Source organism: Cynocephalus volans, chromosome 4, assembly GCF_027409185.1.
Source record: "Cynocephalus volans isolate mCynVol1 chromosome 4, mCynVol1.pri, whole genome shotgun sequence".
In the NCBI taxonomy this organism is placed as follows: domain Eukaryota; kingdom Metazoa; phylum Chordata; class Mammalia; order Dermoptera; family Cynocephalidae; genus Cynocephalus; species Cynocephalus volans.
Genome location: NC_084463.1, coordinates 79,747,105 through 79,891,283, shown reverse-complemented (window position 1 = coordinate 79,891,283; position 144,179 = coordinate 79,747,105). Strand labels below are relative to the sequence as shown.

General features: G+C 39.2%; 1 protein-coding gene and 1 pseudogene across 1 annotated transcript; one reads left to right on the top strand and one right to left on the bottom strand.

Moving 5' to 3' along the window:
- Positions 1–6,315: 6,315 nt before the first annotated feature.
- On the bottom strand, positions 6,316–7,033 carry LOC134376214 (cardiolipin synthase (CMP-forming)-like; annotated as a pseudogene).
- Positions 7,034–50,748: 43,715 nt separating this feature from the next.
- Positions 50,749–136,097, top strand: HEPHL1 (hephaestin like 1). The gene is made up of 20 exons (XM_063094352.1): positions 50,749–50,918; positions 63,611–63,855; positions 83,182–83,394; positions 84,045–84,224; positions 86,605–86,859; positions 89,442–89,610; positions 96,844–96,983; positions 97,133–97,264; positions 97,597–97,808; positions 102,392–102,542; positions 105,507–105,719; positions 108,454–108,667; positions 113,015–113,154; positions 114,657–114,797; positions 125,080–125,186; positions 126,426–126,648; positions 127,897–128,036; positions 135,087–135,249; positions 135,725–135,796; positions 135,895–136,097. Exons 1-20 carry the CDS (start codon positions 50,749–50,751, stop codon positions 136,095–136,097), a joined length of 3,483 nt encoding a protein of 1,160 aa, XP_062950422.1.
- The last annotated feature ends 8,082 nt before the right edge of the window (positions 136,098–144,179 follow it).

Sequence of the window (144,179 nt, the reverse complement as noted above, 5' to 3'; positions counted from 1 at the left end):
GGTGAGGAAGATCTCCAAAAACTGTAGCTCTCAACTCAGAGGTTGGGGGTGAGGGTGAGGCAGCTATGTGTGTGTTTTTGTGTTTGTGTGTGCGCTTGGGCGTGCATTCCAAATCTTATGGACTAATGGGCTTATATACTTCAAGAAAGATTCCTTGGTGTTTCTAATTCATTCACCTGTTCATAACTGCCTTAAAATATAATCAAATCAGTTTCTCTCACACATTCAGCAAATATATTAAGATGTGCTGCACATACAGACATTAATAAAACAGTCCCTACCCTATAAATGCTTATAGTCCTACTTGCTTCAACCTCACTCATTTATGAATTTGTCCAGTGTTTGCCTTTCCTGCCTCCACCTCACTCCTATCCTGGGAAGACTTTTTTTTTTTTTTTTTAGCAGTTTTAGGTTTACAGAAAAATTGAGTGGAAACTATGGAGAGTTCCTCTATACTCCCTCATCCTCACCCTATAAAGGTACTTCAAAAAATTCATGGAAAGATTTGTATTATTTTTGAATTCTATTTTTCCACGAACTTCCTGAAGTACTCTCCTATTATTAACATCTTGCATTAGTATGGTACATTTGTTACAAATGAGCCTATATTGATACATTATTATTAACTAAAGTCCAGGTTTATGTTAGGGTTAATCCTTTGTGTTGTACATTCTATGCCTTTTGACCAATGGTGATGCAGCCACCATTCCAGCGACACACAGAACATTTCACTGCCCTAAGGATCCACTGTCTGCAGCCCCATTCACTCACACGCCTTGCCTCCCATGCCCACGTAATAATAAAGTAAGGTTACCTTCTCTTGGATTGAAATCAAAGTATAGCATATATCTAGGTTACCTTGCCCCACGCCCCAGATGTGGGCTGATTTATCATCCATCACCTCTAAATCTTCACCAAACTTGACAAGAAATCGTCCTGCCTACTCAGTGGAAAGATCCAAAAGGAGATGAGAAGAGGCTGTGTCTCTAGTTCAGAAAGTTACAAAGAATCCAGCCAGCTAACAGGGCAATTTAATTCCCTGCCGAGCTGCTGCCTCAGGGAATTGCTCAAGAAATGCCAGGATTTTAGAAATGGCTTTTCTTTAATCTTCGTGACTCATTCCTCCCAAACCAGCCCCAGTTCTTTAATGGAGCGTTTTGCAGATATAATTTTAGTGGTGCTACAATGTATCTAATGAAGTGGTAATTTATGGATGTTCAGGGTATATGAGGCGACAGTGGGGGCCAGTTTGGGGAGTGCCGAAGCCAAGCCGAGACATCAACCTGGTTTAGAAGTTGCCATTTCCCAGGCCCCGCTTGCCGCTGGAAGTTGGGCACTGGGAAACCTGTGCTTGGGAAGGACCCTAAAGATATATTTAATTTCTTTTTTTTATCTTTAAAATTGTTGCTCCAGGAAGACAGCAGGGCAGATGGTAGTCATTCCACTTTGCAAGACTGTATCTGAATTTGCTGACAACAGGCTCTCCCAGGATTGGGAGCTGTGAAGTCCCTTATTAGAAGGGCATTGGTCTTGGGAAGGCAATGATAAAGTAGGATTCCCCACGGCCTGCAGAGCCTCCCCAGGTGACAGTCAAGGAGTCCAGGACTGTCCTTGGTTCTCTTCCAAGAGCTCCTCTGATGATATTCCTCCCCATTCTAAATTCCAGACAGCTGCCATCAGCTCTCCTACATAACCCCCCGGCAGCAGGTACTGTCCCCATACAGGTCATATGGATTGCACCTGTCTCCTTGCTTGTCTGTGGGCCCCACTGGACCATAAGCTCCTTATTTACTCACTGAGGTCTTGTCAACCCCTATGGCAATGCCAGGCAAAGTAAACAGGTTAGTTGATTAAAAGAACAAATGGAATGGCCATGTGGCTCTTTATCTCCATCAACAGCACCTCTGTGTTATGTAACAGAAGACTCGATACTATTCTCACTTCTTCCCTCTTCAGCGTGTACTTATTCCATTTGGTCACCACGTTCTACCAATTTCAATCCTAAAGCATGTCTAGAATCCTCATTTCTTTGTTCCTACCTAGGTCGGGACTCCGAGCATCTCTTGTCAGGTTGTCAGATAAAACACAGGATGCCCAGTTACATTTGAATTTCAGAAAAACAAATAATTTTTTAGTATAAGTATGTCCCAAATATTACATGGGACGTATTCATGCTAAAAATACTTGTTGTTTATCTGAGTTTCAAATGTAATTGGATGGTCTTGTATTAAAAATGTTTTATTATGGTAAAATACACATAACATCATTCCTTTTTATGACTGAACAATGTTCCACTGTAGGTAGATCCTCCATTTTGTTTATCCATTCATCTGTTTATGGACACTTGGATTGTGTATACCATTTAGCTATTGTGGATAATGCTGCAAGGAACATCAGCATACAAGTATCTGTTTGAGTCCCTGCTTTCAATTCTTTTGGTTATGTACCTAGGAATGGAAACTAATAAAATTTTATTGAGATATTTTTATTTCAAATCAGGAAACATTTAAAACATAGAGAAAAATAGAGAAAATGACAGGAATTATTAATCCCCTACCAAGATAAAGTAGAAATTAATAGTTATAGTTTATTTTGGAGGGTGGGGTGCAGCTAGCTGGTATGGGGATTCAAACCCTTGACCTTGGTGTTATCAGCACCATGCTCTGCCATAGTTGTTTTATATCTTTTTAAAAAATCAAAACGTTAAAGAAATAGCTAATGCCCACCCTTCATTCATTTCCTTTCCTTCCCTAACCCCTATTTCAAAGTTGTTGTATATTATTCCCATGCTTGTTTTTATAATTTTCCTATATACATGTCTATCTCTCTGTGTGTATATATAAAACAATATACATTCTACTTTTAAGTATTTAAAAATGCATAAAAGGTATAATCTTGCAATGTTCTTTTACTTCTTTCTTTTTTTCCACTCAACATTATGTTTTGGGATTTATCCATGTTGATACATGTAGTTCATTAATTTTAATGGCCGTATAATATTTAACAATATTTAATTGGATTTTAAAATGTTCTGGGATCCTCTTTTAACTGACAAGTCTAATCTTTTTATGTTAATTTTATTATTGATAAATATGAATTTCTACTACCTTGTTTTGTGCTTTCTATTTTCTATGCTTATTCTGAGTTTCTTTTTTTGTTCCTTTCCTGCCTCCTATTAGATTAATCAAGCTTTATTTTTTTTACTGCCTCTTTTGTTCCTTCTAATTCTATGAGGGGGTCTTCAAAAAGTTCATGGAAAATGCATATTATGAAAAAACTATGCATGAATTACAAAATTTTTTGCACCAAAATAAACTCATACTAACTTGTTTTAATATGTCTGAACAGTTAAGACACTAAGAAGGCACTAAGAAGGATAAGACATCAGTTTGAAAAGAGCCCCTATCAGAGCAATGTAAAACCTGCTAAATTTGAAGCAAGAACAAACATTAAATTTATGATAAAGCTTGGGTGGAGGAATGCTGAAATCATTGGTGCATTATAAAAAGTTTACGGAGACAATGCCCTAAAGAAATCAGCTGTTTACAAATAGATAACTTGTTTTAAGAAGGGATGAGAGGATGAGATGATGTTTAATATGGAGCCTGCCGAGGCAGACAATACACATCAATTTTCAAGGAAAAAATTAATCTTGTTCATGCCCCATTGAAGAGGACCAATGGTTAACAGCAGAAACAATAGCCAACACCATAGACATCTCAATTGGTTCAGCTTACACAATTCTGACTGAAAAATTACAGTTCAGCAAAGTTTCTCCTCAATGGGCATCAAATCTGTTATTCCCAGATCAGCTGCAGACAAAAGCAGAGCTTTCAATGGAAATTTTGAACAAGGGAATCAAGATCCTGAAGAATTTCTCTGAAGAATTGTAACAGGAGATGAAATATTGCTTTACCAGTACCATCCTGACGTCAAGCAATGGCTACCAAGAGGTGGAAGTGGTCCAGTCAAAGCAAAAGCAGACAAGGGCAAAGGTCATGGCAAGGTTTTTTGGATGGTCAAGGCATTTTTCTTGTTGACTTCCTAGAGAGCCAAAGAATGATAACATCTGCTTATTAAGAGAGTGTTTTGAGAAGATTAGTTCAAGCTTTAGCAGAAAAACACCCAGAAAGGCTTCCCCAGAGAGTCCTTCTCCATCACAACACCACTCTTGTTCATTTCTCTTATCAAACAAGGGCAATTCTGTGAGAGTTTTGATGGGAAATCATTAGGCATCCACCTAACAGTCCTGATTTGGCTCCTTCTGATTTCTTTTTGTTTGCTAATTTTAAAAAATCTTTAAAGGAAACCCATTTTTCTTCAGTTAATAAAGTAAAAAAGACTTCATTGACATGGTTAAATTCCCAGGACCCTCAGTTCTTTAGGGATCAACTGAATGGCTGGTCTTATCACTTACAAGTGTCTTGAATGTGATGAAGCTTATGTTGAAAGTAAAGTTTATATTTTTTATTTTTGTCTTTTAATTCCATTTTCCATGAACTTTTTGAAGTCCCCTTGTATTTCTATTTCTTTTGCAGTTACCCTTAAAATTTTAATATGCATTTAAATCTCTTCTCTTTGGCAACACAAGGTCATTAAGTAGTTTTAACTGGTTCCTCCCTCCCATAAATGTTATTGTCTACTAGTGTTTCAGTTCCATATTAAAAAAAGTATATCCCCAACTTACTCCTATTATTACTATTTCATTTAATTTATGCTAGCTCAAATTTATCATTTTTTTTCCTCCTTAATTTGATTCTTGCATATCATTCCTTCTATTTGGATTCAATTTCTTTATTGCTAAAGTAAATACTTCAATAGTTCTTTAAATGCTCCCCCCCCACTATTTCTCTGAAAATGTCTTAACTTTATCCTTATATGATAGTTTAGCTGAGGCTCGTATTGTAGTTTGAGCTATTTTCTCTCAGCATTTTGAAGATATTATTCTTCCAGCCTCTGTTGTTGCTATTGGGAAGTATTCTGTCAGTCTAATTACCATTTCTTTGTAGTGATCTGTCTGTTCTCTCTGGCTACTTTCAGTATCTTCTTTATGTCTTTGATGTTTTAAAGTCTCAATACAGTAGGTCAAGATATGGATTTTAAAAATTCTGTTTTGATATGTCATGCTCCTTGTCTATAAATTTATGACTTTCTTTAGTTCTATAAAATTTCAACCTTTATATTTTAAATATTTTTGTTTTCTTCCTTCTGGAACTTTTACTAGATGGATGTTAGACCTTATCTTTCTATCCCAACCACTCTTTCATATTGTTTATCTTGTTATCTCTTTTTGTTGCATTTTATTGATTACTTTTATTTCCAGCTCTTTTATTCTTTAGACTTCTTAACAAAAACATTCTACAAAGTTAAAAAAAACTTTTGAAAAATATACAGTTTCACGTTATTTATTTATCAAACGGGAGCAGGTTCCAATTTTATACAAACACTGCTATATAAGAAACACAGTGGGAAGGAATGATTTCAATCACTGCCTCTTAGATGGCAAAGGGTAATGAACATGCTGTCATATTTCAACTACCTGTTGCCTGTTATCCTAATGCATAAAATATTAGCTCCTGAGAGGTTGGAAGATTTTCCTGAACATAAACTTTGACATATTCTATTTACTGTTTGTTCTTATTTATTATTTTCAAGACTTTCTGCATTTTAAATCTCTTTACAACTTAACTTTATCCATAGCTAAAACACTTTTATACTGTTATTATTCTAAGCAATCAAATATTAACTCTCTGAATCACTAATGTCCACAAATCTAAAACTCAAGCATAACTTTTTAGCCAAGTTGTGCAGGATATATATTTAAACCCATGAAATTGCCTAGTGCTTTGGAAGCAATCTAAATTCTATTTAAAGAGAGGTGGTAATTCTTTGGTTTTCATGCTCTGTTCAATTACATTTTTAATACATTTTTATTTTAGAAAAATGTATTAAAAATGTCTGACAATAATTGGTATCTTGTAAATTAATCAAGAAATGTAAGATAAAAATTCTAAATTATAATTTTATTTGTATATAAAAGTGCAAATACATTAGAAATTCTGCATATGCCCACGACCAATCTTATTTTCAACATGTAACGGTACTTAAAAAAGTTCATGGAAAAATAGAATTGAAAGATAGTATCTTTCCATGAACTTTTTGAAGTACCCTCTTATATTCATTTTTGATGACATGGTTTGTTCTGACGAGTTCTTTTTCAAGCTAAACACCAAAACAGGAAACTTCTGTAGATTTCCAACCGTCCTTGACACCAGTGAGGTATATTGCTTCCTTGCTAATGATGATGTATGAATTTCATCTGCCTTTTATCTCCTGACCAGCTTTCCACGCATAATAGTTACTGAAATGTGATGCAGCTGTGCTTAAAGCTATATAACACCACAGTATCTGAAGATAAACAACTCTCCACATATTAGAAAACCAGAGCTGCCAAAGAAATTGCCACCAAAATTAACTTGACTGCTGTAATTACCTTGCTGATGAATGTTGGCTTTAATTTAGTGTTGGCATAGCAAGGATTAAAATACTTAGCAAGTGTTCTTGGTGTTGAAAGAGTTCAATATCTGACATAAAAATGGCATCAATCATCATTGCATCTTTTGAAATTATCGCATAAGGAACTGAACCTGGAATTAGATCTGTGTAAGTCAAGCTGATATATACGGCCTTTTATCAGTACTGATAGGCATTTCATCAGCAAGTGGATAAAGAACACTTCTCAAAGCTGATATACTTTATTTGGGGCAGGGGGAGGGAGTGGCGCTAGCCAGTAGAGGGATTATAAGCATTACACTCTAATCAACTGAGCTAACTGGACAGTCCTCAAAGCTGATTTTTGATTAGCCTGATTTTGAGCGATAAATTCATCCAACAAACCAGTTAGCCCAGCTAAAGCAAAACTTTTAGTGCAATGTCAATATCTTCTTCAGTAATCAAATAGCCTCAAACTGGGCCAAGCCAACCCTACTCATAAACAACATATTTGGGTTGTCCGTGAGTTTTCATACAGGTTTGGTGATACTTGCTGTGCCCTCAGCAGTGGTGTAGAGATTGCTTTCCTTCTGCCTGAGTAGTGAGCCCTCCCAGTTAATTTTTTAAGATCTATCATTCAGTTGATTTATTCTCTCTTCAGGTGTCCAATAAGCTGTTTGACTCATCCATTGTTTGTAATTTCAATGACTGTACTTTTAATGTCTAGAAATTCTATTATTAAAAAATCTAACAATTGGTTTTTTGAAAATATGAACAAAAATTGACAAACCATTAGCCAGACTAATAGTCTAAGAAAAAAAGAGATAAGACCCAAATAAAGAAAACCAGAAATGAAAAAGGAGACATTTGCAACTGATACCACAGAAATACAAAGAATCACTAGAGACTATTATGAGCAACTATACACCAACAAATCTGAAAACCTAGAGGAAATGGATAAATTTCTGGACACATACAACCTACGAAGACTGAACCAAGAAGAAATAGAAAACCTGAACAGACCAATAACAAGTAATAAGATTAAATCAGTAATAAAAAGTCTCCCAATAAAGAAAAGCCCAGTACTGGATGAATTCAATGCTGAATTCTACCAAACATTTGAAGAACTAAGGCCAATATTTCTTGAACTATTTCAAAAAATTGAAGGGGACAGAACTCTTCCAAACCCATATTGTGAAGCCAGCATTATCCTGATACCAAAACCAGACAAAGACACAGCAAAAGAAGTAAACTACAGGCTAATATCCCTAATGAACACAGATACAAAAATTCTCAGTAAAATACTAGCAAACCAAATCCAACAGCACATCAGAAAGATTATCATGATTATCATCAAGTGAGATTTATCCCAGGGATGCACAAAAGGTTCAACATATGCAAGTCAATAAACGTAACACATCACATAAACAGAATGAAAGAAAAAAGTCATATGATCATATTGATAGTTGTAGAAAAAGCATTTAGTGAAATTCAGCATCTCTTCATGATAAAGACTCTCAACAAGTTAGTTATAGAAGGAAATTATCTTAATATTATAAAGGCTATATATGACAAACCCATAGCTAACATCATACTGAGCAGGGAAAAGCTTAATGTTTTCCCCATAAGAACTGGAACAAGGTAAGGATGCCCACTCTCACCATTTCTATTCAACATAGTACTGGAAATCCTAGCCAGAGTAATTAGGCAAGAGAAAGAAATAAATGGCATCCAAATTGGAAAGGAGGGAGTCAAGTTGTCCTTGTTTACAGATGACGTGATTTTATATAGAAAGAAACCTAAAAACTCTATCAAGAACACCTAGACAAATTCAGCCAAGTTGCAGGATACAAATTCAGCCAAGTTGCAGGATACAAAATCATCATAGAACAATTAGTAGCATTTCTATACAACAACAATGAACTTGCAGGAAAAGAAATGAAGAAATCAATTGCATTTACAATAGCAACAACAACAACAAAAATAGCTAGGAATTAATTTAATGAAGGGGATGAAAGATCTGTACAATGAAAACTATAAAACACTGATTAAAGAAATTAAAGAAGACACAAAAAAGTTAGAAGACATTTCATGTTCATGGATTGGAAGAATCAATATTGTCAAAATGACTATACTACCCAAAGTGATCTATAGATTCAATGCAATTCTCATCAAACTACCAATGACATACTTCACACCAGTAAAAAAAAAAAAATCAAAAATTTATATGGAACATCAAGAGACCCCAAATAGCCAAAGCAATCCTAAGCAAAAAGAACAAAGTGGGGGGTAACATACTTCCTGACTTAAAAATATTCTACAAAGTGATAGTAATCAAAACAGCATGGCACTGGCACAAAAACAGATGCACTGACCAGTGAAACAGAATAGAGAATTCAGAAATAAATCCACATACCTACAGCCAACTTATTTTTGACAAAGGAACCAAGAACATACATTGGGGAAAGGACAATCTCTTCAATAAATGGTGCTGGGAAAATTGGAGATCCATATCAGAAGAATGAAACTATCTCACACCATATACCAAAATCAACTCTCAATACAGATTTAAATGTAAGACCTGAAACTATAAAAACTCTAGAAGAATACATAGGGGAAACACTTCAGGACATAGTTCTGGGCAAAGATTTTATAAATAATACTTCAGAAGCACAGGGAACAAAACCAAAAATTAACAAATGAGATTATACCAAACTAAAAAGCTTCTGCACAGCAGAGGAAACAATCAACAGAGCAAACTATGCATCCTGCAAGGTACTAATATCCAGAATACAAAGAACACAAACAACTCAATAGCAAAAAAAAAAAAAAAAAAATCTGATTAAAAAATGGACAAAGGAATTGAAAAGACATTTTCTGAAAGAAGACATACAAATGGCCAACAGGTATAATGAAAATATTTTCAACATCACTAATCATCAGAGAGATGCAAATCAAAACCACAATGAGATATCATCTCACCCCAATTAAAATGGCTATTATCAAAAAGAAAATAACAAACGATGACAAGGATTTGGAGAAAAGGGAGTCCTTCTACATTGCTGGTGGGAATGTAAATTAGTACAGCCATTATGGAAAACAGTATGGAGATCTCTCAAACAACTACATGTAAAACTACCATATGATCCAGCAATCCCACTGCTGGGTATATAACCAAAGGAATGGAAATCAACAAGTTGAAGGGACACCTGCACTCCCATGTTAATCGTGCCTCTGTTTGCAATAGCCAAGAGTTGTAACCAACCTAAACATCCTTCAACAGATGATTGGATGAAGAAAAAGTAGTATTCCCTTATATGCAAAATGGAATACTACTCAGCCATAAAAAAGAATGAAATTCTGCCTTTTGCAGCAAGATGGATGAGCTTGGGAAAAATTATGTTAAGTAAAATAAGCCAGGCACAGAGAGAGAAATACCACATTTTAATTCATATGTGAAAGTTAAAAAAGTTGATCTCATAGAAGTAGAGAGTAGAATAGTGGTTACTAGAGGCTGGTGGGGGGGGAAGGGGAGAGAGGTTGTGGAGAGGGTCAGCAGTGGATACAAAATAGTAGAGAGATAGGAAGAATGAGATCTAGTGTTCTATGGTAATATAGGGAGACTGTAGTCAACAACTATGTACTACGTACCATCGAATAGCTAGTCGAGATGACGTTGAATGTTTCTAACACAATTTGAGGATCTTGAATGCTGTAACCACAAAGAAATGATAAATGTTTCGGTGATAGATATGCTAACTATTCTGATTAGATCATTATACAATATGTGCATGTATTGAAACAATAAGCTGTACCCCATAAACATGTACAATGAAAAAAAATCCACAAATATGCTAATTACCTTGATTTGATCATCACATACTGCATACATGTATTAAGTCTGTACCCCACAAATGTGTACGATCAATATATGTCAATTAAAAAATTAATTAATTTTAAGAAAGAAGCTAGTATATGCCTAAGAGATCTGGAGAGATGTATATCTAACTGGTTATCTTTGGGTAGTAGGATTGTAGCTGGCTTCACCTTCCTCTGATCTGTATTTTGTAGAGTTTCAAACCGTTGCTTTGGGCCTGTTTACTTTTGTAACTAAAGGAAAAAAATAAAGATAACATTTAAAGTGCCCCTCCCAAAATCTAACCATTGTTTTTCATAATGGTGTCCTTTTCTTAATTAATTCTGTATTAATTAATTTAAATACCCTTATTAAATACCTTTTAGATTGTTATTCTATTATCTAAAATTCTTAGGGCTCTAATCCTGGTTTTACTGCATCTGCTAACTCATGCACACTGTGCATTTTTTCCTTATGTGATTTTAACATTTTGATTGACTTGGTTGTTTTTCCCATGAGAAATCCTTGTGGTCTGGATTGTGAAAGCCTCACACCAGGAGGGCTTTCCATTTAATTCTGACAGAATTATCATGGCTTGGAATCAACTATTGTGAGAATTTTTTGGCCTGGGAGTTCTGGGACCATGAAAATAACCAAAGAGAAATAACCAAGAAAAATATCAAACCCAAAGCTCCATGAAACACAACCCCAGAATTTCAAATTCTCATCTGAAATTGGTAAAGGGCCACAAAAAATTACATTGTGTAATGATAAATGTAGTAATGATCCCGATTTGAGGATCACGTGTTGTGCACAGGTGTTGATAATCCACACTGTACCCCACAGATATGTACAATCAGTTATGTTTCAATTAAAAAACAAAACAAACAAACAAAAAACAAACAAAAAATTAAATGCTCATCTGAGAGTATTTTACTTTAATTTCTTCTCCTCACTTAGAGTCCCCACAAAAACAGTGAAGTTCTTATGTGTCATCCAGTGCTGGTGGATGGATTTTTTTTCTTGTCCACTTTTTTCTTACAAGTTCTGCTTGTCAATGATCCTGGCTGTGTGTGGGTCTCAGTTTCAACATCTAGTCTTTGTAGGATCAAAAACTCACCTCTAGTCCTCACAAGGTTGTAAAACCCAAGCCCAGTTATGAGCTCTGTCATCTTTCTAGGGAAGCCACAGGGTTAGTTCTCATTACTCACTATTCTCACTACTCTACTCTATGCCTTTCTCTGGTCTCTAACATCTGTACATTTCTTTTTTTTTTTTTTTATGTGAGTTCATCTCTGCATTTAAATTAATATCCTTCTGGTTATATAATTGTGAACATTTCTAGGGTGTGAGAATGGAGGAGGTACCTTAGTTCTTCCTCCACATTCCGGACTTGGAAGCCATTAGCAAGATCCTTAATTCTTTGAACCTCAAATTCTCACCTTTAACATAGGAAAAATGATACCTATCTAACAGCCTTATTCTTAGATTTAAGCTAAAATACTCACATAAATTCCTAGTCCAGAACCTGGCACATGGTAAGTAGTAAGTGGTCAAATAATGTTCATTTTCTTCTTTGAACTAGAATGATACTTTATAGCCTACTCTGCACAGGTGACTGAAGGAAGATTCTAAGGTAGTAGATACCATGGTCCTTGGAGCATTAACTGGGCAATGTATTAATTGTACTGCTGATGATATGGGAAATGATTTTAAAAGATGCACTTTGAGTGCACTCTGGAAAATAAAATGTAAACATTTAAAGAAGAGTTATAGAAAGTCATTCTACTAGCCAGGGCTCAAGAAGACAGAATAAACCAGTGTCTACATCATAGTGAGAATTTCCCTTTTCTGTTCCTCTCAGAGTGTTTCCTGACTGATTTGTTCTTTGAGCCATCCTGACAGAAGGTGTTCCTGTGTACTTTTTAGCTTATCTGTATATCTTCTTTCATTCAAATTTAGCATTTGGGAGAGGGGAAGGGAAGACAATCACTTCCTAATTCTTTATTTGAAATGACATAGGGAAAGGGGAACTCTTCTGCACTGTTGGTGGGTCTGTAAGACCCTATGGAAAGCAGTATGGAGGTTCCTCAAACAACTACAGATAGAACTATCATACAATCCAGCAATTCCCCTACTGGGTATATGTCCAAAGGAATGGAAATCATCATGTCAAAGGGATACCTGCACTCCCATATTCATCTCAGCTCTATTTACAATAGACAAAATATGGAACCAACCTAAGTGTCCATTGACAGATGACTGGATAAAGAAAATGTGGTATATCTACACAATGGAATACTACTCAGCCATAAAAAAGAATAAAATACTGCCATTTGCAGCAATGGATGAGTCTGGAGAAAATTATGTTAAGTGAAATAAGCCAGACAAAGAAAGAGAAATGCTGCATGTTCTCACTCGTAACTGGCTGCTAGGAAGGAAAGAAGGGAGGCAGAGAGGGACAGAGTGAGGAAAGAAGGAACGAAGGGAAGAAAGAAAGAAAAGACCACAACAATATGTTGAACTTTCAGAAGCTGAAAATAAACCTAAAGATACTAGAGATGGGGAAGAGGGAGGGAGGGGTTTTGGGAAGTGATAAGTCTGGTAAAGGGCATAAAGAAATACCATGATTTGTAAGAATGAATATGCTAACAATAAATAATAAAAATTTAAAAAAAAAGAAATGACATTGGAACCTTATACCAACATTATTAGAATTTTAAGTAAAAGACAGAAAAATATTCCCACAGTGCTAAAATTATAGCACAATACAACAGTCCTGAAGTTATTCTTTTAATTATCCACAATCCTTTCTAATCCTTTTTCATTTGCATAAATTTTACATTTTTAAATGATAGTATAGGTATAATTTTACACTATGCTTGTTTATGTCAGAAATATTTTTATATTATTCCTTGTTGTTTATGATTATAACCCTTTAAAAAATTTTTTTGGGTGGTAAAATACACATAAGACTTACCATTTTAACCATTTTTAAGTGAACAATGTAGCGGCATTAAGTACCTTCACAGTGTTGTGCAACCATCACCACTGTCCATCTCCAGAACTTTTCCATCACCTCAAACTGAAACGCTGTAGCACGCTGAAACACTAACTCCTCATTACCCCATGCTCAGTCACTACAAGAAAGCTCCTCTAACAGGGATGAACCTAGAGAACATTATCCTAGGTGAAATAATCCAGTCACAGAAGGACAAACACCACGTGACAGCAACTTATATGAAGAATCAAAAGAGTCAGACTCATAGAAACAAGAGTAGAATGGTGGATGATGGAGCTGGGGGAGGTGAAAATGGGGAGTTTCTGTCCAATAACATAAAGTTTCAATTATACAAAATGAAAGAGTTTTAGAGATCTGCCATACAACACTCTACCTATGGTTAACGATACTGAATTGTGCACTTAAAAATTGTTAGGAGAGTAGATCTCATGTTAAGTGTTCTTACCATGATTAAAAACAAAAAATGATTGAGGGGCATTGAAGAGGGATATTTCCCTGCTTTCTCTGAGTAGACTTTGGCTAGATGTGCGGAGTGTAGATGGAAGCTGTACATTAAAATTGTATAAAGTGAAAAGAAAAAAGAAAAATTCTCTTATCACTCCCACGCATTTTATGGATGGGAGAATGAGGAAAAGACTGTCCCGTTATGCTGGGTTGGTCAAATGTTTCAGCAGAGGCCAAAGGCCCACGTGTCAGAGACACTGTAGCAGGATTTGCTGCACTGGGTGGAGCATGTGATCAAAAGATCTGATCAGTCTGTGTCCCAGAAGATAGTTCCCACGAAGTGACTTTAATACAGGGCTACTTACAGAGGCACGGGAAGGGTAAAGAACAAGCTAGAGATGTTGAGACACCCACAGAGTAGCAAAGAGAGGTCATTACTCATGTTAGGGCCAAAGGGACAGTAGAGGACAAAGAATTACTGGTGCCTGGTGAGAGCTGGGACTGCAGAGAAGGGTCATTTGGAGATAGCTGTGGACATGGGAGGAGCACTGCTGCTACCAGAGACAAGGTGCCACAGGAGGGAGTCAGGAAGACCCACCTATTAGGCTGGGCCCGGTAGGCAGTCAGCCTGCAAGGAAGCCTGGGTGAAGGAATTCACAGGCATCATCCTTCGGGCCACACAGCAGGATAGGAAGATTGGAGAATGGATTTAGTGGGGGCAAGCAGAGAATAACCAGCCCCAACCTCTAAGAGTCTACCCAACTGTAAGTTTTGGGGACTCCATACTCCAAGGCAAAGAATTTGTCCTTAGTTTCACACCTCAGAATGGGGCCAGGAATATTTTGTTAATAATATTGAAATGTGATAAAACCATTATAACCATAGATTTGAGCTACTTTTGTGGATTAGCCTTATTCCTGTCTGTAGGCATACAATAAAGTCACAACTTTAAGTCTTAGAAAGAACAAGGGCTCTAGAACCACAAATGCCAGCTACATATGTAATTTTAAGATTTCTAGTAACTACATTAAATAAGTAAAAAGAAAAAGGTAAAATTAATTTTACTAGTTTATTTTATTTAAATAACATATCTAAAATATTATTATTTCAATATGTAATCAATGTAAAATTCTTAATGAAATAGTTTATATTCTTTTTTCCTTACTGGGCCTATGAATTACATTTGTAGTACATCTCAATTTAGACTAGGCTCATTTCCAGAGCTCCATCGCCACACATGGCCAGTGGCTCCCATACTGGACAGAGCAGCTCTGTATCATGCCTTTTTCTAGATTCCACAGAACCTATGTGCAAGAGAAAGAAATCAGAGCTCAGACTTCAAACACTTCCTAGCCACTTTTTTGGTTTGTTTTAATAAACTTTTTATTGAAGTGTAACGTACATGCAGAGAAGAGCACAAGTCATGAGTGTGCAACTTGAATTTTCATGAAGTTAACACATCTGTGTAATCAGCTCTGAGATAAAGAAACAGAAACTTGCCCACAGCCTGGAAGGGTTCCTCACATCCACCATCGGTCACCTGCCACTCCCTTCCATCCAGAGGAACCACCACACTGTCCTCTAACACCATATGTGACAGAGACTTACATTCTGTTTCGTGTCTGGCTTCTTCGTGCTCAACTTTATGCTTGTTGTGCATGTTCTCGTCACTGTTTCACATTCCATTGTGTGACTCTACCCCTATCTCCTTATCAATTGTATAACTAAACAGCATTTGGTTTGTTTCTGGTTGTGCTGTGAACATTCTTACATATGGCTTTTGCCATACCCCCAAACACCTGGTCACATTCCTGTGGCAGGTGCCTTGTCATTGGTCAATGGTCTGTTGCAGGGTCTGTTTGAATTGTTGGCCATGCCAATGCTCATGCTAAATTGGTTTCTGCTTTACATATGACATGAACATGGGCGTGCCTGCCTGTTGGGCATATTCTGACTGTTTTCCTGATGTAAGAGATGGAGATTCACCATTGTCTGATCATCTCTCTTGTTTTTCAGGGTTTAAAACTGCAGAGTTAGTCTTTAAAAAAGTGATGACAGCAACACTCATTATTGTTTTTGTAAGAAGTGATTATTTCTTTCATGTCATATCTTTCTTTTCTGATTTTTGTCTAATGTCTAATAATAGTTTTTATACTTCATTAAATAGAACTGGTAATAATGGGTTAGTCTGATTTAGTATATTATAATATAAATCTTTTTTAAAAATATAAATCTTAAAAATGCTTTCTTTGTTAGATAAAATAAAGACTTCTCTATAAAAGTATTATTGATTTGGTCTGAAACATTTTAGCAGCATTGCTTCAGATTTTGAGGTAAATCTTGACTTCTCAGGCATCATTCAAAATGAATATAGGTGGACAGAATGTAACAGCTCTTGGTAATTCCTGGTGACCTGGCTCTGCCTAGAATTTAGAGAGCAGAGCGTTTTTACAACTTAGATCCTTATCAGAGAATGAGTTCTTCTGTCTGTCTGAATGAGAGAGGTGGCTACGAGGAGCCAGGAGGGCTAAATACAAGTGAATATAGGCTGAGCAGCCATGACTTAGTGTCTTTGCTAATTAAGGCCAAGTTAAAGCAGAAACCAATTTAGCATGAGCATTGGCATGGCCAGCAATTCAAACAGACACTGCAACAAACCCTTAACCAATGACAAAGCACCTGCCACAGGAATGTGACCAGGTGTTTGGGGGTATGGCAAACTGGAATGTGGGCCCTTTTAAAGTGTGACTTGAGGTCCTTATACATAGAACTTGGCTCTAGATACTTGACATGCATATACTCATATTCCTAGCATTCTATTTTCTCCAAAAAAAAATTTTTTTTTCAACAGAAATTGTGCAACTGGCAATAGTTATTTCATTAGATTTCAGCCAATATTTAGTGAACTCCTGCTATGGGCCAGGTACTATGCAATGGGGTGGGGTTGTAAAATTCATCAGGGTAACCTCCCAGAGAACCAAAGTTGTCTTTGCCCCTACAGATGGGAGAGAAAAGAAAAAAAGATGCCAAAGGAAAAGATTTCTACCAGTAGGCAATGGTTCTAGGCTATCTCATGTAATCCTTTCAACAACCTATTGAGATACAGTACTATTCCCCTTACAACTAAGAAAACACTGAGATACACTTTATGCCAAGGGTTGCAAGCTTAAATGACTCCAGGTATCAGGCAGTTAACAAAACTGAGATAAACAGGTCAGGTATAAAATCACAGCAATTGGTGGGGATTGTAGAAGGCTGGAGTAAGTGTGCTTTACCTGAAGACATTCGAAGTCAAAACAAACCAAAATGAAAGCAGCCTTGTAGGACAAACAAAACAAGAGTGTAGGCCAAACTGGGCAGCCAGTTTCTGATGTCTGCTCCGTACCATCACAGCCATCCAAATTCTGAGGATGGGAAAGAAGGTCAGGGTTCCCTGACCACTTCAGCTTTCATTGTTCTCACTTTTCCACCCCTGAAAGAAGGAATGCGGACAAAAACATCAAAATCATTTTAGCTCAGTAATAATATTTCTCTCACTCTAATAGATTGTAAAGCATGTTACACAGTAACAGGGATCAAAACCATGTAGCTTGGAATTTAAAAGATTCATTAGTGCAATAGAATAGAAATTAAAGAAATTCAAAATTGTAAAAGAACTTCATATTGTGTTAGAAGCATCATGAAGTAGGGAAAAGAATCACTATTCAACCAGCCTTTCGAAGAAACGGTATCAGTGGAGAAGGAAATGAACTCAGAGCTGCACAGTAGAATAGATTCTTGATAGGTCAAAGAATGAACTATTTAAAAACAATCTGTCAAAAAGGAGCTTGAAGTAAACAAATTAGCTTAATCAAGTAATATTGAAGACTTATATGACAGCGTGAACGTCAGGGTTGCTGTGTTGTGTGACTCGGGGGGCCACTCACATACAGAAATCTTTGGTAGCAGAAAATGAGGGAAAATACAACTTGAAAAGAAAAGGAATAGATTGGAAAAATTTATATCTAAGGAGTGTAAAGAATTGACAGAAATATATAATGTTACTATTTGGTTTCCACTCGGAATGTAATAAAAAGTGAACAGATGCTTAACTGTTGATGGAAAAAAACACAGTATCTCATCATGTGGTAAAATGTCCATCCTTGTTAGTAATTAAAAGCAGGTAGACAAAAACAACTCTGTAATGCCTATTCAGCTCCTTTGCACATTCTTAAATCAGGTTACTTGATTTTTGCTGTTTAGTTGTTTGAGTTCCTTGTATATTCTCGGTATTAATCCCTTGTTGGATGCATGGTTTGCAAATATTTTCTCCCATTCTTTTTTTTTGCCCTGTTAATTGTTTCTTTTGCAGTATAGAAGCTTTTTAGTTTGATATAATCCCATTGGTTCATTTTTTCTTTTGTGTCCTGCTCTTTCGGAGTCTTATTCATAAAGTCTTTGCTCAGTCCTACTTCCTGAAGTGTTTCTCCTATGATTTCTTTCAAGAGTTTAAAGTTTCAGGTCTTATATTTAAATCTTTAGTCCATTTTGAGTTGATTTGGGTATATGGCAAGAGGTAAAGATCTTGTTTCATTCTTCTACTTATGGATGTCTGGTTTTCCCAGCACCACTTATTGAAGAAACAGTCTTTTCCCCATTGTATGTTCTTTAGTGCCTTTATTGAAGATCATTTGGCTGTCAGTATGTGGGTTGATTTCCAGGTTCTCTATTCTGTTGCATTTGTCTAATGTCTTTTTTTTAAATGCCAGTACTATGCTGTTTTGGTTACTATAGCTTTGTAATATAATTTGAGGTCAGGTAATGTAATGCCTCCAGCTTTATTTATTTATTTATTTGCTCAGGATTGCTTTGGCTATTCAAGTCTTTTGCTATTCCATACGGATGTTTAAACTGTTTTTCTATTTCTGTGAAGAATGTCATTGTTATTTTGATGGGGAAGATATATAAATGGTGAGCAGACACATGAAAAAATGCTCAACATCACTAAACATCAAGGAAATGCACATCAAAACCACATTGAGATATCATCTCATCCCAGCTAGACTGGCTATTATAAAAAAGACAGAGCATAACAAATGCTGGTGAGGATGCGGAGAAAGGGCAATCCTCCTACACTGATGATGGGACTGAAAAATTAGTCCAACCATTATGGAAAACAGTATGGAGTTTCCTCAAAAATTACAGGTAGAACGGCCATACAATCCAGCAATCCCACAGCTGGGTATACACCCAAAGGAATGGAAATCATCATGTTGAAGGAATACCTGCACTCACATGTTTATCACAGCTCTATTTACAAAAGACAAGAGTTGGAACCAACCTAAATGTCCATTGATGGATGACTGGATAAGGAAAATGTGGTATATATACACAATGGAATACTGCTCTGCCATGAAAAAGAATGAAATTCTGCCATTTGCAGCAATATGAATGAACTTAGAGAAAATTATGTTAAGTGAAATAAGCCAGGCACAGAAAGAGAAATATTACATGTCCTCACTTATAAGTGGGAGCTAAAAGAAAAAAAAAATGAACAAATAAAATTTAAGAAAAGAAAGAAAGATACAACAATCACAATAATATGTTGTGATTAATTATAATTAATCACAGTTGTAATTAATAATATGAAATAAAACTTTCAAAAGGAGAGGGCAAAACTTGAGGTTATCAGAGGTGGGAGAGAGGGAGGGGGTGGACGGTTTAGCAAAAAATTGGTAAAGGGCCACAAAGAATGATTACATTGTATAATATTGAATATACTAATTATCCTGATTTGAGCATCACATATTGCACACAGCTATTGATATTCAATGTGGTACCCCACAGATATGTACAATCAATTATGTTTCAATAAAAAAATTTTTTTTAAAAAAACAACTCAGAGGTATCATTACATTCTCATTAAAGTAACGAAACCAGTGATAAAATCTGATGATGACAAGTCTGGGAAGAGATGGGTTCATGAGAAATTGTACATCAGCCCCGTCTCTTTGGAGGTCGATGTAACAATCTCTCTTCAAGATATCTCTTTAAATGTTTGCATGTTTTGACCAAATGATTTCTGCTCATGAGGAAACTTTTCTTTTTTAATGCCAAAGATGCTTATGACAAAATAAATTATAAAAATATAAAGAGAAGTGAATAAACATGTATATAGCTGTTAAAAATTACAAAAGTGTGGATGATGTGAAGTGAAACATCAGAATGTGGAATAGTGCTCTCTGCTGACTACTATGGTACAAACCTGTGTAAATACATTGATAGATGATAGAATTTTGAGTGTTATAAAGAGTTAGTTCAACTTATAGAGCACTTGCTAGTGACCAGGAGGTCTGCTAGGTTCTTGGAAACAGAGAAAAAGGATATAGTCTTACATATCCAGATAAGTGCACAGGTATTTTCAATGTGTTAAGTGCTACCAAAATAAACATAATAGCTAGAGCATAGTGGGTAGTTAATATGTTACAGCACTATTCTAAGCACTTTACATATGTCTCGAGTAATTATCCTGGTAACACTGTGAGGTTGAAACTATTATTATTTTATTTTACAGATGAGGAAACTAAAATATGAGAGGTCAGGTCCTTTGCCCAAGGCCATGTGGCTATGAGAGAGATAAGCCTAAGGTTCCATGAGAGCTCCAAGGCAGAGCAGCTAACCCAAGCTGGGAAGAATTGGAGTTGTTTCCAAAGAAGGTGACACCTGCTCTGAGTCTGGCAGGACAGGAATGAGTTAGATGGGGCCTGAAGAACTGGAGGTGTTCCCAGAGAGATGACACATGCTGTGAGTCTGGCAGGACAGGAATGAGTTAGATGGGGTGAGGGCATTCCAAATACAGGAACTGGGTAAATAAATGAGTAAAGGCAAAAAGATAAGCAGCAGTATGGCACAGCACATCCAGGTACTACCAGCAGATTATACTGCAGAACATAAAATTTCATGGGAGAATGGAAGATTTTAGATGTGGGCAAGGGTCAAATCAGTAGGGACTTACATGCTATGCTGAAAACTCTGGACATAGTTTTGTCATATTTGACTTTATGGTAGAAGGGAGAAGAACTGGCATTTATTTTTCACTACTATACAACAAATTCCATTTTAGGTGCTTGACATCAATAGATTTTCTTCTTTCTATAATTACATTTTCTAAAATTAATTATAATTTTCTTCTTTCCTCTATTAATAAGAAATAAGGATTACAGGCTATTTTAATCAGGCAAAGACTCTATGGGCAGTCAACCCTATTTTGTGTTGACACTGTAAGAAACATTAACAGAATTAATGTTACAGAAAAGTACCATTTTAATGAAATACTGATGAGAATAATATCCATGCATTATTTATACTAGATAAAAACTTTATAAGCATTGCATTATTAAAGTGACAGGACCAATGAACTAGAAAATAATTTATTGGAGCAATAAATTATCTCTGTCCTGTCCTATGATTCCATTTTAAGGAAAAATAAGCAAAAGGCAAGAAAAGAGTTGATATTAAAGATATACTAAAAGAAAAACAACTTCTAGGTCAAGTCATGAGATCACTGAACATTTACCCCAGGCTACTGTCTCTACCCTACAGAGGATCAAAATGAGGCCTGGTGTCTTGAGGGAAGACCACTGGCCCTGTAGGGTCGTTGTTATCAATTGAGTTTGTTATGCTATACTAATAAGGCAGCGACATTCAATAGACACCATAGAATGATTTTTTTTTTTCAAATAAAGGATTCATTCATTTATTTCACAAATGCTTATTGTGTGCTTAACTCTGTACTGAGCTTTCCAGGAGCTGAGGTTTCTTTCAGAAGAAGGAAGTTTATGAACTGAGACAAGTATGGAATTTGTCAGGTAGACAAGTGGGAAGGAAATGCATTCCAGGCTGGGAGAACTCCAAAACCTGTGTTGAAAGACCTGTAAACCCATTGTGCATGGCGGGATTAGAGACATACAAAGAGTTCTTCATGGTGGAGGATTAAGTTGGAAAGAGGGGTGTGAAGTACTGAGGCTGGATAGCTTCTCAGGGGCTGTGTTATGAAGGGCCTTTTATTTATTTATTTATTTTTATTTTAACATTTACTTGTAAGTGTTTGTGGGGTACAGTATTTTGTTTCAATACATGCATATACTTCATATATGATTTACTCAGGGTAGATGGCATAGTTTTGCACCCATTAGTCTACCACTTCTCCTGCCATCCTCCCACTGCCCCGTAACCATTATTCTATTCTCTACTTCTCTGAGAACCATTTTTTTTGATTCAACATATGAGTGATATCATGCAGTATTTGTCTTTTTGTGCCTGACTTACTTTATTTAACATGATGGTTTCTAGTTCCATTCATGGTGCTGCAAATGACAGGATATCTTTTTTAAAAAATAGCTGAGTAGCATTTGATTGTGTATATATACCACAGTTTTTTTATCCATCCATATGTTGGTGGATATTCTCTTGGCTATTGTGAATAGTGTTGCGATGAACATGGGAGTGCAGGTGTCCTCTTGATATATCAATATCATTTCCTTTTGGTGTATACCAAGTAGGGAGATGGCTGGGTCATACAGTAGATCTACTTTTAGTTTTCTGAGGAATCTCCATACTGTTTTCCACAGTGTCTGTACCAATTTACATTCCCACCAGCAATGTAAGAGAGTTCCTTTTTCTCTGCATCCTCTCCAGCATTTGCTATTTTTTTTGTAATTTGTTTGTTGATTGATAATAGCCATTCTAACTGGAATGAGATGATATGTCATTGTGCTTTTAATTTGCATTTCCCTGATGATTAATGATGTTAAAGCATTTTTTCATGTGCCAGTTGGCCATTTTATTTTAACCAGTATCCAACACTTTTTATTTTTTTATTTTTATTTTTTATTTTACTTCTGAAAATATATTGTACTTGATTTTCATGCCCCTTTACCCATTCCTTTCCATACCCCCCCATTGTATCTGTTCACTTGACTTAAATAGTTCGAGGAATTTTTGTGGTTAGTCTGTCTTCTTCCCCCACCCCACCCTTTATTTGTTTTTGTGTTTATTTATTTACTTATTTTTAGCTCCCACAAATAAGTGAGAACATGTGGTATTTCTCTTTCTGTTTTTCACTTAATATAATTTTCTCTAAGTCCATCCATGTTGTTGTGAATGGTAGTATATCATTCTTTTTTATAGCAGAGTAGTATTCCACTGTGTAGATGCACCACAGTTTCCTTATCCACTCATCAGATGATGGACATTTGGGCTGGTTCCAGCTCTCCCAAAGTGATCTAAAGATTCAATGCAATCCCCAGCAAAATTCCAATGACATTTTTCTCTGAGATGGAAAAAGCTATCCAGACATTTATATGGAACAACAAAAGACCACACACAGCCAAAGCAATCCTGAGCAATAAAAATAAAGCTGGAGGCATAACACTACCTGACTTTAAACTATATTACAAAGCTATAATAGCCAAAACAGCATGGTACTGGCATAAAAATAGACATGCGGATCAATGAAATACAATAGAGAACCCAGAAGTCAATCCATACACCTACAGCCATCTGATCTTTGACAAAGGCAGCAATTCTACATACTGGGGAAGAGACTGCCTTTTCAACAAGTGCTGCTGGGGAATCTGAATACTCATATGTAGGAGAATGAAACTAGACCTGTACCTTTCACCATATACCAAAATCAACTCAAAATGGATTAAAGAATTAAATATACATCCTGAAACAATAAAACTCCTTAAAGAAAACATAGGGAAAACACTCCAAGAAGTAGGATTGGGTACAGAATTCATGAATAGGACCCAAAAAGCACAGGCAACTAAAGGTAAAATAAACAAATTGGATTATATCAAACTAAAAAGCTTCTGCACAGCAAAAGAAACAATCAACAGAGCAGAGTAAAAAAACAACCAACAGAGTGGAAGAAAATATTTGCAAAATATATATCTGACAAAGGATTAATATCCAGAATATACAAGGAATTCAAGCAACTTTACAGCAAAAAACCAAAAAACCCAATTAAAAAATGGGCAAAGGAGCTGAATAGGCATTTCTCAAAGAAAGATATATAAATGGTCAACAGACACGTGAAAAAATGCTCAACATCCCTCAGCTTCTGGGAAATGCAAATCAGCACCACACTGAGATACCATCTCACTCCAGTTAGGATGGCTAACATCCAAAAGACTGAGAATGATAAGTGCTGGAGAGTTTGCGGAGAAAAAGGAACACTCATTCATTGTGGTGTGGCTGCAAAATGATGCAGCCTTTATGGAAAATGATATGGAGGTTCCTCAAACAATTACAGATAGATCTACCATATGACCCAGCTATTCCACTGCTGGTAATATACCCAGGGGAATGGAAATCATCATGCCAAAGGGATACCTGTACTCCAGTGTTTATTGCAGCTCTGTTGGCCATTTGTTTGTCTTCTTTTGAGAAAAGTCTGTTCAGGTCCTTTGCCCATTCTTTTTTTCCTCTTTTATTTATATTTATTTATTTATTTATTTATTTATTTATTTATTTATTTATTTATTTATTTATTTATTTATTTATTTTTTAATTTTTACAATGTAGTTGATTCTCATGGCCCTTTACCAATTGCTCCTTTCCTTCCTCCTTTTCCCCTTCCCACTCCCATCAACGTTATATCTGCTCACCTATTTTAACAAGTTCAAGTAATTATTGTGATTGTTGTGTCTTTTTTCCACCATTTATTTGTTTGTATGTTTATTAATTTATTTTTACTAGCTCTCGCATATAAGTGAGAGCATGTGGTATTTCTTTTTCTGTGCCTGGCATATTTCAATTAATAAAATTTTCCCTAAGTTCATCCATGTTGCTGCAAATGGTAGTAGTATTTTTTTTTTTTTACAGCAGAATAGTATTCCATTGTGGTATATAAAGATATACCATGCTTTCTTTATCCACTAATCTGATGATGGGTATTTTGGCTGTTTCCAACTCTTGGCTATTGTAAATAGTGCTGCAATAAACGTGGGAATATAGGTATTCCTTCATCATGATGATTTCTGTTCCTTTGGGTATATGCCCAGCAGTGGGATAGCTGGGTCATATAGTAGATCTATCTGTAACTATTTGAGGAACTTTCATACCATTTTCCATAATGCCTGCACCATCTTGCAGTCCCAGCAACAGTGTTGGAGGGTCCCCCTTTCTCTGCATCTTTGCCAGCATTATTCTTTGCCCAATTTTTAATTGGATTATTTGTTTTTTTACTGTTGTGTTATTTAAGTTCCTTACATATACTGGATATTAGCCCATTTTCTACAGTGTAGTTGGAAAACTTTCTTCCATTCTTCAGGTTGTCTTTTCACTTTGTTAATAGTGTCCCTTGTTGTACAGAAGCTTTTTAGTTTGATGTGGTCGCATTTATGTATTTTTGCTTTAGTTGTCCTTTGTAGTCTCACTCAAATAAGCACTGCACACTCTCATTTTGTGTAGAGTTTCCCCTATGTTTTCTTCTAGTACTTTCATAGTTTTGGGTCCTAAACTTAGTTTTTTGATCCATTTTCAGTAGACTTTTGTGTGTGGTAAGAAATAGGGGTCTAATTTCAGTCTTCTGCCTGTGGATATCCAGTTTTCCCTGGAACATTTATTGAAGAGGCTGTCCCTTCCCTATTGTATATTTTTGGTACCTTTGTTGAAAATCAGTTGGCTGTAAGTTTCTGGGTTTATTTTGGGGTTCCCTATTCTATTACATTGGTCAATTTGTCTGTTTTTATGCCAGTACCATGCTGTTTTGGTTACTACAGCTTAATATTATATATATATATATATATTTTTTTAATTTTATTTTGTCGATATACATTGTAGCTGATTATTGCTTCCCATCACCAAAACCTCCCTCCCTTCTCCCTCCCCCCCTCCCCCCCAACAATGTCCTTTCTGTTTGCTTGTTGTATCAACTTCAAATAATTGTGGTTGTTATATCTTCTTCCCCCCCCCCCCGGTTTGTGTGTGTGTGTGTATGTGTGTGTGTGAATTTATATATTAATTTTTAGCTCCCTCCAATAAGTGAGAACATGTGGTATTTCTCTTTCTGTGCCTGACTTGTTTCACTTAATATAATTCTCTCAAGGTCCATCCATGTTGTTGCAAATGGCAGTATTTCATTCGTTTTTATAGCTGAGTAGTATTCCATTGTGTAGATGTAGCACATTTTCCGTATCCACTCATCTGATGATGGGCATTTGGGCTGGTTCCAACTCTTGGCTATTGTAAAGAGTGCTGCGATGAACATTGGGGAACAGGTATACCTTCGACTTGATGATTTCCATTCCTCTGGGTATATTCCCAACAGTGGGATGGCTGGGTCGTATGGTAGATCTATTTGCAATTGTTTAAGGAACCTCCATACCATTTTCCATAGAGGCTGCACCATTTTGCAGTCCCACCAACAATGTATGAGAGTTCCTTTTTCTCCGCAGCCTCGCCAGCATTTATCGTTCACAGTCTTTTGGATTTTAGCCATCCTAACTGGGGTTAGATGGTATCTCAATGTGGTTTTGATTTGCATTTCCCGGATGCTGAGTGATGTTGAGCATTTTTTCATATGTCTGTTGGCCATTTGGATATCTTCCTTAGAGAAATGCCTACTTAGCTCTTTTGCCCATTTTTTAATTGGGTTGCTTGTTTTCTTCTTGTAAAGTTGTTTGAGTTCCTTATATATTCTGGATATTAATCCTTTGTCAGATGTATATTTTGCAAATATTTTCTCCCACTCTGTTGGTTGTCTTTTAACTCTTTTAATTGTTTCTTTTGCTGTGCAGAAGCTTTTTAGTTTGATATAATCCCATTTGTTTATTTTTCCTTTGGTTGCCCGTGCTTTTGGGGTCGTATTCATGAAGTCTGTGCCCAGTCCTATTTCCTGAAGTGTTTCTCCTATGTTTTCTTTAAGAAGTTTTATTGTCTCAGGGTGTATATTTAAATCCTTAATCCATTTTGAGTTGATTTTAGTATACGGTGAGAGGTATGGATCTAGTTTCATTCTCCTGCATATCGATATCCAGTTATCCCAGCACCACTTGCTGAAGAGGCAGTCCCTTCGCCACTGAATAGGCTTGGTGCCTTTGTCAAAGATCAGATGGCAGTAAGTGTGTGGGTTGATTTCTGGATTCTCTATTCTATTCCATTGGTCAGTGTGTCTGTTTTTATGCCAGTACCATACTGTTTTGGTTATTATAGCTTTGTAGTATAGCTTAAAGTCAGGTAGTGTTATGCCTCCAGCTTTATTTTTTTTGCTGAGCATTGCTTTGGCTATTCGTGGTCTTTTATTGTTCCATATAAATGTCTGAATAGTTTTTTCCATTTCTGAGAAAAATGTCTTTGGAATTTTGATGGGGATTGCATTGAATTTGTATATCACTTTGGGTAGCATGGACATTTTCACTATGTTGATTCTTCCAATCCTAGAGCATGGAATATCTTTCCATCTTCTTGTATCCTCTCTAATTTCTCTCAGCAGTGGTTTGTAGTTCTCATTATAGAGATTTTTCACATCCTTGGTTAACTCAATTCCTAAGTATTTTATTTTTTTGGTGGCTATTGTAAATGGGCAGGCTTTCTTGATTTCTCCTTCTGCATGTTCACTATTGGAGAAAAGAAATGCTACTGATTTTTGTGTGTTGATTTTGTATCCTGCTACTGTGCTGAAATCATTTATCAATTCCAACAGTTTTTTTGTAGAGGTTTTAGGCTGTCCGATATATAGGATCATGTCATCTGCAAACAGGGACAGTTTGACTTCATCTTTTCCAATCTGGATGCCCTTTATTTCCTTCTCTTCTCTGATTGCTCTGGCTAGTACTTCCAACACTATGTTGAATAGAAGTGGTGAGAGTGGGCATCCTTGTCTAGTGCCTGTTCTTAAAGGAAAAGCTTTCAGCTTTTCCCCATTCAGGATGATATTGGCAGTGGGTTTGGCATATATGGCTTTAATTATGTTGAGATACTTTCCCTCTATACCTAACTTATAGAGGGTCTTTGTCATGAATGAGTGCTGAACTTTATCAAATGCTTTTTCAGCATCTATAGAGATGATCATATGGTCCTTGTGTTTGAGTTTATTAATATGGTGTATCACATTTATTGATTTGCGTATGTTGAACCAACCTTGCATCCCTGGGATGAATCCCACTTGATCGTGATGAATAATTTTTCGTATGTGTTGCTGTATTCTGTTTGCTAGTATTTTAGTGAGGATTTTTGCATCTATATTCATCAAGGATATCGGCCTGTAGTTTTCTTTTTTGGTTATATCTTTACCTGGTTTTGGTATCAGGATGATGTTTGCTTCATAGAATGAGTTTGGGAGATTTGCGTCCGTTTCAATCTTTTGGAATAGTTTGTAAAGAATCGGTGTCAATTCCTCTTTGAATGTTTGGTAAAATTCTGCTGTGAATCCATCTGGTCCTGGGCTTTTCTTTGTTGGGAGCCTTCTGATAACAGCTTCAATCTCCTTTATTGTTATTGGTCTGTTCAAATTTTCTACGTCTTCACAGTTCAGTTTTGGGAGCTTGTGTGTGTCCAGAAATTTATCCATTTCCTCCAGATTTTCAAATTTGTTGGCGTATAGTTGTTTATAGTAGTCTCGAATGATTCCTTGTATTTCAGATGAATCAGTTGTAATATCGCCTTTTTCATTTCTAATTTTTGTTATTTGAGTCTTCTCTCTTCTTTTTTTTGTTAGCCATGCTAATGGTTTGTCAATTTTATTTATCTTTTCAAAAAACCAACTTTTTGATTCGTTGATCTTTTGAATTGTTTTTTGGTTTTCAATTTCATTCAGTTCTGCTCTGATCTTAATGATTTCTTTCCGTCTGCTAACTTTAGGATTGGATTGTTCTTGTTTTTCTAGTTCTTTAAGGTGAAGTGTTAGGTTGTTCACTTGCCATCTTTCCATTCTTCTGAAGTGAGCATTTAATGCAATAAATTTTCCCCTCAATACTGCTTTTGCAGTATCCCACAGGTTTTGGTATGATGTATCATTGTTTTCATTAGTTTCAATAAACTTTTTGATTTCCTGCTTGATTTCTTCTTGGACCCATATGTCATTAAGTAGAATGCTGTTTAATTTCCATGTGTTTGTATAGTTTCCAGAGTTTTGTTTGTTATTAATTTCTAGTTTTAATCCATTGTGGTCTGAGAAGATACATGGGATAATTCCAATTTTTTTGAATTTATTGAGACTTGATTTGTGACCTAATATGTGATCTATCCTGGAGAATGATCCATGTGCTGATGAGAAGAATGAATATTCTGAGGTTGTTGGGTGGAATGTTCTGTAGATATCTGCCAATTCCAATTGGTCTAGAGTCTTGTTTAGATCTTGTGTTTCTCTACTGATTCTTTGCCTAGATGATCTGTCTAATATTGACAGTGGAGTGTTCAGGTCCCCTGCTATTATGGTATTAGTGTCTATTACCTTCTTTAGGTCTAATAGAGTTTGTTTTATAAATCTGGCTGCTCCAACATTGGGTGCGTACATATTTATGATTGTTATGTCTTCTTGATGGATCAGTCCTTTTATCATTAAGTAGTGTCCCTCATTGTCTCTTTTTATGGTTTTTAGTTTAAAGTCTATTTTGTCCGATATAAGAATAGCCACTCCAGCTCGTTTTTCTTTTCTGTTTGCATGGTAAATCTTTTTCCATCCTTTCACTCTTAGTCTGTGTGAATCTTTATGGGTGAGGTGGGTCTCTTGTAGGCAGCATATAGTTGGGTCCTGCTTTTTGATCCAGTCAGCCAGTCTGTGTCTTTTAATTGGGGAATTTAAGCCTTTAACATTAAGAGTTGTTATTGAAAGGTGTTGATTTATTCCTAGCATTTTATTGGTTGTTTGGTTGTCTTAGGTGTCTTTTGTTCCTTGCTTTCTGATTTACTGTTTTGTTTCTTTGTTTGTTGGTTCCTTAGGTTGTAGATAGTGTTTTTGTTAGCTTGTTTTCTCTTCATGAATGCCATTTTTATTGTACTAGCGGGTTTAGATTTTTCTTAGGTTTTTATGGCAGTGGTAGTTATTTTTCAGGAACCAAACCCAGTACTCCCTTGAGGATTTCTTGTAAGGGTGGTCTTGTGGTAGTGAACTCCTGCAGTTTTTGTTTGTCTGAGAAATATACTATTTGCCCCTCATTTCGGAAGGATAGCCTTGCAGGGTAGAGTCTTCTTGGCTGGCAATCTTTGTCTTTTAGTATTTTGAAAATATCATCCCATTCCTTTCTAGCTTTTAGGGTTTGTGATGAAAAGTCTGATGTTAACCTGATTGGGGCTCCCTTATAGGTGATTTGACGCTTCTCTCTTGCAGCTTTTAAGATTCTCTCTTTGTCTCTGAGTTTTGCCAATTTGACTATGACATGTCTTGGAGAAGGCCTTTTTGGGTTGAATACATTTGGAGATCGTTGAGCTTCCTGGATCTGAAGATCTGTGATTTTTCCTATACCTGGGAAGTTTTCTGCCACTATTTTGTTGAATATGTTTTCAATGGAATCTCCATTTTCCTCCCCTTCTGGAATACCCATGACTCGGATATTTGAGCGCTTGAGGTTGTCTGATATCTCTCTCAGATTTTCTTCCATGTCCTTGATTCTTTTTTCTTTCTTTTTGTCTGCTTGTGTTATTTCAAACAGCCCATCTTCAAGTTCAGAGGTTCTCTCTTCAACTTCGACAAGCCTGCTGGTTAAACTCTCCGTTGTGTTTTTTATTTCGCTGAATAACTTCTTCAGTTCAGCAAGTTCTGCTACATTTTTTTTCAGGACATTGATTTCCTTGTATATTTCCTCTTTCAGATCCTGTATACTTTTCCTCATTTCATCATGATGTCTAGCTGAGTTTTCTTGTATCTCATTCAGTTTCCTTAGAATTATCACTCGAAATTCCTTGTCAGTTATTTCAAGGGCTTCTTGTTCTATAGGATCTAGAGTATGAGATTTATTAACTTTTGGTGGTGTACTTTCTTGATTTTTTGTATTTCTGGTGTCTTTTTTTTGGTGTTTATTCATTGTGGCAGGGGGTTTCACAGTCCACCGGTTTGAGACTAATGACTAACTAGGATGTTGCTGTGGTTGCCAATTTGGTATGGCTCCCGCCGTGACTGCTCAGTTGGCCTCTAGTGTCTTGTGTGTGTGGTTGCCTCGGGTCTTGGGCTTCTCCGGGGATCCACCTTTCTGGTCAGCTTGTACTCTGCTGGGCTGGTGGATCACGCACCACAGGGTGTGTGATCTCTGTTGAGCTTTCACTTTCTGTACAGGACTTCTCCCCGTTCCGTGTGCTCTGGCCCAGGCTGTTAGATCCTGCAGTGGCGACCCCACCGGGTGTGTGGTTTCTGTCGAGTCTCCGCCTCCCTGGCCACACGTCTCCCCCCTCTGTGCACACTGTGCTGGGCTGGGGTGTGTCTTCTGCACCCCTCGTCTATCAGCTGGGCCTTCAAGACCCTGCTCAGCACCGCCTCGCCCAGGAAGTCTACCAGGTTTCTGCTAGGCACAGACGACCGGTCTCTCTGGGTGCCTTTGTAGCACTGTGTAGATCTTTCTCGGGTCTTGTTCACCTTTGTATCCCCCCAGTATAAACCGAGTCTAGTGCCCGCCTGCAGCCTGCTCTCCGGCAGGTTCTAGCGGACCTGGGAACTCTCCTACCACACTATTCCCAACCAGAAATTCATTAGGCTTTTTTCCAAACTGGTGGTCGCAGAGATGGTATCTGCCTCCCAGTAACAGGAAGTTTACCGGGCCGGAGTCCAGGGTGTGGTGGAGTGACAGTCGGCCCGCCCGTATTTCCTAGCCCTCCCAACACTGGTCGGGACGCCCCACACCCCCAGCCCTGCCAGAGAACCGCGGAGGAAGTGGGAGAGGAGGCCGGCCCGCAGGGTCCGGAAAGCCCCGCGCCAGGCCAAGCAAATGGGCTCAGTGATGGCCGATCAGGGCGGAGCTGCCCGCACCTGGGAAAATGGAGGCAGCACTGGGGCAGTGAGTGGCCTGGTGGTGCAGGCGGGAGCCGGGTGGGCAGGGATCACTCACAGAGCTGTGCCAGGGATCACTCACAGTGCTGTGCCAGGTCGGGCGCTCGCTCTGTCTCTGGTTTGTTGCCTTCCGTGTTCTCGGCGCTGCCGCCTCGGGCTGTTCAGTCGCGGCGCCGCTCGGGCGCTCCCAGGAATCTTCTTTAATGCCGGCCTGAAACCTCGAATCCTGAATAGGGCAGCTGGCCGCCTTCAGTGCGGCCCCAGCCTCCGGGATCCTGGCTGCATCCACAGCAGCCCTGGCGCCGTGTTCCCTGTTTCAAGACTCGCTTTTGCAGCTAAGAATCAGTTCTTTTCCTGCTCCACACTTCAAAGCTGTTGCCGGTAAATGAGGCAGCCTCTCCTGCCGGGGGCAAAGTGGCGTTGAGCCCCCACGACCGGCCAGCAGCAGCAGTCCTCCCTTAAGAGATGGCCAGAGGAAGGTCCACAAGTTTCCCGGCTGCCTGAGGCCCAGTGGCCACCTTTTCCACCTCAGCTACTCCGCGCCAGCCGCCGCAGCCGCCGCCATCTTGAAACCCTCCTTAATATTATATTTTGAAATCAGGAAGTGTGATGCCTCCAACTTTGTTCTTTTTGTTCAAGATTGCTTTTGCTATATGGGGTCTTTTGTGATTCCATACAAATTTTAGATTGTTTTTATATTTCTGTGAAGAATGTCATTCATATTTTGATAGGGATTGTGTTGAATGTGTAGATTATATTGGGTAATATGAACATTTTGATGATGTTAATTCTTCTAACACATGAACATGGGATATCTTTCCATTTCTTTGTGTCCTCTTCAGTTTTTTCCACCAGTGTTTTAGTTTTCTTTGTAGAAATCTTTTATCTCCTCCACCAAATTTACTCTGAGGTATCTTATTTCTTTGGTAGCTATTGTGTATGGAATTGATTTGTTCTTTGGCTATTTCATTGTTGGTATATAGGAAGGATATTAATTTTCATGTGTCAACTTTGTATCCTGTTACTTTACTGAATTCACTTATTAGTTCTATTAATATTCCAGTGGAGTCTTTAGAATTTTCTATGTATAGGGTCATGTTATTTGCAAACAGGGATAGTTTGACTTCCTTCTTTCCTATTTGAATACCCTTTATTGCTTTCTCTTGCCTTATTGCACAGGCTGGAACTTCTAGCACTATGTTGAATAAGAATAGAGAAAGTAAGAATCTTGTCTTGTTCTAAATCTGAGAGGAAAAGCCTCTAATTTTTGTCCATTCAGTATGATATTAGCTCTGGGTTTGTTGTATATGGCCTTCAATGTGTTGAGGTACATTCCTTCTATACCTATTTTGTGAGTGTTTTTTATCATGAAGAGGTGTTGGATTTTATCAAATTCTTTTTCTGCATCTATTGAAATGATCATGTGGATTTTTTCCTTTATTCCGTTGATGTGATGAATCACGTTTACAGATTTGCATATATTGAACCATCCTCGCATCCCTGGGATCATAATGAACAATCTTTTTAATGTACTGTTGGATTCTGTTTGCTAGTATTTTGTTGAGGATCTTGGCATCTGTGTTCATTAGGGATATTGGTTTGTAGTTTTCTTTTTTTGTTGTGTCCTCTCCAGTTTTGGTATGAGGGTAATGCTGGTCTCATAGAACGAATTTGGAAGTATTCCTTTCTCTTCAATTTTTTCAAAGAGTCTGAGAAGAATTGGTATTAGTTCTTCTTTGAATGTTTGGTAGAATTCGGCAGTGAAGCCATCTGGTCCTGGGGTTTTCTTTGTTGGAAGTCTTTTTATTATTGCTTCAATCTCCTTATTCGTCATTGGTCTGTTTAGGTTTTCTAGTTCTTCATGATTTAACTTTATTAAGTTGTATGTGTCCAGGAATTTATCTATTGCTTCTAGGTTTTCCAGTTTGTTTGCATATAGTTATTCATAGTAGTCTCTGATGATACTTCATATTTCTGTAGTATCAGTTGTAACGTCCCCTTTTTCATTTCTGATTTCATTTATTTGAGTTTTCTCTCTTTCTCTTTTTGTTAGTCTAGTTAAAGGTTTGTTTATTTTGTTTATCTTTTCAAAAAACCAACTCTTTTTTTCATCAATCTTTTGTATCATTTTTAAAATCTCTAATTCATTTATTTCTGCTCTGGTCTTTGTTATTTCTCTCCTTCTACTGATTTTGGGTTTAGTTTTTCTTGATTTTTGAGCTCCTTGAGGTGTAACATTAGGTTTTTTATTTGGAGACTTTCTTCTTTTTTAATGTAGGCATTTATTGCTATAAATTTCCCTCTTAGAATTGCTTTTTCTACATTCCATATGTTTTGGTATGTTGTATTTTCATTTTCATTTGTCTCCCGGAATTTTTAAATTTCCTTTTTGATTTCTTCTTTGACTCATTCATTGTTTAAGAGCATATTGTTTAATTTCTATGTGTTCATATGGTTTGTAGTGTCCCTGTTGTTGTTGATTTCTAGTTTTATTCCATTGCGGTAGGATAAGGCAGTTGATATAATTTCAATTTTTAAAAATTTGCTGAGACTTATTTTGTCCCCTAACATATGGTCTATTCTAGAGAATGTTCCATGTGCTGCTAAGAAGAATGTGTATTCTGCAGCTATTGGATGAAATGTTCTATAAATGTCTGTTAGGTCATGTTGGCGTATAGTAGAGATTAATTCTCATGTTTCCTGGTTAATTTTCTGTCTGGATGATCTGTCCTTTGCTGGGAATGGGGTATTAAACTCTCCACCTATTATTGTGTTGGAGTCCATCTCTCTGTTAGGTCCAATAATAATTATTTACATAACTGGGTGCTCTGGAGTTGGGTGTGTATATATTTAGAATTGTTAAATCCTCTTGTTGAATTGATGCCTTTATCGTTATGTAATGACCTTTCTTATCTTTTTCTACTTTCCTTGGCTTGAAGTCTATTTTATCTGATATAAGTATGGCTACTTCTGCTCTTTTTTGGTTTCTATTTGCATGAAATATCTTTTTCCATCCATTTGCTTTCAGCTGATGTGTCTTTATTGGTTAAGTGAATTTCCTGTAGGCAGCATATTGTTGGTTCTTGTTTTATAATTCAGTCAGCCACTCTGTCTTTTAACTGGCACATTTGATCTGTCTAGGTTTAGGGTTATTACTGATATATAGGGGCTTGTTACTGCCATTTTGCTAATTTTTCCCTTTTTCTTACTGTCTTCCCTCGTAGTTGAGTGGTTTTCTCTAGCATTGCATTTTGCTTTCTTGCTATTTATTTTTACTACATCTATTCTAAATTTTCCTGTTGTGGTTACTATGAGGCTTAAAAATTTTTTTTCTAGTTTTAGCAAATTATTTTAGACTAATAACAACCTAACTTTGATACCTAAGAAAAAAGAAAGAACCAAAGGCAACTCTATGCTTTGGCATCACCTCACCCCCCTTCAAAATTTTTGACAATTTGTTGTTTCAAAATACATCTTTTAATATTGACTTTCTCTTATATGGTTGTATTTGTTAGTGTCCTGTTAGGTATTTCCTTTAGTCCTCACACTAAGGATGTAAGTGGTTTATTCATCACCCTTAAGACACTGAAGTATTATGAGGTTTTCTGTGAACTTGCTTTACCAAAAAATTATGTAATTTCAAATGTTTCCTTGCTGCTCCTTAGAATTGTCTTCTTTCAGACTGATGAACTTCCTTTAGCATTTCTTGTAAGGCAGGTCTAGTGTGGATGAATTCCCTTAGCTTTTGTTTGCCTGGGAAAGACTTTATTTCTTCTTAATATTTGAAGGTTGGTTTTTCTGGGTATAGAATTCTTGGCTGACAGTCTTTTTCCTTCAGCACCCTGAATATATCATCCCATTCTCTTCTGGCCTGTAGGATTTCTACTGAGAAATCCACTGAGAGACATCTTGGGGCTCCACTGAATGCTTTGTGTTTCTTTCCTCTTGCTGCTTTCAGTATTCTCTCTTTGTCCTTGTTTTTTGATAATTTGTTTAACATGTGCCTTAGGGTGTTCCTCTTTGGATTGAGCTTCACTGGTGACCTCTGAGATTCTTGTACCTGGGTGTTATATCTTTCTTCATACTTGGGAAATTTCCAGCCATTATTCTTTTGTATATGCTTTCTACATCTCTTCCTTTTTCCTCTCCTTTGGGTGTATGCTAATTATGCAGAGGTTATTTCGCTTGAGGTAGTCCCATATTTGCTGTATTTCTGTTTCATTTTTTCTTATTCTTTTTTCTTTTTGTTCCTCTAATTGGATATTTCATGTGTTTTATTGTTGAGCTCACTGATTCTTTCCTCTGATTGAGTCTGCTCTTGGAGCTTTCTACTGAGTTTTGCAATTCAGATGATGTATTTTTTATTTCTAGAATTCCTATTTTTGTTTTTTTAATTGATTCTATTCCTTTGTCAAGTTTCTTGTTCTGCTTCTGAATTATTTTCCGGATATCATTTGATCATCTATCTGTATCTTCCTGTGATTCCCCGAACATCCTTAAGAGGGTTGTTCTGAATTCTGTGTCAGAGATTTCACAGATCTGCTGTTCTTCTGTATCTATTGCTGGTGCTTTGTTATTTTCATTTGGGGTGACACATTTCTCTGTTCTTTCTTGGTCTTTGTGCCTTTATATTGATGTCTAGGCATTTGAGGAGACTGATGTTTGCTACTGGTCTCTGGGGAAGGCTTTTTGTGAGGATCGTTCATCATTTCTGCGTCTGGGCTGTGTGGATATTCTGGTCCAGGATGGAGTCTTTCCTACAGATTGAGCTCCCTGCAGTTCTGTTAACCTGGCTGATTTCCACTGAGACCAGCTGCCCTCACTGCAGCCAATGTTCCTGCCGCAGGCCTGCCATTTCCCCACACTGCAACCACTCCCTGTGGGGCAGGCTGTGTCTGCAATCTTTGAGATAATTCACTGGCCTGTGGGTGGTTCTCCTCTCCATTTGGTTGTGGCTGTCTGCTCCTCTGTTGGCGCAAGGGAATGCTGCCTGTGGACATTATAGCTTGTGGGCTGGTATGGTGCACTCCAAAGCCCTCGTTGCCCTTGCAGACTCCAAGTAGGTTTATGTGAAGGGTGATGCTGTGGCTTTTTCCAGCTTGTGTAACAGCCAGTCTGTGACTCCATACTGGGCTGGCTCAGAACAATAGGTAACAATCTTACATCCTTTCACTGTGGCCTCTCACACCTTCATGAACTCTGTGGGTCTCTCCTCCTCCTCCCCTAGTTCCAGCAGTTCCAGGCTGGCAGTCTTTACTTTTTAATAGTCGTAAGTTGGTTACTTGTGGAAGGCTGAGACACTAGGAATCATCTCTTCTGCCATCTTGATGACATCGCTTTTCTCTGAAGGGCTTTTTATGCCACGAAGAAGGTTGAGTGGGTATATTGTGATCAGATTTGTGTAAGAGAAAGATTACTCTGGGGCAGAGTGGAGCCATGATGGAGAGGACTAGAGAGGCTGTGAGAACAGTGAAAGTGAGGGCCATCTGCAAGCATGAGGTAACGACTGTCTAAACTAGGAGCTGCTTCAGGGAACAGTGAATATGCTAGAGATGTTAGGAGGCAGCAATGCTGGATGTGGCAGACAGTGAGAGGACAGAGTGTTAAGAGGAATCCAGGTTTCTGGCCGAGGCTCCTGGTGGTAGTACCTGCCACTATGATGGATGCAGGAGGAGCAGGTTTGGGGGTTAAGATGTAAATCCAGACAGCATCAGCCCAGGTGTCACCCTTTGTTAGCCACAGTCTTTCATGGTGGAATAACTCAAGTTCAGAATGATCCTTGTTGTAAAATGAAGGAGCCACAGTGCCTGCCCAAACCAAAGCCCCATTTTCCATCTCTTTCTAAGGAGAAAAAATGGAGCCCATTTACTTTTTTCTTTTCTTATTTTAATTATACAACTGATACAAGACTATATTACTTACGGAAAAATTCAAGTAATATAATTTATCTTTTCTGGATTTATTAGATGAGCAGTTCTCAAAATTTTGAACTCAGGACCTCTTTATCCTCTTACAAATTACTGTAGAACCCAAGGAGCTTTAGTTTATGATAGTTACTATATTAGAAATTAAATATAATTTATCTTTGTTGGATTTATTAGTTGAGCACTTGTCAAACTTTTGAACTCAAAAACTCTTTATTCTCTTAACAATTACTGTAGACCCCAAGGAGCTTTAGTCTACTGATAGTTACTACATTAGAAATTAAAATTGAGAAGTTTAAACATACTTATTAATTTATTTTAAAAGAATAATAACCATTAACACAAACCTATTGAACTTTAAAATAAATAACATACATTTTTAAATAAAAATATATTTTCCAAAAAATATTTAGTCAGTAGAGTGGCATAATTATACAGTTATGCAAACCTGTTCAGTAACAGGCTTAATATTCTCATATCTTCTTCTGCCATCAATCCCTTGTGATATCATAAGTCATGTACCTCTAGAAAACTTCAGTGTATAGTACATTGTGAGAGAAATGGGATGATAAAAGCAAACAGTAGCTTTGTATCATTAGGAAGATAGTTTTGGCCTCACAGATCCCCTGAAAGGATCTTGAGGACCCAAAAGGCCCTCAGACTACACTTTGAGAATCATTGAACTGGTTCCATTTGCAGAACCCCCAGGTTCATAGCATTATTGGAGTTCAGTGTCCCAAGTGAGACAACCAACTCTGGCCACCTGGCTTTTTGCTAAATGCAGCTCTGCCTTGGAGCAGCTTTGTGGTGTTACTCAAGTCATGCAGCTCCCTGGATTTCTGTTATATCATCTGTGAAATGAAGTGCTCAAAGTAAAATATCTCCAAGTACTCTTCTTGCTCCAAAATTCTATGCATTTATGAGCCTGCCTGTAGTAAGTGCTCAGTACACATTTTTTTTGATGAATGTATGAATAAATAAATGAATAAATAATGTATGATGTTGTTGAAGGGACTTTTGCATTGAGTGAAAAACTGGACTAAAATTCAGAAGTCACAAACACACACACCTGCAGGCCAAGTGTCCTAAACACATAAAGGAGACAGATGTGAGGGCGTGAGGAGTGGTGGGGTCTGTGATGAACTGGAGGGCTCATATTGTGCTTAAAGAAAATCAAGTTCAGATTTTTTATTAGACACTATTGTAGACCAACAAAATAGGCTGGAGTTGGCCTGTGGGCTGTGAGTTGGGACTTCTGAACTACATGGTTGCTTGGGATCCTTCTGACTTGGAGCAGAGTCTTACTGGTACCTCTTCCTGGAAGACCAGGTGCCTCACACTCCCTCTTGTCCCTCCTCCCAGTCTAAGCCTATTCTTGGGAAAGGTCTAATAAACTCTTTCACTGAAGGCAACTGCAACCAGTCAGACCAATACCATGAGATATTTTCATTTTTACAGGGTTAGTCTTAAGGCAGAATAAGGAAACTCTGATTGTGGAATTCAGTCACCAGTAATCAGACCAGAGCAGGGAACCCTGGCTGTGTTCCAGAATCCATGCCACATGTGTCTACGTGCCCAAACCTGGAAGCTGAAGTCCTACCTATAAAGCCCTTCTCCACAAAATGGCCAGGTCCTTTGATCATCAGAGACCTTTTTCCTGGGAATCCATGTCCCAGGGAGGTCTCAGCTAAGACAACTCCTGCCTAGAGCCAGGGCCCTCATTTCTAAAAGGAATTCACTTCTTGTAGCCACCCACATCCAGAAATTTGGCACCAGTTAACCAGCATCTTTGATGCCATATTACAGGGCTTTCTAAAGAGCTCTATGGCTCAAGTGGGATTTTTAAGACATGCTGGAGTAAGCAGTCTGATACCTTCCCAGAAAACAGGTCAGGGAGTCTGGAAACCCCCTCCTGAGTGTCCTGCCCAGCTCCTCTTCATTCCACAGTTGTCCTATGTCAGTGGAAGTATACTAAGAAAAGCCCTATTGAGCCATTACTGGAAGATTGTAGAAGGATGGGAGAAGGGAGAGGGGCTCTTCTGTCTCCTAAAAAGGTAGATCTAGAGTCTGGATTGACTCCAACCAACAAATACCAGATAACATTCTGATTTGCCAAATGCCTTTCCACAGACATCACTCTGAAACCTGTGGGCCTCAGACAAGACAACTCTCTCTGCCTCTGACTTCTCTGGTTACTAATATAAAGGGAAATGGAGATTTCCCCACTAGCACAATTTAATTTTATTACAACCAAGACCATTACAAAACAGGCTGTAAGGATCAGAGAGGACCTACCTATGTTGAGAGTATTAGATACACACAAAAAATTCTAGGTCCAACAAAAGAATGCTGAGAGTTCTGGCTTCCAGTCAAGATGGCAGAATAGATGGTCCCCAGATACACTCTCCTACAAATCAACCAATTTACAACTATTAAAAGGCAATGACAGCCAAGCTAACGCCGCTAGAGCTTAGGGGAAGAGGAGGAGAGACCTACAGAGTGAATGAAGGCAGAAAAAGCCAAGATGAGAGAAAGAAAGGATTGCTCTCAACATTTCGAATCAATCCCAGCTGCTTCCAGTCTGGAGCTGGTGAGCACACGCAGCAAGAGCTGGCAAAAGCTGCAGCTGTGCTCTTCCTAAGAAGTTGCTCGGAGGTGGCAGAGGGGAAGTGAGCCTTGGTGGCCCTCAGGATCTACTAACAGGGTTCCCGTGGACCCACACAGGAATGAGGAGCCACAGCAACTGAAAAAAGAAGCCGCTCAGAGGCCAGTGAATCATTGCAAGGGACCAGCACACAGCCCGTCCCAAGGGATGTGTTTGGAGTATGGGTGGTGGGAGAGATGGACCCACCAGGGGAACATTGGAGCACAGCAAGGATAGCTGGTCTTCCCTCCAATCAGTGCAGGACCACTCTGTGTAGACTGGTCAGGAATATAGAACTGCAGGGGGTGCAGTTTGCTGAAAAGACTCAGTCCCAGACCACAGTTTCTACACAACCCATGTGTATTGGATCTCAAGAGTCCCAGAAGTACCTACAAAGTCAGCCACTAAAACCTGAACTGCACAAAAGGCCTTCCCCAGAGAATCAGCAGCAAAGCAGCAATTCAGCTCAACTACAGGGCTTGCGGACTTGTCCCCACAGGAAGTTCCCCATTTTAGAAGTAACCAAAGAACAACAAATTAGTTCCAGTGCAGAATTTAATGGTGGGATCAGCAAATAATCCACCACAAAACTGAAAGGAAAACAAATACCCATAGACCAGAGACAAAGTTTGATATTAACTAGTAAAGGTCTCACTTCACCAAATAACACCTATAAAACCTAGAAGGACCAAAAGCTCCCTGGGCCCCCCAGTTAGGGCCAGGGGCCTCAGCCATGTCCCTCAACACCCACAACCAGACCAATGATGACCACTGAGCTGCTGCAGAAAGTGCCCTGGGCCCCCTGGATGGTGGGTGGCTAAGGGCCTCAGCCACTCCCCCTCAACCCCTGCACCCAGCCCAGCAATGACCACTGAGCCACCACAGGAAACACCCAAAGCTCCTGAGCCAGGGAAGTGTGGGGCTGAGGGCTTTGGCCACACTCTCCTGACATCTGCATTCGCCTAGCAACAACCAACCCACCACTGGAAGCCCCCTGGTCTCCTCTGCAGGGATGAGGGGGGACAAGGGCCTCAACCATGTCCCCCCCTTCCTCCTCGTCCTACCCTATTTCCTTCCCCCTTTGCCTCTCCCCCTCCCACATCTTAGAATGTAAAAACAGATGGAGCTGGGGATTGGTCCCTCCTCCCGCAACCAGTTACACCACCAATGACATGGGGTCTGTCTGGGATCCTGAGGTATGGAGCCAGGGACTGACCCCTATGCCTGCAATGAGGCAAGGAGCACAACAAAAACACCACTTCCATGAGGGCGGCCCAACGCATCCACCACAATAGCCATGGCTGCCGCAGAAGCAGCTAGATGCCACAACCACCACGCAGATGGTCCACCAGCCACTCGAATGCATTGGCACAAGGAGAGTCACCATGAAGACCAAAGAAAAGAAGAGGATGTTTCTCTCCACAAAGCCCATTCCAGAGTGACAGAAGAAGCATCTATGCTACAATAATAGTGGGGGACCTGAACACACTTCTCTCAGCACTGGACAGATTATCTAGACAACAAATCAACAGAGTAAATGTTACTCTTTCAGAAGGAGAAAAGAAATCTAGGGTTATCAGAGGTGGGAGGAAGGAGGGAGAGGAGGAAGGGAGGAGATTGGATAAGGGACATAAAGATAAGTACAATTCGTAATAATGTATATGCTAATAATATTGATTTGATTAACATATGACAATGTTGAACCCCCAAAATATGTATAATCAATTATGATTCAATAAAAAAAAAAAAAAAAAAAGAATGCTGAGAGTTCTTTTGCAATGGAATTTGACTTTTACAGACCACTGTCATCTTTGTTTCTCAAGTGTGGACACACGGAAAGTCTCAAGAGCATTTGGTGACTGGGTTTAGAAGTTATGGCCACATACCATGTATCCAACTTACAACAGCTGGTTGTGAGATGATGTGACCATGGAGGGTGGCAGGTATAATTCAGATATGAGGGAGATGGCAAAGGGTAACCCCTGTCCTACAGAGAAGTGAATTAATGCCTGAGCCCTTGGTTGTGGAGAGAGGCAGCGGGTGGGATCTTTCCAGCTCTTTGCTCTGGTTTCTCTCTTTGAGTGAGATATAGGCCATTGCCCTAAAGTGTCCAGAAGTATCACCCTTGAGATGCTACACAAAAACTCTATATCCTGACCATGGTGGCCACATTGTACCCCCACCTGCCCCTCCAGAAAACCCAAACACAGGAGCTGGGAGGAGAGCTAGATGCCTGAACCCAGGATTGTCCTTAGGCCTGGGTGATGGGGCCTCTGTGATGAGCTGCAGCTCTCAGGGGATTCCTTGTTTAGAGGGCCTTCCTCAAAGGTGGTTCCCCTCTGGTGTCTGGGACTGTCTGGGCCCAGCAGTCCTATCTGGGCAGGTTATCCCAAGCCCAGACAGGAACCTACATGGGCCTCGGTCTCTAGTTCTGTTTTCATGCTTAGGAAGCTCTTTAACCCTCTAGTTTGTGCATGGGGTCAACCAGTTGCCCTAGGTGCTCCAGGACTTGTGTTATGAGGTTATCCCAGGGCCCTCTAGCCAGCTCGAGTTCCAGGAGTGTGGCCATGTAGGTGGATATTTCCTGCTGGCAGGCATGATGCTTCTTTTGTGGATTTGTGTAAGTTTGGGCCACCAAAACGGTGCTGATACTCAGATTGTGTGTATAGGCCTTCCTCTCACCACAGATGCCCTAGGGGGGTGGCCCTGCCAGAACTCATCAAGATCCACACATTGAAGAGCATTGGGGGCTTTGATCCCCCCCGGGCTGTGTTGCTTTGTGTGGAAGGAGGGGAAGATGGAGGAGGTTGAGGAGAGAGGGAAGGGAAGCTGATTTCCTCTTCTCTTCACTATACCTGTGACTGAAGGCTGGCTCTCTTGAGTCTCTGGCACCAGGTTTGCCTCAGGCATGTGGGATTTGAGGTGTTATCATGCGCTCCCCCAGTGGAGGAGCAAACGGACACCTGACAGTGGAAGTTGCCAGTGGCCGGGATGTGGCCCACTAACTTCCCTCATAGAACTTAACCAACATGTCTCTCAGGCCTGTCCTGGGTTGTTTGATGATGGTAGTGGGAGAGTTTTCTAGGAATGGGACTTCTGTATGCTCTATTCCACCCTATAAAATATAAGCCTGCTTCAGAACACCTCCCCGGACGCCTCAGACCCCTCCTAGGTCTGGTCCTGAGGTTCTACCCATACCATTCATCTTGGGTTTAAAGTGAACTTCGCTGAACTCATTGTAATATGTACTTAATATCTTAAACATTCATTGTTTACAATCTGTTTCCTTCACTAGGCTATAAGCTCTTTGAGGACAGGGACCGTGTGTCTCTCATTCCCAGTTGAATAGAACAATGTCTGGCACAAGGCAGATGCTCAGTACATATTTCCAAATGACTGAATGAGTGATTCCATCACAAGACTTTCACCTGGTGGAGTGTTTGTCTATATGCAGTCTGCATTCTGTTCCTTTAAAATTCTTAGGTCTTGTTTGCGTTTGAGGAAACTTTCTCTATAATGCTAATGATTCCTTCCTTGAAAGGGTCTGCTGACCTGGCATTGGCTTTCAGTGTAGCCCAGTTCCACTAATATCCATTGAGTATGGTGGTCTGGAGTGTAGGCTTTAGAGTCTGACAGACTTGGGGTTGAATCCTGGCACAGCAATTTTCTGTGTGACTTTGGGCAAGTTATTAACCTCTCCAAACCTTAGTTTCCCCATCTGCAAAACAAAAACAATAATACCTACCTCACAGGATACTATGGTTGCACGAAGTAAAATAGATAATGTATGTAAAACAGTTAGTACACCGCCTGACATATTGTAAATGCTACAGTTGTTAATATTGTTATTATTTCCTCAGGGTCCACTGTATGCCTGCTTCTGTGCTAACTACTGAGGATACAAACAAGATGACTTTTAAATCACCTGATCCAGATAAGAAGTGCCACGCACCAGCCCTGGGAGTGAAGGTGAGGCAGGGCTGGCTCTCAGACCTCAGAGCTTGGAGCAGAGGCACAAGTGAAAGGTAGCATTGTGGGGGCAGGGGTGAGGCCAAAACCCCAACCAGATAAGTCAACAGTCCCCAAAAGATGGGCAGGGCTGAGGCTCTTGGTAAGAGCAAGAGTCCAGAAACTGGAGACCCAGGGGACCGAAAGTCTGGAGAATGAAGAACCCCTGAGCTGTAGATTCTTTTAATGAAACTTTGAGACCTCAGGTGTAGTAGAGGGAGGTGTGAAGGGCTGGTCAGACTCTCTTCTCAAGGAGTTTACAGTGATATAAACAGGAGTGGGCGTGTGTGCAGAGTACAGAGGAAGCACGGAGGAGGGAGTGATTAACTGCTGGGAGGAGGGAGAGAGGGTGTGGTGGGTGTGGCAGGAACCAAGGAAGGCTTCGCAGAAAAAGAGCTTGGGAGGATTTGGGAGGATGAGAAGGAATATAGTGGGGTTGGTGGATGGGGTGGTGGACGGTCAGGCCATAAAACGGAGGAATGACACAGAATTGTTTGTTTGGGTGTTTTAAGGTTCTGTAATGGTTAGGGTTTTATCTGGGCTCTCAGGGGTGTATGGGCTAGGCTTGGTGGGCATTTTGGGATCTTGCTCCACTGGAGAGGTCCTTGAACAGGTCCATACTTCTTTACAGAGAGTGGGTCCCACTCAGTAATATGAAGCAGGTCTCTGGTGCCTCCATGCTCCTCACACTTGATGAGCCATGTAGGAATGCTGGCTTTGGAGTCTCAGAGAACTGCACTGGTTACCAGTTGTGGAGCACTGAGAAAATTACCCAACCTTTCTAAACCTCAGCTTCCTCATCTGTAAAACAGGGATCACAATGGTGCACATCTGATAGAGTTGTTGTAATAAGTAAATGAGATAATGCATATAAGGGCTTAGTGCAGAAAATGCGACATAACACACAGTTGGTACGTATCTGTGAGCATCTAACATTCATTCATTCATTTGTTCATTCATTCACTTATTCACACATGCATTGATTCACCATTTCACCAGTGCCTATGATATGTCAGACACAGGGGACAGAGATGAACAAGGCTTAGTCCCTGCCCATAAGAAGCCTGTGTTGAGTGCATGGGAGCGAGGCAGACAAACAAGTGATCACTGTGCTGTGCAATCAGTGCTATGGCACAGGTGGACACATTACTGATGGGAGCCCAGATGAAGCGCACACTGATGGCCATGATGATGATGGCTACAGCATGGACTAGGAGTTAAGAAGAGGCCCTCTGTCTCCAGGAGCAGCTATGGAGGTCAAGTCAATGCCATCATCTTCATCCTGAAGGCCACAGGGAGCTGCTGAGGAATCTCAAGGAGGAGAGACCTGGTCCTGTCCGTATTTGGGATGGTCATCTGGCACCAGTGAGAGCAGTTAGGAAGCTGCAGGGCTTCAGGTAAGAAATAATGAAGCACCGTCAAGGAACTGAGGGTCCCAGTGAGGTTTGAGAGCCGCCATCTCAAGCCTCTTGAGATTTCGATGCTGAGATGTTATGGCGAGGGCAGTCAGAGGGCTGGGCTGATGGAAGTTTGCAGTCAGGTTTGAGATATCAACAGTCTTTTAAGAAGTATTTAATGTAATGTTAACTCTCCCCCAAAACACAAAAAGTCTAAAGAATGGGACAATCCAATTTGTCACACATTTTACTTTTATTTAAAATGACATCTCATCTAAGGTTAGCTAGAATATTTTTTATCCGAATTGGCTTCTCCCACTGAAAGTTGTACTTGAATCCTTTATTATATTTCAGAAAAATATCATTTGATCCAAGATTTTCTTTCTCTTCTATTGATGCATGATATCAAATCTACTGTGTCTCAAACCTGGTGAGTGTACTGAGGAAACGATGTAGTGAATATCGTGGCATATCACATAATAGGTGTTTGATCAATGGTGGGTTTCTCTGCTTTATTCATGTCTGAATAGTGTCCAATGGAGTTGAAAGTATTTGTTAACAAGTTTCCTAATCAAATTTTAGACATTGTCAAACACATCTTGCATGGAACCAGGTTTTCAAAAATGAGTGTTAGAGGAACACTGCATTCACCTGCACTAGTTTCTTTTTTCTTTTTAGCTCTTAGGGAATTCAGATGCCCTTTGAGTAGCATCTTTATTGTCTCAGAGTGAAAACGAATTTAAGAGAGCTGTCCAGGAACCTTATTGCATGGTTTTTAGTAAACTTTTTCTCTCTTTTGCCCCTCAGTGACTAAGTTCTCTGCTGCAAAAGGGTTGAATGTACTGATTTCATCTGCTGTAGTAACTCTGGTTTTCTTGACCTGGTCTATCCTTCTGCAGGTCTCGTTTTTGAATCAGAAGTTAGGCAATGCTTTCTCCAGTGTTTTAATTATATGCATTCAGTATCTTGAGTAGAAAAGTTAACTCTTTAGTCTTTTTGATCTGTATCATTTACACCTCTTGTTTCTCCTGTCTAAAAGAATTTGGGAGAAATACAGGCATACCTCGAATATATTGCAGGTTCATTTCTAGACTACCACAATAAAGTGAATATAACAATAACGTAAGTCATGAATTTCTTGGTTTCCAAGTGCAAACAAAAGTTATGTTTACATTATGTTGTAGTCTATTAAGTGTGCAATAACACTTCTAAAACAATAATGTATATACCTTAATTAAAAAATACTTTATTGCTAAAAAATGCTAGCAATCATCTGAGCCTTCAGCAAGTTGTAATCCTTATCCTGGTAGAGAGTCTTGCCTCAAAGTTCATGGCTGCTGACTGATCAAGGTGGTAGTTGCTGAAGGTTGGGGTGGTTGTGGCAATTTCTTAAAATAATACAACAGTGAAGTTTGCCATATCGACTGACTCTTCTTTTCACAAAAGATTTCTCTGTAGCATGTGATGCTGTTTAATAGCATTTGACCCACATTAGAACTTCTTTCAAAATTAGGGTTAATCCTCTCAAACCTTGCTGCTGCTTTATCAATTAAGTTTACCTAATATGCTAAATCATTTGTTGTCATTTCAACAATGTTCACAGTATCTTCACCAAGAGTAGATTCCATATTGAGGAACCACATGTTTTTTGCTCATCGATAAAAAGAAACTCATCCATTAAAGTTTTCTTATGAGATTGCAGCAATTCAGTCACATCTTCAGGCTCCACTTCTAATTCTAGTTCTCTTGCTATTTCTACCACATCTGCGTTTACTTCCTCCACTGAAATCTTGAGCCCCTCGAAGTTATCCATGAGGGTTGGAATCAACTTCTTCCAAAATGCTACTAATGTTGGTATTTTGACCTCCTCACATTAATCACAAATGGTCTTAATGGCATCTAGAATGGTGAATTCTTTTCAGAAGCTTTCCAATTTTCTTTGCCCAGATCCATCAGAGGAATTATGATCTATGGAAGCCTTATGAAATGTATTTCTTAAATAATAAGACTTGAAAGCTGGAATTACTCCTTGAGCTATGGGCTGCAGAATGGATGTTGTGTTAGCAGGCATTAAAACAACAGTAATCTCTGTGTACATCTCCATCAGAGCTCTTGGGTGAGTAGGTGCATTATCAATGAGCAGTAATATTTTGAAAGAATTTTTTTTTCTTAACAGTAGGTCTCCATAATGGGTTTAAAATATTCAGTAAACCATGATGTAAACAGATGTGCTGTCATCCAGGCTTTGTTGCTCCATTTATGGTGCACAAGCAGAGAAATTTTAACATGATTCTTAATCACCCTAGAATTTTCACAATCATAAATGAGAATCAGCTTCAACTTAAAGTCACCAGCTGCATTAGCCCAAAACAAGAGAATAAGTCTGTCCTTTGAAGCTTTGAAACCAGGGAGTGACTTCTCTCTAGCTATGTAAGTCCTAGGTGACATCTTCTTCCAATAGAAGTTGTTCAGTGTAGCTGCCTTCACCAATGATCTTAGCTAGATCTTCTGGATAACCTGCGGCAGCTTCTACATCAGCACTTGCTGCTTCACCCTCCACTTTTATGTATGAAGACGGCTTTTTTCCTCCTAAACCTTATGAACCAGACTCTGCTAGCTTCAAACTTCTGCAGCTTCCTCACCTCTTTCAGCCTTCATAGAGTTGAAGAGAGTTAGGGCCTTGCTCTGGATTAGGCTTTGGCTTAAGGGAGTCTTGTGGTTGGTTTGATCTTCTATGCAGACCTCTAAAGCTCTCTCTATATCAGCAATAAGTCTGTTTCACTTTCTTACCATTCGTGTGTTCACTGGAATAGTGCTTCTCATTTCCTTCAAGAACTTTTCCTCTGCATTCACAACTTGGCTAACTGGTGCAAGAGGCTAGCTTTCAGCCTATCTCAGCCTTCGACATGCCTTCCTCACTAAGTTTAATCATTTCTAGCTTTAGATTTAAAGTGAAAGACATGCAGCTCTTCCTTTCACTTGAACACTCAGAGGCCAGTGTAGGGAGCAGCTGGTCAGTGGAGCAGTCAGAGCACACAACACTTATGGATTGAGTTCACCATCTTACATGGGTGCAGTTTGTGGTGCCCCCCCCCAATTACAATAGTAACATGAAAGGTCACCGATCACATCACCATAACAGAAAGAGTAATAATAAAAAAGTTTGGAATATTGCAGTAATTACCAAAATGTGACACAGAGAAACAAGGTGAGTGAATGTTGTTGGAAAAATGGTACCTGTACACTTGCTCAGCACGGGTTGCCACAAACTTTCAATTTGTAAAAAATGCAGTATCTGCAAAGTGCAATCAAGCAAAGCTCAATAAAACCAGGTATGTCTATATGTTCTAATAAAGTTTTTGATAGGCCCAAAATAGCCTGCAAAAACAGAAGCTATTTGTGACATTTCCACATTCCCAAAACTCTTAACTCTCTACTTCTTTTGAGGCCACACTCAGGCCTAGCCTGTAAATCCTCCTTTACAGTGCCTGCTAAACTCATATGAAGCTTCCAAACCCATACTGAAGAGCAGATCTGAGTTAAAGGAAACTGTTTTAAGCAATTATTCTGCCAGTGTCATTGACATAAAAGCAAATAAATAATTCAATAATGTTAACAGCCTAGCTATAAAACAGGATAATCAGTATGTATTTTATTAGTTAAGATGAATTTTGATTCAAATCCTGTGCTACGGGCCATCTGTAGAGTATCTACAATTCACAGCAAAAGAACCCTGTTACTTGAGACAAGTGGAAGGCATGGTGGATGGGACTTTGGGAAAGAGTAGAAAAAAGAAAGCAGAATGTTCATGGAGATGCAAATCTGTTGATATACAGGCTGGTACAGAGTCTCCTTAGAAGGTCTGAATGGGGACAAAGAACTTTTACATTTATTGAGCATCTACTCTGTGCTGGGGGCTGTGGTAGGCACTTTGCAGACATCATCTTTTTAAATCGTAGGAATCCTTCAATCCCTGTTTTACAGACAGAGAGAGGCTCAGAGAGGTTAAGCGACTCCTCAACGCCACTAAATTAGTAAGGGGTGGGACTTGGCTACAAGCCCAGGTCTATCCACCCTCAAAGCCCAGGAGGCTGTTTTCTTCATTCCATGGCTGCTGCCTCGGGAGAAGCTCTGCATGGGGGTCAGACTGCCTCTCTTCCAAGGTTGAACAAAGTCTCTTTCAACACTGAAATTCCAAGACACAGATTGCAACGCACAGAAGAATGGCACTCCCTTCACCTTTTCGACCCCCAAACCTGCTCCTGGATTTTGTCTTTATGCCCTTGAAGGGTCCTCCTCTCTTATCATTCACTCATCCTGAGAAAGGCAGCTCACTGTTTGGAGGTGGTGACCTCTCAGACTTTGGCTGAACTGGATGATCAAGCTCCTCCTTTTTGCTGGTGGGATTTGAGAGAATTTGGGGGAGATGGTGTGTGAGCAAATGGAGAATTAGTGGGGTTTTACAATGTTGTTATGAACTTTATGATGTGAGTTGATTGTTTCATGTAGCTTCATAAAACAAGTTGGAGGGTGGTTACGTCACTCCCTCTGCCCTCCCGACAGAGATGAGGCCTTCTTTAGTGCATGGAATACTTCCTGATGCTCCACTCAGGCCAGTCCATTTTTCAAATTTTAATATGTTCCTGTAATAGGTGTGGAGAAAAAAAGAAGAAGGGGTGGGGAAAAGCCCATCAGCCCAAGTTGTTACACTCGCATTCCTGGCAGAGATGAATGACTAATGTCAGAGCAGGATACCAAAACTTAGATGCAGGCCTGTTTGGCTTGGGCAGTAAGTAAATGAGCCAGTTACACATTTCTTGGAAGGCTGGCAAAAGTTTTGTCATCGTGGCAACTTCCCCATGGAACTTGTTTTGCTTACAGGAGTTGTCAGCCTCTGTCCCAACCCCAAGCTACCTGAGGAGGAGGAGCTGAGCGAGGGGGAGGGACCAGCAAGCTTGTCTCCCGTGCAGGCTGCTTGCCTGAGCTACATCCACAAATGCCTCGGAAGCTGCAGGCTGCCTGCATCCTTCTCCTCACATTCCTGGGTCTGTCTGGGCTGGTTGGTGCAGTTACCAGAACATACCACATTGGAATTGTGGAAGAATACTGGGACTATGTACCTGAAGGGAAGAACGTTATTACTGGGGAAAGTTTCACAGAAGACAAGTGAGTGAACCTGGGGTCTTCACAGGCTCCCAGGTTTGGCTTCTTTTTGACTCTGCATGGGGAAGGTTGTATTCCTTGGGTGGTTATAATGGGGGTGAGTTGATCTGGATCAACAGGAGAGGTTTTGTTTTTGGTTGAAGAGCCCTGGTATGGGTGGGTCTGTGATTTGGGAGCGACATTCTTCACTTCATTTATTCGTGGAATCATCGATTAACAGCCGTGAAGAGACGTATATGCAATCAGATGTTTTGGATAACTCTATTCAAGGAGAGTTTTCACCAGGCACCACCAGTAACATCTAGGGGGTTCTGGACTCTGTTTTGTTAAAGAAAAAATAATGGCAACATTTAGGATAAAAAATTTGAGAATTTTCAAGAATTATTCACTGTTAAAACACATAGTGTTTTCTTACTTTTAATTTTTGGAGTGAAATGTTGTAATTGGAGATAAGTGTGCTAAGTTATATCTTGGCTTTGTTTTTGAAGTTTAAAAGAGGGGGAAGTTACAATAGATTTGGCTTGTATTTTAAGAGTTTCTTTGAGTCCACTTAGAAATGGCTTTTTCACTGGTGAGAGCTTTGTTCCAGCCCCAACTCATTCATTCTGAGGGCAACATCCTGTCCCAGAGCCCATGGCATAGCTGGATGAGATGGTGCTGGAGTGTTCTATGCCCTCAGTTTTTAACTTTTGCAAAAAATAACCCTTGTCCACCCCCTCCCCTCCAGGATTCAGTGTCTTAATTATTTTATTTGTCTTATGTATCTCCTCTGAAGTCACCTCCAGGCTCCAGAAGTAATCATGCTTATTTTCAACTTTGTGGTTCTTTGAACACCTTTTTGAGATATTTTGGCAACCACTGTTGGATATTTGAATACATGCTTCTTTTCTGATAGGCAGAGCCCATTGCATTCAACATCCATGCTCCATTTCCTAAAGATGAGGTTAGTTTCTAAAGTTCAGGAACAGCACAAATGGCACTGAGTCTGCCAGCAAGTCTTTAAGAGCCAGGTCCCCCAGTTGGCTTGGACACGCAGCTTCTAGGTTTGCTAACAACGCAAAGGTAGCACAGTCATGTTTTGTTTACTAAAGAAAGATGATGCTTGTGCCAGCCAGGCTGCCAAGAAGAACTTTTCCTTGTGTTTTGTACTGGGAAATTTAATGTCTGTAGAGCTGTTTCCAAAGAAAGCTCTTATTTCCTTTCAATCTCACATCAGCTGATAGTTGGTGGTGGTAGTTTTTACTGTGACAAATGGATATGGGATTGAAAGTGTATCCTAACTGCCAATAGCCTTCTCTAAAGATAGAGCTCTGCTCTCCTCACAGAGGGCTCAGTAGAAAATGGTCAATGTGAGCAGCTGTTGGATGTAAGATTGTTCAGAATGTGTACATTGAGTGTAGTAAATACAGTCTTTAAGCTAAATGTGATGTTGGACTATCTTTCCATATGATTGAGTAAAAAACACTGAAATTTTTTCTCCCTAAGTTCCCATGTCAGTATAGCTGTTTGTGAGCATTTATTCTGATTCAGGAATTCCACGAGGGACTTTGAATTTATTATTGCTCGCAGGAATTATTACTCCCATTTTACAAACCAGGAACTGAGGCCCCAATGTTAAATAGTTGCTGGAGTTTGCAGAGTAAATGGAGGCACCAAACTCACAGTGGCTTGGTTTCAGAACCCGTATTTCTTTTCATCATGAAACCTGTTTCTCAGTAAAGGTGATCTTTCCCTATTGAATTAAACCCAGCTTTGAGGAAAGCCAGGGATCCCCATAATAAGAACTTTCTAGAAAGTTCCAATTTTTATCAAAGACATGTTTAATCTCACTTGTCACTCATCTGAAAAAGATGCTGAGAATGATCACTGGTGGTCAGTGACCAAATAGGTTACCTGGGTTCATTTAAAAACCCCAACATATCTTAAAAAGTCAAATACTATAATGCCATTTTCACAAAGGTGGGTACAGGAAGAAGTTGGGGGCTCTCTGTTGATCAGTTCAATGAGAAGATGGTGCTTTGAAGAAAGTACAAAAAAAAATGTATGAAAATTGTTATGGTGAAAAGAAAATAGCCATGATGAAAATAGTTTGGCATCAGATTAGAGTGAGGAAGTTTCACAGATGCTGTGGTTCCATATGCAGGGACTCCTGCCCTTAGGAGCAGCTGGCATGCTAAGATGTCATACCTAGAATGCCAGTGTCCCCAAACTTTTCCTTCTGGTGTGCATTTGTGTCAGGCTGACTCCTCACTTGTGAAAGGAGAGCCCAGGTGAGTACGCAATGCATATTGGCTTTTACCAGTGATCACGTCAGGAAGGTGCTAGTAGTCACAGCAGGTGGCTCAGAGCAAATCCCAAGAAGGTATGGTTATAGTAGGCTGCTGATCTTGCTTGCAGACCACAGGATACACATCCCAGGAGCATGTGAAGATGACACTCTTGTGGGACACATATGGAGTTCAGTGCATGTGCTCCGCATTGTGCCACTTCCCCAGGAGTGGGAAAGAGCCATCTTGGATGATGTAATTATGCCTCTCACTCAGCCTACTGCAGGACACGTGGACTGCATTTCTGAGGACAGTCTGCTGTTATGGATGTTCACATTCAGACAAAAGCCTGACATTTAGAGGACCAAGACAGCCAGGATCCCAGTATTCCACTCTGAGTGGAAAGAACCTGAGATAGGTATCCAGGGAACTGACTTTGAGTTCTTACTCTGTGCTGCAACTTGCTGTGTGGTCTTGGCCATGTCACATAATCTGACTATCACTTTCCTTAATTTATGTTACAAGGAAGTTAAAATATAATCCCTAAAGTCACTTGGGAAGTATAATTCCAAAGCATCAGAAATAAACATCTTAGCTGACTTGACAGTTCTAGAAATATTTTTGCAATGGTGAATGAAAGGAGAGAGATGACTTGCAAATGTTCAATTCTAGGAATTAGAGTTGGAGAAGACCTGGGACTGATAGTGGGGATATATGACAATCTTTGAAGTAGTCTGTATTTTTCTTTAACTATCCATGTTTTTCTGTCCTTTAGGAACTATCTCACTTCGTGCATGAAACTTTTCTGCACAACCTTGGCTTGTTCTGATCTGTTTCCTTCCTAACTGCTCATGGAGCTTGGGGTCTTCATCATGAACTTGTATACAGTATTTTCTCTGTCTGCATTACTCTCTAATTGTTTGAGGCACATCACACACCTCTGCAGCTGGAGCGAAAACATGCTGATGATATAGAGGAAGGCCCAGAGGATTATTATATTTAATAATCCACAGACACGGAACTTTGTCAGTGACAATATCCTATGGAGGACCAAGCACAATGCCAAGCATTTGGAATCATTGAAGTAAAAACCAATTGCTTTATCAATTTAGTTGTTGTGGATGTTTTATTTTTGAATAAGTAGAATGGGCAAAAGTCAGGAGAATAAGAGGGTGGATGCCAAAGTTTCAGGGATGTAAAAATGTTTGGAAACCCAAATTAGGAAGTGCCAAGAGCCTAATAAGTCTGGATGTACAAGAAGGAGATAGGAAATAAATTGATACCCTTTCACTGAGACTCTGTAGCAGCCAGATGGTGCAATTATCTTTCTAACTTGTTACCTTTGCTTGATTATAGGGTTCTAAAATATAATTGAGACTATAATCACCAACATTTCCTAGAAAGTATAGGATTTAGGAGTTACATTCTATTTAGAAATATTTTCTCCAGCTAAATATATGGGTATTCCTCCTCCTGGCTGAGCTTAATGGGGACACTGGGCTCCTCTGATTTGCCTGGGGATGATGTCAGCATTTTGATCTGTTCGCGCCAGTCCTGCTTGTGCTCATAAAGTGGTTAATTAAGGTGTGACTGTGCTTCGGTGGTAAAGCCTGGTCTTTAATGGAACTAGAGTGGGGCCACCTTATTTAAAGCCACAGTTCTCACCACAGACCTCATTAGGCAACCAACACCTATGTAGGCTTTTTCTTCCCAGTGAAATGCTAACTCACGGGCAGAACTGCTCTTGAACATGAGTGAGGCTGACCACCACTTACACCCGTTTGTACAGTCTATTAAGAAGGTCTTTACCTAGCCACATCACAGCATCAGCCCAGTTGATGGCAGGGGCTTTGAGTACTCCCTAGGAACAGGCCCTAAGATGGGTGTGAGGGAGAGAACCATATGTCTCTCTGAAAAAAAGCCCATCTGAGGGGAAGCCTTATAGAAGAGAGAGGCTTTTATGAGCTTTGAAATGAAGGAAAAGATATCATCTCATTAGTGCTTGGTCCTAGACAAATGATGACTTTCATATTTCAACTTCTATCTTATCATCATAAAAATGATGTGTTGATCCTGATGGCACATGACTCACTCAAGCCACTGTTATAACCTATATCAGTAAGTGGTTGCTTTTTGCTGCCAGTAGAGACTGGACTATAGTGACTTAAACTAATTAGGATTTTGTGTTTGCTTATAAAAGAATCCAGAGGTGAGCAGTCTGAGACTGGTGGGCTAGATGGTATGATAGGGTCTTGGGGGCCTTCTGTATTTCTGACCTGCTATGCTTAGCATGTGGTTTCCCTTCCTCAAGGACATTCATGGTCACAAAATGGCTGCTGGAGCTCCAGCCATCATGCCTATATTCCAAGAAGGAAGAGAGGAAGAAAAAAAGGTAGAAGGGGCATACTTCCTGTTGCATCAACCCTTTAAAGAACTTGCATGGAAATCCTATCCAACCAATTCTACTCACATCTCATTGGAACTATAGCCTTTTAGCTATGTGATTATCTGCCTGAATAAAGACAGGATTTGATTCTGTTACTAAGAAAGAAGGGAAGCATGACTATTGCAAGGCATCTGGCAGTCCGTGTCACCCTCCCCACCTCAGTTCTTCCCTGTTTCCCATCACTCACAGGCACCCTCTTAGTCTCCCCTTCCTTGTTCCACTTCCATGTAGCGAGACCCAAGGCCTGGTTAGCAGGATCTGAGAGAACTCACAGTCAATATAAGAGCTGTCACTGAGTGCTTAGTATGCTTCTAAAAGCTTCTCATGCCATGCAGACAGCTAACCACTCTTCTGTCCCCATTCAAGGGAACTGGGAAGCATAGGGAGGGTTCCCCCGGCCAGGTATAGCCCAGCAATGATCTAACAGAGATTCCAAGGCAGCCAGCTTGCTGGTGGAGTGTGCAGCTCTGGCATCAACTGACAGGTTTAGAATTCTCGCACCACTTACTGGGCAAGTAATTGAATTTCTCTTTGCCTCAGTTTTCTCATCAGTTAAATAGCAGTAAGGAAAATACTTGCTTTGGGGGTATAATACTTTCTTTGGGGCTGCTGTAACAAATAACCACAAACTAGGTCACTTAACACAATTGTTCTCTCCCAGTTTTGGAGAGCAGAAGTCTGAAATGAAGGTGTTCACAGGGCCACACTCCCTCTGGAGGCTCTCAGGGAGAAGCCATTCCTTGTCTCCTACAGCTTCTGGTGGCTGCCAGCATTCCTTGGCTTGCAGCTGCATCAGTCTAATCTCTGCCTCTGTTTTCTTATTACCTTCTCCTCTGTGTGTGCCTAACCTGCCTTTGCTTCTCTTTCTTCTAAGGACACTTTTGATGGCATTTAGGCTCACCCAGGTAATCCAAGATCATTTCCTTCTCAAGACCCTTAACTTAATCACATCTTCAAAAACCCATTTTCCATATAAGGTTCCAGAGATTAGGACTGGGGAGTTATCTTTGGGAGCCATTATCAGCCTACCAGAGAGGGTACTGGGGGGCTCAGTGGCGTGGGATCTGTAAATGCTCAGATGTGGTGCCTGGTACTTGGTTAGCACTTAATACATGTTAGAATACATGGTAACTCTCCTATCTCAAAGAGTTCTCTGGAAAGCAGGAGCTCTGTAGGAAAGACATCAAATGGTCACATTTCCTTCTTTCCTAATAGAGCTTTACCAGAAATAATCATAACTACCATTGATTGAGCATCACTCTCCGAGGTGCTGTGTGTGAGGTTCCACACTTCTTCTTATTTAATCCTCATAATAACTTGATTACGGTCACTGGTTTACAGCTGAGGAACTGGGGTTCAGAGAGGTGAAGTCACTTTCCCAAGATCTCACAACCAGCAAGTGGGAGAGTCGGAATTCAAGCTCATTCTCTTTCCCCTAAACCATGTGGATTTGTTTCAAACACGCCTGTGTGTGCTCTGAGGGGCTTCTGTGGAAATGAAGTAGAAGAAGGAAGGACCCAAGACTTAGGTGAGGCCAGGGGAACCAGGGTATTAGAACCAAGAATGTGTGTAGAAGCGCATCACCTGGATGGCTTTAAAAATTATTAATCTAATTAGGGAAGGCGTGGCTGCACTGAGTTGCAACATGCAACCTCCAGCTTCACCCATCTTTTTGCCACATGGCACTTGTCCCAGTCTAGTCCTTTTTCTCTTTGGCGAACAACGTTCCTTCTCAAGCTTAGACAATATTGTTCATTTTTATTGAGACTGTAATGATCTCACACGTTTGCTCTGACCACACTCTACTGGTGTTGCTCTGCAGTTTATCCTCATGTTGTATTACCCTCCCCTCCCCAGACATTCAGGCTAGATACTGTGTAGTTGGCACTTTTTAACATATAAAACTGTGTGTTGCTCTTTATTCTCTAGTGCATTTGTTTTGTCTTCCCAGCCAGATGGTAAATGTCTTGAGTGCATGGACTGAGATTAATACACCTTGGTCCCCATTTCTAGTTTAATATCCCAGACATGCTAGATGCTCAACAATTGCTCCATGGCACATGTGGGATAAAAATCCCTCTAAAAGATCCAGGAAAGGTGCACACCCCATCCAGGAAAGGTGCACACCCCTCAGGACAAGCTCAGAGAGCTCAAGGATTCTAAATCAAATCCTTGCTTGTCACTACTTTACTGGGTGACCTGGTGTCAGCTATAAAGCCAGGCAATTCTGCCTACTGTAGGGCTAATTAACCTGCTTGTGGATGACTCAGTTCTTCAGAGGAAGAACTCCTTCTTCCTCCTCCTTCTTCTGAAGAGCTTGTTCAGTCAGGAGTTTTATTCAGCTGCTAGTTAACAGAAACCTGAAAAACAGTGGTTTGAATATATTAGAGATTTTTTGTTTGTTTGTTTATGTAAAAGAGATCCAGAGTTTGGCAATCATCAGGGTCCCAGGTTCCTTTTGCCTTTCCACTTGACCATTCCTAGGGTGTGACCCTCTTCCTCATTATCTCAAGGAGGCTGCTGGAGCTCCAGTCATCATGTCTTTATTTCAGGCATGAATAAGGGGAAGAGCAAAGGACAACAGGGGCCTCTGCCAGCTACATCCAGAGAAATACCATCGAGTGACCTCTCCTTACATTTCATTGACTGGAACTATGGTGCATGATTATCCCAAGCTGCAAGTGAGGCTGAGAAACCTAACAGTCTCTATGATAAAGTGCCAAGGTCAGGCATACAGACTTTTTAATCCTGTTCTCTTGCACAGGGAAGCATAGGCCTCTGCCTCATAGAGTAGAAGAGGGCCAACTCTTGCTTCTGGGCAGACATAGTCAGGCTTGGCAGATGCATGTAGGCAGAGGACCCAGACTGTGCACACGCAAGCCCAAGACCCCATTCCCAATGCCTGAGAGAGGGGACTTGACAAGCCAGAGGCTGAGCAGGGATTCTCTTCCCTCCTCTCTGCTCATGAGCTCAATTCCCTTGCAGAGAAGGGGAACCCAACAACATGCTTTGTGGTTGCAGCTTTGTTTTTGTACGTTAAAGGCATGCAAGAGAACTTTGCGTAACCAAACAGCCTGGGTCTTCTTTTCCAAATGAAACATGAGCTTGTGTTTGCTGTAACGCAAATGCACAGATACAGAGTAAACACCCCTACAGTACAAAAGAGGGTGAATGAAAGTAGACTTCTCGCCCCTCCTCACTGCTGCCTGTGGCCTCAGTCCTGTGGCCCAGAGGCTATATTTTTATGGTTTCCCTGGCCACTTTCCATATGTTTCTTTGCATTTGCATATACATACATTGTTGTTTAAGAAACACAAATGAGATCATACTTTACATGCTGCTCTGCAGCTCTTTTCATTAGTATCTCGGTGATCATGGCATATTGGCACCTGTTGAACCATCTTATTTTTTATGGCTATGTGGCCTGAGTATGTCATCATTTATTTACCTAGTCACCAGTTAAAGAATATTTCAGTCTTTCCAGGGTTTTGCTATCAAAATGATTCTCCAACCCTTTAATTCCTGTTATCTGGATTGGAAGCTAAATCCGGGAGCTGGGGGAGAGAGAATTTTGCTGTTTCTGGGAGGTCTCTGATCCCCAGGGTACCAGCCCTTCTCTGGCCAGGCCCATCCTTGGTGCCTCTGTGAGGGAACTGAATCCATGGCTTCTTCCTTGTCCCAGAAACCCTCCCTACTGACTCCACATCAAGGGTAGGACAGGGTTGACACATGAGGTTGCCCTCAAGAGTTTAATAATCTGGTACTCTGGGTAGATAAATAAAATGGGATTCCTTCAACTGATAGTTGCAGAAACACTGTTCAGCTCTTACTTGGAGGAGAGGCTAAGTGCTGAGGAGGGGAGAAGATGGCCTAGGGATGGCAGCTCTCACTCTCCGTTTGGCTGCAAACAAATGGAGCCCACACTAAGTTCACTGGACCAATCCTCCTTGGAAGAGATTTTAGTGACCTCATGTAATTACTGCAGCACAGCCCCAGGGCTCTCCCTTACCCACCCCTCAAACCTCATCTCGAGCAGCAAATCAAAGCCTTCCCTTTAAGGGCTTGTCCCATTATGGGGACAGAGTTACTCATGGGTATAAATTCATATTTTTTTGGTGTAGAAAATATGTCTACCTCAGGAGGAGTACTGTTTCTGGGTCTGTCCCTGGGAAGAATGGGAATGTGTCTGGGGTACAGTTAAAGGTGGAACCCCAAGGTCTATGGGTTTACAGCTCCACTTGCTGAGGTCTGAGGCTGGGGCCTGGGACAGGATGTGGGTACCTGAATCAGGGCATCTGCCTGGGGTCTGACTCAGAGAGGAGAGAGAGGAATCAAAGGAGATCATTGTGCCTTACCCTGGGAGGGGTGAGGCGGGGAAGGGCTGGTGCAGGGCACTCTGAAGGAACCTGGGAGATCGAGTCGCCTCATAATCCTTCTAGCTGCTGTGCCATTGAGTAGATATAGTGTCTTCTAGATCCAACTGGCCCAGCCATCCTAGAATTACCCTGATGTGCATTGTGGACCTGGAGTGAAAGGAATTGCATGACTTGCTCCTTCTGGCCCAGAGTGGGAAGCCTGATGACTCTGTTAAAGACACTGACACACACCCTTTAGGAAAGGCAGGGAGAGGTTTCTGTTGGGAAGAACTGGGAGAGAAACACACACACACACACACACACACACACACACACACACACACACACACACACACACACACACACACACAAACAAAAAAGCTTTGGGGGTGCAGAAGAATAGAAAAGAGAAGTGCTAAATGACCCCTGATAGGTACTTAACACATATTTTAAATGAATTAGATGAATGATTGAACTGTTAGAACTGAATAAAAGAGAATAGAAAATACAATAAGTGGAAAAAGGAAAAGTTAAGAAGAATAGTCATGTGATGATGGAAGCAAGTAGGAGCTGTTAGAGGGAAGAGGTAAAGAGCAAAATTTAAGCGATTAGAGGAACGAGCAACACTTAAGCAGACTTCCGCCTTGGGTGGCCAGAAGTTCTAGATCACATCTCCACTTTCAAGTGCACAGGAAAGAGATCCTTCACAAGTCCCTAGGTTCCTTTGGATTGAGCCAACCAGCCACTCTGTGGCTGTCCCTGAACTAATTGCTGTGGCCCAGGGTGGGCAGGTTGGGGGAAGAATGACAGCAATTGGCCAGGTCTGGATCACAAGCCCTACCCTGACAGCAATGTAGTAGGAGAGCTTGGTGTGCTCATAGACTGAGTCACCTGCTCTGTCACTGGGATGGAACCCCGTCCGAGGCATACGGAATGAGAATGGGGAAGGTGTGCTCTTAGACTAGAGAATGGAGTGTGGGTGCTGAGTCTCCACAATTTCCAAGTGTCCACTGCTTCAGCCTTTCCATCTTCTTTGCTTGGGTAACTCCTCTTTGTTGTTTGGGAGCATATTTAGGCATTACTTCCTCTAAGAAACCTCCCCTGACTTGTCTTCCACTCCAAACTAGATGCCCCAGAACATAATCTCTGTTCTTATAACTCCTCCTTCCATAATGGGAGCTCCTTTTTTTTTTTTTTTTTTTAAAGGAGAACTCCTGCTTTATTTATTTTATTTATTTATTTTTTTGTTAAGTTTTATTTTGTCGATATACATTGTGGCTGATTATTGCTCCCCATCACCAAAACCTCCCTCCCTTCTCCCTCCCCCCCCCACCCCCCAACAATGTCCTTTCTGTTTGCTTGTCATATCAACTTCAAGTAGTTGTGGTTGTTATATCTTCTTCCCCCCCCCGGTGTGTGTGTGTGTGTGTGTGTGTGTGTGTGAATTTATACATTAATTTTTAGCTCCCACCAATAAGTGAGAACATGTGGTATTTCTCTTTCTGTGCCTGACTTGTTTCACTCAATATAATTCTCTCGAGGTCCATCCATGTTGTTGCAAATGGCAGCATTTCATTCGTTTTTATAGCTGAGTAGTATTCCATTGTGTAGATATACCACATTTTCTGTATCCACTCATCTGATGATGGACATTTGGGCTGGTTCCAACTCTTGGCTATTGTAAAGAATGCTGCGATGAACATTGGGGAACAGGTATACCTTTGACTTGATGATTTCCATTCCTCTGGGTATATTCCCAACAGTGGGATAGCTGGGTCGTATGGTAGATCTATCTGCAGTTGTTTGAGGAACCTCCATACCATTTTCCATAGAGGCTGCACCATTTTGCAGTCCCACCAACAATGTATGAGAGTTCCTTTTTCTCCACAACCTCGCCAGCATTTATCGTTCAGAGTCTTTTGGGTTTTAGCCATCCTAACTGGGGTTAGGTGGTATCTCAGTGTGGTTTTTTTTTTTTTTGTTTTCTGTTTTTTTTTTTATTTTTTTAATTTTTTTATTTTATTTATTTATTTTTTTAATTTTATTTTGTCGATATACATTGTAGCTGATTAATGCTCCCCATCACCAAAACCTCCCTCCCTTCTCCCTCCCCCCCTCCCCCCCAACAATGTCCTTTCTGTTTGTTTGTTGTATCAACTTCAAATAATTGTGGTTGTTATATCTTCTTCCCCCCCCCCCCCCCCGGTTTGTGTGTGTATGTGTGTATGTGTGTGTGTGAATTTATATATTAATTTTTAGCTCCCTCCAATAAGTGAGAACATGTGGTATTTCTCTTTCTGTGCCTGACTTGTTTCACTTAATATAATTCTCTCGAGGTCCATCCATGTTGTTGCAAATGGCAGTATTTCATTCGTTTTTATAGCTGAGTAGTATTCCATTGTGTAGATGTACCACATTTTCCGTATCCACTCATCTGATGATGGGCATTTGGGCTGGTTCCAACTCTTGGCTATTGTAAAGAGTGCTGCGATGAACATTGGGGAACAGGTATACCTTCGACTTGATGATTTCCATTCCTCTGGGTATATTCCCAACAGTGGGATGGCTGGGTCGTATGGTAGATCTATTTGCAATTGTTTAAGGAACCTCCATACCATTTTCCATAGAGGCTGCACCATTTTGCAGTCCCACCAACAATGTATGAGAGTTCCTTTTTCTCCACAACCTCGCCAGCATTTATCGTTCAGGGTCTTTTGGATTTTAGCCATCCTAACTGGGGTGAGATGGTATCTCAGTGTGGTTTTGATTTGTATTTCCCGGATGCTGAGTGATGTTGAGCATTTTTTCATATGTCTATTGGCCATTTGTATATCTTCCTTAGAGAAATGCCTGCTTAGTGGGAGCTCCTTTAAGACAGGAATAAATTCATTATCAATCCACCTCTGGAATTTCCATGAGTCCGTATTTCTCACTCCTCACCTTCTCAGACCTGTGGCCCAGCCTGTAACCTGCTCCCCATACCACATGCCCTTCCGCTGCCGTGTTGCTCATGCTCTGCTCTGGCTTAGTGCCCCCGCTATTCCCTTTTGTAATCCAATCCTACTTCTCCTTAATTCCTGCATTTGTCATGAGGTATTTTCTGACCTCTTTTACCCACAGCAATCTTTTCCTTCTCTGACTATTATATACCTAGAAAAGATGAGCCTATATCTGTTGTGTCAATCATCCAATTGACAATACTATACTGCTTTGTACAGGCATTTAATTTTCCCATTATTAGGTTACAAACTCCTTTGTATCCCTCCACAGCACCTAGCGAAGTGCTGGGAATGCAGTAAGTGCACAATAAGTATTTGTTAAATGAAAAAGTGAAGAAAAGTGTGTTGAATGAAAAGGAGCAAATGGTGGGGTGACTTTAGAGTTCCTCAGTATTGTTTTAGTTTGGTTGTGAATGCTATTGGTGCCTTTGGCTTGCCACATGACTCGCCAAGCCTCATTTCCACATTGGTAAATTGAGGGTAATCTTACTAGCCCTACAGCAATTACAGGTTACAGTGAACACTAAATGAGAAATCATAATGCAAGTACTTTAAGAACTTTTAAAGGTAAGCTATTAGGGTTTCTCTTTTAATTCTGATTATAAAATATTTTCTTTCTTACTTTTAGACTTGCAACCTTATTTCTCGAAAGAGGTCCCAACAGGATAGGAGGTATTTACAAAAAGGCTGTTTACAGACACTTCACAGACGGGACCTATTCTACAGAGATCCCCAAACCCCCCTGGCTTGGATTCCTGGGCCCCATCTTGAGGGCTGAAGTGGGTGATGTGATCGTCATTCATTTAAAAAACTTTGCTTCCCGACCTTACTCTTTGCATCCACATGGCGTTTTCTACAACAAAGATTCAGAAGGTAAATATCTATCTTATATTATTGGGGTCTTGTCTCTATTTCATAAGTAAAGTAACTCAGTTACAGTTAAAGCAGTGTCAGAGGACAGTGATTACTCATGTTCTTTTGTCTTTCTTCTATCTCCTCCTCTCCCCATCTCCACGTTCCCCCTTCTTTTTCTCTTCTTCCTTTTTCTTTCCCTTATTTCCTTTCTCCCTTCTTTCTTGCTCTTTGTGATGTGGGGCTGAGCTCCCTCGGCACGTATTCCACCACCCCAGGAGCACACGAGCCTTTGTCCTCATCACTCAAGGGTGCCTGGTAGCATGCTGGGTGAGGAGCAGCTTGCTCCTGTCACCGGTCACAGCCTTGGCTGTGGGCAGAGCTGTCGGAAGAAGCTGACTGATTTCCATCTCCCTGCTCCAGGCTGCTGTCCATGGTGCTTCCTTTGTGAGGTGGCCCTGTCTTCTTGTGTGTCTACAGGAGTTTATATAGGGCAGTTTCTGTATTCCTCCCTGCCCCCCCCCAACAAATTAGACAGCATTTTCAGACTTTTGAGATAAAAGTGTTTTTCATCCTCCTCATTGCATTCTTGCTCCTGATTGAGTGGAATGGGTCAAATGGTGCTCCTCCTGCTAAGCAACTGCTTCTGGAGACTGTGCCAGGCACAGTGACAAACTCTGATGCAACCTGCCATATCATCAAGGAGGAGCTCCTGGACATTAATGAATGTCCCAAGGCAGCCGGACTTGCTTGGCAGTTGCCCTGGGCAGGTCTGTGTAAGCAGCCAGAGGGGAGAACTCTGACGATGAACATGAGACTGGGATTGCCCTTTGATCTTGGTTCTTCTCCTTCAGCTGAAGTGCAGCCAAGATTTGGTAATTCTAAGTTGCTGAAGATGAGCACATAAAATCATGCCAGGTAAACTTTAAGGAGAAGTTTTGTAAATATAAAGGATAATTATGGATGCATTTTCTTTCATAAAGTTTTGTAAAAGTCTTATTTATGCTGCAGGTAGAAAGTAAACATGTGTACAGATAGCTGTGCCTGTATTTTTTTTAATGTGGAGAAAATAAGGGTGTCTTTAAGTCTTTCATTTTTGTCTTCATTACTCCTATGTTTCTAGAAAGCATACCTCAATAGAGATGATGGTGTTCAGAAAAATCATTTATGCTATTTATTGTAAAGCTTTATAGGGCCACAGATTTTTTTTTAAATTGAGGTAAAATACATATAACACAAAATTTTCCATTTTAACCATTTTCAAGTGTACAATTCAGTGGCATTAATTATATTCACAGTGTTATATAACCATCACCACTATCCATTTCCAGAATTTTTTTCTCATGCCAAACAGAAACCCTCTACCCATTAAACATAAGTTTCCATTCCTCCCTCTCCCTAGTCCCTGTTATCTTCTTTTCTACTTTCTGTCTTAGAAATTTGCCTATTCTAGGTACCTCATATACGTGGAATCATATAATATTTGTCCTTTTGTGTCTGGCTTATTTCACACAACATAACATTTTCAAGGTTCATTCACATTGCAGAATGTATCAGAATTTCATTTTTTTCTAAGGTCAAAAATATTCTATTGTATATGTATACCACATTTTGTTTATCCATTCGTTTGTTGATGGATGCTTGGGTTGTTTCCACCTTTTGACTCTTATTAGTAATGCTGCTATGAACATTGGTGTAGCACAGAACCTCCTGAGCATCTGTGAAAGCTACAAGCCCTCACATCAGAAAAATACATATATATGTAAAATTTTGAACTCAATTTTAAGAGATTCTCAGAGCCCTGAAACCATCCATGAGTCCCAAAATTATATGTTGTTTACCCGGGAAGATATACCGGGTATACCTTGTCTAAGTAGGTCTCTATACCTTGTCTTAAGTAGGTCTCTCTCATTTCAGGAGTCTGTTGATTTATCTCATAGCACTAGCACAGAAAAAGGGACCTTTTCTGTTGGCTTCCTTGCATCTGTCTCTACATTAGACTAAAGGTTTCTGGGAGCAGAGACCGTCCTGGGTTGTGCTGGGCACTGTTCCCCAGTGCCTGGCCCTGTGCTTGGCATGTGGTAAGTGCTCTCTCAATGCTTTTTGAGTGCCTCCTGGATCTTGCCCAACATCATCATCCTATAAGTAAGAAATAAAACCCAGAGAGGGAATGTGCCTGGGCCACATTCTTACAGCTGGTTAGGAGCTGAGTTGGGATAGACACAGGCTACCTGTCACCCATTCTTTCTCCCATTCTAGGGCTCTCCCCATCGCTCCACATGGCTTCTTTGACCTCCCCTCCTGTGTATCAGTCTCAGCAGGTCACCAAGAGGTCTTGACCCTTAATCTTCCTGGCTTTGCCAGAGGGTTCTTGTAAAATTTCAGAGCAATGGTCAGGTTCTTACTTCATGTGATTTAGGGACCCTTGATTCACTTTTACTAACCACCAACATATATATTTTGAAAGATTGGTATTTATTCATAAACCTTCCAGGGACCACTATGTGCCAGAGACTGACTGAGTCCTGGAAATAAGAGATGAATGAGTCATAGACTATTGTTGAAATCAATAACCATAATTATAAGGAGTTTATTTTAGGGCTCTCAATTCTATTCAATTGATCTATATTGCCGGAGACCAGCTCCAGTCGAGTTGGGGGTCTTTGAAAGAGGGATGGAGAGGCGGCAAAAATAAAAAACACAGGCAGAGACCTTGGTTCCTCTGAAGCACATTCTCACGCTGCAGGCTGTCAGCACTGTCGCAGCCAGAGCAGCTAAAGCAGCTGAAGCAGCCTTCATCCATTTTTATTTGTTACACAACACGGGGGTGTTAATGTGGGCATTTTAACCTTTAAAATTATTAAACCGATAGTTAAACAGAAACTTTTCTTAAAATTACGTCAGTTCTCATAAAATTAATAATCCACAAGGTTAAATAAAACTCGGTGGTCAGCCAATTCTTTCTGGTGATTATATCTGTTGTGGTTGGTTAGTCCGTGACTTGCTGTTCTTGACATTTCTCACCATTGTTGTTTCTTTTCTTCTTGCCCTCGTATTAACCTTAAACTTGTTACTACCAGCAAGCATAAATTATATGTCTGACTCAAAATTGAGATGGCAGCGATTGCGGTTTCAAAGTGTTAAACAAACCTTATATATATTTTTAACTTTGATTTAATGATTCTCATATTTCTATAGGCAAGAACCTATTGTTTACTAGGAAAAGGAATAAAGGATTTTTGAACAGCTTTATCATGCATATACTTAATATAGCAGCTGTGTGGCCCAATGTAAAGTGTCAAAGTGCACAGCACCATCCCTCACAAAACCAGGTGCATTCTAAATTCCATCTATAATCTTTATTTTTAGGAGGGAAAGTTGTGCATCATATGTTTTTGTCCCAATATCTTACTAAGATGTTTTTATTTAACTCAGGACACCAACGAGTAACAGGGTTTCTACACATTCTTTCTCATAAACTTAATTTTTCCTATAATATCTTTTTCCATTAATTCCAACCATTCTCTTACCATTAATGTAATCCCCTGTAAATGACGTTTGCCAACTTAAGTCATATTTAGGACGTCCCCTAGGAGGGTACCAAATTTTTCCTTTTCCCATTTTATAACCCATATAACCATTTACCCAGATGGTGGGAAGAGGATGGGGATTTCTATTGTTTATTAATTTCTTCAGTAAAAACAATTGCTCATGGCTACTCATAAGGTGTTTTTTAAAACATCCGTTGGTGTAATAAATTGACTCAAAAGGGACAATTTGGAATTGTTCAATCTTCCCAGATCTTTTGTGGGATAATCTAATTTTATGACAACAACTGTTTGTGTGTCATTTTTTGCATCTTTTGGAAACTCAGGAAACTGCCATGCTGACCAAAACATCAAAAGAGAAAGAAAAGGCGGCACCACTATGCCAAGGCAGAGATCTTTACAGTGAAAGCAACTGCTAGTAGCTGGGGCCCTGCCAGCAGCTCTCGCTCCGAGGCCTTGCCAACTCGGAAAGGGCAGCCCAAGCTATTCTTTTCAAGACCCCGCTATGGCGTGGACTGTGCCACTATATGGTTGTCTTTGCACCAGTGCCACGCTGTCTTGATTACTGTGGATTTATAGTAAGTTTTGATATTGAGCAGTATAAATCCTCCAACTTTGTTCTTTTCAAGACTTTTTGGCTATTCTAGGTCCTTTACATTTCCTTATAAATTTTAGACCACCTTGTTAATTTTTGTAAAAAAAAAAAAAAAAAGCCAGCTGTGATTTTGATGGGGATTACATTGAGTTTATGAATCAATAGTGGAAAAACTGCCATCTCCATTTTAAAAATGAACTTCCATCTTGACAATATTAAGTCTTCCAATTCATGAAATGAAATGGAATTTTGATCTTTAATTTTTCTCAACAATGTGTATAAAGTTTTTAGTGTTTAAAGTTTGCATTTATTTTGTTTAATTAATTTTTATTTTTTAAGGTTTTTTATTGAAACATTGATTGTACATGTTTATGCGGTACAGAGTCCTATTTCAATACATGAATACAATGTGTCATGATATATTCGGGGTAATTAGAATATTCATCATTGCAAATTTAATCATTTCTTTGTGATGTTGCTTGCACATTTGATCTCCTTTCTTCTAGTCGTTTGGTAATCTGCAGTAAATCATCATTAGTTACTGGTTCCTGGGTCTACTCTGCACCAGTAGGACTTATTTCTCCTATCCAGCTGTAATTTTGTATCCGTTAACAAACCTCTCACTATCACCCCTCCATGCTCCTCTTTCCTGCCTATAGCAATCACAGTTCTCTCTCTTTTTAACTGTTCAAATTATTATTACTATTTTTTGTTTTGTTTTTTTCTCTCTTCAGTTCCCACATATGAGTGAGAACATGCGGTGTTTGTATATCTGTGCCTGGCTTATTTCACTTAACACAATTTTCTCCAAGCTCATCCATGTTGCTGAAAATGGCAGAATTTCATTCTTTTTTTATGGCTGAGTAGTATTTCATTGTGTATATGTACCATATTGTCTTTATCCAATCATCTGTTAATGGATATTTAAGTTGGTTGTATATCTTGGCTATTATGAACAGAGCTGTGATAAACATGAGAGTGAACAGATTCCTTCAACATGATGCTTTTCATTCCTTTGGGTATATACACGGTATGAGGACTGCTGAATTGTAGGGTAGATCTATTCTTCGTTCTCTGAGGAACCTCCATAATGGCTGTACTGATTTACAATCCCATCAACAGTGTATAAGGGTTCCCCTTTCTCTGCATCCTCATCAACATTTATTTTCTGTCTGTTTGATTATAGCCAGTCTAACTCGGGTGAGATATTTCAGTGTGGTTCTGATTTGCATTTCCCTGATTAGTGATGTTGAGGATATTTTCATATACCTGTTGGCCATTTGTATGTCTTCTTTTGAAAAATATCTATTCAACTCCCTTGCCCATTTAAAAAATTGGGTTATTTGGGCTTTTTTTTCTTTTTACTATTGAGTTGTTTGAGTTCCTTGTATATTCTGGATGTTAGCCCCTTATCAGATATGCAGTTTGAAAATATTTTCATACATTCTGTAGATTGTCTCTTTGCTATGTTGGTTGTTTCCTTTGCTGTGCAGAAGCTTTTTTAGCTCAATAAAATCTCATTTGTTTATTTTAACTTTTGCTTCCTGTGCTTTTGAGGTCTTTTTCATTAAATCTTTGCCTAGTCCTGTGTCCTGGAGCACTTCCCCTGTGTTTTCTTCTAGAAGTTTTATAGTTTCAAGACTTACATATAGGTCTTTAATGGATTTTTAGTTGTTTTTTGTATATGGTGAGAGATAGGGGACTAGTTTTATTCTTCTACACATGGATATCCAGTTGTCCCAGCACAATTTATTGAAGAGGCTGTTCCTTTCCAAATGTATATTTTTAGTGCCTTTGTCAAAGATAAGTTGGCTGTAAGTTCATAGGTTTATTTCTGTGTTTTCTATTCTGTTCCATTAGTCCAAGCATTTGTTTTTATGTGAGTACCATGTGTTTGGTTACCATAGCTTTACAATTTCAAGTCAGGTAGTGTAATGCCTTCTGCTTTACTCTTTTTGCTCTGGCTATTCTATGTCTTTTGTTGTTCAAAAGTATAAGATTTGCATTTCTTTTGTTAAGTTTATTCCAAAGTATTTCATTCTTTCTGATGTTATTGTGAATGGAATAGTTTTCTTAATTTCATTTTTGGTTGTTTGTTGCTAGGGTATAGAAATACAGTTGATTTTTGTATGTTGATCTTGTATCCTACTGCCATGCCAAACTTGTTTATTAGTATGTCTAGTAGTTGGAATTTTCTACATGCAGGTTGATGTCATTGTGAATAAAGACAGTTCTACTTCTTCCTTACCAATCTGTATACTTTTAATTTTTTTCTTTTGCCTTATTACACTGACTAGAATCTTTAGGACAATATTTAATAACAGTGGTGAAAGCAGACATTTTTGCTTGTTCTCAATTTTAGATGGAAAGCATTTAGTCTTCTTTCATTAAACATGATGTTAGCTGTGGGTTTTTCAGCTTTTGCATCCTGTATTTGAGTCTCTTGTTAGGTTTAAATACATTTACAATTGTTATGTTTTCCTGATACATTGACCCTTCTGTCATAATGAAATATCTTTGTCTCCAGTAACATTTCCTGTCTTAAAATCTATTTTTCCTGTTATTAATATAACCTCTTATTGTTACTATTTGCATTATTTTACTTTCAACCTATTCGTGTCTTTGAATCCAAGACACAGGTATAGTCAGCATATGGTTGGATCTTTGCTATTTTCTCCAGTTTGGCAACCTCTGCATTTTGATTGAGATATTTAGACCATTCACATTTAATATAATTACTGATTGGTTTGATTTACATTTGTCATTTTGCTAATTGTTTTCTATATGTCTTCTGTCTTTTTTGTTCCTCTGTTTCTCCTTTACTGCCTTCTTTTGTGTCAAACAAACATACTTAAGTATAATATTTCAATTCCTATGTCGATTTTTTTAACCTATATATTTTTGAATTATTTTCTTATTGGTTTGTCTAAGGATTGTAATATGCATCTGAACTTATCACAATATACTTCATATTTTTATCAATTAAATTATGGTAAAATATAAAAGCTTTGCTCCAATAGAGCTTCATTCTCTTCCTCCCACCTTTGTTCTATTATTGTTTTGTGTGTATATATATATATATATATATATATATACATCTCTCTATATATAACACCAGCAGTACAATGTTATACTTAGTGGTTTATATTATCTTATGACTTTTGAAGAAGTTAAGAGAAGAAAGGAAAAATATATTTATAGAATCTTTTAAATAATTCACATAGCTCCAATTTCTGGTGCTTTTTTTTTTTCCCCCCTGTGGATTCAAGTTACTCTCTGGTGTCATTTCCTTTTATTCTGAAGGACTTTCACTAGTATTCCTTTTAAGACAGATCTGTTCCCAACAAATTCAGTCTCTGAGTCTCTCTCTAGAATGTTTTTATTTTGCCTTTTTTTTTTGAAAGATAGTTTTGCTGGACATAGTATTCTTAGCTGACATTGCTTCCCCCAACCCCTGAGCATTGAGTATGTCATTTCACTGTCTTCTGGCTTCCATTGTTCAGACAAAAAGTCAATCGCTGTCATGTTGATGAGCCCCTGTATGGGATGAGTCAGTTTTCTGTTTGATTTCAATATTATGTCTTTGTCTTCCTCTTTCCACAGTTTGACAATGATGTGCCTATCTGTGGATCTCTTTGTGTTTATCAAATTGTGGTTCATCAGGCTTCTTTGATTTGTAAATTAATGTTTTTCATCAGATATGGAAAGCTTTTGGCCATTATTTCTCTAAAATTTTTGTTCTCTGTTTTTGCAGTCAGCTATTACACATGTTAGTACATTTGTTATCCCACAGGTCTCTAAGGTTCTGTTCATTTTCTTTTTCTTTCTTTTTTTTTTGTATTAGAAAATAAATTTTTATTCTCACTAACAGCAAATTAATAGATGATGAAAAATCTGATGAATCAGAAGACAGACACCCACAAACACCAAATCCCAATGCTAACACGAGGAAAAGATTCTTTTCAGAGAAAATGGTAGGAGAAAAGCATGTCGGGAAATAGGTGTGTACAAAATAATGTTGGTGGGACTATGCAAGTCATGATGGAAAGTGACTAGTGTCATCTGTTGCCCAGTGTTAAGGGCTCACATGGGGATTTGTAAGAAGTGAGGTAATAATTCCATGGACTGTCTTGCATGCTGGAATAAAGAGATGGAATATTACCCAACTTAATGCCCTAGACAGTCACTGAAGTCTTTCTTTTTCTCAATCTTTTTTTTTGCTCTCCTTTTTTCAGATTGTATAATTTCTATTGTTCAAGTTCACAGGTTCTTTTTCTCACTTTGAATCTGTTCTCGAGTTCCTCTAGTAAATGTTTTATTTTATTTATTATACTTTTCAATACCAAAACTCCAATTTGGTTCTTTGTAATAATTTCGTTCTCCTTATTGAGGTTCTCTACCTGTTGAATCATTTTATCCTAATTTCCTTTAATTCTTTAAACATAGTTCTTTACAGAAAGGTCATGGTTGGGGGGGGCGGGGGGGAGGGAGAAGGGAGGGAGGTTTTGGTGATGGGGAACATTAATCAGCTACAATGTATATCGACAAAATAAAATTAAAAAAAAAAAAGAAATAAAAATAAATAAATAAATAAAAAAATAAACATAGTTCTTTATAAATGTTTGAATGTACTTATGATAGCTGCTTTGAAGACTGTAGCTGCTACGTTCAACATCTGGAGGCTCTTAGAGAAAGTTTACACTGACTTGTTTTTTTTTCTGACTATGGGTCACTTTTCCCTATTTCTTTGTATGTCTCATATTTTTTGTTGTTGTTGAAAACTGGACTTTTTGGGAATATATTCTAGCAACTCCAGATTCTGATAACTCCCCTCCCAGGTTGTTTGTTGTTTGTTTGTTTGATTCTTTGATTAGTAACTTGCCTGGGATAAATCTGTGGAACCTGTCTTCCATGTGGTGTGTGGCCACTGAGGTTTTTGTTCTAATTTTTCCCCCCAATTCTTTTATTTATTTATTTAGTTTTTAGGCCTGGCTTCTGAGGAGTTACTCTTATGTCTGCTTTGTTCAGTGGTCAGCGATGCTTGGATAGAGGTTTCGAGCCAGCCAGTCTGCTTTCTGTCAGTGGACCTGTGGGTGGACAGGGAACATGTTCAAAGTTAAGGCTCTTTTCATCCGCCTTCACTTTTATTTTTTGTGGGTCCCCTTGTCTCTCCTCTTTGTATGCATACAGCCCCAGAGTTGGCCAGGAGTATGTGAGTAACTTGGGTCCTCTCCCATCCCTATTGTATGTGCACACAGCCTCAGCCAGGAGCATGCCTGCTCAAACCATTACTATGACTTCAGGCTAGGAGAGCCAAACCATTGCCCCTCCCTCCTTTCTGGCTTCCAAGATTATCGCTTCTACAATAACATCACAGTGTGTAGTCACTGCCCACCACTTCAAATCAAGTAATTCCCCTTTCAACCATAGCAGCAAAATAGCTGGACCTCATTCCTGCCCATTTTGGTGAAAATACCTTTCCAATCAAGCTAAAGGTGGACAGGAGCTACTCCAGGCAAGAATGCCGCAGAGTCCTTCTCTTCTTAGCTGATATGCAGCAGTTTTCAAGTGTAAACTTTGCTAGATGCCTTTATTGGATTTCCAGAATACTTAAAGATTGTTTTTATTTTTAATCAATTATGTCCAACATTATAGGTGCTTTTGGGGAAGAGTATTTGTTGACCGCCTTGCTCTCCTTTAATCAGCTTTTGTCTTGGCCATATCTGCAAGCTTGCTGGTCTTAAAGTCTCTGCTCATTCAACTTAGTGTTTTCTGGGCTCCAGATGGTAGTCTGGACTAGGATTGTGATGGTGGAGATGGATGTAAATGGGTGAATTTGAGAAGAAGCAGGGATGGGACCTTGTGGTGGTTTGAAAATGGAGAAGGAGGAGGAGGAAGAAGAAGAAAGAATGTTTTCTTTGTTTCTGGCTCATGGCATTGGTGCCTTTCATTGAGAGAAGAGGCAGTGGCTGAGGAGCAGGCCCGGGAGAGGAGAACTAATGCCACTGGCAAAGGTTGTCTTTGAGATCTTATTGAGATTTACAAGTGGAGATGTCAAGTAGACGGTTGGATATCAGAGTAAAGTCCCGAGGTGAGTCCCTGCTGGAGATAAAAGTAGGGGTCACTGGCATGTGTCTGATCGGTGGGACTGTGGGGATGGGTGTTATCAACCAGGGAGGGAGCCCTGGGCATGGAAGGAGGGAGCCAGCATCCTACCTCAAGGGCTTCTGACAATGAACAGCAGACAGAAGAGAATGGACTAGAAAAGTGGACTGGAAGAGTGGCCAAGAGGACCGACAGTGTGATGTCACAGGAGTGAAAGGAAGAGAATTGTGTATGGAGGGAAAAAGCTGACAATAATATCAAGTGCTGCTGAGAGTCAGATAACATGAGGAATTTTTAAAAATATCATTGGTTTTAATGGATGGAGGATAGCCCTCAGGATTTTTCCTGCGTTCTATTCCTTTATCAGGTTAGACCAATTATCAAGTTGGAATGCAGCAAACCACATTTGTTTAACTTTGAGTAAAAATAGTATTGTCAAAATACTATTCAGTGTTACATTTACACCTCCTATTGAGAGAGTGTAAGAATTATTTTTAAAAGAATGTTTTTGCATCTTTTGGAAACCATTCTTGAAAACATCAATCAAAGATGTAATTCATTGTATTACCCGGTAATTTATACATAATGATTTTTTTGAAAATACTCTCTTAGAATTTAGTACCAGGGGTTTTCAAGATGGTGGTGGCTGCGGCGGTTGGCGCGGAGTAGCTGAGGTGGAAAAGGCGGCCACTGGGCCTCAGGCAGCTGGGAAACTTGTGGACCTTCCTCTTGCCATCTCTTAAGGGAGGACCACTGCTGGTGGCCGGTCGTGGGGGGTGACCGCCACTTTGCCCTCGGCAGGAGAGGCTGCCTCATTTACAGGCAACAGCTTTGAAGTGTGGAGCAGAAAAAGAACTGTTTCTTAGCTGCAAAAGCGAGTCTCTAAACAGGGAACACAGCGCCAGGGCTGCTGTGGATGCAGACAGGATCCCGGAGGCCGGAGCCACGCTGAAGGCGGCCAGCGGCCCTATTCAGGATTCGAGGTTTCAGGCCGGCATAAAAGAAGATTCCTGGGAATTCCCGAGCTGCGCCGCGGGACCGACTGAACAGCCTGAGGCAGCAGCAGCCGAGAACGGGGAAGGCGACAAACCAGAGGCAGAGAGTGAGCGCCTGACTTGGCACAGCGCTGTGAGTGACCCCTGGCCCAGCCCTGCTCGGGGGGCTGACGCCCACCTGGCTTCCGCCTGCATCACTGGTTCACTCACAGCCCCAGGGCTGCCTCCATTTTCCCAGGTGCTGGCAGCTCCGGCCTGGCTCCGCTCAGTTCCTTACTGAGCCTTCCCACTTGCTTGCCCCGGTGCGGGGCTTCATGGGGCCTGCAGGACGGCCTCCCCTCCCACTCCCTCTGCGGTTCTCTGGTGGGGCTGGTGGCGTGGGACGTCCCCGGCCAGTGTTGGGAGGGCAAGGAAGTACGGGCGGGGCCGACTGTCACTCCACCACACCCTGGACCCCGGCCCCAGTAAACTCCCTGTTACTGGGAGGCAGATACCATCTCTGCAGCCACCTGTTTGGAAAAATGCCTAACCAATTTCTGGTTGGGAACAGTGTGGTAGGAGAGTTCCCAAGTCCGCTTGAACCTGCCGGAGAGCTGTCTGCAGGCGGGCGCAAGACTTGGTCCATACTGGGGGGATACAAAGGTGAACAAGTCCTGAGAAAGATGTACACAGTGCTACAAAGGCACCCAGAGCGACCGGTCGTCTGTGCCTAGCAGAAACCTGGTAGACTTCCTGGGCGAGGCGGTGCTGAGCAGGGTCTTGAAGGCCCAGCTGATAGGCGAGGGGTGCAGAAGACACGTCCCAGCCCAGCCCAGTGTGCACAGAGTAGGGAGACGTGTGGCCAGGAAGGCGGAGACTCGACAGAAACCACACACCCTGTGGGGTCGCCACTGCACGATCCAACAGCCTGGGCCATAGCACACGGAACAGGAAGAAGTCCTGCACGGGAAGTGAAAGCTCAACAGATATCACACACCCTGTGGTACGTGATCCGCCAGCCCAGCAGAGTCCAAGCTGACCAGAAAGGTGGCTCCCCGGAGAGGCCCAAGACCCGAGGCAACCATACACACAAGGCACTAGAGGCCAACTGAGCAGTCACGGAGGTAGCCATAACAAATTGGCAACCACAGCAACATCTTAGTTAGTCATTAGTCTCAAACTGGTGGACTGTGAAACCCCCTGCCACAATGAATAAACATCAAAAAAAGATACCAGAAATACAAAAAATCAAGAAAGTACACCACCAAAAGTTAATAAATCTCAACCTCTAGATCCTATAGAACAAGAAGCCCTTGAAATGACTGACAAGGAATTTCGAGTGATAATTTTAAGGAAACTGAATGAGATACAAGAAATCTCAGCTAGACATCATGATGAAATGAGGAAAAGTGTACAGGATCAGTAAGAGGAAATGTACAAAGAAATCAATGTCCTGAAAAAAAATGTAGCAGAACTTGCGGAACTGAAGAAGTTATTCAGTGAAAAAAAAACACAACGGATTGTTTAACCAGCAGGCTTGTCGAAGTTGAAGAGAGAACCTCTGAACTTGAAGATGGGCTGTTTGAAATAACACAAGCAGAGAAAAAGAAAGATAAAAGATTCAAAGACATTGAAGAAAATCTGAGAGAGATATCAGACAACCTTAAACACTCAAATATCTGAGTCATGGGTATTCCAGAAGGGGAGGAAAATGGAGATTCCATTGAAAACATATTTAACAAAATAGTGGCAGAAAACTTCCCAGGTATAGGAAAAATCACAGATCTTCAGATCCAGGAAGCTCAACCATCTCCAAACGTATTCAACCCAAAAAGGCCTTCTCCAAGACATGTTATAATCAAATTGGCAAAACTCAGAGACAAAGAGAGAATCTTAAAAGCTGCAAGAGAGAAGCGTCAAATCACCTATAAGGGATCCACAATCAGGCTAACATCAGACTTTTCATCACAAACCCTAAAAGCTAGAAAGGAATGGGATGATATATACAAAATACTAAAAGACAAAGATTGCCAGCCAAGAATACTTTACCCTGCAAGGCGATCCTTCTGAAATGAAGGGCAAATAGTATATTTCTCAGACAAACAAAAACTGCGGGAGTTCAGTACCACACACCCACCCTTACAAGAAATCCTCAAGGGAGTACTGGGTTTGGTTCCTGAAAAATAACTTACCATTGCCATAAAAACCCAAGAAAAATCAAAACCCACTAGTATAATAAAAATGGCATTCATGAAGAGAAAACAATCAAACAAAAATGCTATCTACAACCTAAGGAACCAACAAACACAGAAACCAAACAATCAGGAAGCAAGGAACAAAAGACACCTAAGACAACCGAACAACCAATAAAATGCTAGGAATAAATCAACACCTTTCAATAACAACTCTTAATGTAAAAGGCTTAAATTCCCCAATCAAAAGACACAGATTGGCTGACTGGATCAAAAAGGAGGACCCAACTATATGCTGCCTACAAGACACCCACCTCACCCATAAAGATTCACATAGACTAAGAGTGAAAGGATGGAAAAAGATTTACCATGCAAACAGAAAAGAAAAACGAGCTGGAGTAGCTATTCTTATATCTGACAAAATAGACTTTAAACTAAAAACCATAAAAAGAGACAATGAGGGACACTACTTAATGATAAAAGGACTGATCCATCAAGAGGACATAACAGTCATAAATATGTACACACCCATTGGAGCAGCCAGATTTATAAAACAAACTCTATTAGACCTAAAGAAGGAAATAGACACTAATACCATAATAGCAGGGGACCTGAACACCCCACTGTCAATATTAGACAGATCATCTAGGCAAAGAATCAGTAGAGAAACATAATATCTAAACAAGACTCTGGACCAATTGGAATTGGCAGATATCTACAGAACATTCCACCCAACAACCTCAGTATATTCATTCTTCTCATCAGCACATGGATCATTCTCCAGGATAGATCACATATTAGGTCACAAATCAAGTCTCAATAAATTCAAAAAAATTGGAATTATCCCATGTATCTTCTCAGACCACAATGGATTAAAACTAGAAATTAATAACAAACTAAACTCTGGAAACTATACAAACACATGGAAATTAAACAGCATTCTACTTAATGACATATGGGTCCAAGAAGAAATCAAGCAGGAAATCAAAAAGTTTATTGAAACTAATGAAAACAATGATACACCATACCAAAACCTGTGGGATACTGCAAAAGCAGTATTAAGGGGGAAATTTATTGCATTAAATGCTCACTTCAGAAGAATGGAAAGATGGCAAGTGAACAACCTAACACTTCACCTTAACGAACTAGAAAAACAAGAACAATCCAAACCTAAAGTTAGCAGATGGAAAGAAATCATTAAGATCAGAGCAGAACTGAATTAAATTGAAAACCAAAAATCAATTCAAAAGATCAATGAATCAAAAAGTTGGTGTTCTGAAAAGATAAATAAAATTGACAAACCATTAGCATGGCTAACAAAAAAAAGAAGGGAGAAGACTGAAATAACAAAAATTAGAAATGAAAAAGGCGATATTACAACTGATTCATCTGAAATACAAGGAATCATTCGAGACTACTATAAGCAAATATACGCCAACAAATTTGAAAATCTGGAGGAAATGGATAAATTTCTTGACACACACAAGCTCCCAAAACTGAACCATGAAGACGTAGAAAATTTGAACAGACCAATAACAATAAAGGAGATTGAAGCTGTTATCAGAAGGCTCCAACAAAGAAAAGCCCAGGACCAGATGGATTCACAGCAGAATTTTACCAAACATTCAAAGAGGAATTGACACCGATTCTTTACAAACTATTCCAAAAGATCGAAATGGACGCAAATCTCCCAAACTCATTCTATGGAGCAAACATCATCCTGATACCAAAACCAGGTAAAGACATAACCCAAAAAGAAAACTACAGGCCAATATCCTTGATGAATATAGATGCAAAAATCTCCACTAAAATACTAGCAAACAGAATACATACGTAAAATTATTCACCACGATCAAGTGGGATTCATCCCAGGGATGCAAGGTTGGTTCAACATACGCAAATCAATAAATGTGATACACCATATCAATAAACTCAAACACAAGGACCATATGATCATCTCTATAGATGCTGAAAAAGCATTTGATAAAGTTCAGCACTCATTCATGACAAAGACCCTCTGTACGTTAGGTATAGAGGGAAAGTATCTCAACATGATTAAAGCCATATTTGACAAACCCACTGCCAATATCATCCTGAATGGGGAAAAGCTGAAAGCTTTTCCGTTAAGAACAGGAACTAGACAAGGATGCCCACTCTCACCACTCCTATTCAACATAGTGTTAGAAGTACTAGTCAGAGCAATCAGAGAAGAGAAGGAAATAAAGGGCATCCAGATTGGAAAAGATGAAGTCAAACTGTCCCTGTTTGCAGATGCCATGATCCTATGTATCAAACAGCCTAAAACCTCTACAAAAAAACTCTTGGAATTGATAAATGACTTCAGCACAGTAGCAGGATACAAAATCAACACACAAAAATCAGTAGCATTTCTTTTCTCCAATAGTGAACATGCAGAAGGAGAAATCAAGAAAGCTTGCCCATTTACAATAGCCACCCCAAAAATAAAATACTTAGGAATTGAGTTAACCAAGGAGGTGAAAAATCTCTATAATGAGAACTACAAACCACTGCTGAGAGAAATTAGAGAGGATACAAGAAGATGGAAAGATATCCCATGCTCTTGGATTGGAAGAATCAACATAGTGAAAATGTCCATACTACCCAAAGTGATATACAAATTCAATGCAATCCCCATCAAAATTCCAAAGACATTTTTCTCAGAAATGGAAAGAACTATCCAGACATTTATATGGAATAATAAAAGACCATGCATAGCCAAAGCAATACTGAGCAAAAAAAATAAAGCTGGAGGCATAACACTACCTGACTTTAAGCTATACTACAAAGCTATAATAACCAAAACAGTATGGTACTGGCATAAAACAGACACACTGATCAATGGAATAGAATAGAGAATCCAGAAAATCAACCCACACACTTACTGCCATCTGATCTTTGACAAAGGCACCAAGCCTATTCACTGGGGAAGAGACTGCCTCTTCAGCAAATGGTGCTGGGATAACTGGATATCCATATGCAGGAGAATAAAACTAGATCCATACCTCTCACCGTATACTAAAATCAACTCAAAATGGATTAAGGATTTAAATATACACCCTGAAACAATAAAACTTCTTAAAGAAAACATAGGAGAAACACTTCAGGAAATAGGACTGGACTCAGACTTCATGAATATGACCCCAAAAGCACGGGCAACCAAAGGAAAAATAAACAAATGGGATTATATCAAACTAAAAAGCTTCTGCACAGCAAAAGAAACAATTAACAGAGTTAAAAGACAACCAACAGAGTGGGAGAAAATATTTGCAAAATACACATCTGACAAAGGATTAATATCCAGAAAATATAAGGAACTCAAACAACTTTACAAGAAGAAAACAAGCAACCCAATTAAAAAATGGGCAAAAGAGCTAAGTAGGCATTTCTCTAAGGAAGATATACAAATGGCCAACAGACATATGAAAAAATGCTCAACATCACTCAGCATCTGGGAAATGCAAATCAAAACCACACTGAGATACCATCTCACCCCAGTTAGGATGGCTAAAATCCAAAAGACCCTGAACGATAAATGCTGGCGAGGTTGTGGAGAAAAAGGAACTCTCATACATTGTTGGTGGGACTGCAAAATGGTGCAGCCTCTATGGAAAATGGTATGGAGGTTCCTCAAACAATTGCAGATAGATCTACCATACGACCCAGCTATCCCACTGTTGGGAATATACCCAGAGGAAGGGAAATCATCAAGTCGAAGGTATACCTGTTCCCCAATGTTCATCGCAGCACTCTTTACAATAGCCAAGAGTTGGAACCAGCCCAATTGTCCATCATCAGATGAGTGGATACAGAAAATGTGGTATATCTACACAATGGAATACTACTCAGCTATAAAAACGAATGAAATACTGCCATTTGCAACAACATGGATGGACCTTGAGAGAATTATATTAAGTGAAACAAGTCAGGCACAGAAAGAGAAATACCACATGTTCTCACTTATTGGTGGGAGCTAAAAATTAATGTATAAATTCACACACACACACACACACAAAACCGGGGGGAGGGGGAAGAAGATATAACAACCACAATACTTGAAGTTGATACGACAAGCAAACAGAAAGGACATTGTTGGGGGGGAGGGGGGAGGGAGGAGGGAAGGAGGTTTTGGTGATGGGGAGCAATAATCAGCCACAGTGTGTATCGACAAAATAAAAATTAAAAAATAATAATAATAATAATAAAAAAAAATAAAAAAATAAAAGAATAAAAAAAAAAAAGAATTTAGTACCAGCAAAAAGTTCCTCTCTTTTAAGGAACTGGTAAGTTTCCTTTAATTGAATGAAGAAACAATATAACTTAATTATGTTAACCTAAAGTGTATTTAACCTATGTCTAACATTATAACCTAAATACAGCCAGAATATTCAGAGCTACACTTAATACAAAAGGAATCTAACTAATTAAATTTATTTATTTCCTATATAGGTTTTGTTCTCTGACTATTTATCGTTAGATATACTTGCATTTGGGCCTAATTTGTGAAATGATTCATATTCTTATTAGAATAAAAGTAAATAAAAGTTAGCATGTAAAAGAAAGTTAAATAAGTAAAAAATACTTTGTACACAGTATATTCCCAATAATTTTGATGGGAAGTCAGACACAAATAGATTCAATTCTGGCTTGGTGGCATGCTAGCAGTGTAACCTTAACTTAATCTAAAAAGTGGATGTTAACACCTATCACATGAGGTCGCTTTAAGGAGTAAATGTGATAATATATAAAAAGTACCCACTCTACTTGGCACATAATATGGGTGTAACTGTTGTTTTCTCCTGGCATCCTTCTCCAGACATCAAAGTATGTTTTCATGGTAGAATTTTTAAAAAGGTAACATTAGATTTTTTTAGTTGTGTCTTTTCTTTGGCTGGCCTTGGCTACACTGGCTCTCACTGTCTTATTTTAATATGTAATTCTAATGCCTAGCACATTTACTAACATGTGATCTATATCCAACTCATGTTTGTTGAATAAATTGGTGAATGAGTGAATGGCAAATGGATGGTTGAATGAATGACTTGGAGTGTATCCACTTCCATCTCCCTCTCTGTCCCTCATTCTCCAGCCTTTTTTTTAGTAACAGTGCAATTCCTCCCAGTCCTTTGAGGCCCCTCAAATCCCATCTCTATTATAGAGGTTTTGATAATTATAACGTCCAGAGATTGGTCTCCTGTCTTCTACTCAGGTGGTTTTCACACTACTTTTAGTAATGTACTTTCCTTAATTGGGAAATCTTGTGCAATTCTAGTTTATAAAACAGAGAGTAAGGGGCTGCTCTGCCCACTTGCCCTTATCCACTCTGTGATAGACCTTGCACGTTGCAGAGTACAGGTCTCCTCTGGGGTAGTCCGTATATTCTGACCCAAAATTACATTTAACACGTTATCTTTTTTTATTCTCCAGTTGTTCCATGTGTTCATAATGCACATTCTGGACTGCCCAACAGAATGTAAGATCCCTGGAGGCAGGAAGAATGTCTTACACTTCCTTCCTAGCTCTTATGAGGCCTACACGAGTGCTGGATCTGTCTGTAGTCACTATTTCTCCTGCTGCTTCTCCTTCCCTTCTTGAACTGTTCAAGTGAGGTGAACTGAAATCTTCCTGATTGGGACAGTAAGCCCATCCGAAAGAGTCCTTCTTATGAACATTTATTAAGTTGTGCAAAGCACTTCATATACATTGCCTTATTTAATTTTCACATCCCTGTGAGGTGAGTATCAGTGTTCTAGATTTACTGATGGAAAACAGAGGCATTGAGAACTGAAGTCACTTGCCTCACGTCCCATAGCAAATCAATTTTAATTCAGTTACATTTGATTCCAAAGGTCTTGCGTTTTCCACTATAGCATGTGATGTCTGTGATGTAACTATGTTTGATCTTTTCTTGGAAGGAGCCCTATACCCAGATGGAACGTCTGGAAAAAACAAGAATGATGACATGGTTCCTCCTGGCAAAAACTATACCTATGTCTGGCCAGTCAGAGAAGAATATGCACCTACTTCAGCGGACGCCAACTGCCTGACCTGGGTGTACCATTCGCACATAGACGCCCCTAAGGACATCTGCTCTGGGCTAATTGGCCCTCTGCTGGTGTGTAAGCAAGGTGAGGAGGCCTCCTCTAGGAGCCTGCTCCCAGGTAACTGGTGTGTTCAGAGTGTGAATAAGATTTAGGTCTTGTTTCACCCTCCTCTCTTCCTCTACACAGAATGTGCCTAATTTTCCAAATTTTTCTTTAAGATTAGGAAAATTCTTCTAACATGGAAGATCAATCTGACACCGTAGCAGAGGGCAATTATTCAGATTCCAAGAACCATCACAGCGTTCTGAAACTTATATGCTTTTTCAATTTTTTTAAATAATAACATTCCATGACACCACCTGTAAGAAACTGAAAAATTTAGTGAAATGACCAAGAATGCTTTTTGTTTCGTTATTTCACTCGAACCATCAGTTTGCTATTTTATTCTCTAGTAATTGACTTAATGTGTCTGTGCTCTGTTCATAAAGTCAGCTTCCTTTAGAGATAGCCAGGTTTCCAAGTCTGCAGTTGTGAAGATTTCTGTTTTATGACTTTTCTATGGTTCTGTTATTTCCATTAAAGCCTTTTGCTGCTTTTATATTGTGGGTTATCCTTATGTATTTAGGTCTTCAACAGACTTCAAACTTACCTGACCCCAGTGGTAGGGAGTAAAGCTCACCTTTATTTAGCTCACCTTGGACTTTTTTCTCTACCCTTTTGAATGTGCCTGATAGGTATCCTGAATAGATATTCGGGGACAAGGACTGATGTGGATCTAGAGTTTGTTATAATGTTTACTCTTGTGGATGAGAATCAAAGCTGGTACCTCGATGAAAATATCAGACATTTCTGCACTGACCCCAATTCAGTTGACAAAAAAGATGCTGTTTTCCAGAGAAGTAACAAAATGCACGGTGAGTGCCTCCCACCTTCTCCAATGCACAACAGTGCCTTTGGTACTCAACGGCACTACAAGGGATGCAAAATGCACAGCAAGGTTGAGCCTAGTTTTGCAAGATTTATAAGTTAGTGATTTGAATGGTTAGAAAGTGATGTAAGATATGATACATGTCAGAACCTAAAACAGTCTGAGAGGGGACAAGGCCATAGAAAAATTGCTTGATTAGGTACAAAATCTGGACAGAGCTGTGGTGCAAAAAAATGGAGGGATCAAAGTGATAACCAGGAAAGACCTGGTGCTTGAAGTGAGCCCAGAGGATGGATGGGTTTAGATTGACAGAAAGGAGAAAGGAGAATTAAGTCATCTTCATATAGTAATCCTGCATTTTGCAACCTCTTGCTTTATCCGGTAACCATTTTCTGAGTGGCTGCTAAATTTTAATAACTATGCAATACATGGGGTTTAACTACATACTTGTGAATTTGTTATGTTTCCTAGGCATTCTTTAAATCAAAAAAGTTCATCAAGCTTCCACACTATACACCAAACCCTGTACTTGTGCAAAATAGCAAATTCCTGTAGTTACCCTGTCAGCTGAGACACAACACTTACCCATGCCTGTTTTGCAGAGTAGTGGCTTAATGTAGCATTTCAGAATGTGGGGATTAAGTGGTTTCTTTCCACTCTTTTCCAGAGAGTTCTAGTAGACATAAAAGGAACTCTTCAAGATAAACATACCACTTCATTCATTGACAAATCTCCTCTATCTTTTGCTTGTCTGTCTCTTGGAATCACCGTAACTGAGGCAGCCTCAAAATAGTCAAAAAATCATAAGAGAAAGAGAAGCAGCTGAAGATCATCTGACCTCCCATTTTACAGATGAAGAAACTGAGGTCAAGAAACCACCAATAACTTGCCTAAGATCGAAGTGATAATGAGTGCCAGAGAGTTGCCTGAGAGAACTGGAAAGAGAAGTCCCATAACAAATAAATTTTAATTGCCTGTGTTTGATTCTAAGGCACGTCAAGGCATGATTGTCAGGCATGACTATTTCTGTTTTATTGCACTGTCTTTTCCTTCTAGGGATATTTTAGCACTCATGTGTGTAGTGGTGCTTGGAAAACATTTTAGGAAGGAAGGAAGTGAAGGCAAGAAAGAGAAGGGAGGGAGGCAGAGAAACAGTGAAAGATGGAGCAAACACAGATCTAAATTCGAATCGTTGCTGTGACTAGTTTTACTCCTGTTCTTTACTAAATGGGAGTAATGGTCTCAAATATTGTTGAAAACTACGAACTGTGATGGTTTAAGACTCAGCTGCCCACATAATCTGTCTTACTCTGTTTTTATTCTTTTGGAGTGAAAATGTCCAACAAAAAGGAACAAATTACATAAGCAAATATGGACTATATTTAAAATAAAAACCAGCCTGTGTGCAAAAGTAGGTATTTGCAGGTAATCAATCCTTCTTCAAAACTGACAAAGGTGACCCAACTAAGTATAGAAAAAATTTAACTTACAAACTATTCTATAGAAGATGCTTATTCAATACAAGATTTATTGAATAATTTATTTAATTTAATTAAATGATTCAGAATTAATCGTGTTGCTAAGTCATTATTATCTTAATGACAATTGCTATTTAACTCTGTTCAAATTTAAGAAGGTACGTTGTGACTTTTTAAAAATCCTGAATCAAGTTCTTTTCTGCACTTGGTCAAGTCTTGGCTGCCATTAAGATTGTTTGAAAGTATTTGGTCCAGACTTATGGCATAAGCTCAATCAGTAAGATTTTGCCCCAGCAACACTTAGTAAAAACTGTTTTTTTTTTCTCCCTGCTTTTTAAAGTAACAAAATATGAACGTGTCTCATTAGTCCCTTCTAATCAGTTCCTTTCCTTTCCATCTTGCTACATGCTTTTGTCACTCATATTAAGCAGATTCTACATGCCAACTTTTCTGCTAGGTTTCCATAGCTGTAAGATGAACAAGACAGAGTTTCTAGTTCTATGATGGACCACAGTTTGGTGTGGATGGAAGATATGTAAACGAAGGACAGATATGCAAATGAAGGGTTACTTAGGAAGTATGAACAGAGCTCTGTTTACTCCCGACCTAATTACCGTGTTCACAAAGAAGCTCCAAGGCTGTTTTCAATGCGTGCTGATGTTCACTTTTATTGAGTGATTTTCTCTCAAAAAAGACCAATACAAAGCTTTTCCTCTTTTTTTCTGGGACAATATAATTTTTTAAAGAGTCAGGCTATTCTGCATGAAAACTTTACAACCCATGATCTTTACTGATTTTCCAGCTGTGCTAGAGTACATATTACCAGCGCTTCTGGTCTTGCTCACCTTTGCAGGGGAGTCTCTTCCACTGGTGTGTTTCTGTTTTCAGCTCTCAATGGATACCTCTTTGGTAACTTGCCCGAGCCTGAAATGTGTGTTGGTGAATCCGTGTCTTGGCACCTATTCGGAATGGGGAATGAGATAGACATCCATACCATCTACTTTTACGGTAACACCTTCATCAGCAGAGGGCATCGGACTGATGTTGTCAACCTGTTCCCAGCCACCTTCCTCACAACAGAAATGATAGCCGAGAATCCTGGGAAATGGATGATAACGTGCCAAGTCAGCGACCACCTACAAGGTAAAAAGAATAAAGACTGGTGTGCAGATGCTCAGAACAGTATGGTTAAACCACACAGTCACTGGTGCTCATCCAGTGCCTGCTGTTAGATAGATTCTTGTACATATTATGTTTAAATAAATATTAAATATATAGCAAAATACAATGCTCATTTATTTGGTGTCCTATCAACAGATATTTATCGATCACCTCTCTATGAACAAGGCGGAGGGAGAGTGGTTGAAAAAATGATGAGAACTTCAAGGAACTTACAACTAGTAGTTGCCTGTGTACAACATACACAGACATTCACAACATTAATAACATTTGAGGCAGAATGTATCTTATTCTGCTCTTTGTGTGCTATAGTCACTACTCTGGAGGAATCAGGGGGGCTTCCTAAGGAGCTGGCTCCTAATCTGAGCCTTGAAATATAGCTAGGAACCAATAGGTAAAGAAAGGAAGAAAGACTTCCCAGGTAAAGGAAGCAACGTGAACTGGGAAAAGCACATGTTCTGTTGGAGTTACTGTAAATGGAACAATAAATTTACCATTGGAAAGGATTTTCTATGTAATTAAAGCCAATCCCCCATCCAATTCCTGAATTTCCTTTTTAACATCTTTTTTAAATAATTGTAGCAGCTCAGCTCATCTCTGGACTGCTCTATCATAATGTTTTTCCTTATATTGAGACAAACTCTGTTGACCCATAGCTTACTCCCTGGTCTATAACAGGTGCATGATAACATGTGTTGACTTAAATGCCTGTTGAATGACTTGGTTCTGGTTCCTTGGGACAATATAGGATATGTCCTTACTTAGCTGGACCATAAGGTTCATGCTGGAGGAGTGATGAGAGAGAAGCCTACAGAGACAGATCGAGCCCCGGTGGGAGAGCCTTTGAACGGCAAGGCAAAGGAGGCAGTTGTGAATTCTTTTAGATCTTTAGGCACACTAATAACCTAATCAGCACAGCGATTTAGGAAGACAAATGTGATATAGGTATCCAGAAGGATTTGATGGAGACATTCTGGCTACTAGATGCTAGTTAAGAAACACTGGTAGTGTTAGAGTTATGACATATAAAGGGTCTGGATGAAGATGGTGACAACAAAAGCAGAAAAAAAAATGTGTCATTTGGATAGACGCAAAAGAAGTAATGTCTGATTAAATTTGATACTGACTGACTACACAGTCACTAATAGATAATGAGATCCAATTGTTCAGGCTTGCTTTGATAACACATTCTTGATACCATCAACCTTAAGCAGCTGATCTTAGCATTAGTCAGCTGGATTAATCCAATTAAATTTAGTTTTTTTTTTTTTTTGTCTTTTTCGTGACCGGCACTCAGCCAGCGAGTGCACCAGCCAATCCGAACCCGCGGTGGGAGCGTGGCTGTGCTCCCAGCGCCGCACTCTCCCGAGTGCGCCACGGGCTCGGCCCCAATTAAATTTAGTTTAAGAGTTGATCAGAAGACAAAGATGAACAAGACACAATTTCTATTCTTTAAAAGTCTCATGCTGTTAAATCTGAGAAAAAAACTGTAGATTTAAGTTCAAGACATTAGCAGCCATTTAAGACTAGAAAGATTGCTAAACTTGGCTGATAGTTATGGATGTAAACTGGTGTTTATACTTCACTGAAATACAATATTTCCTAAAATTTCCATTCTCTTAGATTGGTATAAAAATTAGAAAAATACGTGTAATTTGATTTAAAAAATTAGTATTCTCATACAGAGATAATGGCATCACATTTTGATGAGTATCTTCCTTCTCTATTTTGTATACCTTTATATATAAATACATGTCCTTTATAAAATGAAATCAGACTATTAATACTGCCCTGTTGCTTACTTTTCCCACTTATTAGTATATTTGAAATATATTTTCATGTCAGTAAATATAGAGCTACTTTAACATTGTTAATGATTCCAGTGTCCATTATAAGAAGCTTACAATTTGCTTAATGCACATTCTATTGCTTAACATTTATATTTTTCTTTTTTTTTCTATTGCAAACAGTACTGATGAGTCAATTTACAGATATGTTTGCACTTTTCTCTGAACATTTCCTTAGGAAAATGTCTAGGTTTGGAATTCCCGGGTTAAAAAAATTCATTTTTTTTTTAAGTTACAAACATACATTACCAAATTCCCTTTTAGAACTTATTTTTCCACTTGCAGTTTGTGAGCATTCCCTTTTCCCTATTCATCTGCCGATACTGAGAATTATTAGTCTTTCTATCTTTACCAATCTGATCAACGAGCAACAGTGTCGTTTGATTACTATTAAGGTTGAACTTTTTTTTCCAGTTGTTTATTGACAGACATTATTTCTTTTGTGGATATCCATTTATGTCCCTTACCCATTTTCTACTGGGAATTTTTTTTCCTTTATTTAAAAAATTTATTTACATATTAATCTTTTGTCACGTGTTATAAATTTCCCCCTCACCACCATTTATTCTTTGTTTTTAAATTTGTATGTGGTCCTATTTTCTGTACAAAAGTTTTAAATGTTCATGAAGTCAAATCTATCAGTCTTTTCCTGTCTGATTTCTTTTATACCTTGGCTTGTGGTTTTCCTCTGTTCTGCAGCTGGTATGCTGGGGCAATACAATGTTGGTACCTGCAAAAGTGATATTTCTCAGCCCAAGATGAAGGGTCAACAGAGGCACTACTTTATAGCAGCTGAAAAAATTCTTTGGGATTATGGTCCTCAAGGTTATAACAAATTCAGTGGCCTACTTCTAAATGCCTCTGGCAGGTAAGCACTCTTTGCTGGTGTTTCTAAGCCTCTCATAAGAAAAGATTTTCCCTGTGATCTCATTTGTATCTAGGCAGTGCTCTGATGAGCACCTACTGCATAGATGGCATCATGTACTGCTCAAGGTGTTCTTAAGATAAATACTACTGAGAACTGGCAAAGTATTTATTGCTTTGTGATTTGCTGGCTAATTCAAAACACTAAGTTCATTCATTCATTCATCAAACATTTCTTGAATACCTCCTATGTGCAAACTACAGTGCTAAATGCCATGAGAAATACTAACCTGACAGAGAATAGAATAAGGCCTTTGTTCATATGGAGCAGACAGTCTTGAAGAGGGAACAAACCAGGACTTTCTTTGAGTGGAGATGAGTTGGTCAAGGAAAGTTACCTTTTTTGGGCCAAGTGCTGCCTGATTTAAGTTATGCCCTCTCGGTGTACTATGAATGTCCTTTTCCTCTCTGTCTGGTAAAATGCCATTTTTCCTTCAAAGCCTAAATCTAATGTCACGTCTTTAGTGAAGCCTTCTCTAACTCCTGAGTCATAATTAATCATTTTCTCACTGGGATGTCATAGCACATAATATTTTTCTAATTGGATCTAGCAATTCATTAGGCAGATGTGGACTCCTGTGACTTATTATAAAATTATATGTGATGATGTCTGTAAAGGTATTAAAAAATGTACAGTGCAATATCAAGAATGATTGCTATTACTCTATGGTCCTTTTTTATGTCTGAGGGAATGTTTAAAAAATTCTCTTTGTGATCAGTGATACAACATCCTTTGTTTCTTTAATTGTATATTTCATTCGTTCATTCTTTCATTCATGCACCAAACTGATGCACTTGAATCTTGCCAGAAGAATTTGTGTGACCATATATGGAAAACTCTTTGATATCAGCCTTCTCTATTGACCAGTATTTCTTCATAAACAGGATAATGAGAATTAGCATTTATTTATTTTTGTAATTGAAAAAAATTGGTTAAACATATTTGTGAGGTGCAGAGTTGAATATCAATACCTCTGTACAATATGTGATGATCAAATCAGGATAATTAGCATGTTCATCTTTACAAAATGTGATCATTCCTTGTGTCTATTAATCAATTTCTTGCTAACGCTCTTTCTCACCTCTAGTAACCACAGTTCTGTTCTCTCCTTCTGAAAGTTCAGCACATTAATGTGATTGTTCTTTCTCTCTCTCCCTCTTTCTTTCTTTTGTTCATTCATTCTTTCATTCTTTCTTTACTTCTGCTCCCAGTTATGAGTGAGGACATGTGGTATTTCTCTTTCTGTGCCTGGCGTGTTTCATTTAACATAGTTTTCTACAAGTTCATGCATGTAGCTGTGAATGGCAGAATTTCATCCTTTTTTATGGCTGACTAGTATTCCATTATATATATATACCACATTTTCCTATCTACTTGTCCATCACTGGACATTTAAGTTGATTCCGTATCTTGGCTATTTTAAGTAGAACTGTGATAAACATGGGAGTGCAGGTATCCCTTTGACATGATGATTTCCATTCCTTTGGGTACATACCCAGTAGTGGGATTTCTATATTGTATGGTAGTTCTGTCTGTAGCTGTTTGAGAAACCTCCATACTGTTTTCCATAATAGCTGTACTAATTTGCAGTCTCACCAATGGTGTAGGAGGATTCCCTTTTCTCTGATCCTTGCCAACACTTGTTATTCTTTGTCTTTTTATAATAGCCAATGTAATTGGGGTGAGATAATATCTCAGTGTGGTTTGATTTGCATTTCCCTGATGCTGAGTGATGTTGAACAGTTTTTCATCTGTCTGTTGGCCATTTGTATGTCTTCTTTTGAGAAATATCTGTCCGGTTTCTTTGCCCATTTTTAAAACCAGATTATTTGTTTTTTTACTGGTAAGTTTGAATTCTTTGTATATTCTGGATATTAATCTCTGGTCAGATATATGGTTTTCTAATATTTTCTCACATTCTGTGTGTTGTCTTTTCACTTTGTTGATTGTTTCCTTTGCTGTGCAGAAGCTTTTTAGTTTGGTATATTCCAGTTTGTTTATTTGATATAATTCCCTTTGTTGCCTGTGCTTTTGAGGTCTTATTCATAAAGGTTTGCCCAGTCCTACATCCTGAAGTGTTTCCCCTGTTTTCTTCCAGTAGTTTTATAGTTTCAAGCCTTACATTTAAGTTTTTAATCCATTTTGAGTTGATTTTGGTATATGGTAAGAGGTACAGGTCTAGTTTCATTCTACTCCAATAACAAACTAGCAGAAAAAGAAATCAAGAAAGTAGTCCCATTTACAAATAGTTTCCAAAAAAATAAAATACCTGAGAATCAATTTAACCAAGGAGGTGAAAGATCTCTACAATGAGAACTACAAAGTGCGACTGAAAGAAATTAAAGAGGACACAAAAAAATGGAAAGACATACGATACCCTTGTATTGGAAGAATTAACATTGTGAAAACGTCCATACTACAAAGTGATGTACAGATTCAATGCAATCCCCATCAAAATACCAAAGAAATTCTTCACAGAAACAGAAAAAACAATCCCAACATTCATATGGAACAACAAAAGACCCTGAATAGCCAAAGAAATCCTGTTTGCTAACATTTTGTTGAGGATTTGTGTCTGTGTTCATCAAGGATATTGACCTGTAGATTTCTTTGTTTTATTGTGTCTATGTCTGATTTTGGTATTGGGGTGAAGCTGGCGTCATTGAATGAGTTTGGGAGAATGACTTCTGTTTCAATTTTTTGGAATAGTTGAAAAGGATTAGTATTATTTTTTCTTTAAAGGTTTGGTAGAATTCATCAATGAAGCCATCCAGTCCTGGGCTTTTCTTTGTTGGGAGATTGTTGATTACTGCTTCAATCTCATTGCTTGTTATTAGTCTCTTCAGGTTTTCCATTTTTTCTTGGTTTAGTCTTGGTGGTTTGTATGTGTCCATAAATGTACCCGTTTCCTCCAGATTTTCAAATTTGTTGCTGTATAGTTGTTCATAATAGTCTCTAATGATTCTGTATTTCTCTGGTATCGATTGTAATGTCTCCTTTTTCATTTCCGATTTTTTAAATTTGGTTTTTCTCTCCTCCTTTTTTTAGTTAGTCTGCCAACAGCTTGTCTATTTTGTTTATCTTCTCAGAAAAGCAACTTTTTGTTTAGTTGACTTTTTATATCATTCTTTTGGTCTCTATTTCATTTATTTCTGCTCTGATATTAGTTATTTCTTTCCATCTACTAATTTGGGGATTGGATTATTCTTGTTTTTCTAGTTCTTTGAGATGTGGCATTAGGCTATTTGAAGTTTTTCTTTCTTTTTGATGTAAGCACTCGTTGCAATAAACTTCCCTCTTGTTACTGCTTTTGCAGTATCCCATAGGTTTTGATAAGTTATGCTTATATTTTCATTTGTTTCAAGGAATTTTTTGATTTCCTGCTTATTTCTTCCTTGACCTACTGGTCGTTCAGGAGCTTGTTGTTTAATTTCCATGAATTTGTTTATTTTCCAAAGTTTTGTTTTTGTTAATTTCTCATTTTATTCTATTGTGGTCCGAACATACATTTGATATGATGTCAGTCTTTTCAAATTTGTTGTGACTTAGTTTGTGGACTAACATGTGGTCTCTCCTGGAGGATGATGCATCTGCTGATGAGAAGAATGTATAATCTGCAGTTGTTGGACGACATGTGCTGTATGTCTGTCAACTCCATTTGGTCTAAAGTGCTGTTTAAACCCAATGTTTCTCTGCTAATTCATTGTCCAGATGATCTGTCTAATGCTGAGAGAGGTGTGTTAAGATCCCCAACTATTACTGTGTTGGGGTCTATTTCTTCCTTAGATTCAATAAGCTTGATATATCTGGGTGCTCTGATGTTGGTTGCATGTATATTTATGATTGTTATATCTTCTTGTTGCATTGATCCTTTTATCATTATACAGTGTCCTTCTTTGTCTTATACAATGTCATTTTTCTCTTTTTCTAGTTCTTTGTTTGAAGTCTATTTTTTTTCTGATAAAAGTATGGCAACTCCTGTTTGTTTTTGGTTTTCATTTGTGTGGAATATCTTTCTTATATCTCTGCACTGATGTCTGGGCATCTGGTGGTGTAGTCACTTCTTTTAATTCTAGAAGTGGTTTTTGAAGGGAGAGACTTTTTCCTGTAGAAGTATCCTATATTGACAGTCAGGTTGGGTGTTTTAAGTTTGGATCTGGGTGAGTGTGGTAAAGCAGACTTTGTGTGACTTCTTTAGCTGTATTCAATCTTGGAGTTGTCTGTGGCAGCCTTTGTGGCATAGGTGGTGGGGACCTTGGTAATTTCTTCTTGGAGTGGGTGATCTGCTGACAGTCAGTGAGAAGGTATACATTGTTGCAGCAGGTCCTGGCAGTTCTGTAGAAGGTTACTGGATCAGCTGTTGAGCCTGGAGCAAGCCTGCATGGATGCTGCAGGACCCATGCTTTCTAGAGGTGTGCTTTGGGGAGGGAAAGCTGCTACCCAATCAGTTGTTCATTTGGGAGTAGGTGTACACAGGTGCTGCAGGGCCTGGCAGCTCTGCAGGTGGCTGCCTGACCAGTGGTTGGGCCTGATGCAAGCCTGCAAGAATGCAGCCAAGCCCAGAAGCTCTGTAGAGGTCTGTCTTGGGGTACCAAAGACTTGCCCTGTCTGCTGTTGGTCTGGGAACAGATATACACTGGCACAACAGGTCCTGTCAGTTCGGTAGAGGGCCACTGGATCAGTTGTTAAGTCTGTAGCAAACTTGCAAGGAAGCAACAGGCCTCCTTGGCTCTGTGGAGGGCTGTGGGGGTAAGAGAGGCCACCACTGGGCTGGCTGTCTGCGTGGGCATCCATAGACTCAGTGGGTCCATGGGTTGTGCAGGGCTGGTGCATGCCTATATGGAGAATAACCACTTACTGGTGGCTTCCCTACCCAGCTAGTCTGCCTGCCTGCCCCAGGGGGGAAGGGAGGGAGTGTCATGTGGGCTCAGACACTGGGGTCTCAGTCCCTCTCTGTTCTAGGTTCCAGTCAGCTAGGGCTGTGGTCTTGCTGGCACCCATGCAAATGTGTGGAGGGTTGGGGGTAGGGCTGTGAGCCAATATGGGCACCTGTGGGTTCAGCAGATTTGTGGGCTATGCAGGGTGGGCCACAAATGTGGAGAACCACTTCACCTTGGCTTCTCCTCAGCTTGTCTGCCTGCTCACCTGGGGGTGGGGGATGCTGCATGGGTTCAGATGCTGGGGTCTTGGTCTGTCTGTCTGTCCTAGGCTCCAGGCAGCGTGGGCCATGGTCTTGCTAGTGCCCATGTGAATGCAGTAGAATGCAGGGAGGGCCTCCAGACAAAGGGAGTCAGTCTTACTGGATCTGGGGCAGGGCATGCTCTTGCTGCAGGTTCAGCTCCCAGAGGGCACTGTATCTCAGCCCCTGAGGGCAAGAGGGATTTTTCTCTCCTTGGGCTTCCACTATGAGACTGTGCACTTACATTAACTTCCAACTACTCTCCAACTGTGCCTGGATCCCGAAAAATGGGGGGACTCTCTTGAGGCAGGGATCGCTGGTGTTTTTGGCCTCAGTGAAAGCAGCTGGGGTATTTTCCAGCTTACTTTCCCCCCATCTGAGTCTGAACCAGTCCCTGCAGCTGGGCAGAGGTTGGATGCCCTGCTCTGCTCTCTATGGTGCCGTTCCCATCTTCTGCACTTCACAATAGTCTTGTCACTCTCCTGGTGCTCTGCAGAGTATTTCCTCAGTCATTCCAGTCAAAATATATTTGTTTGTCTGTTATTTTGGCCTCTTTTTATGGGAGGGCAAGGGCGGGGACTAGTGCAAGACCTCTCTAGTGAGCCATCTTGGGGGAAAAAACTCAGAGTTAGCATTTAAAGTTATGACTTAGAGGAACTTCTAGAATTCTGAAGTGCCTTCTGAAATATGAAAGATGAAACTATATTCAATCGATATTTAATGTGATGTGTGAAAGCACAATGTACTAGTTGACATGTGGGATGCAAGAATATCTAGCAATGTTCCCACCCTCAGGTGGGGAAAAATGGGAAAAGAGAAGTAACTTTGCAAGTTACAGATAAGAGTAAGATGAGCGCTCCAGACAGTGAGTTCTCTGGGCATTCAGAGAAAGCTAGGTTAGCCAGGAGACACTGCACAGAGGAAGCGGGATTTATGCAGGATCTTAAAGAATAATAGAATTTATATAAGTGAATAGAGAAGAGAGGGAAATTTTAGATGCAGGGGTTAATGTAAAGCACCTACTATATAGGGGGAAGTGATTAAGTCAGAATGACTGGAGTGGAGGATTTGCATAGGCAAATGAGTATTTGCATAGAGCACAGGGAGAGAATTGAGTAAAAGTAAATTGGATATCAACTGCAGAGGTCCTTTAATCCTTTCAAACTTTACTTAATTGGAAACTGGAAGCAAACAAAGTTGGAGATCAATGTTGGTAGTAGTGTGCATGTTGAGAAAAACAAAATGAGTGAGCTACTGGGAGACAAGCTGCAGAATATGCAGTTTGGAGGTTTATGTAAGGATCCAAACCCAAGGTGAGAGGGCATGAGCTGGGGTTGTGGCAGAGGGAAGAAAGGAAAAGAAAAGATGCAAAAGGGACGTAGAAAAGGAGGGGTGCAAAAACAAATTTGAAAAGTAAGGGTGAATGAGATAAGGGGATGAGGCAGAAAGAGAAAACAAAAGCATTCTGTGTGACTCAAGAGCAATGGTACCACTGACGGAAGTAAAATAGTATAGAGAGAGCATTAGTTCATATGATAACTCTCCACTAATTAAACTATTTGATTAACCAGACAGTCCATTCCTAAACCATGCCAGATATCAAGGAGCTTACTACATGCAGAGATTATTGATATTGGCATCAGGAAGAGATAGAGGGATGCTTATTCTGCAAAGAAACCAGTTAGCTCTTTGTTGCTTTGTAGGACACCATTTGGGACTCCAGTACTGGTAAGGAAGGAGTTTACCTTTGCATTCTTCAATTGCTGGACCTCTGGGGAAGAAAGTACAATGGCTAAGAGAGAAATGAGCTTGCACATCATCCAGCTTCTGAAGACTTTCAAGGCTGGTTGACTATTCCTGGGAACTTTGCTGAAGCTGTCTTTTGTGGGGAGATGGGTGGGTGAGTGGGAGAAGGATAATAAAATGAAGCTCCATAATTAAGTATTGGTGGATAGGCTGAGAGGTGTTCTCAGCCAGGTTCCTATGTCTTTTCACAGTGACTCTGAGCTCTACTTCACACAAGGGGACAACAGAATTGGAGGAAAATATTGGAAGGTTCGGTATACGGAGTATGTCGATGCAACTTTTACTCAGAGAAAGAGACTGTCTGGGACAGAAGCCCATCTTGGAATTCTTGGTACAGTAAAACCATCTTCATGTCTTGAACTGGGGGAGATGTTTCAGCCGGGCATATGCATCTACATAGAATGACTCTTCCTTTCTTGCTCCTATTTACTTCTTTCTGTCTCTTTTCATCCTCTTCTTTCTCCTCTTGATATTTTTCAGGCCCAGTCATTAAGGCAGAGGTGGGTGACACCCTGTTAGTGACCTTTGCTAACAAAGCTGACAAGGTCTACAGCATTTTGCCCCATGGCGTGATTTATGACAAGGCCTCCGATGCAACCCCAAACATAGATGGTAAGTCTCAGCCTGTGCTTGGGAGAAACAGGATGAGTTAGCAAAGGACTTAGAATTAGACAGACCTGGTTCAAATCCCAGTCCCTTCCCTTACCAGTTCTGTGAGCTTGGGCAATTATTTAAACATTCTGAACCTTGTTCTTCTCACCTACCAAATGCAGGTGAGAGCATTCATCTCACAGTGGTCTCCCCTAGTAGGATGCATAAGAGAAAATAACTGTCTTCCACCAATATGGCATCATGAGAGAGACATCCTGGGCTGGAAGGCCTAGTCTGACAAGTTTAGTGTTCTTTGCTGTTGCTTTGAGTAATTATTTCATTTACATTGACAGGATTTCTGAAACCAGGGGCACATGTTAAACCAGGTGAAACCTTCACATACAAGTGGACGGTGCCTGAAAGCGTAAGCCCAACAGCTGGCGATCCTCCCTGTCTGACCTATCTTTACTTCTCAGCAGTCGAGCCAATCAAAGACACCAGCTCTGGCCTTGTAGGACCTTTGCTAGTCTGTAAAAAGGGTGCTCTCAATGCTGATGGGACACAGGTAGGCCACCAAATGTCACCAAGTTCTTCTCAGGGTTGTATAAAGGAGAGCAGTAATATGGCTAGAGATAAGAGAGTGACGGTCCTCTTGAAATTGACTTCTATATAATGGGGATTTTTTTTTTTATAAATTTAAGATCCGAATTTCCAAAGTTTCAAATGCTGTCCCAGGAACCTATGATTTCTGTTTATTGTAGTTGGGATTCAATGGGCCTCTTTTCCTGCGCCTTGCTTTGATTTTGGAATCTTCTGAGATCCACTGGAATGCTATTGGGATCCTTTTTGGTTGGTTATTATTATTATTTATTATTTATTTTTATTTTTTGGTGGCTGGCAAGTGTGGGGATCTGAAGGATCCTTCTTGGTTGGAAAAGTTTGCTCAAACTTGGCTGCACATTATAATACCCTGTGGACCTTTGAAACATCCTTTATTCAGATGCTCCAGGCCAATTAAATCAGAATTTCTAGGTGATTCCAATGTACAGCCAAGGGTGAGGACCACTGCAACTCACTACTATAGACTGGAAGTTAATCACTATGGCTAAAGGAAAAAGACAGCATGTAGATAACTTCCTGCAAGTCCCCACTTAGAGGCTTGGGTGGTTGCACTGATTAGTGTGGCAAAGCATAGCTTTTCAAGATACATGTATGTGATATTAAACACATGGATAAAAAGAGGAAAATCCAGTCATTTAACCATTTACTTCACTTATTACATCACCAATCAGAAATAGGAAGGCAATTTATTTAAACGGTATAATAATGTTTGGCATTACATGGACCCACTTCTGGTCTCAAAGGAATTTCTAGGTGCAGAGGACACAAAGAATTTGGTCCACCTCAGATTTTCATTTCTCTGCACGAAGGACCAATTCTGGAAATGTCTATTGCATGTGTAATAAACTGAGTATTTGTGCTGTACCTCAACTGTTATATAAGGCAAAACAGAATGATTATTCATGTTTTAAAGCTGTGGGGTTTTTTGGTTTTTGGGTTTTTTTTTGTTTGTTTTTCCTGCACTGTTTGAGGTGTCTCTTTGGTGTGTATTTCCTAAAATTAAGGACACTCTCTGACATGAACACAGTAAAATTATCCAACTCAGGAAATTAACCTTGATGTTATCAAATCTATGCACTTTTTAAAATAGTGCTAATTATCTCATTGATTATAGCATGTTGTTCCTAGTCCTGGTTCTGATCTAGGATCAGGAGCTGCATGAGTTGTCTCCTCTCTGTGTCCCCCATGATTAATGTCATCACAGGGCAGCATGCCTGACTTTTCTAAAATGTAAGTAAGGTCAAGTCACTTTCCTCTTCAACACCCTCAGTGGTTTCCTATAACACTTAGAATAAAAATCTACACTTGCTAGCCCAGGCCCTATATACCCTGGCTTCTGATTCCTTTGATTCTTCTCACCATGGCCCTCATGCCCATGTATGCTCCATCCACAGTAGACTTTCTTCCTTGCACAGACCAAGCTTACCTCTGGCGTAGGCCTCTACATGAGGCTCTCTCTGCCTGAAATGTCTTCCCCTGACTTTTGTATGGCTAGCTCTTGTCACCTCCTCTGGGAAGCCTTCCCTGATCACCGGGCTAAAGTCACTCTATCATATCACCTGAATTTACTATCACTTACCACCATAGGATATTTTCCCTGTTTATTTATTTGCTTATGTATACAGTATGTTTCCTCTACAAGAATTAAGTGCCATGGAACAGGTACTTCGTTTGTCTTTTCTTCATTTCCTTGAGCAATGCCTGGTACATTGTTTACACTCAGTTAATATTTACAGTTGAATAAATGATATCTAGAGTAAGCACTCTTATCCCCAAATTTATGTTAAGAAGTTTAGTTAACAGAAAACGCCATATTACACACATCTCAAACATTAAGTGTGTGGCCTAAAAATAGACACTGAAAATTCTAGGACAACCTCATTGCAAGACTCATTTCCCTTATTCACAAACTCTCAGAGTTGTTTAATGGTCTATAGTTCAGACCTCCCAGCTTCCCTGCTGCTGTGGGATCCTGGAATGTCCTGACTTAGATGCTCTTCACAAATGGCTTTGTGCTGCTGTCACCAGCCAGCACTCAGATGTTCCAAGGGACTCCTCACCAGCATTCCACACACAGGTATATTAATCAGAACCGATGGGCTGGGGGAGGGGGGGGAGAGAGAGAGAGAGAGAGAGAGAGAGATTATAAAAAATTGACTCGTGATTACGGAAGCTAAATGAGTCTCAAGAGCTGCAGGGTGAGTCAGCAAGCTGGAGACCCAGGAAAGCTGATGATGTAGTCCCAGTCTGAAAGCTGGCAGGCTTGAGAACCAGGAAGAGCTGACATTTCAGTTCAAGTTTGAAGGCAGGAAAAAGCCAAAGTTTAAGTTCAAAGAAAGACAGTCAAGGCAGGAGGAGTTTTCTCTTACTTGGGAGAGGATCAGCCTTTTTGGTTCTATTTAGGCCTTCAACAGATTGGATGAGTTTCACCCACATAAGAAAGTAAAATCAGTTTTGCTCAGTCTCCCAATTTAAATGTTAACCTCACCCCAAACACCCCAAATAATGTTTGAACAAATATCTCGGCATCCTGTAGTCCAGTCAAGTTACACATAAAATTAACCATCACATGGGGTCCTGTCACCTTTCTTCTAACCTTTTTCTATGCTAATTTCCCACCCTCATAGACCCAGTTATCTTCCAAGTACCTCTCAAGTGATGAGATTCTTCAATGGTTGGTCCTTGTACTATGAACAATTGCAGTCACAGCTAATAATAATAGCATTCAGTATTTAGTATTTGTCAGGTGTTGTGTTGAGTGCTTTACCCATATTATCTCATTTAATCTTCATAAAAAAACATGAGGTGGGGACTATTGTTATCCTCGTTTTGCAAATAAGGGAGTTAGGGGTTAGAAAACATGAATCACTTGCCCCAAGTTTGACAGCAGGTGAGCAGAAGAGTGGCATTTGAACCTAGGTCTGCCTGCTTATGTAGCCCATGATCTTTCTTAAATATATTTTTGACCTCTTATTTTCTCCCATTTAAAAAATTTTTTATTTTGAAGAATTTTAAGTCTGCATTACTTCTTTCCAAAGCCCATGATCTTAAACTACTGCCTACTAAAATGCCATGTGAGAAAAGCAGTAAGTATATATGAGGTATCATAGAATCATAAAGCAAGGAGTATCTATAGCATTGATGAGAAGTTAGGAAAGCTTCACAGAGGTGGGCAGCAAAGGTAACCCTTGGGGTTGGATTATGGGTTTTCAAGAGAAAAGTGTGGCAGACTATCAAGATTGAGGGAAGGCATGCACAAAGGACAGAGGCATGCAGAACAGAGCATATTCAGAGAGCTACAAGGAGCTTGGTCTTGCTTCGGTCAAAGTGCCAGGAGGGAAGGGTCAAGAGATGAGGCTGAACAGGTAGGCAGGGACAAGATCACTGTGAGTTAAGATTGTATTGTCCAATTTAAGGAGAGAGATGTGATCAGACGGCATTGCTGAGGGTCTCTCTGGAGCAGGCGGCAGAATGGAGGGCAGCTTGGATGGGGAGCATGTTAGAGACAGGAAGACACAAAGGGACAGAAAATACAGTTACCTTTCTGGTTCACCTTTTAAGAAATGCATATTTCAGCAATTTGGGATGCCGTATAGTCAGATATGCTCACATAGATTCATTAGGAATATACACAGTGGTAAATAATCCATAGTCTCCTCAATATCTACACAAGTTAACATAACTTAGCCAAGTATCATCAGTTATATTAATTCATTATTTCACTCACAAATATGTACTGAGTGCCTGCTTTTCCAGGCTTTCTTCTTTGAGCTGGAGATACGGAGATAATGTCCCTATCCTCATGAAGCTCACATTGCAGCATAAAAAAAAGTTTAAAAAATAAGTTCATAAATAAGAATATAATTCCATGTAGAAATAAGTGCTACGAAGAAGAGTAAAGTAGGGTAGAATGAGTGAGTTTGTGGGTGGGGTGGAAGATGAGTGACTATTTTAGACGGGGTGGTCAGGGAAGGCCACTCTGAAGAGGTGACATTTGTGCAGAGAACTGAATGGAGTAAGAGAAGGAGCCAGGCAAGAGGAACACTCTATACAGCACAGGAAACGGCCCTGAGGCAGGAGTTAGGCTGGTTTGTTCACTGGAAGAGCAAAAGGCCAGGGTGGCTGGAGTAAGCTAGGAGGTGAGTATGAGGAGATGAAGTCAGGGAGAAAAAGAGAGGCCAGGGCCAGGGCTAGGAGGTCATGGTAAGGAGAAAAAGGCGAGGAAGAGCAGCCTGACAACAGGAGTACTGCACAGTGGAAAGGCTTCTGAGCAGGGACTTATTTCCTTGGAGGAACTCACATAGTGTGGTAGTGAAAGAAGGACTTAATGAGAAAGACAAATTTCTTTGTGTGTGGAATGAATTAACCAGAGTTTTGATCAGAATCCTGATTTACAAAATGACCCAGTGAATCTGCAGCTAATGTTGACCAGCCCTAGCCCACCTTGTGTGTACTTTGAAAGTGAAGCAGTGCTACAAATTCCTCCAAGCTGCACTTTTTATGTATTAATTTCTTTCTTCCCTGTAGAAAGGAATAGACAAGGAATTTTACCTCCTGTTCACAGTCTTTGATGAGAATCTGAGCAGGTATCTTGATGAAAACGTTCAGAAGTTTACCTGGCGTCCCTTCAATGTTGACAAAGAAGACAAAGAGTTTGTGAAATCCAACCGAATGCATGGTATGATAAATGACTCTCACTCCTGTAAATGAAAGGCTGAATTGCATTCGAAGTAAAATGTTTGGACTATTTTAACCGTCTTAATTTTGGTGTCTTGGGTATTGTTCTTGGTCACCAGTTATCTCATGCCTTCACCTTCACAGGGTATGGCGAAACCTCCCTCTCTCCCAGAGATGTTGTGAAACTTAATTATTACTTCTAAAATCCTTTATCAGGCTTAGATGAAGCAAGCAACACAGAATTTGAACTAGCAAAGACACAGTGCATCATAAATGTAGAATATTACTGACAAAGTGCCCTCCCTTGGGTTCACAATAACATCGTTAAGCTTGATGACCCAGGTGATAATAGGAGATAATCATTATACAACCCAGTATCTCTGAGTAATATGCGTGACTGCTGAAAGTGTTAATTTGTAAAATATTGGCTGTTCCTATTATGGAACTTCCTTTGGGAGGAGTTATTTAATTTTCTCTCCCTGTCACTCTTTATATCAAGTGTTACAACAGCAAACCACCTGCTAATTGGTTGTGACTAACACAGGAGTCTCATGAGTCTTGGGCCCATTATCTAAGGTAGCAGAATAATAAGCAGGAGTCCAAACTCAATGCCTGCAGAAGGGTGCAGTCATCAAAAATGCATAATGCAAGCACTGTGAGACAACAGGTGCTAAACTCCTTGTTTAGGACAGAGCAGACCCTCTATTTATTGCCTTTTAAAGCATATGGAAGATAAACAAAATAGCTCTTAACCACCCTTCCTGCCAAGAAAGTCCAAAAAAGTCTGTGGTTACAAGTGACCTCCAGCAACCAGGTCACAGTCTCCCATGGTCCCTGATGTTTAGTTCCAACAGATGGAGAGCATGGAGTAATGCATTTTCAATATTGTCTACAAAAAGTTTTGCTATAACTGAATAGGAGGTTTTCAAACACCACATTTTCTGAAAAAAAAAAAATTCTTTGAGAATCGTTTTGCAGATAAATCATCTAAATCTTGTCCATCAAATGTCAAAGAGGTATAAGTATAAATTGGGGTGTCAATAAATTTAGTTTTGGCCAGCTGGTAGAGAATTTCTCTTGCCTTGGAACTCTTATTTAAAGCCTCTCTTTTTAGAAGTTTCCAAATTTCCTAAGAGGGAAAACTAAGCTAGAAATGAGGGAAATAGCAATTCCTTAGTAGAGAAGCTAAATTATAAAAGAAATTTATTTCATCAGAGAGGCCCTTATATAGAAAATATTAAACAACCAAATGGACCATGTCAAATCCAGATCCAGACCCAACCTGATTTGGCAATGCGAACTCATTTGCGTATTTTTGGAAACGCAGGATATGTCATTTTAAAGTCAAACTTTAAAGAAAGTAATGTATCTTCACTCAAATTTCATATTAATTATAAATGAAGTTCTAGCTCCAATTTTGCTGCATGGAGTGGGAGGAAGAAAGCAATGAACAAGAGAAAGGACCTCACATGGGACACAATGCTTTTTGTTGCATCTATTATATAGGCTGTATTCAAATGGTGTTTGTCGAGTGAATAAATGAATTAAGAAATTAATGAATAAATGAATGAATGATCTAAAAAGAGAGCTTTAAAAAAGAGTTCCAAACACCCCAATTTACACTGATATCTGTTTAACATTTGATGGACAAAATTTAAATTATTTATTGTCAAAACCATTGTCAAAGATTTTCTTCCCCCAGGAAATGTAGTGTTCTCCTTAGAAGCTCCAGCACTTCTTGGAATTTCTACTAATAATCCTAGATTTGAGTACAATTACCAAGCAGCACTGGTTCTGCAGACATGGTAATAAAAAGTGATTTTATTTGAAAATGGGATTATAACAGGAGATCATTCATGTGTTTGATAGTTGCTCTTCCTTACTGTGGGCATTAGTAGGGCATAGGAGAGGGTAGAATACTTATCTCTCTAAAGGACATCAAGGGTGAGACATAGTTATGTGCACTCACCCATCAAATGTTGCTGTTCGAGCACGGCGTTCATCTCCACAGAGTGGGAATGTGGTTTCTAAATTTTTCTCAAGGCACTGCTCTGTCGATAGATAGCTTCTATCAATGGATTGGGTTTCATGTAAAAGATAAAAACAATTTGCCACTCGGGAAGCACAGAAGGTCTTCATATCTAAGTAATCATTATTTAAAGTCCCTTCAGTTAGTTTACTGGAGTAAGAAAGTAAAAGTTATCATAAAGCAAATTTATTTAAGGAAGGGCTCACCTCTTATAAACTTAGTACCCCTCGCCACCCAAATAATCCTTCTCCACCAACCAGACATACAAATGTAATGTCAATTGATTGAAAATCTTTCAAATGAAGCAGAATTCATGAAATCAGTAAAAAGATGTCTGATAACTGCTAGAATCAAACACAAAGCCATTGGCAAATGAGGGTCTGGCAGAATTAAATGAATTAACAACTGAGGAAGAGACATTTAAAAAGGGATGTGACAGGATGAGAACATAAAAAATAATTTTTGTATCAAGAGTTTCAGAGAAGAGTATGGGGAAATTGAAATTGGTAAAGTTGATAAGTATGTTTATAATTATAAGGATGATGTGCTTTATGATCTGTGAAAGTAAAATGTAAAATGAAGGATATCACATCATGCCGTGAAACAATTTTGTCAGAAAAACTATGCCAGAAAACAACCTGATTTATTCCTTATGGTTCTTAGAATTAGTGTTTTCGTGTGTGTTGTTAAATATAACATTTTAACAATTTTAGTCTATTTTCATTATCTATTGTTAATTTTGGTGTCTATTTTAAATTGATTCACCACCTGACTTTTCCTCAGTACTATTTGTTCTTGAATAATAAAGATTTTCTGTAAATAGTTTACACGCTTGACCCCCCCCCCCAGCCCATACACACTGATAACCTTTCACTAAGATGGTGTGTTTTCAGTATGTCTACATAATTACGGTGGGCGCTATCTTTTTCCATTTAGCTATTAATGGCTATATGTATGGCAATCAGCCAGGCCTAAACATGTGCAAAACGGATAGAGTTTCCTGGCATATGATTGGAATGGGGACTGACACCGACATGCATGGAGTTTATTTTCAAGGAAACACCATCCACCTACGAGGGACTCACCGCGACTCCCTGGCTCTGTTTCCCCACATGGCCACAACCGCATTCATGCAGCCGGACCATGCAGGTAAACTTGGTGGGTCCATCTCAGGTGACCAAATTCTATTATCTTGAGGCTTATCCTCTTAAGGTTCTCCCCCAGAAGAAATTGGTAGACTTTGGGCACTTCAGGGGTGTAGAAACAGATACAGTCTTGATTAGAATCAGAGAATCCTGACTATCTTCATCCAAATATATAGTGGAAAGGACAGAGGAGAAACTAAAATGATGTCCACAAAGCAGAAGTGGGAGTCTTCTAAATGACTTTGCTACACAAATCCTAGGAGAATGCTCTTGATTTATATCCATGAAAAATTCAGCCCTGATAAAGATTATTTTTTGCTCTCATTAAGCAGGAACATCATTCTAGTTGTACTTTGAAGCATCTACCAGGCATGAACAGTCCAGTGGATGCTGTCAGGTCATGGAGGTAGCCATAACTGTAGCCCAGTCTCCCTTCTCTAGGGACTCATTGTGTACTCTTGATGAGTTATTTGGGGACTTCTCCGTTTCCATTCTGTGGGGCACCCTTGGTTTTCCCAAAAGAAAAGCTGCATTAGTGATCCCTGTAAAGTGTCAGTACGTGGAATTTCTCTTAGAGATTCCAAGGTAATTAGATAACTGGGGTGTTTTTATAAAAGACATAGAGCAACACATGGTAGTATATGCTAACTGCTGCATGAAAAGTGAGCAGAGTAAGTGCAGTGGGCATTCATTCAACATCTTTTTCCAATCCAACTTTTTCATCAGTCTTAACAAGAAACCAATATGCTACCTAAGCATAGGTATTAATTATTATAATTATAATAATAATAATTATTATTAATGCACATCCTACTTCTTTACTTCACGCTGGAACTGTAGTTTAGATGCCTCTGTGTCATCAGTAAAGAACTTGAGGCTTAGGCTTCGAAACTTTTGCCTAAGAACTGCCTGAAACTAGGCACTCTATAATTTTTGCCTTGTAAACTTATAAACTTCTCCTAGTGTTCAACCTCTCTACATTAGTGTAGTTGATCAATTATGACTCACCCAAACCAAGGGATGCCTTTGTTCAAGACCAAAGAGGGGAGGAGATTGGGAAACAGCCAAATCATTTTAATCCATAGATACAGACACTCAAAGCTAGAGCTAGCTAGAATAAGTTTAGAGATTTGGCTTCTTATTCCAGTGCCTTGATCATTACTCATGTGCCCTACACCCTTCTACAGAGCTTCGTAACAATGTTTTCTGGTTTATGTTAGGTTCAGAACATAAATCTGTGACTACTTAAAAGCTTGGACATGTCACCAATTCCTGTCCCTTACCTATAAGCCAGGAAGAGTGCTGAAAAAGGGGGCAGACTGTAGTCTGCAATCAAACATTTCCTCCTTGCTTGTAGAGAAGATAATTCCTTGACTATTGAAGAATCATAATGAACACATAAATAATGGGCTGCCTTGAAAAAAAATATGCAGAGGGGAGGTCTTTCCAAGTCTGTCTTCAGAGGTGTCTTCTTTATGGCTTCACAAAGACCCTTCCTTATGAGGTCCTCATCAGTGCCTGGGGGCACTTGCGTACCCATTGAATCAACAGTTTTTACTCATCTAGAATGGGTAACTTGGCGATATTGAGACAACAGAGCTACGTATGGAGCAAGATAGCAGCTGTCTTTGTGCATTGTAGATGGTTAATGAGAGGCACAATAATCATTCACCTCTAAGAACAAAATCTGCTAGAGAAAGGGATGATTTATTGATCCAATAATTTCATGGAGAGTTAATATCTTCAATAAGTGTATTTGTTTTATATGATTTTATGGTGAGTTCAATTAGGATATATCTATCTTCTGCCAATGCGGCTAGAAAATTCATTTCAAGAAATTACATAATTTTTGGTCAGGCATGATTGTTGGTATTATGTAGAGAAATCAAGTGGATTGTTATTTTTTTCTTTTCATCTGGCATAATGTAGACGTACCAATAGATGAACTCAATTTGCTCAAGATATTAATGAGGTAATACATTTGGCTTTAGTAATAATAAAAATACCTTATATATTTATTGCTCTTTTATAATTTATGAAATCCTTTAGGGCAAAATAAATGAATTTGGAAATGTGAACTCATTTGAACTTTGCCTAGGATTATCATCTTACAGATAATTTGTTCTTTTTAAACTGGTTTGGGCTAAGATAGTCATACCTATCAGTGATTTTCCCAGAGTAACTGTCTTCCAACAGGTATGTATTGTAGGGAAGACCCAAAGAAGTCATTTCTTGGTAGCAACATTGTAAGTTTTATTTTTCCACTACAGATGAATTTTAGATGGTACTTTTTCCCCCAGAAGTAAATATATTCAAATTAATTTATTCCCCTGGGATCAGAGTTTAAAATACTATATAGAAAGAATAAGATCTAGTGTTCTATAGCACCGTAGGGAGATTACTGTTAACAGCAAGTTATTACGTAATTTCAAATAGCTAGTAGAGGGAATTTTGAATATTCCCAATATGAGGAAATGACAAATGTTTGAGGTGATGGATATGCTAATTATCCTGATATGATCATTGCACATTGTATACATGTACACAAATATCACATTTACCTCATAAATATATGCAATTATTATGGGGTCAATTAAGAAAAAAGAAAAGAATCATTATTTTAAAAATCCAGGTTACTGGTTATTTATTTTAGAATAAAATATGTAGGTTTGCTAAATGCAGACCGACAATAACAAACAAAAGCAGCACCGCACAATGCCAAGCCGTTTCTCTTTCAGGTATTTTCAGGGTTTTTTGCTCCACGCTGCACCACTTCTCCAGAGGCATGAATCAGATATATGAGGTCAACAGCTGCGGCAACAAGGACCCTTCCGAGCAGCCCTACGGGATGATTAGAACCTTTTACATCGCCGCTGAAGAGGTAGAATGGGATTATGCCCCTAACAAAAACTGGGAGTTCGAAAAGCAGCACGTGGACGCAGGAGGGGAAAGGTACCACAGGCGAAGCCGCCAAGCCTCTTTGGTGGGATTGCGCATGCTCTGTAGGCCTTTATCAAATGTGGAAACTAAAAATGCCCTGGCTTTGTCTGCACCGTTCCAGTAGAGAATTTTACCTATGTGCCCAGAAGGTTAGGGGAGCTGCCCATCTCACCCCTGGAAGGGAGTCTGAAGTCATTTCGAGAGCACTCCGCGGCAGGCTCTGTGTATGTAATACACCTGCCCTAGCGTGGCTGCGCCTGCTATGTGACTGTCCTTTCAAGGGACGTGCCTTTGAGTGAGCCCCTAGAGTGAAGGGTTTCCGGAAAGAGGCAGATCTCACAGTGGTGGTGGGACTGAGAGGACACAAGGGGTCAGGGGAGGCAGAGGCAGCATACAAAACCGGAGTGAGAGTGTGGACTGCTGTAGATAGATTGATGACCTCGGGAAAGGTCATCAACTGAGGATAAGCCATGGGCACAACACTGATCCAGGTCGGGGACGACCAAGGAAGGGTGGGGGGCCATGGCCTAGGGAGAGGTTCCTGCAGTAGGACAGGCAGAACAGGCCTCTCTACTAGGCCCCGTACTAGAAAGTCCCTTGAAAGTGCTGTCACCCAGTGCTACATGCCAAAGAATAGGTAATGCTCAAGAAGGAGTAGGCGGGTGGGTACTGGCTTTCTACTGTCTTAAGCCAGAGAGTCTGGTGACCAGGCCCCCCAGGGTGCACTAGGATAGAACTAAACAAAGAAGTCAGGAGCAGACTACAGACACCCCCCAGCCCCCCAAATCCCCCTGCTTCACAGCAGCTCGCTGCGTGAGTATTACTGTCCCCACACGCAGATGAGGAAACACGGGTGCAAATAGTATAGTCATCCAACTAGTCTTTGGCAGAGTTGGAAATGAACATAAATCTTTTGAATGACAAATCTGTGTTCTCTCCAGCATACCACATTCCTTTTTGTGCCCTGGTTCCTCTTTGTTTTTTATCACCTCGCCCATCTCCATCCTCTTCTCCCTCCCGCAGCACCCACACTCCATACCCTTCCCCACCACACTCCCCTCTCCACATCACATACTAATCCCCCATGGCTGTGCTACGCAGGAACTACCCTGTATGCGACAGTTACTGAGCTTAACACATAGGTTTCTTTTCCTGTGCCTGCTGGCATTTGTTTTGAGGTTTCAGACTCCTGGGGAAAAAAAAAAAAGTATGCCACCTGATGGATAAATGAAAAAACAAACGAAAAACCCAAAATGACTCTTCATTTTGAAAAAAAAAATTGCCTTAAGGACAATTTGATTTAAAATCCATTCATTTATTCACTAACCCATTTGTTAAACGACACACTCCTCTTCTGTAAAACTAGTGCTGACAGCACAAGCTAAAGACATGCTGGTGCAGTGGAAAATGAAATGAATACTAATTTGGCCTTCCTTTTTATTAAAAGGCTGCCATACCTGAAGAAATAATTGTATAATAATTATGTCCTGTGTATAATCTTAGCCCATGAGTGTATAAGAAATATGGCCTTAATTATTTTCTTGCAACTAATTTTAGTTTCTGTTTTATGCCGCCACCCCTCTGGGTTGGCAGGAAGCCCTACCCAGCCTTCTGGGACTCTCTTAAGTGACAGAGAGAGGATGCTGGGGCAAGGAGAGGGGCAAAACCCTATAATTACACCTTTCCGCTGTCACTCTAGTTAGTGCCCATAAATAAATAAAGGCAAAACAAGGTAAGGACATTTTCACATGTTCAAAGTACACCAAATTCTATAGATAAAAACTCAGAACAGAATTGAAATTACAGAGTCTCCCAGTGGCATCTACGTTACCTCTGTACATAGGAGCCTAGGAACAAATGTCCCTTCTGCACCCGCATTGCTGTGCCTCTGCACTTTACCCAAGGGCCATGGTGGGATGTATCTGGATTTTGAACCACCTGTTGGTATGGGTTGTCCTGGTCAGCAAAGACCTTCTGCCCCATCTTGGGACCTGGTAGTCTTTCTTTGCGGTTTCCTAAGAACATGCTGGGAAGGCCTTGGGATCCCAGAAAGTTAATAAATGGGACAACACAATGCCAGAGGGGAGTTTGAAGTGAGAAGGAATTTGAAAACAAATCAAGTTACTATAGAACTTGACAGACAAAGTCCTTTCCCACACAATCCACAGTCCTTGGTTAGAACAAACATGTGGAGTAAGGCAGTCACCATGAGTGGGGAAGTGCAGAGTGCAGTGCGAGCTTGGGCAGAAGCACACAGCCCATCCTGGGGAAGGCTGGGGAGAGGGTAGGTGGTCAGAGAACCTTCCTGGAAGAAGTGGTCTTTGAGCTGGGCTGCTGTGAAGTGTAGGCCAGATGAAGAAGTGGGAACATGTTCTTGGCAGAGGAACCAACATGTATAAAGGCCTGGAGGTGAGGGAGGGCATGTCATGTGCAAGAAAATGAATGTTTAGAATGATCCCAGTATAGAGTGGGGTGGGGGAGGCAGGAGATGGCAAAGGCCAAGCGGGAAGGGGCTTGGCAGTGGGAAGCCACTAGTTTTCCACAAGGATGAACATGGTCAAATTTACAGCTTAGGATCACTCTGCCTGCAGTGTAGAGACTGAGGAAGGGAGGAGTAGAGGTGGCAGGAAGAATGATGAGGAACAAGTCCAATTGATACAGGTCAGTGACTGTATTAGTCCGTTTCTGTTGCTTATAACAAAATACTTGGAACTGGCTAATTTGTAAAGAAACAATATTTATTGCTTATAGTTTTGGAGGCCGGGAGGTGCAGAGTCCAGGGAACACATCTGGTAAAGGCCTTGCTGATGGTAATAGTGATGCAGGGGTCACATGGCAGAATGGCAGAGCAGAGAGAGACAGATGGCTCCTCATGTGCTCCCCCTTTAAAGCCCTCAGAACCTCGCCCATGTCCACCATTAAACAATTCGCTATTGCAAGGTCCTCACAATCTAATCACCTCTTCAAGGCTCCACTTTCCAATTATCATAATAGGATTTCTCACCCTCAACAGTTACAGTGGGGATTAAGCTTCAATGACTTTGGGGGACCATTCGATCCACTATCGTGATGTAGGTGGCTTAGATTAGAGTGAGGGCAGTTAACGGAGGGAAATGGAAGTGTGTGAGACTCACAATATTTTGGAGATAAAATTAATAGTTTTTAAAATCTATCTTTTGTGATGATCTACCAAGTGATAGATTAGATAGACATGTACATAAACAGTTGATCCTCATTATTCATAGATGACACATTTGAAGACTTTCCTGCTTGCTAAAATTTATTTGTAACCCCCAAATGAATTCTTGTGGCACTTTTACGATTATTTGCAAATACCTCTAGAGTGCCAAAAAATTTAAGTTGCCTGACGTATCTGTTCCCAACATAGGTTAAATAAGGCATCTCTCTGCCTTCTTGTATCAGCTGTCATACTGTAAATGAGTGTCCTTTTTTGGTCTGTTTAGTGCCACAATTTCTGCATTTGTGTGCTTTATGTCAGTAACTTCCCTGTTTAAAATGGTCCCCAAAGCATAGTGCTGAAGTGCTCTCTAGTGTTCCCAAGTGCAAGAGGACTGTGATGTGCCTTTCAGAGAACGTACGTGTGTCAGAGAAGCTTCATTCAGGTGTGAGTTATAGTGCCATTGGCTGTGAATTGAATGTTAATGAATCAGCAATATATATTAAATAAGGTATCTTTAAACAGGAACATACATAAAACAAGGTTATATATCGAATTGCTGATGAAAATATTGTGACCAGAGGTTTGCATGGAAATATACCCTGTATGGTTCAGTATTCGTTAATGTGGTCTTCACAGTGACTTTCTAGAACATAACTACCATGAATAATAAGAATTGACTGTATCTGTATTTGTATATGGGTATATGCACACTATACAACCCGAAGCCATTCCTGAGATCTTTCAAAGTAGAAAAGCATAACAAGATACAGAATGAGACATTTGACGTGTGGGGGAATTCAGGGTGTAGAGGGTATATATGCATGCATGAATGTGCATGTGTGTGAGGTTAGTCCCAAGAAGACAAGCACAGCCTCAAGGGGCCCTGAAGACTCTCTAAGGTTGGCTCCTTTCAACACCTGGCAGGGATTTAGAGCGATGGTTTCCAAGGGTGGGCCACAGAGGCTGGTGCTGGGCTGCCCATCTCAGAACCCAAGGAGCTTTAAAGGGCAGATTCCTGGCCCCACTCTCAGAGAGTGTTGCAAGAGGCCAGCTTCCCAGGGAGCTGATTACAGCCAGGTTTGGGGAGCATTGCTCTAGAGTAATCCCGACTCACTCAGAAGCATTCAAGGTTTTTCTGCCTTCTGACCACTTTAATTTCTGATGTTTCTGATTTGCAGACATGGAGATATATTTATGAACCACACTGAAAACTGGATTGGTTCTCAGTATAAGAAAGTGATTTACAGAGAATACACCAATGGAGAATTTGTGGAGATCAAAGCCCGCCCGCCACGAGAGGAACACTTAGCACTCCTGGGTACGGCACAGGTTTCAGCTGTGCACCGTCAGCCCCAAGCATGCATGTGCTCCGACACACACGCATATGCACATGCATGTCCTGTTAGACTTGTGCCTGAGAAGGGATGGAAGGAATAGAGTAGCCTGACCGCATTTGTCCAAGTGCATTATCTTCCTGCTCTGCCGTTATCAGGGAGCATGCTGTGTGCATTTATTCTTAGTTATCAATAGAGAAAGTCATGTGTATTTAATAAGTACAATCTTATTAATGATCTTAATATATACATACACATGTACCTATCTGTAACTATATCTGAACTTACTGTTTAAAAACATGCATAGAATTTCCTTTTCTAGCTTTATCACTTAAAACAATGAGTGCGATTTGAAACTTCCTGATTCATGCTAAATATTTTCTTCTAAAGATAATGATAGTCCAGTAAAGTTTGATTTATCTATGCCTTTAGCAGTCTTTCTCAGAAAAGCAATTAAAACCATGGCTTGAATCGGTGAAGAAGGAATGGGTGTGGCCAGACCACCCACCATGAGTGTATCTCCCTGTGAATGTAGAATGCACCAAATACCCAAGAGAGAACCACAGAGGTCAGGTCTGAGGTGCTTCCAAATGGGAGTCTACTCACCATGAAGCAATACCTTATGAAGACCATTGTGAGAACCATGCTCTGTCATGTGGGGCATGCATGTCTGAGCACCACAAGGTGTGAGGCACCTGGTTGGGCAAGAGGCCTCCCACAGTCAGCCCGGCACAGGTCTTACTAGTGAGTGTTGGCTCATTCTCACATAGGTTGGTTGTTTCCAACAGAAATGTGCACACATGAGAAGCTGAAGAGCATATGTCTCCTCGAGGTATCCAGATATTGAGAAACAGCATTAGACATGCGTTAGTGAAATCACTGGATTGATCATAAACCAATACACAAATGTTTTTATTTCACTCTTATCTTTCAAATCCCTTTTATACAGATTATTTCATTAAATACTTATCATATCCATTTATCAGATAATGAGCAATTTCAGATTTTCCAAAGGTTACATACAGGGCGATTACAATGGAAAGTCGCCATATCACGTGGATGTGGCTTTTCCTGGAGATTATTTCTTAACCGTAGTAAAAAGTTAAACATTTATTGAGTACTTATTATGTTTCAATGTACTGAAATAAGCACTTAACATATATTTTTCTTATTTAATCCTTACTATAATCCTATGAGAAAGAAGGTATTATTAAACCCATTTTACAGATGAGGAAATAGACTCAGACAGATTACATAATTAACCCAAGGCCCCTCTAATAAGTGAAGGAGGCAGGATTAAACCCAGGTTGGTCCCACTGCCAAACGCTACATGGTATTTAATACTACACAATATTGCCCTCTGAAAGAGGTACACTAATGAAGACGATAGTATTTATTTTATTTTGCTAAATACTACGTACATTTAAATTACATAAGTGTTGAAAAGAGCAACGATAATGCACACAGGCCTGTGTTTTGCCTTTAGGCCCAATGATTCATGCCGAGGTGGGTGACTCTGTCCTGATCATATTTAAGAACAAAGCCAGACGGCCCTACTCCATCTCAGCCCAGGGGGTGGAGAATATGGATAGTGGGAAGCAACTCCAAGTGCCCATCACAGAGCCAGGTGAGTTACACCGGAGGTCTGCTCCGTCCTGAGGACACCAGATTCAACTCTTTTCTGATCTCTGGGGGGTCTTGGATCGCTCAACTTAATGTCAGTGTGTTTCAGCCGTTACCTAGTCACTCTGGTATGAGATCATCATTCACCGAATGACCGATTGTTCATGAAATTTCTAGGGCTCCATTAGGGACCTCAAAGGATAGTAGGAAATAAATATGGCTAACACATACACATATATTGAGTGTTAACCTTGTGCCAGGTGCTATGCGTTACGTTTAAAAAAGAAAGAAATCAAAAACTCATTTATCCTTACAGCAACCCAGCAAGGTAAACACTAACATATTTCATCAAATCTAACGCCATTGAGTATATCACCCATTATTATTTGATCTGTTGCTAAAAAAAGAAAAACATGCTTCCGATTAAACCTTAACATGCTACAGATTGAACAATGCATCCCAACTTCAGATATGTTAAAGTGTGAAAAGTTTGCATCTTATAGTTGATGAAATATGGTATTGTTATATCCATTTAACAAATGACTAAAGCACAGAGGGGTAAAGAACCAGATCATGTATTAGTAATGGTGGAAGCCCAGCTTGTTTGACTCCAGTACTTAAGCTCTTAACTACATGTTTCTCTCAAGAGGATTAAAATGTTTGGGAAAAAAAAAACCCCAAAACAAGATGAATCATTTCAATAGTGATGCTGATTATATATGATAAAGTTCTAAGTGGTGAAAAATTTAGGAATATTCTTAGGAGTGTTTATAAAAGTTTCAGAGAAGGAAAATCCATAAAGTCTAATTGATTAATTAGAAGCAATTAGGGAAAACTTTATAAAGGATGCTTCATAAAGGAGAACTGCAGTTGGTTGTGGGTTTTTTTGTTTGTTTGCTTGCTATTTATTTAATAAACTTTATTTTGTAGAGCAGTTTTAGGTTCACAGCAAATTGAGTGGAAGGTGCAGAGATTCCCTGTATACCCTCTGTCTCCACACACACACAGCCTCCTTCATTACCAACAACCTCCACCAGAGTGGTACATATGTTACAATTGACAAACCTGCACTGACCCATCATTATCACCCAAAGTCCATCATTTACATTAGAGTTCACTCTTGATATGTACTCTCTATGGGTTTTGACAAATGTACAATGACATGCATCCACCATTGTACTGCCATACAGTAGTTTCACTGTTCTAAAAATTATCTGTGCTCTGCCTATTTATCCCTTCCTCCCCCTTAACCCCTGGCAACTACTGATCTTTTTACTGTCTCCATAGTTTTGCTTTCCCCAGAAGGTCATATAGTTGAAATTACACAGTATGTAGCCTTTTCAGATTGGTTTCTTTCACTTAGTGATATGCGTTTAAGTTTTCTCTGTGCCTTTTCAGGGCTTGATAGCTCATTTCTGTTTAGTGCTGGATAATATTACATTGTGTGGATGTACCACAGTTTGTCCATTTACCTACCAAAGGACATCTAGGTTGCTTCTAAGTTTTGGCAATTATAAATAGAGCTGCTATAAATATCATTCTGCAGGTTTTTGTACATAGATTTTTAATACCCTTAGGCAAATACAAGGGAGCCCAATTGCTAGATTACATGGTAAGAATATGTGTAGTTTTGTAAGAAACTGCCAAACTCTTCCAAAGTGGCTGTACCATTTTGCACTCCCACCAGCAGTCAATGAGAACTCCTGTTGTTTCATATCCTTGCCAGTATTTGGTATTTTTGATTTTGGCCATTCTAATAGGTGTGTAGTAGCATCACAATATTGTTTTAATTTGCTGTTCCCTAATAACATGTAATATTGAACATCTTTTCATTAGTTTACTTGCCATCTATATTTCTTCCTCGATGAGGTGTCTGAGTCTTTTGCCCATTTTAAAAATCAGATTATTTGTTTTAGTTGAGTTTTGAGAGTTTTTTGTGTAATTAGGATAACAGGCCTTCATTAGATGTGTCTTTTGCAAATATTTTCTCTCAGTCCGTGGCTTGTATTCTCATTCTCTTGACATTGTCTATCACAGAGCAAAAGTTTTAATTTTAATGAAGTCCAGCTTATCATTTTCTTTCATGGATCATGTTTTTGGTATTGTATCTAAAAAGTCATCACATCCAAGGTTGTCAGGTTTTTTCCTATGTTTTCTTCTAGGAGTTTTATAGTTTTACATTTTCATTTACGTCTATGAGCCACTATGGGTTAATTTCTGTAAATGGTGCAAGGTCTGTCTAAATTCATTTTTTCATTTGTTTGTTTGCATGTGGATGTCCAGTTGTTCCAGCACCATTTGTTGAAAAGACTATCTTTCCTTATTGAATTGCCTTTGCTCCTTTTTCAAAGATCAGTTGACTATACTTATGTGGTCCTATTTTTGGGCCCATTATTCTGTTCCATTGATCTATTTGTCTGTTCTTTCACCTATACCACACTGTCTTGATTACTAAAACTTTATAGTAAGTCCTGACTTTGGATAGTGCCAGTCCTCCAACTTTGTTCTCTTTTAACACTGAGTTGACTATTCTGGGTCTTTTGTCTCCGCTTATAAACTTCAGAATCAGTTTGTTGACATTCACAAAGTAACTTGGTAGGATTTTAATTGGGATTGCATTGGGTCTATAGATACAGTTGAGAAGAATTGACATCTTGACAATATTCAGTATTCCTATCCATGAACACAGAACATCTCTCCATTTATTCAGTTCTTTAATATCTTTTATCACAGTTTTGTAGTTTTGCTTATATAGATCTTGCTTTTTTTTTTTTTTTAGGTTAATACCTAAATATTTCATTTTGGGGGAAACTAATATAGTGGCAATGTGTTTTAAATTTCAAATTCTGCTTGTTCATTGTTTGTATATAGGAAAGTGATTGACTTTTGTATATTAACTTTGTATCCTGCAGTCTTGCTAGAATCTATAATTGCTTCTTAATTCCACGAGTATTTTTTTTCTGTCAGTTCTTTCAGATTTTCTATGTAGATCATCATGTTATGTGGGAACCAAGACAGTTGATTTCTTTTTTTCTGATATGTATGCCCTTTTCTCATCTTATTGAATTAGCTAGGACTTCTAGTAAAATGTAAAAAAGCAGTGGTGAGGGAAGATTATTGCCTAGTTCCTTTCCTGAATTTAAAGTTTCTTACCATTAAGTATGATGTCGGCTGCTGGTTTTTTGTAGATGTTCTTTATCAGGTTGAGGAAAGTCCTTCTATTCCTAGTTTGCTGAGAGTTTTTTATCATGAGTGGGTGTTGAATTTTGTCAAACACTTTTTCTGCATCTACTGATAGGATTATGTGATTTTTCTTTTCCAGCTTGTTGGTGACGTTAATTGATTTTTGAATGCTGAACCAGTCTTGTATACTTGGGATAGATTCCGGTTGTTCATAATTCTTTTTCACATGGCTGGATTCGATTTACTAACATTTTGTTGAAGATTTTTGCATCTATGTTCAGGAGTGTAGTTGGCCTATAGTTTTCTTTTGTTGTACTATTTTTGTCTGGTTTTCGTATTAGAACAATGTTGGCCTCATAGAATAAGTTAGGAAGTATTCCCTCTGCTTCCATTTTCTGAAAGAGATGGTGGAGTATTGGTATAATTTCTTAGTTAAATATTTGGTAGAATTAATCAGTGAACTTATCTGAGCCTGGTGCTGTTTTGCAAGGTTATTAATTATTGATTGATCAATTTCTTTAATAGCTATAGGCCTATTTACATTATCTTTTTTTTTCTTACGTGTGTTTTGAAAGATTGTATCTTCAAGGAATTTGTTCATTTTATCTGGGTTATCAAATTTGTGGGCATAGAACTGTTCATAGTATTTCTTGATTGTCCTTTTACTGTCCTTAGGATCTGTAATGATGTTCTCTCATTCATTTATAATATCAGTAGCTCATATCCTCTCTCTTTTTTACTTAGTTAATTTAGCTAGGGACACCAATTTTATCGATTTTTTTAAAAGAATTAGCTTGTGGTTTTGTTGATTTTCTCAGTTGATTTTCTGTTTTCAATTTCATTGATTTCTGCTCTAATTTTTATCATTTATTTTCTTCTGCTTATTTTGGATTTAAGTTACCTTCTTTTTTCTAGTTCCTAAGGTGGGGGGTTAGATGACTGATTTCAGATCTTTCTTCTTTTCTAATATATGCATTCAATGCTATAAATTCAATATTTTTGCTGCATCCCACAAATTTTAAGTTGTATTTTTATTGAATTCAAAATATTTTGAAATTTACTTTGAGATTTCTTCTTTGACCCATGTGTTATTTAGACATTTGTTGTTTAATCTGCATGTATTTTGGTATTTTCCAGCTTTCTTTCTGTTCTTGATTTCTAGTTTAATTCCATGGTAGTCTGAGAACAGACATGTATAATTTCTATTTTTCGATACTTGTTAAAATGTGTTTTGTGACCCTGAATATGGTCTGTCTTGGTGAATGTTCCATGTGAGCTTGAAAAGAATGTGTATTCTGCTGTTGTTAACTGAAGAAGTCTATAGATGTCTATAATCCAGTTGATTAGAGGTGTTATTGAGTTCAACTATGTGCTTATGGATTTTCTGCATGCTGGATCTGTTCATTTCTGATAGAAGTGGGTTAAAGTCTCCAATTATAATTGTGGATTCATCTATTTCTTCTTGTAGTTCTTTCAGTTTTTACCTCATTTATTTTGATGCTCTGTTGTTAGGCACATATGTACTAAGAAGGATTGTTAAAAGTCTTCTTAGAGAATTAACCACCTTTATCATTATGTAATACCCCTCTTTATCACAGATAACTTTTCTTCACTGAAATCTGCTCTGTCTGAAATTAATATAGCTCCTACTGCTTTCTTATGATTAGTGTTAACATGATATATTTTCCCCCATCCCTTCACTTTTAATCTACATGTGCATTTATATTTAAAGTGGGTTTCTTGTAGACAACATATAGTTGGGTCTTGTTTTTTAATCTGTTCTGACAATCTTTTTCTAAGTGGTGTATTTAGATCATGAAAGTTTAAGGTGATTATTGATACAGTAGAATTAATATTTAGCATATTTGTTATTGTTTTCTATTTGTTGTCCTTGCTCTTTGTTCTTATTTTTTGTCTTCTACAATTTTTCTGCCTTTTGTGGTTTTAATTGAGCATTCTCTATGATTCTATTTTCTCTCCTTTCTTAGCATATCAATTATACTTTTTTTAAAAAATTTAATATTGGTTTCTCTAGAATTTAAAATATATGCATAAAATTAATGCAAGTTCACTTTCAAATAACACTATACCCCTTCTTAGGTAGTGCAAGTGACTTATAATAATGAAATATTACTGATTTCTCCCTCTCATCCCTTGTGTATGTTTTGTGTGTGTGTGTGTGTGTGTATGTGTGTACATACACATAATTAAGTATATTGTTGCTGTTATTATTTTAAACAAATGTTTTCTGTTAAATCAATTAATAATAATAATAATAATAATTTATTGTATAACTCAAAATTGCTAAAGGAGTAAATTTTAAATGTTTTCACCACAAAAAAATTATAAGTATATGAGGTGATGTGTGTATTAATTAGCTCAATTTAATTTTCCCTCAATGCATACATATATCAAAACATCACACTGTTCCCCATAAATATATATATTAATTTATCAAGTAAAAAAAATAAAAAAAGAAAAAGTTTTTAATTTATCTTTACTGATTTATTCTTTGATGCTCTTTCTTTCTTTATGTAGATCCAAATTTCTGACCTCAACCCTGTTCCTTCTCTCTGAAGAACTTGTCTTAACATTTCCTGCAAAGCAGGTCTTCTGGTGACAAATTCCCTTGATTTTTGTTTGTCTGAGAGAGTCTTTATCTTCTTCACTTTTGAAGGATATTTTCACAGGGTACAGTATTTTAGGTTGGTGGGGTTTTTTTCCTCTCAATACTTTAAATATTTCATTCTACTGTTCTTGCTTGCATGGTCTGAGGAGAATTCAGATGTAATTCTTTTCATTGCTCCTTTACAGGTAAGGTGGTTTTTTCCTCTGACCTCTTTCAAGATTTTTTTCTTTATTTTTGATTTTCTGAAGTTTCAATATGATATGTCTGGGTGTAATTATTTTTGATGTTCATACTGCTTGGTGTTCTATGCCTTCCTGAATCTGTGGCTTGATGTCTTTATTAATTTGGGGACATCTATCATTATTACTTCAAATAGTTCTTCTGTTTTTTTCTCTTTTTCTTCTTCTTCTGGTATTCCCATTACATATATGGCACACCTTTTGTAGTTGTCTCACAGTTTTTGGATATTCTGTTCTGGTTTTTTAAGTCTTTTTTCTCTCTCCTTTTCAGTTTTGGAAGTTTCTATTGTCATATCCTCAAGCTCAGAGGTTCTTTCCTCAGCCATGTCCATTCTACTAATGATCCCATCAAAGGCATTCTTTATTTCTGTTATGTTATTTTTTTTTAAATCTCTCACATTTCTTTATTACTCTTTCTTAGATGTTTCATGTCTCTGCTAACAATATGCATCTGATCTCTTATGTTGCCTACTTTTTCCATTAAAGCCTTTAGCATATTTTTAAAATTTGCATTTATTTTTTAATTATATTTTTATTGAAACACATTGTACATATTTATGGGATGCAGAGTTACACTTCAATACATATATACAATGTGTGATCTAATCAGGGTAATTAGTATATTCATCATTGCAAAATTTAATCATTTCTTTGTGATGTGAACATTTGATCTTCTCTTTTCTAGTCATTTGACAACATGCAGTAAATCATTGTTAATTATAGATTCCTGGATCAACTGTACACCAGTAGAATTTATTTTTTTCTATCTAGATGTAATTTTATATCCATTAACCAGCCTCTCACTTTCCCCACTCTTGCCTCTCCTTTCCTGCTTCTAGCAAGCACAGGTCTTTACCATATTAATCACAGTTTTTTAAAAAAAATTCCTGGCATGATAAATCCAGCATTCCTGCCATATCTAACTCTGGTTCTTATGTTTGTCTAGTCTCTTCAAGCTGAGGGGTTTTTTGTTTGTTTGTTTGTTTGTTTGCCTTTTAGTATGCCTTGTAAATTTTTGTTGAAAGGTGGACATGATAAGGAATTACAGTAAATATGCCTTTAGTAATGGAGTGGTAAGGTGTGTAGGCCGGGGGAGGGAAGCATTTTATAGTCCTTCGAGTAGGTGTTAGTCTCTTAGTTAACCTGTGCTGCTGGACCATGAACTTCACCAGTTCTACACAATTTTCCTCCTCTTTAGGTGGGACAGGAAAGCTGGAGGGGGCTGGAGTTGGGTATTTCCTTTCCCCCAGGTAGTTAGTCTTTGGTAAAGCTCCAGCAGGTTAACTCTGGTAAAATAGTTTCTCCTGAAACTTTTAAGAAAGCCTTGTTAAGGAGAATAGCAAGTACTGGTATATTTTTAAATGGTTCCTTTTCCCATCCCTCTGCCTGAAGCAGGAGAGGATTTTTCTTTGACATTCACCATAAGAACCTGGTAGAGCTCCTGGTGGTAAAACTCACGTAAGTGTGAGGGCACTCCTATGACTAGGTCCCCCTAGAGTTTTTAACTCTAAGAATTATTCACACTGAGCCTCCAGTAATTAGTCAATTACAGTTCAAGTATCCCTACCCCAGCACTGGTTCCCACAGAGATTTCTGCTCCAGTAAGTTGTGATTCCCTCTCTCTCCAATTTTGGAGAGCAGCAGTTTGCCCTGTGACCTCACTTCTCTGAAGAATCCAAGAAGAGATGTGGATTTTTCAGCTTGTTTTGATTTTTACTTGTTAGGATGGAGTGAAGATGCCTAAGTTCTTTACATGCTGGACCAGAAACCTACGGTAGTCTCTAGTTTGGTTTCAAAAGATACATTGAAGGTAGAAAAGATCTTACAATGAGAAAGGCTTTTCAAAAGATTTACACAGTTGAAGTGTGACTGTAATAAACGTCAAGAGCTGCTGTGGCCTACAGTTATAAACTTGAAAACAACTGTAGGTATAATTACAGGGGAGTAATATTCCATTTTACCTCTTATGTGTAATAACATTAAAATATTTAATAATATAGTAATTATAATAAAGTTCATATAAACTTTAAAAAAATTAAAGATGCATAAAAAGAAGAATCTAGTGTATCATTAGCAAAAAATTATCAAGGTGCCTGCAAAAGGGTGAGGTTAGGGGAAAGAAAATCTTCATTGGCCACTACTCCAACTTTTGCCACAGTCCATGCCAAGTATTGGCAGGCTGTGCTGCTTCAAGAAACCTCTCATGAATATCTTAAATATTCATCTATAGAAAAATAGTTAAGTAAATTTTGGAATATCCGTGCAGTGGAATATTATGTAGCCATTAAGTGATATTTAGGAAGATTTTGATGACATGGGAAAGACTTAGGGTATCATGTTAAGCAAACTACAAGTATAAAAAAAGGCTAGAAGGGAAATAAGCCAAAATATTAATAATGGTTATAGCTTTGGGGTAGTATTTTGAGTAGCAGTCAGAATGGTACTCTTTCCTACCTCACACTGTTTGTACTTTATAAATTTTCTACAATGGATGTGTCTTGTTTTTGTGAAGAGGAAAACAGTTTAAAATGGGTCATGTTTGTGATGGTTGAAGAGAAACTTTAGAGGGAGGAAGAAAGGTGGCAATCAGGCACTGGTGGGGGCTCTGGTAGGGTGACACCCTGGCAGGCTGCTGTGTCCTGATGGTGAGTACTAGAAAGAGACACAGCTCCTCTGTGCTGACTGGCCTTCCAAGAGTTCTTGAAGTGAGGGTCACGGGGGTGGGGAGGAGAATGAACTAGAATGTGGCAAAGAAGCATTTTTCTTTCTAGAACTCAGAGGAAGAGGTTCCTCACAAGGGTCCCTGACAAGGCTGAAAGGTTTGGGAGAGCCAGAGACTGGGGGGAGGAGCAAGAAGCTAACTTTACCCATGACGTCTAAGCAAGTTGTAGAAGAAAGGTTATCTGAGCATGCATGAGAAAAGGAGAGCAAACTAGCATCCTAAGAAAAGTAAGCAGCCCCTGTGAAATTTCTTCTTCTCTTTTTAGTAAATGACTCGACAAACATTTACTGAGCATCTTCTATACATTCATTGCTATCCTCACTGCTGGGGTGAACAATGGATTGTTGCAACTTTAGCAACACTACTCCTGTAGCCACTTGCATTTAGTAAGCTCAATGCCAGCTGTTTGTCTTGTGATTAACAAGGCATAGGGGCTTTAATGAAACAGAATGGAAACCAGACCTAAAGTTGTATTGCTACCCACTGATGTTTTCGCAAAAATAGAGCAAAATTATTCATAAGTTTATTTTTGTTTTGCTTTTTGGCCCACATATTCAGCCATGGAGTTTTTTGTTCTGATGGGGTGAAAATGGGACACAGTTTGAAAAGAGATAATGATTTAGATGTGGCTTTTACTTGGGAATTTTACAATGTGGTTATCTTGCTAATTCATGTGGATGTATTGATGCCTCTTCTGTGTAAGGATCTGGGTCACCCATGGGGATGCGTAACTACCGTGCCTGCGCATAGGGAATTTATACATTTGTTATTAGTGTACACAAAAATTAACATTTATTGGCTGCTTTCACTGTGATGCACTACCCTATACATTTAATTTCATTAGTTCATTTAATCCTCCCAACAATCGGAAAAGTAGGATGACTAACTCACTGTACAAATAAGGAAACTAAAGGTCAGCAAAGTTAGGTAGCTTATCAGATGTTGGATAAATAGGAAGTGATAGGCTTGAGATTTGGAACCAGGTCTCTCTGATTCTTTCTGGTTCGAACTCGGTTTCACCTGCCCACCTGAGAAACTTTCAAAAAATACAGGCATCTCAGTCCCAGACCCCAGATGCTCTGATTTTATTGATCTGGGGTGAGGCCTGACCAGCAAGAACTTACAACCTCTGGTGACTTCCATAAGAGGCCAAAGCTGACACCTTTGATAACTAAAGTGTGCTGAAGGATAACTCTGGGGAGATAGGAAATTTGAGGAGGAAAAAGTGAGGTAAAAAATAAGTCTTCATTTTCTGAATGAACACCAATTGACAGTAGAAAAATGCAAACTAAAGGGAAAGCTGGAGTCTGAAATGACAAATATGCCATTTCATTTTGAAACTGTAGAAATACAGATGTGAATTTAATATGACTGTTTCTAATGAATGGGTAATTCTCTCTAGCAATAAACATTGATCACAATACATAAAGACCTGCTTCTATTTCTTTGGGTAAATCATCTGGAACAGAGGTAACTCTAATAAGTTCTTTCCATTTCTTCTCATTTATTTCAGGAGAAATAAAAACTTACAGATGGAATATCCCTAAAAGATCCGGTCCAGGGCCCTCTGACCCCAATTGTATTCCCTGGGTTTATTATTCAACAGCAAACTTTGTGAAGGTAAGGGGAAAGAGCAACCATGATGCTTAAAGTAAATTGGCTGTTCAAGTCATCACAACTTGGGTTGGTGTATATAAAGGGTGCAATAATTTAGAGCAGGGGTCTCAAACTATGGCTCACTGGCCAAATCCTGCTGTGCTCATTCATTTACATTGTCTGTGATGAAGTTGAATAGTTGCAACAATGACAATATGGCCAACAGAGTCGAAAATATTTACCACCCAGTACTTTATAAAAAAAGTTTGCCAACCCTTGATTTAAAATATGGGGGATAAAAAAAACCAAAATCCCGGTTTTTCAGTTACCAAATTTAGAACTTACAAATTAGTTTGAAGCAAAATAGGATATGCAAATAGATAATAAAATAAAAGTATCTTGGAATATAATTTATTCATGGTTTTGGATGTGTGAAATATATTAATTTTAACGGCATTACCAGGGCTCAGGAAAAGAAAGAAGACGCCAAACATAGTACCTCAAGCTACAAAACTATTTGAATGACAGACTAACTTAGAAATAAAAGGCAAAGATTCAATGATGAATTTGAGTCAGGTGTGTGTATGTAAAGCAAATACAGTCTTTATTTGTCATAAACCAGAGTCCAAACTAACGTCATATCTCATATAAAATGTAAGCATTGCCCATTATAAAAAAAAAGTGAGGGGTTATCTTAACTTTTCTCTAAGATATTAGATGGCTTGTATTAACGTCCTTGAGTTGAACTACACAGTGCTAGAGTTCAGGAGAAAGACATACAGACATTTGAAAAAATAAACTTACATATTGGAAATGTGGGAAACCTGTACTTATTTGTTTATTCATTTGCACATCCCAAGAAATATTTATTGAACACTTGTGATGTGCAAATGACTCTAATAAATATTATGAGGGATGTCACTATTCTTGTCTTGAAGAAACATAACTTTTGGGGGAAAATAATACATGTCTACACTTATGAATATAATACAACTATAATCTGGCAAGTTCTACAGGAGTGGCGGGCTATCAAAGGTCGCTTTGGATATAGGAGGGTTTGAAAAGAGAGTCTAGGAAGAAAGAGCCTTAGTAGAAAAGCTGAAAATAGGAAAGAAAAAGCTGAAGGTGGGGTGAGCCAGAGACCAGATAGGAACCAATGTCTAGCCAGGGTGAGGTATTACAATCCTGCCCTAGCATGGTGGCAGATGAAATGAAATATTATTAAATTATTTAATGGCTTTTCTAATTTAATTTTCCTTTCAGGATACATACAGTGGTTTGATGGGTCCTCTGATTACATGCCGAGAAGGAGTATTGAATGAAGAGGGAAGGAGAAGTGATGTTGATTATGAATTTGCCCTCTTGTTTTTGGTATTTAATGAGAATGAATCCTGGTATCTGGATGACAATATTAAGAAGTATCTCAATAAAGACCCACGAGATATTAAGCACACAGATGATTTTGAGGAAAGCAACAAAATGCATGGTATATCTTGGGTTTAACGAGAAGATCATTGTTGAGATAAGCACATAGAATTTCCTATAACTCTAGGAAACCATCAGCCTCCTTCTCTGAGCCTTTCCCCCTTCCCAAAGCACTTAGATTGAAGCAAGTCCTCTAAAGCTTTCTTTCAGAGTGAACCAGCCTCGCCATTGGTTGGCTGGCAGCAATTGAGGCTTTGGACCAACTGTTTAGGGGCATGTACCTCTGATTGCTGGGATCTCTAAACTATAAGACTGTGAAGTAACTCTTCGAAAACCAACCATCACTTATTGGTATTTTTCTATAAGAATACACCATAACTCCTGTTGAATCAAATTAATTGTCTCTGGGACATGAAACTCCATCACCAAATTTGCTTTAATGTGTCTATGTTATTTCATTGTATGTCATTAAGGTAGTTTTTTGTTGTTGTTATTGTTGTTGTTGTTGTTGTTTGGTGGGACCGTTGCATTCACACTGACTCATTCACACTCTCTCACCAAGATCTGCTTTTGACCAAAGGTGTACAAAAAGATAGGCCTTGCCCAAAGTTACAAACCTACTTAACTGTTAATACAGATTAGAATATAGTAATCTGATGCTTGGCTCAGCTACTCTTTCTCCTACCAATTTTGCTTTCTTAGTATGCTCTCTATTTTTAATGAATGCAACTCATTTGGTTGTGCCATGATGCACAGAATAAAAAGTTAGTTGAAAGCAGAGTGACAGTCACCATCATGTAAACACAGCTTGCTTTGGTTATCATTAGGCCATGGTTCAGCCCGTGTAAAGCTGTCCCTTTTTGAGATTCAGCCAGGCTTAAACTAGTTCTCAGAAAGTGAAAGACTAAAAAAAAAAAGCTTCTAATTAATTCAATTTTGATTTATATAAACTTGATTCTTTGTGTTTTAGTCCACTCATCTGTAGAATGACATAAATCTGGTTAGCTTACCAATGAGCCTATAATCTACTTCATAAAGAGAATATGCTAAATAAACAAATAATAAAACACTGTCAAGATGGAGTTTAAAAAGTAAACTGCCATTTTTCTTTTCTGGCTCTTTTTGTGTAAAGATTTCTTGGAAATCTGAATTTTGGGTCTAGAATGGTGGGGAGATTGGTAAGTGTGAGTGAGATTATTACATGTTTATCAGGTAGGTAAAAATATAAGTGACCTAAAGATCTTTAACCGTTTCTAAAATCAGATTAAGTAGGGAGCATCTTCTCACAATTTTCTTTTCACCTCCTTAGCCATTAATGGAAAGATATTTGGGAATCTCCAAGGCCTCGTAATGAATGAAGATACAATGACAAACTGGTATTTGTTAGGAATAGGAAGTGAAGTGGACATACATACCATCCATTTTCATGCTGAGAGTTTTCTTTTCAAAGTAAGTATAAGGAAGATGCTTTGGGGAAGATTTTTTAAACTAACAGATTAATGTATTTTCACTGGGAAATAAGAGAGTTACTTGGCAGTATTGCTTGTGAGGAATGGGGGTTCATACTAGAGAATGGAACAGAATAATGTGATATCATACCCTTCCCCAGTAGATATTTCTTAATATGTATGTGTTTGTTATTGTGCTTGTAAAAAAAAATCCTCAGATGAGAATTTTCTCATCAGTTATATGGCCATAATTCTGACCACCCTGGATTATGCTGTTAATACTGTATGTATATGAAAGCACCTATATTATTTGTCCCTTTTCCTGGCCCTTCCTTTTTTTGCTTTCCCTTTCGCTTCTTTCCTTTTTTTACTGTGTGATTAGCTAACAGAAAAGCTCCATCCAGTAAAGAAGATATTTTGATCTCTGGCCTGGGCCCCTAAACTTTATCTTGACTTTTGCCCTCGTGAGCTGGGCTGGACCACATGTGACCTTCTGCTCTCTAGCATCACATTGTACCACGTGGGTGGTGCTGGCTACAGCAGAGTCACCTGGGGAAGTGTTGAAGAAACAGACGCCAAGCCCCACCCCAGACCTGCTGAATCAGAATCTCCAGGGATAAGGTCCAAATGGTCTGTCATTTCAAGTTCTCAGTGCCATCTGCAGGAAATAAGAAAGAATAAACACATCTAATCTGTGGGGGAAACTGGAATTGGTCCTTTTCTAGGTATACAGAAATAGAGAGTAACTTTAATAAAACATCTAATATCCTCTCTCCCTCTGTAGATTTCAACATTGTTTAGGACACCATGTATTACCCTATGATGATTAGAGTTTCATGTATTAAATAGCTATGCTGCTTATCAGAGTTTGGCTTTTTCAACACACATATTAAAAAACATATTAAAACTTTATAAAATTTAATAAAATTGTAAAAGGTTTATATATGTACATATATAAACTTTAAAAATTAAGATGTGATTTACATTGCATAAAATTTACCCTGTTTATTGTACAGTTCTGTTTTGGTAAGTACATACAGTGGTGAAACCAACACCAATCAAAATATAGAACACTTATATCACTCCCCCAAATTTCCCTGTTGCACCCTCTAGTACAACTATTTCTCCGTGCTTAACACCTGGCGACCACTGCTCTGTTTTTTGTCCATATAATTTGTAACGTCTTGAATTTGGCTTGTTTGATCTAGCATAGACATTTGAATTGCATCTGTCTTGTGTGTATGAGTGGTTTGTTTCATTTGATTGTTGAATAGGATATAATGCGGCTTGTTCATCCCATTCTGTTGAGGAACATTTGGGTTGTTGACAGGTTGTTGTTGATTACAATTATTATAATGAAATAAAGTCATTATAAACATTTGCACAGGTTTTTTCTTATGAACTTAAGTTTTCGTTTCCTTTGAAAAAATACCTTGGGGTAGGATTGCTAAGCCACGTGGTAAGTGTATGTTTAACTTTATAAGAAGCTGCCAAACTGTTTGCAAAACAAAAGAGGCAGTGCTATTTTGCATTCCTAATAGAAATATACAAGAGCTTCATTTGTTCCACAGTCACATCAGCACTTCATAATTTTAGTTTTTATTTTATTTTATTTTTCTTAGCCATTCTGTTAAATGTGCAGTGGTATCCTGTTGCTTTTTATTTGCACTTTCCTAATTGAGCATCTTTTCATGTGTTTACTAACCGTCTTTCATCTGTAAATCTTCTTTGGTGAAGTGTCCAAATTTTATACCCTTTATTTATTTGTTTATTTATTTTTATTTATTTATTTTTTATGATATGCACATTTATTGGTTCAAATAACAAATACATAAACCAAATAACAGATGAGTAACAAAATACTCTGTAGAAAATAGGGCTTCAATTTTTCACAAAAACTGGAGATGTAAAATATTAAAATTTACATATTTCATTTTCTAATCTCTACAATTATTTGAAATAGCTCTCTAACGTCTTCCAAAAGCATGCACCTATCAAATTAATTTCAACGAAAGAAGATGAATAAACTTTTCATAGGCAAATTAATTTTTAAGCATATCAACAAGTCCACTTAATGAAAATAAATCAAGAGCAGAAATTAAATATTTAAGTTTAGCAAGACGAATTGCATAAAAAATCAATAAAACAATATAAACACAGAGCATTTCAAAAAGTAAAAAAAAAAATAGAATTGAATGATAACAGAAATCTTTCCATGGCCTTTTAAAATTTTGTTTAAATTTTTCATTTTTTAAAAAAGTCTAAGAACATAGAAAATATGTTATCTGACCACAACAACAGAAGAAAATTCAGAAAACTCAGAAATGTGTGGAAATTAAACAACACTCTCCTATATAAACAATGTGTAAAAAGAAAAATCACAGGGAAATTAGAGAGTACTTTGAGATAAAGATCAAAGTGCAACATATCAAAATTTATAGGATGCATGAAATTTATAGTTTTCATGCAGTGTTTAGAGGAACATATAAACTTGTAAACACCTATATTAAAAATAAGAAAAAAATCTCAAATCAGTAATGTAAACTTCTTAAGAAAATAGAAAAAATAGAGCAAACTAAAGCAAAAAGAAAATATAGGTAGGAAATAACAAAGATTAGAATAGAAATATATGAAATAGGGAATTTAAAAAAATATAGAAAATCAACAAACTCAAAAGTTGACTCTTTAAAAAGATCAGCAAAATTTGCAAACCTTTTTCTAGACTGACCAAGAAAAAAGAGAGAAGACCAAAACTACTAAAATCAGAAATAAAGCAGGGGTATTATTACATTGTCACTATGGCTTTTTGTAGTGGTAAGATTTAGTTTCTTTTTCTCGTTTGCATTTTTGTTCTACCAATGGGTTTTGTTCTTTCTTGGGTATTTGTGGTAGTGATTATTGTTTTTCAGATTCCAGATGTGAGACTCCCTTGAGGATTTCTTGCAGGGCTGGTCTTGTGGTGAACTACGGCAGTTTGTGTTTGTCTGGAAAATACACTATGTTCCCCTCACTTCTGAATGACAGCCTTGCTGGGTATAGTATTCCTGGATGTCAGTTTTTTCTTTTAGTATTTTGAATATATCATCCCATTTTCTTCTGGTCTGTAGAATTTTTGTTGCTGTTAATCAGACAGGGGCTCCTTTATAGGTGACTTGACACTTTTCTCTTGCATCTTTTAAGATTCTCTTGTCTTTGAGCTCTGCCAGTTTGACTATAATGTTTCTTGGACAGAATCTTTTTGGGTTGAATCTGTTGGGGACCTTTGAGCCTCCTGGATCTGAAGGTCTGTGTCTCTCGCTATATCTGGGAAGTTCTCCAATATTATTTCATTGAATAGGTTTTCCATTTCCAGGCTGGTCTGTGGTGTTGAACTCTGGCAGTTTGTGTTTGTCAGGAAAATACACTATGTTTCCCTCACTTCTGAATGACAGCCTTGCTGGGTATAGTATTTCTGGCTATATTCTCCTCTCCTTCTGGAACACCCATGATTTGAATGTTTGAGTGCTTAAGGTTGTCAGCTAGCTCTCAGATTTTTTTCATTTTTTAAAATTCTTTTTTTCTTTGTCTGCCTGGGTTATTTCAAAAATACTGTCTTCAAGATCAGAAATTCTTTGTTCTGCTTGTTCTAGCCTGCTGCTTAAGCTATTGGTTGTGGTTTTTATTTTGTTGAATGAAACGTTCTGTTCCGTGAGTTCTACTACATTCTTTTTTAAGGTATTAACCTCTTTGTAAATTTCCTCTTTCATATTCTGGACTTTTTTTTCTCATTTCATTATGTTGTCTAACTGGGTCTTCTAATACCTCAGTGAGTTTCCTTAAGATTGTTGCTTGGAATTCCTTTTCAGTCATTTCAAAGGTTTCCTGCTCTAAAAGGTTTGATATTTGAGAATTACTGTATTCTTTTGGTGGTATCATATTTTCCTGGGTTTTTGTATTTTAGCATCTCTTTGTTGATGTCTGGTCATCTGGTACAGCAGTTATTTCTTCTATTACTCAAGTGGGCTTTGAGGAGAGAGATGTCCTCTTTTTTTCCTGGTCTCTGTTGGTGACTCTCATTGTGTCAGTGTAGTTGAGTGTCCAGTGGGCTGCTTGTACAGTGGCTGTGGCTGCTGCTGTGGCGTAGAGCCACTTTTTCAGCAGCCATTGCTGTTGTAGTGACTGTGATAGCCCACTTGCATGGAAGTGGTGTTTTTGGAATGCTCTCTTGCATACTTCTGGGAGGAGGGGGCTGCAGCCATCAGCTTCTTGCCTAGGTCCCCAGGCATGCTCTCTTGCCTGCTTCACAGCAGAGAAGGTGTGGCCCTCGGCTCCATGCCTAGGACCCCAGTTGTGCTCTCCTTATGCCCATTTTTAAATCGAGTTGTTTGTTGCCTTACCATAGACTTTGAGGAATTTATATATTATGGATATAAATCCTTTATCAGCTATATGATTTGAAAATATTCACTCCCAGTTTGTGGCTTATCTTTTAATTTTTTTAACATTATCTCTCATAGAGCAGAAGTTCTTAATTTTTATAAAGTACACATTATCATTTTTTTCTTTTATAGATTATGCTGTTGGTGTTTTATAGATATTAGAAATTTTTGCTTAACCCAAGGTCATGAATATTTTCTTCTTTGTTTTCTTTTAGAAGATTTATAGTTTTAAGTATAAAACTATAGAAGTTTTATGTATTTAGTGCTCTGATCCATTTTAAGTTTAAATTTTCATATATAGTTCAAAGTATGGATGGAGGTTCATTTTTTCTTTTTTTCACATGAATGTTCAAATGTTTCACACCACTCATTGAGTAGACTATCCTTTTCCCCACTGAATTGCCTTTGCACTTTTGTCAAGATCATATTGACCACATGTATGTGGGTCTATGTCTGTGCTCTCTATTCCTGTTATGTTGATCTATATGACCATCCTTTCTTGAACGCCACATCATCTTGATTACTTTAGCGTTATAATAAGTCTTGAAATCAGGTGGTGATTATTTTAGCTATTCTAGGTCTTTGCCTTCCCATATAAATTTCAGAAAAAAACTTATTGATTTTGATTAAAAAATCCTGCTGGGATTTTGAATGGAATTGCTTTGAACAATGGTTTGGGGAGAATCATTTCTTAACAATATTGAGACTTCTGGTTAATGAACATGGTATATCTCTCTATTTATTTAGTTCTCCTTTAACTTCTTACATCTTTCAGCATACAGATCTTGCATATATTTTCTTAGATTTATATCTAAGTGTATCATGGGCTTTGGTGATAATGTAAACAGTATTGTTCTTATCTCAATTTCTAATTGTTTATTACCAATATATAGAAATACAATAGATTTTTGCATATTGACCTTGAATTTTTCAACTTTGCCTCACTCGTTTTAGTTCTAGTAGCTCTTCTGTAGATTTCAGGGGGATTTTTCTGCATAGACAATCATGTTGCCTGTTAATAGAGATGGTTTTATTTCTTTATTTTCAATCTGTATGTCTTTTCTTTCTTTTTAAAAATCTTATTGCACAGGCTAGGACCTCTAGTATAATTTCAAATATGAGTGGTGAAAGCGGACATCCTCACCTTATTTTTAATTTTAGGGGGAATATATTCAGTCATTCACATTGAATATAAAGTTAGCTGTAGCTTTTTTGTAGAACCCATTGCCAGGTTAAGGAAGTTTCCTCTATTCCTAGTTCACTGAGAGTTTTGATCATGAAGAGACGTTAAATTCTGTCAAACAGTTTTTCTTCATTTATTGAGATAATATGATTTTTCTTCTTTAGTCTAATGATGATTTTCTTTAGTCCATTGTTGACTTACATTGATTGATTCTCAAACATTGAACTCCCTTTTCATTCCCAGGATAAACCCTTCTTGGTGATGATGCATTATCCTTTTTATGTACTTCTGCATTTGATTTGTTGGCATTTTGCTGAAAAATTTTGCATCTATCTCATGAGGAATTTTGGTTTTAGGTTTCTTTTCTTGTAATGTATTTGTTTGGTTTTGGTATCAGAGTAATGCACGCTCCATAAAATGAGTTGAAAGTGTTCTCTTCTCTTCTATTTTCTGGAAGTTTAAGTGTTTGATAGAATTTGCCAGTGAAGCCATCTGGACCTGGAGTTTAATTCGTTGGAAAGTCTTAGTACAATTTCAGTTTCTTTAATAGATATACAGGTATTCGGGTTATCTATTTCTACTGGAGTGATCTTTGGCAGTTTGTGTCTTTTAAGGGATTTGTTCATATCATCTAAGTTGCAGAATTTATGGGCAAAGAGCTGTTTGTCCAATATTTCTTTATTATCCTTTTAAATTTCTACAAGGTCTTAGTGATATCCTCTCTTTCATTCCTGATATTTGTGTCTTTTTTCTTTTTTTCTTGGTTAGTCTGTCTAGAGATTTGCATTTGTTATTGATTGCTGCATAATAAATCACTCTAAAACTTAGTGACCTATAACAACAAACACTTGTTATCTCACAGTTTCATTGGGTTAGAAATATGGCAGTAGTTTAGCTAGTTGGTTTTGATTCAGCATCTCTCATGAGGCTGCAATCAAAGTGTCATCTGGGGCTACAGTCATCAAAGGTTTTACTGGAGCTGGAGGATCCACTTCCAAGCTCACTCACATGGCTTTTGGCTGGAGGCTTCAGTTCCTTACCATGTAGGTATGGTACAAGAACTGGCTTCCCCCTGAGCGAGAGATCCAATAGAAGCGAATGAGAGAGAGGGTCTAAAACAGAAGTAACACTCTTTTATAACCTAATCTTGGATGTGGAATCCCATCACCTCTACCATATGCTATTGGTCATACAGATGGACCCTCATAAGATGTAGGAAGGGACTATATATGTTATGAATACCAGGAGGTGGGGATTTTTGGGAGCCATCATAGCAGCTGGCCACTACAAGGTTTATTAATTTTATTGATCTGTTCAAAGAACCAGCTTTAGGTTTCTTTGATCTGTTTCTGTTGTGTTTCTATTCTTGATTTTATTAGTTTCTGCTGTTTATTATTTCCTCACTGTTCTGAGCAAAGAAGGCCACAAGCTGTGTTTTTTATTTTTGCAGATAGATAAATCTTACCGAGAAGATGTATATGATCTCTTTCCTGGGACATTCCAAACCATTGAACTGTTTGCAGATCACCCAGGGACATGGTTGCTACACTGTCATGTGTCTGACCACATCCATGCTGGCATGGAGACAACCTACACGGTCCTCCGGAACATAGGTACTGTTGTCTGTCGGTGATGCCAGATGATGGCGTCAAGCTTCCTGTAGACCCTGAACACAGGAGGCATGAGAAAAACCCAAATACAGCCCCCAAGGAGCTCAGAATCAAGTAAGAGAGACAGTTACTATGTAAATATGTAACTATAATAGAATATGAAATATGCCACAACAGTGCAGAGTACAGGGTTTGGTGGCAGCAGTAGGAGGAAATGGTTAACAGTTTGGGGATATAAGCCAAGGTTTCACAGAGGCCATAGTACTCGAGATCGATCTTAACAGGTGAGCAGAAGCTGGAAAGGTGAGTGAGGAGGGAACAGCACATGCACTGGTATGAAGTAGCCTGGTGAGAATCCAAGAAAGACTGGCAGACACCGATGGGACACAGTTTTTGCTGGTGAAATGAGATGATTCATGTCATGAAAAGAATCTCCTTCCACTGTTTATAAAACAATCAACTTGTATTCTTTGTCCAGACAACAGGATTCCTTACTTCACCAAGTCTCCTTCTGGAGGGGCATTCCACCCAACCACAGTGCCCTCTGATGGTAATAATACCCTTTCCCGCATCCTGCATGTGAATATGTCACCGTTTCACCCCTTAGGGAAAGGCAGGGGCCTGACACCTCCCTTTTCTTTTTCACAGAACAACCCAGCAAGGAAAAGCTCTATTTCTTTGGCAAGAATCTGGGTCCTAGAGGAGCCAAGGCAGCCTTGGTCATCCTTTTTATCCTCGGACTGCTCCTCCTGATTGCCACCGTGATTCTTTCACTCAGACTCCACTCTGCGAGGAAGCAGATGGCTTACCGGGAAGTCCAGTCCTGTGCGCTCCCCACGGATGTCCTGTGAACTGTCTGGTCTTCCTCAGCAGGAAAGGGTGAGGTTCCAGGGCCAGCCAGATGACGGCCAACAGGGAAATTGGACCAACGCATCGTTCACCAAGGAAGGTTGACACAATCCTGGATCAGATTTCTGATCCTCTGGAACATCATCCAAAGCAATTTGCTTTCCTTTATTTATTTTTAAATGGGCTGTGAATAATCCTCAGGTATAAAATATAGAAAAAGGAGAATGAGCATGACCGAGAAATGCCAAATCTTAGTCTGTTCTCTGGATGAATTTGCTGAAGTGGGAGACCTCTGAGAGATATTGTTATATTCCACCTTTCATAATTCTTAGATTAAACAGTGCTTCCTTAGCTGTCAGTTTCTAGATGGACAACTTCTAGAAAGAGTTATAGTGCTTCAGACATCTCAGTGGACTGGCACTGACTTTTCAACACTGTTACGTAAGATGCTTCCCTTAGTTGCTCCAGGGAAAATTACTTTCTGAGTTCATGGAAATGTCTGTCAGTATCTGCTGATAAAATTGGACCAAATGAGTTTTTTTGAGGCTTTAACCAGCTCTTCTGGCCTTTTCCCTTTTAATATAAATAGCCTATGCACTGTTTGTTACAAAAAACAGTTATAAGCTTTTTTTAAAAAATTGCTGCTGTTTCTATGCAAATGTGTAGAAATACTTGAATGTTTACAACTCATATCATGTTATATGTTTTTACAATATGTTTCTGTGGCAATGTTTGTATTTTCAAAAATCAACTAGAGAATCTATATTTATATTTCAGAATGTGGGAAGGCTGGAATCTGTGAAAGAGCAGGCTAGGTCCTCTCACTGTGAGTTTAGTACGAGCTCTGACTAAGGAAGAAAGACTTTGCAGGAGGTGAGTCTAGGCTTGAATTTTGAGTCTGATTTTTTATTCAGTTAGGGAGAATCTTTCCAAGTCTCCATCTTCTATGAAATAATAACAGCCTTATCACATGAGAAACATCAGGAGGAATTCATCAATGCAGCTGATTGGTTGGGAGAAGGGATCTCTCAGAATCCTAGATTCTATGCTTCTTAAAGACATAGCCCTTCATGGGAGGAGAAACAAAAGGAAAAGAAAGGCTAGAAAAAGTCTTAGTGGCAGTTTAGAAACCATTAAATGAGCTTCGAAGATAAGTATTACAGTTTCCAAGGCTCCCAAGTGCAAAAATAAAATATTGAGCAACTAAACTCAACCCCTTGTGAGGCAATCCACACTCTCTGTAAGCATGCTTAGACGTTAGGTGTGAGATTGATAAATGCAATACTGTTTATTACTAGACCGAGAAATTGCCCTTACATCAGGGCAAGATGCCTTGGGATGCCAATCAATGCCAATGCTAGATCAGTGATATTAGTACATGTGCCTCAGCAGTGGATTATTTGAATGTCCAGGTGAATGATTAGGATCTAGTAGAGACTCTGGTGAAGGGACCTTTCATACTTCTTTCTCATCTTCAGCTTGGCAAGGAGAAATGGGTAATTTAATAGAAGCTACAGTCTTGCATATAATAGTATGCAAATGCTAATAGTTCTGTGCATAGTTTGCTTGAATGTCATATTAAATAGGGCACCACAAAGATTTTGAATTCCAGCCTGCTAATTAACCAATGATAATGTAATTTTGTAGTATGTGCTCTACAGTTTTCCCATACATGTGTAGGCTGTATCATTACATAATAATAATGATGGTAATTGCCTTATTTATTACCCATCTTCAGTAAGACAACAAATTGTTTAGTTGTAAGTTTTTTCCCTTTTCAGTTTTTTTTTAAATGAAAACAAAACCACAAAGTAGTTTTATTGTATCATTTCTCCTGTTAATAAAGTTTCACATATTATAAACTGGCTATTTGTATGTGGTTTTTATTTTTCACTCAAAATTACCTATAACTAAACTGGAGAGGGGTGGTGGTTAAAGAAGAATTATCTTTTAGACATTTAGCCACTATAACTATGCCAGTTATACTTGTTTGAAGAAATGAAACAAAATAATATATCTCCCTAAGTAATATGACTCCTCAAACATTGTTTCCTCAAACGTTCTAACTCCTTCATTCTCAGTTACACTCTTGAGAACAGCAACCCACCTTCATTTACACACACCCTTTCCTCCTGTTATAAAGGAAGAAGTGCCCTTGCTCCTAGCAGGGCCAGTCTCTCCACTTGGCTCTGGATCTCATCCTGTCTCACTTTCTTAAAGACTTCATTCTTTCAGTGACGTGGATTGATGTCTCCCCAAAAGTTAGTCCCCACTGTGACAATATAAAGAGGGTGTGAAATCCTAGTATGGTAATTGAAAGATAGGGCCTTGAAAAGGCAATTAAGTTGATCATTTCATGGTGGTCATGGGCGTGGCTCTGAGGGCTTTTAAAGGCGAGCACATGAGAATCTTTCTTTCTCTACTCTTGCCTTTCTCAAAAAGTGATATCCTGTGTCACTGTAAAGCCACCACCAAAGAAAACCCTCACCAGATGTATTCCCTGGACTTTGGACTTTCCAGCCTCAGAAACTGTAAGCAATAAATTTTGTTTTCTTATAAATTGTCCAGTTCCAGGTATTTTGTTATGAGCAACAGAAACGGACCAATACACTCAAGTTTTCAGTTTTTCCTCCTGCATCATGCTATGAAATCATTAGCAATGTCTGCCATTGAAAACAGAAAGCAAGGAGTTGCCTTCCTTAACTCTCTAATCCCCTCCAACCCAGTTTCTCTCTTCCCTTGCTAGCAGAACATAAAGAGTTATCCACTCTTGTGGCCAATACCACCTCTCCCCATGCATTCCTCCATCCACTGTAATGGCTTCCAGTCCAGTGTGTCCAGCCCCCACATCCCAATCTGCTGTTGTCAAGATCACCAACTGTGATGTCATTTCCAGTGGCTTCTTCTTCACCTTTATCTCACTAAACCTCTTGGTGACAATTGGCAGCTCCTTTCTCTGGACATCCCCTAGTCCCTTGGCTCTGCGACATGACTCCCTGCCAGCCTTCCTTCTTCCTTGGCTGCTAGTCCTTCTCAATCTTTTTTGCTAGCTCCTTTTCCTCCGCCTGACCAAAATGCTAGTATGCCTCAGAACTTGATACAGGGCCCTTTTCTCTCTTCTACTCTCTGTAGTAGGCTGAATAATGTCCCCAAAGATTTCATGTCCTAATCCCTGAACCTGTGAATTTACCTTCTATGGCAAAAGGGACTTTACAGGTGTGATTAAGTTAAGCATCTTGAGATAAGGAGTTTATTCTGGATTATCCTAAATGTAATCACAAGTGTCCTTATAAAAGAGAGGCTGAGGGAGATTGGACTAAAGAAGGTGGCGGTAATGTGACAATTTAAGCAAGGTGTTATGCTGCTGGCGTTAGAGATGAAGAGAGGGGCCCTGAGCCGAGGAATGCAACTTATGCTTCTCTAGAAACTAGAAAGGTAAGGGACTGGATTCTCCTCTAGAGCTTCCAGAGGGAGTTTGGCCCTGCCGACTCTTTGAAACCGATTTCAGAGTTCCAGAACTATAAGACAATAAATTTGTGCCACCAAGTTTATGGCAGTTTGTTACAGCTCTCTCCATAGTTTATTTCATCCATCCTCTTGGATCTGAGAACCATCTTTATGTTAATAAATTCAAGTTGTGTTTCTTGAACCCTGACTTTGAGCTGGAGACTCAAAACCTGCTCGAGCAGGATCACTGCAGCAGTCCCCAAACCAGCCTCTTCACCATCCTTCCTGCCCTCTCCAACCGCTGTCCCCACAGCTGCCAGTGTTCTTCCAAATCTGATTACAACACTTCCCTGGTTAATATCCTTTAATGTCTTTCCATTTCACTTTTAATAACATCCAAACTCTTTACCTTGGTCTATGAGGCCCAGACTGATTTGGCCCATGCCCACCTCTCCAACTTCTTGGACTCTTCTTTGTTCCAGCCTTTATCAGTTCCTATATCCTACTAGTTCTTTCTTGACTCAGGGCCATTGCAGGTGCTGTTTTCTGTGCCTGAAATGCTCTACCTCTTCAGCTCTCCATCTCTTTTCCTAGGTTTCCTAATCGAGATGCCTCACACTGCCCTCTCTAAAGTGGGTTCCTTCCTCTGTTATTTCTATCTCTGTTATTTTCCTTTGTAGCACTTATCACAGTATATAATTATTTCATATGTATGTTAGCTTGATTTTTATCTGCCTCTTTGACTGGAAGGTAGGCTCTGTGGAAGCAAGGACCTCTGACCTGTTTTGCTCACTGCTGTATCCCCAGCAGAGACTGCAGTGCAGATACATAATAGTTACTCAACAAACATTTCCCAAATGAATGAATAAATGAATGAATATATAAACAGAACAGGTAATCTAGTGAGTTTGACTATTTTTACTTTTACTATGTGGGTTGCAAAAGTATCATATTCAAATGTCAAAGATCTTTAGCAAAATGGAGTTCTGGGAGAGTGGCTTTGAGGTCCACAACTCACCTTGGCCTCCTAACAAATGACAGTGGGGAAGAGGTGGGGGAAGGGCAAACTTGGGAGAAGGATGTGTTATTTAATCTCTGAATGTGTCTTATAAAAAAGCAATGTCATCAAAAACAAAGATAGTCTGAGAAATTGTCACAGCTAAGAGGAGCTAAGGAGACATGATGATAAACATAATATGGTGTCCTAAATGGGATCTTGAAACTGAAGAAAGATGTTAAGAGAAAATTAAGGAAATCTGAAAAAACTTGATATGGTCCGAATGTTATTTTTCCTCTCCAAAGCTCATGTTGAAGCTTACTCCCCAACACGGTATTTGAAAGGTGGGGCCTTTAAGAGGTGATTGGACCATGAGAGTTATTCCCTCGTGAATGGATTAGTGGGAGCAGGCTGGTAGCTTTATAAGGAGAAGAAGAGAGTATGTTAGGACACTCTTGTCCTCCTAGCCATGTGATTCCCCGTGCCACTCTGGGGCTCTGCAGAGAGTTCCCACCAGGAAGCCCCTCACCAGATGTGTCCCCTGGACTTTGGACTTCCCAGCCTCCAGAATTGTAAGAAATAGATTTCTTTTCTTTATAACTACCCAGTTTCAAGTATTCTGTTATAAGTGACAGAAAACAGACGAATACCAAGCTGTAGACTTTAATTCATGTGTTCATATTGGGCTGTTAATTAGTATAGCACCAAGTGTATCATACTACTGTAAGATGTTGATAATAGGAGGAACCGGGGGCAGGGTTGGGGGCATATGGGAACTTTGTACCATCTGCTCAATTATTCTGTAAATCTAAAACTAACCTAAAATTAAATTTAAAGTCTATGTTTTAAAAAAGCAACGTTACCTACACGCTCACATGACATATTTAAACTCCTGAGGTTGGTAATGACAGTTATCAAATGCTAAGTGCCTCTGATGTGGCAGGCACTGTTACATATATTATCACATTTAGTCTTCAGAACAACCCAGTAAGGTAGGAAGTATTATCCCTATTTGGTGAATGAGGAAATCAAGCCTTAGAGATTTCTAGTGACATACCCTTAGCTGCAGAGAAGTTAAGTGGCAAACCTCTTGCCTTCTTGTTTTCTTCCAAAGAATGTTGGCACATGTCAGATTGTTTGATCTGATTTTTGCAGTAGAAAAAAATGGCTTCTTTAACTCCTATTTATATTAACCCCTCTCCACAAACTGCCTGACACCTACTGAAAAAAAAATCCAGACTACCTTCTCTGGCCTGAATCTTTTCATCTATGACTTCTTCCCTTTCATCTTCCCTACACCAGTGCCAGTGTCTCTACTTCTCATTTCCCAGCAAGTTCTCTTTCTCACCTCTATTTTAAATTCCACAAACATGGATTGACTTCTTACTAAATGTAAAAACCTGCCAGGACTGAGGGTAATTTACAGAACTTCTAAGATTCAATCCAGATCCTCAGAACAACTTGATATGTAATGAAAAAACAGACATGCAATCCACCATCAGATAAAGCAGATGAGCTACGTGCTAGACCAGAAGAGGAGAGTGCTAAGGGAGGGAGTGATTCATTAGAACTAGGGGATCCTGGAAGGCTTCCCAGAGAGGGGCTGTTTGAGCTTGTCTGATGAGTAGATCTGGGCAGGGAGAGAAGAGGAATGGCATACCCACTCCTAGAGAGCTCCTGTTCAGCTCTGCCTGCCCCAACCTGACTCATCCTTCCAGCCCCTACTCTTTCTCTGCACCTCCCTTGGCACACCCCACCTTTCACAATAATCGCTTACTATTCTAACTTGTGTTATAGTTAACTGTGTGCATGCCTTATTTCTTTTACTAAGCTGCAAAGTCTTGAGGAAATGGGAAACTCCCACTTCATCTTTGGTTCCCCATCCATTTAGCCCAGAACCGGCCCATCACCAGTTTCTAACATATGTCTTGAATGTATGGATACATGAGTGTAAACTGGGCCACTTAAAAGATTTTTTTTCAAGGTGAAACATTTTCAGATTCCTTCAGGCATTCATTTAATAATATTAATCAAAATTACTACTGTGTGCCAGGCATTTTTGCTAAGTGTTGGAGATAAAAGTGGTAAACATGGGTATGGACCTACCCACATGAAGCTGACCTTATAAAGGGGGTGACAGACGTTAAATGAATGAACAGTTAAACAAACATTTGTTGAGTTATAATTGTGATTATTGTCAAGAAGGAAAAATAGAGATCAACAATAACAGATAACATGTACATAGAATTCACCAGTTGTCAGTTACTGTTGTAGGCACTTCCCATGGGTTAACTCATTTGATCCTTACCACAATCTGCAACATATGACCATTTTACAGATGAGAAAACTGAGGCACAGGAGGAACAGGTAACTTCCCCATGACACAGCTAGTAACTGGTGGTGCCAGTGTTATGAGACTTTAACAGAGGAACCTAATCTAGGTCAGTCTACTCAGGGAAAGCTTTCCTGAGGAAGTGACATCGAACAGAGTCCACAAGGGTGAGTAACAGTCAGCGAGGCAAAGAGGCCACTATAGGGAGTGTTTGGGCAGGGAGAAGTCCTAGAGGAGGCAAGGAGCTGAGCTAACTCGAAGAAGTGAAAGGGAAGTAGTGAAGTTGGTGAGACAGGCAGTGACCATGCTAAGAAATTTGAATTTTACCCTAAAAACAATGTACACTTTAAGTAGGGTAGTAATAGGATCAGATTGGAGCTTTTAAAAGCTCCCTCTGGAAGCTGTGGGGGAGAATGGCTTGGGGAGCCTGGAGGATACATTCCTGGATGTGGTTAGGAGAGAAGATGATGGGCTGAATTGGGGTGTTGGCAGTGCAGGTGGGGAGCTGTCAGATTTGCTAAATTTAGGAGAGAGAAGCAAAAGGATTTGGAAATTGGTAATGGCAGCAGGGAGAGATGGAAGTGTTAAAAGTTGGCACTCCAGGTTTCTAGTTTGGGTCCTTGTGTGGACGATGGTGCATCTGGTAACGATGGGGAAGACTGGAGTTCAGGTTTAAGGGGGAGATGAGGATTGAAGTTCTGGCCATTATGAGTTTGAAGTGCTGCAAGCCCTCCAAGTTGTGTAGGCCGTTGGATGTGTTTAGAGCACAGGCAGGGGTGGAAGTTGAGGCTTGCATCCATAGAGCTGCCTGCGGGTACAAAGAGCACAGAAAGCAGCCAAGCCACGCCCCAAGGAGCCCTCATGTTTAAATGTCCAGCCTATTCCCCGTGTTGCTGGTCAGAGCATTTCCTCCCGTCTTTCATCATCCACATCCTGTGAGCGGTCAGAAGCAGCTCTCTGCAAGCACTCCTCTGCTGGCTCCCGGGCCAGGGCTCCGAGTGGGAAGGCAGATGGGACAAGAAGCGGGGACCCAGCAGCTGTTACTGAGGTCTGAGACCTAGTCACACTCAGCGCTCGCCGCCGTCTGCACGCCTCCCTCTCACGCGTAGCTCCTGGAAGGGTCCAGAGCTCCCTTTGCAACACCACCCTCACTCGACTGGACTTTTACAGCACCCGTTGTTCTCGAAGCTTTTCTAGCTCCTTTTAACTCTATTTCGCCCTGTAAAAATGTTGGGGATGGGGCCAACATGGCACCCATCCTGTGCACAGGGAAAGGAGTCGTTTGCAGAACTGATTTCAAAAATCCCG

What these genes read in the sequence shown, in the direction of transcription:
- HEPHL1 (XM_063094352.1), top strand. Translation starts at nt 50,749, where the DNA reads ATGCCTCGGAAGCTGCAGGCTGCCTGCATCCTTCTCCTCACATTCCTG. An exon ending in AGCCCATCTTGGAATTCTTG is followed by an intron (nt 96,984 to 97,132) that starts GTACAGTAAAAC and finishes GATATTTTTCAG; the next exon opens with GCCCAGTCATTAAGGCAGAG. An exon ending in CAACAGCAAACTTTGTGAAG is followed by an intron (nt 125,187 to 126,425) that starts GTAAGGGGAAAG and finishes TTTTCCTTTCAG; the next exon opens with GATACATACAGTGGTTTGAT.